Here is a 144179-nt window from a genome sequence, read left to right as displayed (position 1 = left end):
CAATATCAAATCAGAATTCAGAAGTACTATAATTCCTTGCCGGAAAGTCGGAAACTATATATTTCTGATTTCTAAGCTTTGTTAACCTTTTTGAAATTTTTAAATTTTTATACTTGGCAATATAAGAAGGGTAGATGTTTGTAGCGAAATTAGGGTGTATGAAGACGAAGAGATGCCGAGCTCAAACCTACCAAATATGAAACAAGTTCAGTTGTTTTAACTAGTTGTTTTAACTGTTTCTCATAAACGTTTAGCGTCGCCAAGTATTAACTAGGTCGTTTTGTGTTCATTAATTGCTTTTTGTCGTGATCCTAAATTCTTATAAGGTAGGGAATGCATTCCGACAAATACTGATAAAAGCGACATAAAAGAACCCTAATGGTATTAAATTTCACCGAGAAACATTCACAAACTATCCTAGAATGTAAGGTCCATGACGCCAATGTGGTAGTCATGGACGAGGAGAACAAGGACCACCCATTATTATGAGTTCTTACACCCACATATTATTCAGAGTAGCCACAAGACAGATGATACATTGTAAACCTATTAAATATGTGATAATGTGTTAAAACACTTCTCAAATTATACTAAGAACATACCTCAATGAACTTTTCATTGACAATATTTTAGTAATATAATTTTTTTTCATCAAACGTTTTGATATTCGCATACCAAAGTCTCTGACAAGCATTGAAAAAAAAAATTTATTTCCATCCAATGAGCTAGGTTAAGCCTTTTAAAAAATTTTCATACTTGCAAATTTAAAAAAGTGAGATATTTGTAGCTAAATTAGGGTGTACGAAGATAGAAAGAACCGAAAAGAGGAGCTTAACCCCATCAAAGGTTTAATGATAGGTTCAATTGTGATAGGTTCAATTAATGTTGCCATGTATTCAAGATGGTCTTTTTTCGTTCATTAATTGTTTTTGTCGTGATCGTAAATTCTTATAAGGTTGGGAACTTAATGCGTCCACAAGAAGAGATAAAAGCGACGTACTTGAACCATAATGATATTAAACATCACCGAGAAACATTCACTAACTATTCTTTATTACTTCGCGGATTTATACTTCCTTTCTTCGTAGATCCCTTCGGGATTGCTGATCTTTCCCTTTTCATATATATTAGCAAATTTGATAGTTTTAATTTTTGAGAGTGTTATAAAAAGGAAAGAAGATGGGGTGGTGAATGAGGTGTTTTATCATTAGGTATTAACCAGTACAATAAAATTATGTTAGAAATGATGCTTATCATGCAAGGTGCCAAGGTCCATGACGCCTATGTGGCAGTCATGGTTAGTGAGACCAAGGATCACCAGTAACACCCTAAGTAAATTATGCATCGGTCGTGAACAGGAGAGATCCTTGGTTCATAAGTAAATGTCCCGCCTCTTAAATTACCAACGCGTTTTGCGCTTAATGGTAGTGGACAAGAGGAGAGCTCCACGCTTAAGCGTGCTCAGGTGGGAGTAGTACTAGGATGGTTGATCTCCTGGGAAGTCTCCACCTGGGCAACCAAAAGCAAATCCGTGAGCTCTTCGTGGGCAAAGCGAACAATATTGGTGGTGCGAGGGGCCGATTGTTAAAAGTGGTATCAGAGACACTCTTATGCCGTTCGAGATGGTGGGGAAAACCTCATCAGAGATGGTGAGTACCCGGGGGTGTCGCGAGGTACACTGTAGGCGAATCCTACATCCTGGATTGGATGGTGGGGCAAACCTCATCGAGGACGATGAGTCCAAAGGGGGGGGGGGGATGTTTGTTACACCCTAGGCAAATCCCACATCGGGCGTGAACAGGAGAGATCCTTGGTTTATAAGTAAATGTCCCGCCTCTTAAATCACCAATGCATTTTGGGCTTAATGGTAGTGGACGAGAGGGGAACTCTATGGTTAAGCGTGCTCAAGTGGGAGTAGTAGCAGGATGGGTGACCTCCTGGGAAGTCTCCACCTGGGCAACCAAAAACAAATCCGTAAGCTCTTCCTGAGCAAAGCAGATAATATTGATGGTGTGAGGGGTGAATGTTACATCACCCATGGTAGTGTGAGTTCTTGTAGCCACATATTATTAGTAACTTGAAGAAAAACACTATAGAGTAGAGCCATTGTAGATTAGATAAATTTTTTGAACGTGACAAATTATAGGATAAACATACCTCAATGCCCTTTCTATTGACAATCTTTTAGTAATTTAATTTTTTCATCGAACTGTTTGACATTCGCATACCAATGTTTGTAAGGCAGTGACAAAATATCTTATTTTCATCTAATGAGCTTTGTTAAGCCTTCTTGAAATTTTAGTTTCTCATACTTGCTAATACAAGATCGAGGAGGAGAAGTAGAGCTTGAAGCCTTTAACCCACCAAAAGTTAATTAGAAAGCAGGTTCAATTGTGTAGTTTCTCACAAACATTTAACGTCACTATGTGAGCAATCAACCGGTCTCTTTTGTTCATTAATTACGTTTTGTCGTGATACTAAATTGTTATATGGCTAGGGAATTTGCCACGACTGGAAGTGATAAAAGCGACTTACTTGAGCCATAATGATATTAAATGTCGCTGAGAAACATTAACAAACCATTTTCTTACTTGGTAGGTTTCTAAATTCCTTTCTTCGTAGACTCCTTTGGAATCACTAGTCCTTTTTCTTTAAAACTTGCAAATATGATAATTTTGTTTTTTAAGAGGGTTAGAAAAAGGAAAGAAGATGTCATGGTGAATGTAATGATTTATCACTAGCATTTACAACGTTAACCAATACAATAAAATGAAAAACACTTATTCAAGAAATTTATGATTGTCGTTCATTGTGTTTTAGTTCTTGACCGTTATCGTGGTTAATTCTTGACTGTTGTTCATTATGTTTTAGTTCTTGATTGTTTTTCATCAAGCTGATGAAGTGATGCACTGACTATAACATAATAATTACAATATAGAAAAATACTATAACTCGTTTAATCATAATTACAAAGAACAAAAGCATTATGAATAACATAATTACAATGAACAAAAACACTATAACTAGTCAAAATCACAAGGACCCTCATATTTTATATAATGTTCATTCCTTGATTATTTCATAAGTAGTTCAATAATTAGAGCCAAACATCAAACCACAGGGACTAAATCCGTCAAAAATCAAAATCAAGCCTCCTTAAGCCGGGGCGCCGCGCGACGGGCTACCCTCCCCCCCTTAATCTTCGGAAGATGAACCACATTGTCAAGAATGGACTTGTGCTGGGCGTTCCCTTGAAAAGTTTCGACTTTGAAGACAAATGTCTAGCGTGCAAAAAGGGAAAGCAGCACAAGAAATCCCATCACACCAAGAAGGTCAATTCTATTGTCAGTACTCTAGAATTGCTTCACATGGATCTCTTCGGTCCAGTGAATGCAAAAAGTCTAGGAGGTACTTCTTATTGCTTGGTGATCACTGATGATTACTCACGATATTCGTGGGTATATTTCCTGAAATCAAAAGATGAAACGGCTCAGATGGTGAAGAATTTGATTACCAAAGTTGAGAACGTTATGGATAAAAGGGTTAAGTTCATCAGGAGTGACAATGGAACGGAGTTCAAGAATTATGAAATGGAGGTCTTCTGCCTTCAGAAAGGGATTGAGCACCAGTACAGCGCTCCGTATACTCCGCAACAGAATGGAGTGGCTGAGAGGAAGAATAGAACGTTAATTGAAGGAGCCAGAACTATGCTGGCTGATTCGAAGCTTCCTGTGGTGTTCTGGGCTGAAGCTGTTGCTACAGCCTGTTATATCCTGAATAGAGTCTTGACTGTTAAAAGACTTAATAAAACGTGTTATGAGCTTATGCATGGGAGGAAGCCCAACTTGAGTGGTCTTGAACCATTCGGGCCCCCTTGTTCGATTTTAAAGACAAATTCTAAATTTGGTGAAGTAGCCGATGAAGGAATCTTAGTCGGTTATGTTGTTGGGACTCCCAACAGACGTGTCTTTAATACATCGACCGACAAGGTTGAGGTGGTGTGTAACACCGATATCACAAGTTACAAACCGCCAAAACCAAGCAACGGACCTGCTGAGTTTTTCGACTATGATAGACTTTTTAAGTCTTTTAACATACCTTATTTGGATAGTGCAGAACTAGAAGAAAGAGTTGCTACGAAGATGATCCTTGATGAGGAAGAAAATCTAATGCAAAGACAGCTGTTTGATAAATGTCAACCTTCCTCATCAAATGCTATCGATACCCCTGCTGCCTCTCCTGGAGAAGAATTTTTCAATCCGTTTCACTCTCAGCAAGGAACAACCATTGACGAGCTCTCTTCTAACTTGGAAGACAATTTGCATGTCGGTTCGGCTCCGACCACGAGAATTTATAAAGATCACCCTTTGGAGAATGTGATTGGTGATGTGTCCTCCGGTGTACAAACAAGACGTAGCTTGAATGAGCACACCTGTGTTTACACAAGCATTAAGGAGACAGGCATAATCAACGAATGCTTGTACACATGCTTTATCTGCCAGATTGAACCAAAGAATTATCAAATGGCTCTAAAGGATAGCTCGTGGGTCGAAGCCATGCAAGAAGAGCTGGCTCAATTCAAGAAAATGGAAGTTTGGACTTTGGTTGAAAAACCAAAGAATGTGCATGCGATAGGCACAAAATGGGTTTTTAAGTGCAAGAGAGATGAGAAAGGGATTATTATAAGAAACAAGGCGAGGCTAGTCGTTAAAGGTTTTAATCAACAGGAGGGGATTGATTATAATGAAGTGTTCGCTCCTGTGGCAAGATTGGAAGCCATTAGATTGTTTTTGGCATTTGCTGCTTATAAGAAGATGAAGGTATTTCAGTTAGACGTGAAAAGTGCGTTCCTAAATGGGAAAGTTGATGAGGTTGTGTACGTTGAGCAACCTTCGGGTTTTCCTGACCCAGACTTTCCAGACCACGTGTACAAGTTAAGCAAGGCGTTGTATGGACTACATCAGGCACCTCGTGCCTGGTACTCAACCTTATCAGATTACTTGCTTGAAAATGGGTTTGAAAGAGGGAAGATAGATAGCACGTTGTTCTTCAAGAGAGAAGGAAGCGACTTCCTGCTGGTGCAAGTCTACGTGGATGACATTATCTTTGCTGCATCAAAAGTCTCCATGTGTCAGGAGTTTGAGGCCGTCATGAAGAAAAGGTTTGAAATGAGTGCTATGGGTGAACTAACTTTCTTTTTAGGATTGCAGGTTGATCAGAAGAAGGATGGGATGTTCATTCATCAGACCAAGTATGTCCATAATGTGCTCAAACGCTTCAAGATGGAGGACAGCACACCATTCGATACTCCAATCTGCGTCAACCATAAATTGGGTGCTGAGACAGACAATGACGCAGATGTGGACCCAACTCAGTATCGGGCTATTATAGGTTCTTTAATGTACTTAACTGCTTCTAGGCCTGATATTATGTTTGCAGTTTGTCTTTGTGCTCGTTTTCAGGCAAACCCAAAGGAATCTCACATGAAGGGTGTGAAGAGGATCTTGCGATATCTCAAAGGCAAACCTAAGCTGGGGTTGTGGTACGCGAAGGGAGGAGACTTGGAGTTGGTAGCTTACACAGATTCTGATTATGGAGGGTGCAATCAGAGTCGGAAGTCAACTACTGGAGGATGTCAGTTTCTAGGAGGCAGATTAGTGTCCTGGCAATGCAAGAAGCAGACATCAGTCACCATTTCAACATGTGAGGCAGAATACATGGCAGCATCCAACTGCTGCTCCCAGGTTCTGTGGATTCAACAACAGTTACGCGACTATGGTATGAATTTCTCACTTACTCCAATTTGTATTGATAACACTGCTGCGATCTCAGTAACTAATAATCCCGTAAAGCACAGTAAAACTAAACATATTGACATACGTCATCATTTTATACGGGATTGTGCTGAGAAGAAACTGATTGTGCTTGAAAAGGTGGATACGCTTGATAATTTCGCTGATTTATATACTAAAGCGTTTGACAAATCAAGATTTCAAAACCTTGTTGAGTTGAATGGGATGATCAATCCCGAGTAACCATGCTTTTTGTGCATATATAAAAAAAAATGTCACTATCGCTTAAAATTATGTCAGTTACCTCAGTTTGAAGGACATATCATCGGATATGTTTGGTCCTCATTTTCTATTTGTAGAGTTTGAGGGTTGCCATTAACCAGATGACTGAATGTGACCGGGGCGGTTTATGATGTGTTTTTATTCTTTCGCTGAAAATTAGTCGTTCATACTTAGTTAGAAGGACACATACTTGTATGTGGTCGGTCCAGCGGATCCATTGGATCCTCAGGATAACCGTTTACCTGAAGACTTTGAACTGATCGGGGCGATTGAAGTCAAAAATTTTTTTTTAGGGAAATGAAATTATTTTTCAAGTCTACTACTTCGTAAAAAGTTCTGTTACTATGTTTTAACAGAAAATTGATCCAACCTTGGAAAATGATAGATTTACTGATTCTGTGTGCTTAACTAGTGAAGTTATTAGGCTTAAAAGGCTTTAGAACAGTCATTGTATGTCATGGTAGCTTTTTATGGTGCGTAAAAGTAGAAGTGATACTAACTAAATCTACTCGATTTTATGTGGAAACTTCTTAAGAGTTCTGCATGTCTTCATAAATATCTTTCCGAATGATAGGCAGAAAAGCGATTACCCAGTCATACACGAGCCTGTTAGTGTTCTGATTCCCGTGAAGAAAGCGTGTCAAGAGACTGCAGTGATCCAGATTCGGGACTTGCAGTTGTTCTCTATGTGTTTGATAAAAAAAAATAAAAAAAAAATAAAATAAAACAAATTTATAAGTCATTGAGGCATTCTTTAACTTGAAATGTCAATCATGATGTAAGAAAGAGAACGGGAAGCAGAGTCTAAAGATCGAAGAATACTTACAACTTAATCAGACACTACGGGTCGAAGTCAATTCGGGGTGACTTGGGGAAAGCCAAATACGCTTTGAGAATAGATAGGAGGCATCATAATCTCTGAGTTGTTGCCCACTTAATTTTTGAGCTTAATTGAACTTAACTCGTATCACAGAAATGATGAAAACCATCTTAAGTTATTTACCTGCCTACAACCTGTTTCTTTATGTCATAATACAGCTAAACACGGATCTATGTGACAGTCACGTAATTAGTATGATTTCTGTTCGGATCTTTTCTAAAATGTAGTAGTCCCTGTCAAGACTGAAATTTGATCCCTTGTACTTTAATTTTTAAAAGTTTTTCGTACTTAGGTAGTTTATGATTTTATAACTGGTTACTTGGACTTGATCGTGTCATTTAATTCTTAAAGGGAAGTTTTTAAAACTTAATTGCAAAATGTTCAAACTATAGGGGTTTATTTTGTAAAATCGGCAAACTTGTGAATAACTTCGCCCTAGGCGAAGTTATCCACAATTTCGCCTGTGTAACTCCGCCCCTATATAAAGAATACTTAAGGTCAAACAGTTCATTATTTTCTGAAATTCGGTGAACTTGTTGCATGCATGAAGATTACAAGACAAGTGCTTAAAGATAAAGATATGAAGCTACTGCCAAGGGGGAGTCTGTTGGTGCATAATGTCAGTAGTTCATAGTCTAGTGTCTGTAATCCAGTCTGTAATATTAATTGTGTTTTGTTTATGTTTAAGCGAAGTTACTGACAAGTTCGCTTATCAGACGAACTTGTTAGTCAAGCGAAGTTAGCAACAACTTCGCCTGAACATATCTGGCGAAGTTGTCGTGTATTTATACGCTAGGTCACGGCTTGTTTAAAAAGTTTTTAAGGTAATCGTATACAGACGTGTGTGAGTCGAGAGACGTGAGAACCAGAGAGTATTGAGTCTGTATTCAGTGATTATATCACGTGTTTCGGTTATAATATAACGTGTGTTCGTTTATTCGTATCGTGTGTTTGTTTGATTCGTGTTCTACGCTCGTAACAACCTACGCAGGGATTCCGCACCTGTGTAGATCGAGATATCCCGTGCAGATCCATCCAGGGAACCTACAGGTTTGTTATTAATACTGAACAAGTGATGGTTTCGGGTGTTATGACCAGGTTCACGACATATTCTGCATGTCCTTAGGGGCTTGTCCAGTTGCTTTTGACTTATAGCTTGCTCGCGTAATGACCTGAAGCGAATTGGAAGCCCACAACCTTTAGTCCTAACACCAATCGGGGCATGAATATGGATTTGATCTGGTTGTGTCACACCGGTTAGTTCAGCAAACCTGTCTCGCCGACTAGGTCTAGGGGCGTCGAAAGTAACCTCGTCTACTGTACTTTTGTACGCGTTAATGTAGTCGCGGTAATGATGTAACTTTTGCATGTCATCAACCAGCTTGTTTATGATATGGTCGTGCACAATGTTGATGTCTCGAACAACACGATACACATCAGTACTTTGTCTATGTTTGGCTCGTCAAAACCAATAGACCGCATAGGGCTGTTAGACACAGCGTCTTTTGTCCACCTACGATTGATGTACTGTTTGGGAAATACCCCGATATCCATAATGTGGAGCACCTTAAAAATGTGACGACACAGTAAACCGAATTGCTCGAACCTTTTACAGCTACAATAAACAGTGATGTCTTCGTTGCGAATCATAACCTACCATGAAGAACAATGTATAGTTATTTAAAGTGTAAAAAGAAAAGATAAACACAGTAAACCTAGCATATTGAGAATCCGATATACCCCGTGAAAAGAAGCATGTAAGTGTAGAAAGTCACGAATATTGAATTTCAAAAAGTCATGACGGGTACGTAACACATGGAAGTGCAATTGTGAAGAGCAGCTTGTATTTCCAATTGGAAATAAAAAAATGGTTCTCGTATAGATTTCAGCTGCTTGTTTCTCAAGTGTGTAGTTACTCCATATCTCGGCTACTGTATATCTATAATCATGATCGTTCTTACGATGCTCATGTCTCTGATGATCCAATACCTCAAAATGGGCCGAAAACTCAACCAAAGTGCAAGGTGGGTTACAAAACTTGCCAAAAAAAATAATTCTCGCTCTTTGATCTGGATGAAGTACGCATCAGACCAGACATGGTTTCTTCACGATAGTAAGCAGGAATCCATGACTCTCTAATGTGGAATATGTCTTTTAGCCAAGCGTGGTCGTTTAACTGAAAGTCGTCCATTATTGAAGCCCACTCCGTTTCAAACAGTTCAGGTGTTATTGAGTCGGTTCAAACAATATCACACAACCGAGTCTTAAAATCTGTGGTGTTGCAAAGGCCGGATCCAACCTGAAATAATATAATGGCATATTATAACACAATCAACAAACTATGTACAGTAACAATAAACAACATAAACAAAAAAGAGTTCTCTTGTACCTACCCAGACAGCTTATCCATAATATGCCAAATGCAGAGCCGATGCCTAGAATTAGGAAAAACGTCTTCAATTGCACGCTTCATGGCAGGATCTTGGTCAGTTACAACAACTGCTGGTGCATAGCCAAAATCCTTCTTAAAACAATTCAGAAACCAAGTGTAAGATTTTGCAGTTTCCGATCCAAGCAACGCTGAACCAAGGGTAACATTCCTATTATGGTTGTCAATTCCAGTAAATGGAACAAAAACCAAGTTATACCTGTAAAACAAATGAATCAATAAATAAAACACAAAAAAAGAAATAAAATTATTGGTTGTCAATGATATTACTTGTTATGACGATATGTTGCATCAAATGAAAAAACATCACCAAAGACGTAGAAATTCATCTTGGCTCGCTCGTCGGCCCAAAATAAACCCTTTAACGCCACGTCTGTTGTAGTAGAATAATCACATGAGAAATTGGGACAGAATTCTTTCTTCGCCATAAGACGTTGAACAACCATCTCAGCATCGTAGTCTCCAATGTATAAGTTGATACTTCTTTTGTAGTTTTTGCAATCAGACTTGGTTGCGCCAACTTTATCAAACCCACCATACATGGTCCTCATAATGTTGAAAGCTTTTACCGGACCAATGTTAATATTAGCAAGATCATCTAACATCTTTTTGTCGGTAGACGTAAGCTCGCGAGCAGACTTCAAGAAGTGGATAGCGTCTTCATCAAAAAATGGATGATTGTGTGCTTCACCAAAATATTTAACCCTATACATGCCATTGTCGGTTAAAATTAACCTTATTTGGGTTTCACAATTTGTTCTTTGAGATGGCTTCCTACGTTGTTTTTTCCCTTTGAAATCTTCACTTAATGTGTCCACTTCCTTAACAGTTCTTGAGCCTTCTTAGTGCAAACAAAATACTTCAAACGGACAACATTTTTGTCCACCCACTGTGTTCCTTTCCTGATAGAAAAACCGCCCGCTAAAGCGTATCTTCTATAAAAAAGACTCAGCGGCATGAAGATTTTCAAAGATCATTCCTTCATTAGGTTTGATTGAGGCAGACACTAGTGGAGTGTACCTCTTCCTACCAAAATTTGGAGATACATGCTAAATTCCAACTTCCTTGTACGCCGGTGGATCTATAATCGGATATAACAAACCATAAAAATTAAGTTCCACAACACAGAGAGCCCACACAAGACATTGACATTTAAAAACACACATTTAAAACAAGAAAATAAAATCTGAAGTATTATAACATCTTAACATTACCTAAATTTGTAAAACACACTAACTGAAAACAAAAAATTTGCTTTGGCTACAATGACACAGAAAAAAAACAGACAGATCTTCAGAATTACCTAAATTTGTAAAACACACTAACTGAAACAAAGAATTTGCATTGGTTACAATGACACAAAAAAACACACAGATGTTCAGAAAGTATGTAATCTGAAAATTTACACGTAGCAAGAAAAACACATTTACAAGGAGATAAAATGACATGGATTGGTATTTGAAAAAGTAGATATACAAAATCTAAGGGGAGTGAAAAACAAATCATCGTATAATAGCCTGTAACTGTTGACAATCGTGGGAAAGGATAACAAAATAACTATAACACCTAAAAAAATGATACACATCGAAAACAATTGAAAAGGCTCCTTCTTTACACCATTAATGGATATCGTAAGAGGGTATAAAGGAAGAACAAATATGATGATTATATAACATGAAATAAAAATTAAACACTCCACGTATTCAAGTTTACCTAATTCATCAACATCCTTGAAATTACTCATGTTGAAGATAAAGAATGCTGGTACGATCGGCGATAAAGAATGCTGGTACGATCGGTGATGGATTAACGAGAAAAAAAGGATCACAAACGTTGGTGGTTGTAGATGATCGGCCATTTTTGTTAATGATTTTATAAAATATTATGATTACTATAATTAAGGAATTGTAACTGATTGTGATTAATATAAAGGAAATTAACATAATTAAATTAGTTGGTTGATTACAATCTTGCCCTTGACTAGATATTTTGATCTAATGGTTCAAAACACTTCTTACACTTTCTAGGATAATTTTACTTCTTATTATAACCTTTCTATATATATGGAGAGGATCAAGAGAAAACTCACATTTAGAGAGAAAAATTAAAAACTCCTAAAGAATTATTTTTAATTAAAAATAAAAAAATATTTTCAAAATTCTGTTTTAGCCATTATTCTTATATTTTCTTATATTTCACTCGAAAAAAATAAAAATAAAATAAAATAAACCGTTGTAATGCACATACGTATTACTGTGTGATACCGTTATATTACACATGTGTATTACTATGTATTTTTGAGTTTAATAGTGTTTTATTGCATATATTCAATATTTGTGTATTGTATATGTGTAGCAGTGTTTTATTATATGAAAAAATAATAATAATAAAATAAAAGTCGATGTGGTGCACATGTGCGTCAAATTACACATACGTACTAATGTGTATTCGATGTGTGTATTAGTCTTATATTACATATATAAAATAGTGTGTATCAAATATGTGCAATAGTGTTGTATTCTACGCAATACAAACACTTTTGCATATATGCAATGCACACTATTACACATGCGCACTACACCGACGAGGTTACCGACAACTTTTTTTTTTTTTTTGGAACCAATAACAACATATAAGAATAATGAAAAAAAAAAAGAAACTTCAAAAAAAAAAATTTAAGTTAAAAGTAGTTTTTTAGAAGTTTTTAGGAGTTTTTAAGTTTTCTCTTTAATGGGAGTTTTCACTAGAGCCCACCCCTATATATATATATATATATATATCTTGGTGTTTAATGTATATCACTAAAGTTGAATATTATAATTATAATCTATATATATAACGATTTACTATATGAACTACTTATCATTTTGTAAGAGTACATATGAAATTAATCATTTATTTATATGAATTTTTGTGTAGTATAAAATGCTTTAGCAATAAGAGATCAATATTTAGTTTTCAATATTTTCTTCCATAACTCAGATCAAAATGCTTCATAAACATATATTTTATGCCTTAATTTATACTTTTTTATACACTTAAATATAGTTAATTTAATATGTCTTGTAAGACAAATTACTTCATTAAATAATCCAAAATTTTAAACCAAAAAATCAGCTTTAATGACATTCCACTATTTTCGCTTACCAAAATCATTTAGGATATTGGAACATAGAATATCGTTTTCATTAATTATTTACGTCATTTCAATATTATATTAACTTATTAATTTTTTTTTACAAACACAACGACTTGGGTTTACGTTAGTGTTACATGTTGGCGACAACAAGGCATCGGGATAAGGGACGGTTTTAACCTTCCCCTTGTCCTTAGAATTGTTGTTACCATCCTTCAGAACCGGCTCGTTTATTTTAATTTCACTTTGATTATTTTCAATTAAAACCGGTTCTGGTTCGTCATCACTAAAGACTGTCTCATCAATATCTTCCACCACCCCATCAACACGAGATGGTGGACCCCAAACCTTATGTAACGCCCGTTAATTTTCGGTTTAAAGAGTTAAAGCATGTAAAGTATGTATACTTCTCGGGAGTTGTCAGGAATATTTCGTTGACCCTATCGTCATCCCGGTACGTTAAATCACTTAACTTTTCTTTCAAGTTGCCATATCTTCCAACTTGGAGGGGCTAGGATGAAATATTTTTATATTATATCATAAAACACAAAACCCTAACCCCCCCCCCCCTTCTGCTCTCCGATCGGCAGCAAGGAGCCACCCCCACACCTGCGATTTTCTTCTTTTCAGCCAATGTTTGAGCATAAAACATCAATTGAAGGTTAGTTCTACGGTTCCCCAAGTCTTTTACACCTTAACTGATCATTATATCACGCGTATTGATCGTTAAATTGCGTGTTGTAAGCTTACCGGGTGGCTGTCAATTCAAACCTTTTCGGGACTGTTTTGATTGAGGTTTTTGCACCAAAATCCTCCTAGGTAGGTCTAGTATATCATACTTTAAAATCATGTTCATTGGTGTTCGTTTGATTGGTCAACTAGTTGTAGTTTGAATGTTAGTGTTCGGTTGACTAGAATTGTAGTTTGTTGCGTTTAACGCGAGGGTTGATGTGATTAACGACCAATTCAGCTCGGGTGAACTTGGGTTGATGTACGGGCTGTTGAAAAATCATTTTTATGAGTTATGGGGCTGAATTGGTTGTCGGTTACTCAAACGGGTCGGTACAACGCGCAATTGCGTTTATTGAATAGTTGGTGCGTTGTACTTGCGAGTTACCGACCCATTTGACTCGTGTAGCGTCATGTGGACTTGTTGTCTGTGAAATTATCATATTGGGTCCACACGGGGCTGAGTTGGATGTTAATTTCCTAAACGACTCTTAAACGCGCGTGTTGGTATCACCTAGTGCTTCTGTGAGTAGTTTGGGAATTCTTTATTCCCGGGAGTATCTAAGGGTCGTGTTGGTGTATGCAAGGTCCCGGGGGGGAAGGGGGCTGTTATGATTGAGTTTGATGAGGTCGAGGCTTTAGGTAACTCGAACCATGTTAGAATGTCTCGTTGGACAAACGAGTCCTTTTGATGTCATTAGTAATGTTTGAATGTAAACCGACATGTGTTTGAGTTTTGGGATTACTTAGGGGTCCTCTAGCTTGTGGTGAAATCGTACCTTGTGTCAGGTGAGTTCATGATGCCCCCTTTTTACTCTTTTAAGATTTTGGGTAGCATGCACACCTAAGCAATTTTGCTTGATGAATTGTTTAAAATTATTTTGGATGGGCTTACTTGTATAGGGTAGGCCTTGAGTTGATATTATTGTATGATGTAAGTATGTTTGTACATATATTATTGTATGGAAAATATTTGGCGATGTTTAGTAGTCGTTATCGACTACGGATGTTTACGTATGCCTACTTCGTGTTTGCATACGTTAGATGAGATGTTACGTGTTGGGGTTGTACGTGTGCTCGACCCTGATGTAATTAGTTGGATGAGATGTTACGTGTTTGGGTTGTACGTGTGCTCGACCCTGATGTTATTACTTGGATGATATATAGGTAGGGATATAATTATATGGATGTTTATATATAATTATGAGGATGTTTATATATAATTATAAAGATGTTTATACATATATATAAGGAAGATTACTTATTGTTGATGATGGCCTAACTGTTATATCCCGTTTATTTGGCCTAACTGTTATATCCCGTTTATTTGGCCTAACTGTTGTGTCCCGTTTATTTTAAAACTCTCGGGATGACTATTATGATTATTATTATTATTATTATTATTATTATTATTATTATTATTATAGATGTTAATTAATAAAACTTGAACTCACTCAACTCAAGCTGACTTTGTGTACATGTTAGTGTGAGTTTCAGGTTAGGAGGAGGATGCGTTACCGCTTGAACGTGCACGAAGTTACTTGGACGGTGAAGGGCATACGTAGACAGAAGTTTTAAATATTGAACATTTATTTTAAAATTTTATTAAATACATTTAAATTGGTTTTGGGCATAATTCCCAGGTTTTCGAGAACTTGTTTTATTAATTATGGTTTTCCGCTGAATTACACTCTGAATTGGTTATTTTAATGGATTGAACTGTTTTTGAATTAAGTATTTTTATAAGTATTTTGTATGAATACTAACTGTAGGATTCCCAGGATTCGGGGTCTTACACCTTATTATCATACTTTTTCCTATTTCTTAAAATACTTACCTGATTGACGTGCTTCTTCAAACTCGAACTCGAACTGAAATGCTGCGGGTTTACTGTGGTATCACTCGGTAACTGTCCTGCATTTTTCTAAAACTTTGCCATGTCTGCTGTGAGCTGACCAATCTGCTTTGACATTGCTTCTGAAGACTTATCTCTCAACTCGAACTGTCTCTGCGTTTCTTTCTGATTATCAGTCACGACCTTCAACAACGCATCTAATTTTGAATGTATTAACTCGTCTGAATTTCCTGAACTACCCTTCTGCTGGTCCTGATTCTGATTACACGACAAACTGTTACCCCGGTAGCCATCTCTGTTATAACCCGACTATTAGTCTGACTGTTCGAACCACCCTGACGGTAGCTGTTCTGCTATCGGTTCTGACTATACTCCTGAAAGTTCGGGTTCGACTGACTGGACGCGTTCCCGTATATGAAATTCGGGTGATTCCATAGGCCCGGGTGATAGGTGTTTGAATCAAACCCTTGGCCTTTGGAATCCCTGTATGCATAACTAACCTCCTCCTCGTCGGGATACTCATCCTCATCAAACCCGGGGCAATTTTCTGTCTTATGCCCCAATTCACCGCAATCTGCACAGATCGGGAATTTCACCCCGACTTTACCAACATCTTTCTTTTTCTCTTTTCGATAACCCGTGTGTTCTCGTTCCAACTCTGCAATTCGGTCTGACTCGCTCGAGGCTGATTTAACCGATCGGGTGGCCCCGTGTTTTCGTCTTTGATCTGTAGCTACCTCTGACTTGGAATCTTCACACATAAACTCTAAAAAATCCCAGTCATCTTCCTCGGGTTAATTCAACAACTGACTATTACAAGAGGCTTTCAAATGTTTTCTGTCTTCATAAGTCAACCCGTCTACAAAACACTTAACCAATTCCCACAACTCAATTTGATGGTGCGGGCACTTCCTAATCATTTCCTTGTAACGAGTAAAGGCCTCGTGAAATAAATCTCCCGGTATTTGGTGAAAAGTGTCTATCTTCATTCGGGCCTCGATGGTCTTCGACTGTGAATAATACTCGCTAAGGAAAATTGCTGCATCTCACCCCAGTTCTCAATACTGTGCATCGGTAGCAAGTTGAACCAGTGTTTGGCTTTGTCTTTTAATGAGAACTGGAACAGCAGCAACCGAACCTCGTCCTTATCGTATGTACCGTCACCGATAGACCCGCAAATAGCTGAAAAATCTGACAAGTGTGAATACGGGTCTTCAGATCCCAGTCCATGAAAGTGAGGTACTATGTTAATGTAGGACGGACGGGTTTTTGAATGTCGGTTGTCCCTGTATGTGAACCTATGGGAAATCGGTGAGGCACCATCTGAAATAGCCGGTCTGAACCAACTATTTACACCCTGAACCGGAGGCCCATAATTCCTTTGTCTGGCCCTTGGTTCCTCAAAACCTCCCCGGTTAACCTGAATCGGCTGTCTTCGTTCCTCCCGATATCTTCCAACACCATCTCTGTCTCGGTTTCTGTTCCTCCATCTATCACCTCTCACCCTAACCAGTTCCTCAACCTCCTCATCTGCGTTTCTCGGCTCAAACCCGTCATTCCTTCTAACCCTCCATTCATCCCCATTACTACCATCATTCCTCGGTTCTCGTTCCTCCTCATCTCCCTCTTCTTCGTCTTAAGTATGAATACTGACATGGTCAAAATCCCGTATAATTGGCTATCAGTGATGAGGGGTATTGTTCGGGGCTGATGGCCCGGGTCTGTCAAGGTTTCGGTTTCTGGAATGTCGGGCTGAATTTTGTGGTTGTGGATTGGTGTTTATCGGTGGTGGTTGGTCATTATTTGGTGGATTTTGGTTATTTGGTGGGTTAGGCTTGGGTTGGAAAACATTGATCTCGGGTGGTGGGTTTTGGTTTTGATTCTGATTCTGACCTTCCATTTCTGACTCTCTGATCTAAGGTCGGTTCTGCCGAGCAAAACGTTCGATTTCTGGCTCGTAAATCAGTGGAGAATCTCTTCCTGAACGGCAGGTGTGTATAAACCTGTTACCTGCACAAATAACACACCTCGCGTAAAATGGAAAAATAAAACTAAACTAAAAATAAAATTAAGAACTAAATTAAACTAAGAAATCAATTAATCACAAAAACACTAAGCGCAGTAACTCCCCGGCAACGGCGCCATTTTGATGACCGTCGTTTGAGTCATGCAAAAACCTAATTAACCTAAGTAGCTAGGGTAAGTCAGGTATCGTATCCACGAGGAGTATTTGGTCAATGTAACGTGCAATCAATTCCTTAAATTATGAAGTAGCTAACAAGAGTGCTGACCACACTAGCAATGATTTAGTTTTTAATGTCAAACAAGCAATTATTTTAAAGTTCAAACAATTCACAAAAACAAATCACACCCGGGGTTCAAGCATGTAATAGACAGCAATCTCATGTCATTTAACAGATTAAATATTAATAATCAAATCTGGTTAATCAACTAGTTAAACCTTAGGCATCAACACTTGCAAACACACGGCACTGGTTATCAAACGGTCCCTGCCAGTGTGACTCAACTAAGGGCAATTGTATGCTTTATCACATCCAAACTAATTAATATAACCCTATAAACACGTATCACAGCAACTGGCAAACTAATCGTTCTGATCAAAATAAACCTAAACCGACTGAGTGCACAATAATACCAAACATCAATGGTTATAGATCGACAATTAATAATTACAAATATTTAGTTATTAAAACATGAGAAAAACTGAACAAGTACAATACTCTACATCCCGGGTATGACTCGAGTAGACTAGTCGCTCATGGTGATGATTTGGTCTTCACTTGATGTTTTGTTGGCCATGGATATGAATGTAGAAGGTGAATGAATATGACGTTTTTCTTGTATGCCTCCTGTTGCCCTAAAACAAACTTCTGCCCCCTCTCAAAAAAATTCCCTTCGTCGATATATCCAAATCCCTCGTAACCTGCTGCTCAACTCCCTTTTGTTCTCTTAGCCCAATCCAAAACGAGCTGATTATGGGCCCACAATAATATATTAGATCAGCCCTTCAATTATTTTGGCTATTTCTCGTTGAATCCATAACATCACCAAGTTGTAACTTTAATTCCATTGACTTTGAGTTCCTGCATTAATATTCCAAACATGTGATAACACCTAACTCATGAACATTTAAAATTAATTAGCATGCAAATTTCGAATCAATCAAATTTAATTAGAAATTTATCTCGTAATATTATTTGATAAGATTCAATCATTTTAACACATAATCTCTATAAACCCATACATATAAATATTTATAAACCCACTTAAGGTAATTGCATTCCAATCAATATTAAACTTAAAAGTCCAATACTATTAACAATTAGTCATAGCCAAGCACCCACTCATCACTAACCACTAATCATCGCTCCCTATTTCTTCTTTTCTGATAGCAGAGATCTAAACTCTCCGATCCAATCTCTTGAAAACACAAGTTGGCTTCTGACTTTTGAGATCAGGCCCATGACTTCAAAAATCATATTTAGTATGTATTATGTTACAAACTTAAAACTCAATCATGTATACTTAGTTTCCTTTATATGATTAATAATATGGTTCTTAATTTGATTCTCATAAAAAATATATATTTTCGTTATACATTATTGAGTTGGTACCACTAAGTACGCAAGGGTTTATACAACCTAATTTGTTCTATCTTGATGTCGTGCTTACTTATAAATAGTGTTGCATTAATCTTGGTTAATGGAATCGTTGTGTTAACTTTGATGTCTATGAGATAGGTTATCTTTTCATAAACTGCAACATTGATGATATGGTTAGTAAATATTTGTGGCAGATTTGATACTAAAGAGCTAACCGGGATTTTGATGTGAATGCTTATTTTAGATGGAGGTAAAGTTAGAAACAAAAAAACAATTATGGCTTGTAAAGAAATATTTAGTAGTTTATGAAGATAATGTAAAGTTAAAATTTGCTTTTTAAATATTAGAATTCTAATATGTAATGCCATTTTTTTAAGTATGTCTTTCAATATCATTTTTCATTCGAATAAAACTTGCAATATGCTGTCATTTGAATTTATTTATGTGTTTTTGACGAATTTTATATTCCATCCGTGTAGCACACGGGTCAGTAACCTAGTATTAAGATAAACAAGAAGACGACATCCTTAACAGAAACAAAGAAAGACTTAATATTAATATTCCATATAGTACTAACTACGTACTATGTATGTATTTATAAGTAATCTCAAGGTCGGCCAGTTTTTAATTTTAAGCTTAACCAGTGAACGAAGAAGGCAATATCGTGCATTTGCCAATTGATCGTCCTTCAGAATCACCTCACTCAACGGCATCTTCGATACCTTGTAAAATTTCCGTACGGAAAAAGTTTTGGTTGTTTCGAATGTAGTCTAAACGACTTTGTTCAATGCATACATATGCATCAACAATGAGTTGTTACAAAAGACGACCTCCCCTCAGTAGATGTGTAGATATGCCTTGTCTATCATGCAATAGATAACTGTAGGGGTACATATTCATTGTAAGTTTGCGGTTACTATTGGATGTATTGTTGCGTAACAACAAATCAGGTGACCAACCACCTTCAGCATACAAAAAAAGAAGTGGATACTGTAATGGCATATATAATGGGTGCAACTTGCTTATGGGGTGCGGAAGCCCGTCCTTATGATGAATTACGATGTCAAAATTCGTACATGAAGAATCACCATCAGGAATTATAGCACCAATAGACCCTGGAGATGGTTTGTCATAAGATAGGGCATTATACATACTGTAAAGACGTATGCTAAAGTCTGGGATGCTAGATGAATTGCATAAGTCTTTTGCTGTCCGAAAAAGCTTAACCAATTCGTTGGTAGTAGCCAGCACATCCATAAGAAGTGTTACATTTTCTTGTCTTATGCGCGAACGATCGTCGCTAGAAAATAGACCAATCATGTTTGAAAGTTCGTTATCAGTATCGTATACGTACATCTGAAGAAAACGTGGTGGTTCGATTGGAGGGGGGGCAAAGACTACCAATCCAATGATGTATCTGGCCTTCAACCTTGAACATGTACGGACCAGAGCCATCATTTATGAAATCATCAACCTTGGCACCAAAAGACGTCATAGAAAACATAGAGTTATCTGTCCTAATATTTGTCAAAAAGTCAGCGTCTTGGAAAAGCCTAATAATCGAATCAGGAGGCACTCTTAGGTAAGGCAGTGCCACACAACCACCCCTACAGCAGTGTGAATACCTAGGCCGCCTAGCTGGTGCTCTAGACATAAGTCGCTCTTCATACCAAAATAAGGCATCACAAAATTCACAGTGTCAAAGTAATTGTCTGATATGGAGACAATATAGACGTGAAAGACGAACGATTGGCAGAACGCGAAGAAGACTCAGCTATGTCATTAGTAGATGACAAAAATGTTTGGTCAGGCGAGAAGGGGGACAAAGCAGTTCTTTTTCGGCGAGTCGGCATAAGGAAAGCATAAAGAAAAGGAGCGCACACAGAAAGTCGAAAAAAAGCAATTATGTATATATGAACACACACATACAATAACACTAAGAACAAACCTAAAGTAACTAAGTAACATTAACTAAAAAAAAAGTTTAAAACCAACATAATGCATTCAAACAAACAGGCTTTAGTGTTAACTATGACTATCACATCCACGATCGATAATATACACAAAGTCAAAAAAAGCGTAAGACAAATACCGCTAAGGTAAATTAATAGGTAACTTACCAACATTATAGAAATATAAAGGCCCAAATAAACAGTATCGCTCAAACACCCACCTCAAACAGTGTAGATGGCAGTAACCTTCACGACCAAGCAAACGAAGGCAAAGAATATAACTGCAAAATTTGACATCCAATTAAGATAGCCCAAATAAAATAAACGACAAATGCATTTAATTATGAATTATGACAACGCATGTTTTACCATCCAACTATCGTACATATCAACAAACTACACATGCTATTTTGTGATTTATTAATTCAGTAGATGCAAAAAATATTGCATATATTTAAAGTAAAGAAAATACATAAAATACATAGGGTCAAATGGTTTTCTTTTTTCCCACTTTCCCGAAAACCATAAAAAAGTAATAATTGTTATAATATAACAATAAGTAACACACGATTAATGTTATTACTTACGATCTTTTAGAAGAGTTATAAGAGAAGTAGAGAGATATCTATATATTTTTGAAAGAGTATATATGATGGTGCATCTTTTCCATTACATTAGTGTGATATTTATATTACAAAAGGAGTAGACAAAAATTACTATTAAGGAGACAACTAGGTAAGTAAGATTAATCTAGGCTTTGAAAATGCATTCATCCATCTATTGTAAATTTGACCCAATTATTACAACACTCCCCCTTGGATGATGTGTTTTCAAACCTGGAATCTAATCTTGAAGTCCTCCCTCTTTAAAAACCTTGCCAAAGAAAACCCAGTGGGAAAAAAACTTTAGCTAAGGGAAAAGGAGTGCAGTATATAGCTCCCCCTCAAGTTGTAGGTCGTTACATTGTTCGTACATGTCGCATGCCAATATCATGAATATGTTTCCTGAAAGTCGCTGTAGGGAGTGCCTTTGTGAATAGATCGGCTGAATTGTTGCTAGATTGGACATATCTTATTTCAACTTGTTTATCTTGGAGGTATATGTTTTGCTCTGTCAGTTTTGATATACCCTTCTTTCATTTGTGAGACACAGCCTGAATTGTCTTCATAGATTGGTGTTGGACTTGCATCTTTCTCTAGTCCACAAAAGGTTACTATGAGTTGTGTCATAGATCTTAACCAAACACACTCTCTAGAAGCTTCATGTAGTGCAATAACTTCAGCATGATTTGAGAACGTTGCAACAAGTGTTTGTTTCTGAGAGCGCCATGAAATTGCAGTTCCTCCATTCTTAAACACGTATCCAGTTTAAGATTTTGCCTTATGGGGATCTGATAAATAACCTGCATCTGTATAACCAACTAACTTTTCTTTTGAGTCATTGGAATAAAATAAACCTAAATCGACAGTTCCTTTTAGATACCGAAAAATATGTTTAATGCCATTCCAATGTCTTTTAGTAGGGGATGAACTGAATCTCGCCAACAAATTAACTATAAAAGAAATGTCAGGTCTCGTACAGTTAGTAAGATACATAAGCGCTCCAATTGCGCTGAGGTATGGTACTTCTAGACCAATAACTTCCACATTTTCTTCACAAGGACGGAATGGATCATTGTTGATATTGGGTGATCTAACAACCATTAGGGTACTTAAAGGATTGTCTTGTCCATATTGAAACGTTTTAAGAGCTTTTCAGTATAATTCGACTGGTGGACAAGTATTCCATGATTCATATGCTCAATTTGCAAACCAAGATAATATTTGGTTTTTCCAAGGTCTTTCATTTCAAATTCTTTCTTTAAATGAATGATCGTTTCATGGATTTCGTTATGCATCCCAATTATATTTAGATCATCAACATATACGGCTATGATCACAAATCCAGATGTTTTCTTCTTAATAAAAACACATGGACAAATAAGATTATTTGTATAGCCTTTGCTTATCAGATAATCACTCAGACGATTGTACCACATTCTTCCATATTGTTTCAACCCGTATAAAGATCTTTGTAATTTGATTGAACACATTTCTTTGGGCTTTGAGCTTAATGCTTTAGGCATTTCAAATCCTTCTAGAATTTTAATATAGATGTCACTATCAAGTGATCCATATAAGTAAGCTGTAACAACATCCATAAGACGCATTTCTAATTTTTTAGAAATTGCCAAGCTGATTAAATATCTAAACGTAATAGCATCCATAACAGGGGAATACATTTCTTCATAGTCAATTCCTGGCCTTTGAGACAAACCTTGAGCTACAAGTCTAGCTTTATATCTTGTAACTTCATTTTTCTCATTACGTTTTCTCACAAAAACCCATTTATATCCTACAGACTTTATTAACTTTGGTGTTATGACAATAGGTCCAAAAACCTTTTGATTGTTAAGTGAATTTAATTCAGCTTGCATGGCATCTTTCCATTTGTTCCAATCTTGTCGACTTTGACAATCATCTACAGATTTTGGTTCAGGATCATCATTTTCTTCTATGATATCACTTGCCACAGAATAAGAAAATATATCATCAATATTTTTCATTTCATCTCGATCCCACATTACATGTGTTTGACCATAGTTGATTGACAACTCTTTGTTGGAATCATTTATTTCTTTCTAAGGGAAGGTTATATCATTTACCTCTTCCTGAGGGAAGGTTTTGCCATTTTCTCTTTCTTTATGGTCAGTATCTTTATCTTTTCCAGAATCTTTTCTTTTTCGGGGACTTTTATCCTTTGAACCGATTGGCCTCCCACGTTTTAAACGGTTTTGGGATTCATGAGGTGCATTATCATGGTTTTCCTTACTTGGAATCTCAACTCGAGCTGGAGCATTAGCAGCCGGTATATGAGATTTAGTGACCCTATTTGTATCAGTAAATACATCAGGTAACTGATTTGCAATTTCTTATAGATGTATTATCTTTTGAACCTCTGTCTCACTTTGTTTTGACCTTGGGTCTAGGTGTAACAATGATGGCACACACCATGATATATCACTTTCTTGCTTTTTCATTTCTCCCCCTAATGCTGGGAATATCGTCTCGTTAAAATGTCAATCAGCAAAGCGTGCTGTAAATAGCTCACCTGTTAAAGGTTTGAGATATCTTATGATAGAAGATGTTTCATATCCAACATATGTTCCCAACCTTCTTTGAGGACCCATTTTTGTGCGTTGTGATGGTGCAATAAGAACATACACAGCACACCCAAAAATTCTAAGGTGGGAAATGTTTGGCTCATTGCCAGAAACAAGTTGTATGGGAGAGTATTTATGATTTGCACTTGGTCTCACACGAATTAATGATCCAGCATGCAGAATTGCGTGACCCCAAATAGAAACAAGGAATTTTTTCCTCATTATTAATGGTCTTGCTATCAGTTGTAGGCGTTTGATCAACGACTCAGCTAAACCATTTTGCGTGTGCACGTGAGCAACGGGGTGTTCAACAACAATCCCCACAGATAATAATCGAAAGCATGCGATGTGAATTCTCCCGCATTATTGAGCCTTACTCTTTTAATTGTATAATCGGGAAAATGTGCTCGTAATTTGATAATTTGAGCAAGAAATTTTGCAAAAGCGACATTACGAGTCGATAATAAAGAGACATAAGACCATCTGCTGGATGCGTCTATTAAGATCATGAAGTATCTAAATGGTCTACATGGTGGATGAATTGGTATACATATGTCACCTTGAATTCTTTCAAGAAACATTGGTGACTCTTTATTAACTTTTAATGGCGAAGGCCTTGTAATTAATTTCCTAAGAGTACAAGATGTGTATTGAGGCATTTTATCTATTTGTGGATCTTTTAATCTTTCAATTGATGCCCATGTGTATTTTCAATGATCCTTTTCATCATTGTGGATCCTGGATGGCCTAATCTGTCATGCCATAAGTTTACAATACCAGAATCACAACAGTTTTCTTTGACTGCCATATGTGCTTGAGGCACATTTATATATGTATAATTCAAACCAGAATGAAGCATTGGTAGCCTTTCCAATATATGACTTCTCTTTACAATATGTGAATATTTTTCATTATCATATCCATTATGATATATATTCTTGAAACTCAACAAATTTCTAGTTGATTTTGGAGAAAATAGAGCATTTTCTACTAAAAGCTTTGACCATTTGGTAATTCTAAATTAGTTTTTCCCACTCCTATTATGTCAGAAGGATCTGATATTGTGTTAATATTTCCCTTTGTTGGTTTTAATTCATGAAAATATTTTTGAGATTTTAAGATAGCATGTGTAGCACCACTATCCGCTATGCATAAATCAGCATCATTCGATCGATCTATTGCTCCAATGAAATTCATTTTAATCTTCAAATATAAAGAAAAAACAATAAGTGCATATATTATACATTCTTAAATTTATTACAAGAGACTTTTATTTTTTTCATGATAGGAAAAGTAATTAAACATAGTTAAGACATAAACATGAAAGGAAATACATAATTATCATTGTGATTTCACCATATCACTTTCAGGGTTCAAATTCATTGATAAAATCTGAGGTATTCAATTCAATATCGGTATCATCAATTTTGTCGATATGATTCACTTCATTTTCCTTTCCTCATAGAGATGTTTGATATAATTCACATAGATGTGAAGGTGTTCGACAAGTCTTTGCCCAATGATTAGTACTTCCACATCTGAAACATGAGCCTCCATCATTCTGAGACGTACCAGCATCATTTTTAAACTTGTTTTGCTGGTTAGCGTGGTAATTATTAGCTTTTTGGCTACGACCACGACCGCGACCGTGTCCACGTCCACGATTATTATTCCATTTAAATGAGTGGTTGCGACCACTAAAATGGGTTTTATTGAAATAGTTTCGGCAACGCCCACAGCCTTGTTCCCATTTACGTCCAGAATTCTTATGATCATTATTATAAGCAATATTTGCTTCTGGTATGGCTAATGATCCTGTGGGACGAGCTGATGGTTTTTCATTAACAGCTCATTATTTTGCTCTGCTATGATTAGATTTGTATTCAGATCAGAGTATGTTTGAAAATTTTGCAACCGTAATTGTTGTTGCAAAATTATATTTGATGCATGAAAAGTAGAGTAAGTTTTTTCTAACTTATCTGCCTTGGACATAATTTGTCCACAATATTCAAGCCTTAAACATATATTTAATAGAGCAGAAGATGTGTAATCATTCACTTTTTTAAAATATTGGAACCTTAGACTGTTCCATTCAGCTCTAGCAGTAGGGAGTAATAAATCCCTTTGATGATCAAATCCGCTTTTTAATTCTTTTCATAAAACACTTGGATTATCATGATTAAAATACTCCAACTGAAGTATTTCATCGATGTGTTTATGAATAAAGACATCAGCTTTTGCTCTATTGTGGTCATCTAATGGGTTGTTTTCATTAATTGCTTCTAACACACCCATTGATTTGAGGTGTCTTTTGATATTTGCCGTCCATGGCATATAATTATCTCCAGAACTTTTGAGAGCCAAAAATTCAAGCTTTGCAGTATTCGTCATTTTATTACTAAACACAAATTAGATAAATGTTAGGATTACATACTTATTAAAATTGAAAGAAGATACAAAAGTAGAGTAATAAGTAGATAAAGGAAAAAGAAAAAATCAAACTCTTTAGGTGGGAGATTACAAATTAAGAACAATAAGATTATCATCATTATGATGGCTAACATCAAAACTGGGTAAAGCATCTTTCAAAAATATTATCTTGGGTATTCCGGAGAAGAATAGTTTTGTATTTGTGAAAAAAAATTGAGATTGGTAATTGGTTATTTGTAGTGAAAATTTTATAACCGTTTTATAACGGCTATATGACCGTTTCATTAACGGTTATATACATACATACATATATATATGTATATATATTATTTTGTAAGTAATAGAATAAATGAGATATAAATAATAATCTATTAAGATGTAAAATTAGTATGCAGAATAATGAACTTGTTTATGGTACATAAAGAATCATTAGTACATGAATAAAATTTAGTATGCATAATAAAAGTTATAGAGATAGTAAGTAAAGGTTAGAGAGTTATTGGTACATGAATAAGATGTCTTTTATATTTGTTTTGTTTTATCATTATAGTTATCTTTTTAATCATTATTAATTATATGTTTACCTTGTTTATGATTGGCGTCTTCTTACTTGGTTGATCTTCTTGATTAAGCCACAAGCAATTCGTGCTGATAACGTGTTATAATATAACAATGACAAACACACGATTAATGTTATTACTTACGATCTTTTAGAAGAGTTATAAGAGAAGTAGAGAGATATCTATATATCTTTGAAAGAGTATATATGATGGTGCATCTTTCCATTACATTAGTGTGGTATTTATACTACAAAAGGAGTAGACAAAAATTATTATTAAGGAGACAACTAGGTAAGTAAGATTAATCTAGGCTTTGAAAATGCATTCATCCATTTATTGTAAATTTGACCCAATTATTACAACAATAATAATATTAATTTCAAGATTTCAACTCAAATGCCAATCTTTTCTTTTTTCCTCTCTCATGTGTCTACTACCCCACCTCATTTGATGATGATTTAAAGATTTGATTTAAATTTTAAAAACCAATTTCAAGTTTACTGATTTGTTATGGTTCCTATAACACTATCTTTGTCTCAGATTCCTCTAATTTGGCTACATATGCAAGTTAACAGCCAACCTTTTGATGCACCTCCCCCCCCCCCCCTTCCTTTTGTGGCCCTAATTTGATCTGTGGGTTTTGCTGTGTTATGTGATTTTTGTTATAGATTTGAGGGTTAATCATTTGCTACTCATGCTCTTCATTTTGTTCCTGCTGTATCAGGTAATCTGTACGGTCGTTTTTTTTCGAGGGATGAACAAAAGCTCCCTGAATCCAAGTTTTTTGAGAGGTGAACAATAGGTATGTTGTTTGACTACCTTCGATTAGTTAAAGAATCTAGTGTTGTGATAAATACCAAATTAGGGCATACATACCAAATTAGGGCATGCATAATCAACAAAACACCACAAAATATAGGGAACAGAGTAGAAAATAAGCATAATCAAAGTAAATTAAATTACCTTTGAAGAAGGAATAGGAAGGTAGAAGTTACTGGAACAAAAAAGGTGTATGGAAGGAATAAGTATGTCAACCATGTGGCAGAAGTTAACATCACACAAAAGCATAAGACAAATGCATTTGAAAGGCGGTGCACATATACATTACAATCACACGTGGGTTAAAAATAGTGATTTAGGGATGCTTAAAGAACTTGTACCCAAAGCATGAAAAATGGTACAAATTAGCTACAACGAAGTTTGTCTCACAAAGAACATTTGCTTTTTAAACTTATATATAATAAGGATAGAGGCTGAAGCTGAATAAAGTTAACTGGGCTTTGGCGCATCTGATAAAAGAAAAGGAAAAGCGAACGAAAAACACGAGCACGGGCAGTTCGGACGAATGTTGAGCTAGCTCACTATAGTTGAGACGTGCATTTTAGTTCATACTAGGTCCATATAGTATCTTAGAGCATTCTTAGTCTATTCTCTATCACTACATTCTCAGGTTAAGAAAAAGAAATGATAAGATTGGATAGGGGAAGAAATGAAAAGAAATTATATATTTAAAGGGCATTCTCGAGTTAAAATAAAAGAATAGAAAAGAAAATATTAATTACATTCTTGAGTTAGATAGAATGAAAAGATAGGAAAAAAATTATAACTTTACAATTATGTCCTAATTATTGAGTTAGATAGGAAGGAAAAGATAGGGTCAATTAGTAATATTGTATATGACTATAAACTTTCCTTCAGAATCAGGCCATATTTGACAGGAAAGTTTTAAAGGAAAAAAGCCATAAATTTTCTTTCCATTTTCTTTCTTTTCTTTTAATGAAAAAACTCAAGAATGAAAAAAGAAAATTTTTCTTATCTTTTCTTTTCCAAACCATTGAATAAAAAAACTCAAGAATGGAGTGTATATTTTTGTGAGGGAGATTTCTAAACTATATGGTATGGTTATGAGTGGCTGTGAGTAGAGGAGATAGAAAATGCTATATGGAAAAGTTAAATTTAGATTTCACTATTCACATCGTATAATTTTTTAATATTTTCTGAAAGTGTTTGTGAGTAAATGAGAGAGAAAAGATAATAATTAAGGTATAAAAAGTATTATTTAATTGAACAAAATAGAGAAAATGCAGTGTTTTTTAGTGTAATTATATGATATATATGGATATATGGTAGGAAATAGGCTGGGAATGCTATTAGATTTATTAATGTAACACAGTTGAGTAAACAATTATTAGAAGCCGAAGCATTTTGGAGGCAAGGACAATTCCGCGCATGGACTATAGGTAGGGCCGTCCAAACCGCTCGCCACTCGAACTCGCTCATCGCTCGTTCGGAAAATACTTGCTCGTTTTTCAATCGATTGCAAACGAGCCGCTCTACTCGGTTCGGTTTGTAAACGAGCAAAGGTCTGCTCAGTTATATAAATAATAGACTACACACATAAAATAAAAGTATACTACTTTTTAAACCATTTTAACATATTTTCAATTCCGTCAATTTTATAGTTTCATTAGCTCAATTCTTTTCAGAATATTAAAAGTTTGTTTGCATGTTTATTATATCTTACTTTAAACTTCTTTCTCTTAAAAATGTATAACCTATTACACGTTTGTCTAAAAACTACTAATTTGTTTAAAAAATATATTATTTACAACATTCAAACTTGTTTTTTATTGAAAATTTTAGAGTGAAAAAGAAATAAATAATGCTCGATATCGCTCAATGTTCGATCAGAAAATGCTCGATTCGATTTTGGGTAGTTTCGATTTTCGCTCTGTTCAAATTTCATTCGTTTGGTTCTATTTGGTTGTAAACGAACGAATCAATGAGCAAGCCTTCGCTCGGTTTGGCTCGACTCGTGAACAACCCTAACTATAGGCACCCACATAGATCAATGGGAGAGTGGTGTGAATAAGTTTTTTTTAATTGTTTTGGACTTTTAGTTTTTATTAAAAAAAATTGTTATCTACGAAAATTATAAATATAAAGACAAAAAATTAGCGGATATAATAAATAACCTTGTTACTCAAGGACAAGAAAAAAACAACTAATCACATACCCGGTCTCACCACTCCACATCAATAACTAAAAAAATTTAAAAAGGTTTACTCATTGAAATCAAAACAAAATATGCTAAAAAAAACATGTTAAAACCTTTAATTTAATAAAATATGAGCGTTGAGTGACTTGATCGAAACACTTTTTAAACTTAAGTGACCTAAGTGAAACAATTTTAAGCTTTGTTACTATTCTACAAAGTTACCCATTTTTCAATTGTTTTAGTAAACATCACATTGCTTATTAAACCATAGAGAATACAAAACTCAAAATATAAACAATTAATTTTAGGTTTTGCATCATGAGGTGATGGTTTCATTTTGACATTATATGAGCATGATGATAATCCTAAACAAAACAATATGAAAAAGAAGTTGACTAATATGTATGAACAAACATCTTAATAGTTTCAAAATGATTTTAAAAACTTAAATTTAATCGGATTTACTTATTCACGTGTATAGAAAGTCTAATTTTGAGTAAAAGAAAATATTATATAATAAAAGTTTCATTTAAGATATAATTATTGCCTTATTGGTCAAAATCAAATGCAAAAATAGTTTTTATCAAAACTTTATAAATTATAATATCATATAAATGTAAAATGAACCAAGCGTATATAAATAATGAGCGCGTTTAGAGTCGTCTAAACTCACTAACCTGGTCAAGCTCGATATTTGAAGTTCAAGTCTGGAGCTCGTTTAGGCCCATTGCAATACTGAAATTTTAAATAATAAATTTAAGTGTGAGGACCCAAGCCCGGGTGCCCTAAGTCGGTGTTGGATTTACTCATAAACTCGGTTTGTTACAGCGGTATCATATACAATTTGCAGCGAAAATTTAAAACTTTTACATAATACTTCTATCTCTAGCAAGATCTTTAATATGGATAGCCTCACGTGCACCTCAAGCTTACCACGATGTCAGCAATACATGCATGCATACTAAAAGTCAGCTATACGCTGAGTGGTTCTAATGTTTCTTTCTTTTTATAACATATGATTTATAAATAAATCACATCTTTCAAACATTTATAAATAACATAACCTTTCTCATTCATTATTTACTTTCTCTACGTCTGTCTAGCAATCATTCCATAACTATATTCATGCGTGCTTGCTCATAATTGAGCCTCCTATTCTTGCTCATAGCCGAGCCTTTAATTCTTTTTCATAACCGAGCCTTCTATTCTAGCTCATAACCGAGCCATCTTTCCTTCCTCATAACCGAGCCATCTTTTCTTGCCCATAACCGAGCCATACAAGGTTAGAGGGATTTTCCATCCTAACCTATTGTTCATACATGACGCCCGAAGTCTCTACACATGAACGAGCACCCACTCTTCTATACATAGGATTCATAAACATTTACATTCACGCACACATTCTTCACAAGTATGATTAGGGTTTGCTCCCTAACTCGTTTTGTTCTGCCAACTAATATTCCAGTATGTATGTGTGTGTGTGTATATATATATATATAACACATTCTTACAAGATATACGTCATTAATTAAAATTACGTATACCAATTCTTTCACTTATGAGTATGCATGCAGCCCCAAAAACATTTAAAGGAAAAAGGGGGGCTAGAACTCACCTGAAGTCGGTTTCTCTCGGAGTTAATGGTGATACCTCGCTTCAATTGGCATGGCTGACTGTTAAACAAGTTACATGTATTAATTATCTAGTTCTAGTTATCACTCACTTCTAGGTTATTGAAACCCTCAAAGAACGGGGTCCGAGGGCAGTTGTAATGATTACTTACTTACGCCGACTCAAATAAATTCCAGTTGAGTTGAATGACTAGACTCAAAATCAGTTCCATTTGAGTTGAATGACTAGACTCAAATCAGTTCAATTTGAGTTGAATGGCTAGACTCAAATCAGTTCCATTTGAGTTGAATGACTAGACTCAAATCAATTCCATATGAGTTGAATCACACCATCTTGGTCTTTCCTCAACACTCGACTTGGCTTAAATGGATCAAGTCGAGTCTTGCTCGACTCAGCTCGATTGATTAGAGACGAGTCTCACTCGACTCGGCTCGATTGTTCAAGTCGAGTCTTGCTTGACTAGGCTCGTTTCGAGTCCTTCCACTCGGCCTCTTTTCACATCTCGCCATACCCGTTTCATAGCTAGAACGAGTTATGGGTCGTGACAACTCTATTTCATTACTCAACACGGCCCGATTATCACTCTTTCGTACCGCCAAAAGCTAAAATTACTTGTCTACTACAAAGTTCACACTTTTCTTGCTTAACAAGACCCGATTTGCCTTAGTCTTTGAATCTTACAATAAATCAGTATTAAAACCCTAATCTTTAATCTAAAACATACCTTTCTAGAACTTTGTTAGGTTTGGATCTTGGACATCGCGTGAATCTTGATGGGTTTCTTGTTGCTTGATGTTGCTTAAACAAGAATATCTTGTTTATCTTGAATCTTGAATGAGTAGGAAAAGGAAGAGAGTTCGTGTGTGTGTCTGAGTGTGTGAAAAGGGAGCAGGAGATGAAAAATGGGAAATGATTAGGGTTTTAGGGAGGGTTAGGAGTTTAAATACTCAAAGCCCGTGGACGTTAGGCCCGTAACCACTCTTAAGTCCATATTTTATCTTCCAAGCCCACACTCAACTAATTATTATTCCACGCAATTAAATAATAACACACAACTTATTAACTAACGGTATTTCATTATTTAATCATAAAAGCAGGATGTTACATTAAGCCATGGGTATGGTATTACGGAAAATTACTCTTGTAGCCTGTTGGTTAAACATATAACTCAAATATACATCTGCGTATATACGGGTTGATGGAAAAATATTTGCACAAATTCACCAACAAATAGACCCTTATGTGTTCAAGAATCCAATAAAATAAATAAATGTTAATTTATCTTTCCCAGCAATATGAATATGAACTAATATTAGAAATAATGTATTTTGGTTAAACTTATGTGCATAGAGTGGATGACAGTGAATTTTTGATTTGCAAGTAACACAATATTTTAGCCTAAGTTGATATAATAGAAACTAATCAAGGTTTCCATGGAATAAATTGTCTTGCAACTGTCTCTATGTTGAACTTCGAATTACAGCTTCACTTTTTAAGATTCAATTTGTTTGACATTAATTTCAAAAATGAGAATAAATTATTTAAATGGGAATCTAATAGATTTTTAACCAAACTTGGTGTTTGAAGAAATGTCTGATGAATATACTTTTTAAGGTTAAAAAGATTAAGTTTTAAGAAACATAAATCAACTGCATATGGTTGATTAATATTCCTATAATCTTAAATGTAATTGTATCTGCCTATTCCGTATTTAAAACCAAACATGTAAGATAACATAACAATTATTGAGAAATCAATGATGATTGATGATCGAATTCGATGTTGACCTAAATGCAATATTAGATTCAGAGAGATTAAGTCAATTGTTTGAACAACCATAAGCTGCATAAAGAAACTAATATTATTGAGTTAGCTAAATGAAAATCAATATTTTATCAGAGGGAATATGGTGTTTACCTTCTGATCAACCCTTCTGGTCACAATATTATATACACGTCATATCTACTAATGTCTTACATGTCATACAGCACTAACAATCTGTGTTGCCAACAACCGAAAGAAACCAGGTTTTTTCCCACTATCAACAAACTTGTCATAAGCATCTAAACATACACAAATACATAAATATAGACATTATGTGTAAGCACATAGTATGTAAACATGAGAAAATTAATTAAACTCACAATGTTTAAGCCATATGATGACATGTATATTCATACTAATAGTATTCATATATTCTTATATTATTAATAAATAGGATATAGCCCGTGCGATACACGGATGGTTAAAAAAATAATACAAAAAAGTTAAATTTAATAATATACATAATAACATATCTTATAGATTCATAAGATATAAATAATTTCATAAAACACATAGATTAATAAAAATAATTTGTATTTGTATTTTATAAGAAATCAAAATAGAAAGTTATGAATCTATATCAATTAAGAAAAAGAGAAAGCTAACATCAATTCATCCTAGTTGAGTTGGTAAGCCACAAATATTTTAAAATCAAGGTCTTGAGTTCAATTCCCACCAACAACATATTTTTCATTTTATCATTTATGAAGGGAAAATTGAAAAAATGAAAACTTGTACACTTAGCAACATATGTGGAGGGTCTAATTGAATGTCATATGGACAAAATGGTTTTGCTTTAATATATTAGTTAGATAGATAGATATAGATGAATACAAGACACTTACAATCACGTTTGTAATAGCTTCTGAGATGGATTTAAAAAGAGTGGTGTGTTACTGCAAACATATATACGAAGTAAAAAAAAGTATATTTTTCGAAAGTTTGATTAATATGGAAAGTATTAACAATATTTTTTTCATTCTATTCAAAAAGTTGTAGCTGTATTCTGCGCAAATATATCAGTTGTAAAGGAAATTGGTCCGATATTTAAGCCATATTAAGTGAAGGTTTAAAATTTATTTTTATTTCTTAAATAGATATAAAAAACATTTGGAAATATCAAACCGATATTTTAATACATTTATGTTTTAAAGCAAAACAGTCCATCTAATAATTTACAATTAGTGATAAGTAGATATCACAATCATTAACATTAATATTAGCATTAATATAAATTAAATCAGGTGGCAATAGAATTATATTATTTACTTTTGAATTATTTAATTACCCAAAAAAACTTAGAAGCCTTAGTATGTACGGAAATTATAATGATGTACCAATAGAAATATGTCATTTGTCCAAAAAGTATATTGTTTTAATAGTGTAGGTAGATTATTACAGCTAGTTTTACTTTTATTTGGTTTTTCCTTTATTACTTTTAATATATAAAGTTTTGTATTCTTTCGAATTCACCGTTGAAACGTGCTATTTTTTATCTACGGACCGACACAAACTTTACACAAAATCAAGCCGTGTTAAATTAATATCGAAATGTTCAATAAAATTTGACTAGATATGGTTTTAAAAAAATTATGTCAACATATAGATACTAAAAACAAGTCTCAACGGTATATTCGAAATTATATAAAACTTTGTATATTAAAAGTTAAAAAAGAAAAACTAAATACAAGTAAGACCAATTGTAATAATCTAATATTAAAAAGGCAAATGGGAATTTAATAATCTCAACTTTTTGTTATTGGCCGATAATAATCACAACTTAGTTTCTTTCCACCAGTGGTCCCAAATTTAAAAAAATTGGGTCTCAATGGTCCCCCGTTAAAAAAAACCTAGCGGTGTTAAGTTTTTCCGAATTTCAAACTGATTTTTTAGGGCTTTTGATCGAAAGAAGGATATGAGTCGATTTATGTAAAACTTAGCTCGAAACGATACTCCAAAAAGCTTAATTTTTGTTTATTTGAAATTCAAACACCCGATTTGAATCACTAATCAAGCCATTTGAAGCATCATTTCGAGCTAAGTTTTATGTTAATCGACTCGTATCCTCTTTCTGATCAAAAGCACTAAAGAACCAGTATAAAATTCGGAAAAAATTTAACGCCGTTAGGTTTTTTTTTTTAACGGAGGACCACTGAGAGCCAACTTTTTTAAATTTGGGACCACTGGTAGGAATAAACTAAGTTGGGATTATTATCGGCCAATAACAGAAAGTTGGGATTATTAAAATCTAATTTTCCAATTAAAAAAATAAACAAGAGGGAATATGTCATAGAATAGTAACCAAGTTTTAAAAGTGTTTCAATTATATCACTCATGCATATTTTTCCAAAATCGGATCACTAAATTTTCAAATCAAGTCTCACAGCTTTTTGGTGCGTCAAGAAAGAAATTGAGTATAAGACGTGGGGGTCGGAATTTTGCAATATATGTATTAAATTTAAAAAGTTTAAAAAACATTAATTATATTAAAATTAAAAAAAATTCACGTCAACACTCAAAGTCAACATAAAAAAAAGATAAAAAGATTTCTTATGTAAAACAAAAAAGAAAAAGGTTAAAAAAACATCTTAAAACCTTTAATTTAATTAAATATGAAAGTTGAGTAACTTAACTGGAACACTTTTTAAAGTTGAATGACCTAATCGGGAACACTTTTGAAACTTGGTTACTATTTTATGAAATTACCCACACATCTTTGATCATATGTTTGGATGCCTAGCACATCTTTGACCATGTGTTTGGAGGCCTAACACATCGTGGACCATGTTTGGAGGTCTAACACATTTGTTGACCATGTGCTAGCTAACTCATCGGCAGGACTACCTAATGCATCGCCGGTAATGCATTAGTAGAGGGAAAAATCTGAAAAAAACGATTTTATGGAGAAAAATTTGTAATCTCTCACCATTAAGGGGCTATTTTGGGAATTTTCCAAATACAGTACACTAGCTTTTAGCCTATGTACCATGTTTTTTTTTGTTTTTTTTACATTGTTGTTTCTAATATTGTGAATATATTTTTTAGGATTGAAAATATATTATTTACAGCCTTCAAATTTGTTTCTGATTGAAAATTTTAAAGTGAAAAATAAAAAATGCTCGAAATCGCTCGATGTTCGATCGAAAAATGCTCGGTTCGATTTTGACTCGTTTCGTTTTTCGCTCGGTTCGAATTTTAGCTGTCCGGTTCTGTTCGGTTGTAAACGAGCCAAGCAACGAGCTAGCCTTCACTCGGTTCGGCTCGGCTCATTAACAGCCCTACAAATAAGAGAGAATATATATTTTGAAATGTGGGCCTCAAGTATTTGGGGGCCAAAGCCCTATCTTGGGCTTCTAATGAAGTTGGGTCGGCCCTGCAGAAGATGGTAAAACCCGATTCATTCTTGGGTGCTTAACCGGAATTTTTCCTGAATTATATTCTGATTTTCTTGATTTCAAGACTAATGCTAGTGAAGTTTGTTTGTTTTCTATTAATATTATTTTTTTAAAGTTTATTGAAGTTTATGTTTTAAAGTTTTAAATTATCTTCGTAAACGTTCTACTATATAAACTTATTTTTTTGTAAGTTTATGTATTTTAGCACTTTGTTTGCGTATGATTATGAACTGCAATTAAAAATCATATTGTTGTCTCAAAAAATATATTAAAAAATAACATGTCGTTTGAAATTATATATGTGTTACTTGACAATTTCTATACCTTCACCTATGTCATGCACGGGTCAATAACCTAATATTTTATAATATCGTATGACTAAATCCATAATACTATATGAGAGTAATCAAATTTCGAGATATTGAATGGATTGTATGGACACGTTTAGGATCATATTTTCTTTCATTTAGTTTTTTTAACAAAAACTTTCATTAAAACAAAGCCAAAACCAATCCTACTGAGATGGTAGCAAAGGTCGGCACCAAGAACAAAACTGTAAACAAGTTATATAAATAAAGATTTTCACCTATCCCAATCTAGATTGATACATCTCGTCCTATTTTTAATCCACAAGAAACTCATAACCTTTATGTCTTTAAGCACTTTCACAATCTTCACCGGCTTGTTTTTGAAAATGTACTTGTTTCTAGCCTTTCATAAGTACCAAATGGCCACCATAATAATGAAATAAACCATTTTTCTTTTATGTCCCACGTTCGGAATTTGTTTTACAATCTTAATTAAATCTTAAACCTGAAAATGTTGAATATTGCACCACTTTCCAATTCTTTGCCACACCACAGTTGCGAGATAGCAAGATGTAAAAATATGGTCTACCAAATCCTCTGCTGCAAAACAATTACTACACATATCCAGACAGAAGTTTTTTTTTTCTTTTTATCAGATTATCGATTATTGAAAGGCGGTTCTAAAGGGCTCGCCAAACAACCGATTCACCTTCTTCAGCTCCTTTCATTTAGTTCACAATTTAATAACATTAATAATTAATAATAATACGTTTCCTAAAATATGGAAAGAAATATTATATTTTTCGTATCAGCCGTGTACTTTTAAACGGCAAATCTTATTTTTTTACTTTAAATTAATTTACCTATTTTTATGTCTATATATAGTATAGTTGTTATTTATATCCTCTTATACCCAACAGACTCATCGCATCCATGAAGAGCTTATATTTCTTGTTCTTTTGCATAATTGTCACAACGAATGCATATTCAATTGTGAACGCTCAAACACCGTCCATAGTAACTAACACACCAAAGGTGAAGGTTTGTTTGTTCTCTTGGTGGATCAATGATATCCGTAATGAAATCAATGATACTATCACCGTTCATGTACAATCAGGTGACGATGATCTAGGATATCATAAACTTGCAACAGATGCTGATCAAAATTGGGACCTTTGCGAGTCTGTCTCGTTCAGTACACTATTTTATGCTCATTTCTATTGGAAATCAAAGACCGCTTTCTTTGATGTTTACAGTTATCATTTAGGCAAGAAATATTGCTCAGAATGATTCCCTTACCTTCCAAGGAAATGTTTTTGGTTAGTTAGAGAAGATGGATTTTATATATCCAGGCATGATTATCCATTTCCAGATGCATGGACTAAATTACATGATTGGTGATGTATTTTATGTTTTATTAATATATTAAATAATTTTATATTAAGTATGGTTTTAAAAAAGTGAATTAAGATTTTACTATATAAGTAACAGAAGACACGAATTGTACTTGAATTGTACTTGAATTTGTGGTTATGTTGAGAGAGAAAGTCAACAAATGTGATATTCTTTTTATACTCTTCCCCTTATGTTGACACTTAATTTCCCCCTAAACTAATCTCAACCCTTCATGTTCAAAATCAATAGCCAAGATTACTTCTTATCCTTCCTATAAAAACTATACTTTCTATTATAACCCAACCCATACATATATATTATAATAGAAGTCAATTGGCATGTTTAAATTATTTGACTGGAACGTTTTTACACGAACAATTAATTGGTCAACATAAACAAAAATCCAAACAAGCAGCTAAAAAAAGGGTAAATTGGTATTTTGGGCACCCTTGTTTATTTTTATATATTTTATTTAGCCTAAAATATAAACTTATGACGAATTAGCTCTTAAGGTCTTGTTTTGGTTGCGATTGCTTCTTTTTCAAAGAAGGATACGTGTCTAATCTGTCATGTTTATATATAGGGTGCCGCTAAACGTGTCACAGTCTCTCTATTTTTACTAAATTTGCTCCCTACTTCAAGTTTTACATTAATACGATTTAAATAATTTTCTTTAATTTTTACCATTTTGTTATATTTTATTATTATCATTAGTTTAAAAAATGTTTATTTCCTACCTTTTTAAAGAAATTTTTATATATGTTATAAAATGTTTTTTGAAGTATTTTAAAATAATCAAAAATGTGTTTTTTTTCCTTCTCTAAACTGTCTTTTGCTTTTAATTTTTTTATGAAGTGCTTTTTAAATAACTATATAGATAATTTACATTAAAAAAAGTCGTATTAGATTTTAATAAATTAAAAAATATTAAATAACATATAACTTGAGCAACAAGTCTGGTTCTGTTCTCAAATATCATTAATCTCATACACACGAACCTAACGAAAAAAAATTCAGACTGCTTTGATTTTATTATTATTATTTTATGGGGAAGAGGCATATTGTTAAAAAAAATATACAATATTATTTTTATCAATCTTATAAAGAAGTTATACCATTATTCTTCAAATATATTTTATAAAAAAATGAAGAAACTAGCAAGAGAAATATAATTAAAATGATTTTTAATTTTTTAGATAAAGTGTTTTAATGTTTTTGTATAATTAGTTTTTTATTGAATTTTAGTTATATATTTATTTTCAAATAAAATTAAAAACTTTATAGTTTTTAATTTAATATTTTAAAGGAGACGGTAAACTGAAAAAAAAATGTTAGAGGTGAGTTATACTTCAAATAAAATCGTTAAAGTAATTGAAAGTATAGACGAGTGGGTAACACAAGTAGAGGAGGGAGTACGTCTAGCCTATATATATGTGTGTGTGTGTGTGTGTGTGTGTGTGTGAATATGGGGCTGTTAAATATCTAGCCTTACATGCGAAACCATCAAAACTACGTCGTTTTGAATAAAAGTTTACAAAAATAATTCTATTTTTTTAAATGCTTGTTTCCTTCCATTAATATTGCATCTCTAATTCTTAATCGTATCCTCAAAAAAATTATCTCCAGCATCATCGATCATAAAAATCATCACAGCTTTCAGAAAATGAATCAAGTCAATTTAACCTGGAATTTCACTTATATTGTTTGTTCTTTTAGTTGCTTTGGGAGTTAAGAAAACCTTAAATTGAGTACCTCAGGTTAACTTGAAATTTCGCATGTTTATCATAACTGAATTTTCAATCTTATTCGCAGCATTGTGAATAGGTTTTGCATCTTTCTGTTTTAGTAAATCGATATTAAAAAAAATCATCTTTAAATCTTACCTATAAAGATAAGACTTTTACATTTTCTTTTCCTCATGCCAAAAGTAATTAATAATAACAAATATATAATCCAAATCGATGAATTCTACTCGAAAGTAATTCGTAAAGAAAAAAAACATAATTTAATCTTTCCATGGCAGTATTAGCTATTACAAGAACAACATATTCGAATATGAAGACCATGATTCAAAATTAGGGATGCAGTAACAATGGAAGGAAATAAGTATTGAAAGAATAAAATCAATGTTTTTTTTTTTTGAAACTCTTATTTAAAACGACATAGTTTTGATGGTTTCGTATGTAAGGTTGCATGCTTAACAGCCGCATATTCACTTTCTACTTATATATATATATATATACACGTTTTTTAATTTGCTTTTTGTTTATTTATAAAATTTTTAATTAATAGATAAAATGACCAGTTTGTCCTCATATGCAATACATATGACCTAACTTAATGAAAAAAATTAACTAGGTCCGGTCCAAAGGATAAACAGTGTCACATTTGGAAGCTTAAAGTACAAAGTCAATTTTGAAGATAAAAGACAATAAATGAAAGTGTGTGCAAATATAAAGGACAATCTCTGTAATTCCGTCTAAATATAAATTAGCATTACCAATTGGCTAGGGAATTGACCAAAAAAACAATAACATGTTGACTCTCCTAATTCATTTACGCTTGTTAATGTTTGTTTTTTTTTATGTTAATTTATGTGCGCCATATATCTTCGTTTATGTTCGTCCTTTTGTTAAGAATATAAATGAACGAACATGAACAAACACGAAGTATTGTCATTGGTTATGCTAACTCCTTCCTTATAATTAGGGTCGGCCCAAGGGCCAGCTAAATCAAGCGGTTTGATAGGGCTTCCAGGTTTAGGGCTTTCAAGCATGGGCTCTAGGCTTCTTTTTGTTTATGATTTGGAATCGATGTGCCTACATAATTGTTTTATTCGAAACTATATTTGGGAATAAAACCCGGTTTTGGACTCGACTTGGTCCTACTAACCTTGATATATAGTAGGTTTCGGTTCCTCACAAAAATCATACCCGGACCCGTCCTGGCCAAAACCCGGCAAACCTAACCATACCCGGTAGCGGTTCTTACCCAACCCAATTCTTCACTTTTGTTGTCCATGTCTGGAACCGGGCATTCCTACTGGGTTCCAATTCCTGAAAAAGCCCGATTTGTGCACCTCTATTTGAAATTGATGGCTATATGTAACCGAATAAAGCATATAAAGTTATATCTATTAGAGTATCAACCAAAGTAGGAGATATTATCACTAGTAATGGTTGTGTAACATGCGGGGTTATGCAAATCACTACAAAAAAGATTGCTCTCTAGGACTGAAAAATTAGTCTCTGATACTTCATAATCAGTAACTAATGGGTATCGGAGACTGAGTTACCAGTCCCCAACCAGTAACATATGCTTAGTCCTAGATAGTGGTTTTAGTAACTAAAAATCAGTCCCTATTGCATAGCACCAACAGAGACTAACAGTTAATCTCCAAAACATACAAATTCAGTCCTCGTCACCACGTCATTTCAGTCCCTAAAACATATCTTCAACGACTGCAAATTAGTCTCGAATATGATGATATTTTAGTCCCTAATGTTAAACTTTAGGGACTGAAAATCAGTACTATAAACAAGACTATGTTGTCCCTAATACATTCCGTTACACTTATGACTCCGCATTAAATTAGTCTCTGATACAATGCATTAAAGACTGAACATTAGTCTATGGTGGCACTCTGATTCAGTCGCTAACATTTCTCTTTTTAGGGACTGGAAATTAATCTTAGATAGTGTGTTATTTTAGTCCCTAGTATGTACCTTTAGAGTCTGATAATCAGTCTAAACTTGTTATCTAGAACCGAAAAATTAATCTCTAATACTCCACTTTCAGTCTACATTAAAATGCTTTAAAGACTGAGAACTGGTCCCCGGTACCACTCGATTGCAGTCGCTAAAATTCCACTTTTAGGGACTAAAAAATTAATCCCTATTGATACAAAGTATTTGAGACCGAAACATTAGTCTCTCATACTTTAGTTCCTATTGATCACTAATTTTAAGTCTCTAATATGTTCTTTCCATATTAGAGACTAGAGATCAGTCACTATAAATTTGCGCCATTGTTCATTATGTATTTGGGACTGAAACTTAGTTGCCAAAAAGTTTCCCTTTAAAACCTTATATTTCTTAGATATTCTTAGGACTGAAATTCAGTCTCAAATAAGGTATCATAATACTAGCGACTGATTATCAGTCACAAGCATTAGTCACATGAAAATCAGTATCTGTTATTATTTGGGACTGATTATTCGGGACTGATATATCAGTCTCTCATGGTTTAGTCTTTAATAGTTACTTTTTTTGTAGTGAAATTGTGTGGGCATGAGGATTGCAACTATTATTTGTAGTTACTTAAAAAATATATGCTTATTCAACATGCAATAGAAGTCGTAGACTCATGTCGTGTGTCTATTATAATGTGTACCTTCAAGTTTATCAGTCCACTACAAATTTGTGTTGTTTACTTGTTTAGATAAAAATACAAATTAGTGCAATGGTGGATTACACGTCTAATTTTGATTTCCATCTTAAAAAGTAACTGACCGGCATCATATTTTGTTTTCATTCCCAAAACGAGAATGGGACCCATATGAGTGAAACAAAAGCTCTAAAACTATGGGACCTATGGTAGTTTTGCTTTTTAAGTATGAGCGAATAAACCTCGGTTACCCGAGGTAACCAAATGGCAAAAGTTGATCTCATACACTAGTGATTCCAGACAATGCTGTGTAGTTTAAACCCATCATCTCTTGTTCTGGAGAAAACCCGTCGCCTGTAGGCCACTACGATAAAACCTGTTTGAGATCGGATTCAAACTTCTAAGACCTTGCAGCCACAACCCAAATTTTCGTTTCCCCTCTAGTATTTGTTGAGCTAAAACTGATTGACATAGAACCTAAACTAGTGAATTGGATTACTAGAGATAAAATTGAAATTAGATGAAATTGCTATTTTTTTTTCTTTTTAAGTCATAACTAAACTTGTAAATAAGGGATGTTCTTGTTGGCGTGTCCAATCTAACTTGTTTACTTTTGTTAGCAAGATAACTTCAAATTCTTCAAATGGCATGTTATTTTCTTAAAAAAAAAACATTTTTATCTAAAAACAAAAAAAAATTGTTTTATAAGTGTTTTAATACTTTAAAGTATGTTTTTTTAAATAGTTTTTAGAGTTTTTTAAAAAAATCGCATTGTTTTTAATCAATAAAAGAAATTAAACAGCATTGACTTTCTTGATCAACAAGTTGGTTTTTTTTAATGCGACAATAATATTATACGCCCAAACCTAGCAAAATATATTCAAGGGATTTTTTTGTCGGGCGGGAGATATGTAATAAGATAAAAATATACAAATCGTTTTATCGTTTTTATAAAGAGATTATATCATTATTTTTTAATTATATTTTAGGTAAATTAGTCTCATATAATCCAACTATGCCTTGTTGACAATTATAAGTCCCAACTATCGAAATAGCAAAATATAATCCCAACTACGCATGTGGGTGGAAAATTAACGGAAACTCAACCAACCATCCATTAATTTTTGTGACGTGGCGGCTAAGCTGTCTCGTAGCCGTCTGACTAGGATGCTGACGGGGCTGATGAGCTGGCTATTAATTGAAAAAAATTCTTAAAACAACCTGGATAACATAATATATCGTTCAATTGATCCTAAAACCCTAAAACCCCAATTTCACTCTCAGTTGATCTCACACCTTCACTCTCACCTCAATTAAGCCCTAAAACTCCAAATTTGGATCGTTCAAGAACCCTAGAAACCACCATCTCCATCTTCAACCCACCACCACCGTAGCTTAATTTTCCGACCACTACAAACCCCATGATAAACCTCAGGTGGTGGTCGCCTATCTGACTCCTCCGACCATCACTTTCATCAACGTGGAGCCACCAGACGTGGGGCGAAACCCTAGCCGCTTTGTCCCCCCCCCCCCTTCTCTCTCTCATAAGATCTGCAGTCAATCACCGTATTTTTGAATCTTCGTCACCGGAAAATCGAGTTGTCGATTTACGACTTCGATCAGATATCTACATTAGGTTTTGTAAATCCAGAGAGCTTTGCTTACTTGAAGTATTTATGTGAAACACGAATTAATAGGCTTTAATTTTCTGAAATACTTCTACATCTTCTCCGATGAACTGGTGGTAGACTCGTTTGGGTTTAAGAAACTAAACCTGATGTAAGGTTAATCCAATTTTTGGGCTTAGTTGTGAGGGAGTACGGGATGAGATGTTATTATTATTATTAATTAATTAATTAATTAATTAATGATAACTTATCATCCTAGTCAGCTAGTTAATGACAACTCATCGTCCCTTTCAGCTGGTTAAGAGACACGTCAGCGACCACGTCACCAAAAACTAACGGTCAGTTAAGTTTCCGTTAATTTTCCACCCACATGCGTAGTTGGGATTATATTTTGTCATTTCGATAGTTGGGACTTATAATTGCTAATCAGACATAGTTTGGATTATATGAGGCTAATACTCCTATATTTTATAATGATAATAAATATTATTCCTATGATAAGGTTTACTTAAAAATATTAAAGGGTATTAGTATGTCAAATAAAATTGTTAAAGGAATTGAAAGTTTAGGAGATGGGGTATGACAAGTACACGAGAGGGGTACGCTTAGCCTAATCCTAAATAATAACTAATACAATTCCAATTTTGTAAATTGAGTATTACAAGTCTATTAACTTTGAATTCTACAAATACATACTTAAAGTGATTAAAATTTTGTTTGAAAGGCCGGTATATTAAAAGAAAAAAAAAAGCAACTTACAAGTAGCAAGAAGTTATCAGATGCAACAAAAAGAAAATGATTGCAAAAAACGTCAAAGCATAAATAAAAACAACCTACAACGGGAAATTCATAATGTTAAACTCGCATCACTTCTCCCAATCTAGAGATGAAATTTTGCTCTTGCGCCTCACCCATAAAAATGATTAAATGTTTTCAAAGGTACAAACACTATTTATAATGAAACTAACCATTATAAGAAACCTCTTTAAGCTAGGTTATGCACCTCCAATATTTTGAAACCCGGATCGGACCGATCGGTCCGATCGTGAACCGGCAAGCATCCGGGTCCGGTTCGTGCCAACAACCCGTTTTCTAAAAACCCGGCGGGTTTGACGGTTTCCAGCCCGACCGGAACCGGTGAACCACCGGTTAACCCGGTAAAACCTTAATTTCGTTCAAAATCATCCCTAATCAGCCACAATTTCGACCAAAAATAAGCCATTTTGAGGCAAATTCCGGCAATTGGTCAAATCCGAACACTCGGCCTAATCGGGAGGCTGCCGGAGAGATGAGGCGGTGGTGAAGAACGATGAAAGTTCTGTGATAAAGAAGAAGAAGAAAAAGCATTTGATTTTGCATTAAGTATTATGTGTTTGTAAAGAGGTGGCGCGCAGCAGGGGTGATTTTTTATGGTTTGGGAGAAAAAATAGGATGATGGGGAAGTGGTTGAAAATTGAAGTATTTAATAGAAATATAATTGAAGATTTTGAAGTTTTTTTTTTTGAACGGCAAACAAAAGCAAAATATTATTAGGCATAATAGAAAATACAACACACAACCAAAATAGCCCAGTAAGTTACTAGACTCAACCTGGATACACCAATATGGACATCAACCCCAACCTTTATACAACAAAACGGACCCAATCCGTCCACAAAACCGAAAGCCCCTTTGATCTATTACTTACCCAAAGGAAGCTTAGAGTCTTTACGTTATCCACCACCGTACCGACTGTTTCCCCCAACCCATCATGCACCATTTCATTTCTAGCCTTACATAAACACCATAACGTAACGAGACAAATCGCATGAAACGTCTTCGCCTTTCTTTTAGAGAACTTGGTATGCCTATATATATCAAGAATATCTCGGACGCTAAAAGCAAACATCTGAGGGACATTACACCACATGGATATCGCCTGCGACACAGATTGAGCGAGACCGCACGAGACAAAAATGTGCTCAGTCGTTTCATCCAACAAACCACACGCCAAGCAACCCAAAGATGCTACCGCAATATTTCTTTTAGCCAACAAAGTTAAAACCGAGATCCTATCCATCTCCGCCCTTCAAGCCAAAATTCCAACTTTACTGGGGACCTAATTATTCCACTCAATTTTATAATCCACTTGGTTCAAACCTATAACTCTTAACTTGTCTTTAATACTTGAGACCGAAAAAACGCCAGACGTGTCCAAAGCCCATTCCACCTTATCATCACCAGCCCCTAAAACCACATGTTGAAAAAGTTTTAGCATCTCCCTTAACTCCCCAACTTCCTGTAACAAACCTGGATGCCTCCTCCAATCCCATGTACTACAAATAATGCCATTCACCATTACCAGCCTATTATTCACAAAACATCCTTTATTTCTTTCCAAGTTGAATAAATGGGGAAACTTTACTTGCAGAATGTCGTCTCCAATCCAATAATCCAGCCAAAATAAAGTCTTATTACCACTCTTTACCACCTTTTTCACCAACACATCTAAATTCAATCCCAACATATTGAGTTCTTTTGAATTCCGACTCACCTGCTTCCATGGACTCGGAATCGACATATTCGCGGGGACACTAAGCCAATCTCTAGACGAATGATGTATAGACCAAATTACCCTTCTCCACAATTTATCTCGTTCCCCTTTAAATCTCCACCACCATTTCGCTAATAAAGCCCGGTTCGTATCTTGCAACGACCCCAAACCCAACCCCCTGTGTTCTTTCAGAGCCGTGACTCTTTGCCAAAAAACCCAGTTTATCTTCGACTTCTCTTCTGATCCACCCCAAAAAAAACTTTCTTCTCAACATATCCAACTTATCCAACACCCCATCGGGTGCCCGAAAAAGAGAAAAATAGTAAGTCGGGAGGGCATTCAAGACCGACTTAATCACTGTTGCTCTTCCTCTAAACGACAAAATTTTTGCTTTCCATCCCGACAACCTTTTTTTAAACAACTCAACCACCGGGTCCCAAGAACTAATAAGATTCATGTTCGCGCCAATTTGGAGCCCAAGATTCTTAAACGGAAAATCCCCGGCTCGACACCCAAGGCAAGCAGCCACCTGCTGCATTTCAGTCAGTGAAACTCCTACGCCGAATAGCCTGCACTTAGCCAAATTCACCCTAAGACCCGACACCAAAAAGAAACATCTAAGTATTCTTCGTAAATTCAACGCATTTTGTCTCTCTCATTCACCAATAAACACTACATCATCAGCATAAATTAAATGTGATAATAGGGGGCCATTATTGCTACAGTTCAGCCCCTGAAACAGGCATCTCTCTATCGCCCGCTTCATAAAACCCGACAACGCCTCCATAGCAATAATGAAAAGAAAAGGTGACAACGGGTCCCCCTGTCTAAGACCCCGAGAACATAGGAACTCCCTAGTAGGATTGCCGACACCTAGATCCTCCACCGACTTAGAAAGTTCATTTGACAAAGTACCGAGTCAAGAAAATCCCAATTCAGCGAATCATACGCCTTTTCAATATCCACCTTAAAAATCAAACCCCTTTTTTTAGATTTTTGAAGCCACGCCACCAACTCATTTAAGATTAACGGACCATCTAAAATGCTTCTATTAGAAAGAAAAGCCGATTGGTGCTCCGAGATCAGCTTACCTATTATTACCTTTAGCCTACTTGTCAACACTTTGGAGATAATTTTATTTAAACACCCAATGAGGCTTATCGGGCGGTAATCCCCAAGACACGAGGGATCCTTAACTTTCGGGATAAGCGCAAGAAACGAAGATAAGCAACCACTACTGAACGAGCAAGCATCGTAAAATTAGTTAAAAAATATTTTCTATATCACGTTCGAAACAACCCCAAAACCGCTTCAAAAACTTAAAATTGAAACCATCTGGCCCCGGTGAACGGTCCCCAACACAATCCCAAACCGCCCTTTTAATCTCTGCACGGGTGAAAGGTACCACAAGCGATTCCGCTACACCCCCTTGCACGGTCGGAAGGTCTGGACACACAAAGTGCGGCCTAGACGACGCCGGTTGCTTAAACCTTTCTGTGAAAAAATTAAACACCGTATCTTTAAGAATCGCGGGATTATCTACCCAATTATCCTCCACAATCAACCCATGTAACCTGTTATTAGACAGATTAGCATTTAGAATCCCATAAAAATAACACGAGTTTTCATCCCCTTCCTTTGCCCATCGCACCCTTGCTTTTTGTTGAAGATCTTTAAGTTTCTGGCCTTCCGTCTCCACCACAAAAAACCTACACCCATTTCGTTCTTCGACTTCCCCTTGGTCTAACTCTCGCCATTCTACTATACTATCAAGCTTGCTTATTCTCTTTTTCCTACTTAATACGTGACCTGAGCCACCGAAGCTTCATTGAAAACGCCAAGTCTGCCGGACCCACAAACACAAACTTATCGCATTTCGATTCAACAAACTCCACAAAACCAAGAATCAAAAGCAAAGAATTAAAAAACCGAAATGGTATATGGCCAAAATTAACCGGAACAGCCAACAACAGTACCGGCCTGTGGTTCAAGCAATCCTTCGCAAGCACCGTAAGTGACGCTGTCGGCCACCCGTTCATGAATCTCCGACAGACCAAAATTCGACCCGGTTTGCTAAATTTATCCCCTCGATCCGACACATACGTGAACAAGCCTCCCCTCATCTGGTATTCCACCAAGTCCGCCTCGTCAATAAACTTATTAAAAGCTGCAGCATTTGAGGCTACAAACTCCGACTTCCGTCGCTCTGACGGCTCTCTAACCTCGTTAAAATCACCTGCAATAATCCACAAACCTGGAAGAACCCCAATAATACACAGTAGAGTATTCCAAAGCGCCCTACGTTCCAAAGCGTCATTTGGAGCGTAGACATTTATAATGTTCAAAATCTCACCCGTCGCCCGGATTTCCCCACTCACTACCAAAAACCTCCTATTTCTTATGACTCCAGAACGAACAAAGAAAGACGGATCCCAAATACTTAGTAACCCACCCGACCTGCCCACTGCATCAACCGATTCGAACTCAAAGATTGATCTTCCCCAAAAACGGCTAACCCGAACTCTAGGTATTGAACCAAACTTAGTTTCTTACAATGCAATAAAGTGAACACCATTACTAGTTTTCAAACCCCGAACCCACTTCTCTTTTGGAGATTCTCCAGCCCCCTACAATTGATTGAGATTATATTCATTGCACAACCACTTGTTCACCCTCACCTAAAATTACCTCACGGAGCTGTACTTGATGATCCCGAAGGTCAACGCCAATTTCTAGGCCGACTCTTGTTGTTTCAGCCATTTCAGTAGACTCAACAATAACCTCCGGACCACCCTCAGCCAGAATGTTTCCACTGACTTGGTTAGCACCACCACCCACTAGATCCCCCATCTCCGCCTGCCTTGCAAACACATAACTCAGACTCCCCACCACCAACCACCCTATTAGCGGAGGGCATCGATTCCGAACCAGCTGAGCTACACAAATTCCTCCCCACCAATTTATTTAAATCCGGGAAAGGGTAATTGAAATCTGCTTGACACTTCTCAACCCCACGCTTATTATTTTTTAGGTCCCCAGAACGTGGGCTGCAAACCTGCCTGGGTCTCTTCCTAGATTACGTATTCTATCTTTTGTTGTTTTTTTTTAATTTATATTTTGTAAGTTAAATGAGCATTCTCGTCCCGTTCCCTATCCCTATATCCATATATATCATATAATTACACTAAAAAACTCTATATTTCTCACTCATGTTCAATTAAATAATATTTTTTATACCTTTTCCATTACAGTTTTCTCTCCCCACCCTATAATTTACAAAAAAGTCACTACCTTTTCTCCAAATTTACAAAAAATCACTACCTTTTCTCTCTCTACCCTATAATTTACCCTTGCAACCACTCATAATCTCATCCTATAATTTACAAACTCTCCTCACATAATTTAAGGGGATGAGTTGGAAATGCTCTTATCTTTTACTACATATAGATTTTACAAGTGTGTGTATATTATTTATGACATCACCCGAGTCAATGCCCCGTCCGACCTCACGGGTCAGTCTGACTTGTGACCCGGTACGACATCCGGGTCGATGTCCGGACCGGGTCTGAAAACATTGCCAGATACTATAAAGATCAAAGTCTCAGTCATACCAAGAGTGAGTTCTAATAAGATCACATCGATCTCTTGGGATCGAATCTGTAGAAGGAATTGAAGGAAGTTTAATGGCATTTATGAGTATTGCTGACTTTTAGACTTAAAATCAGGGCTTTTCCTTCTTTTACGTTCAAATGCATGTGCATGCTCTCTTTTTTGGAGCCACCAATCACACACTAGCTCATATCAAATTCTACCCATACAGCGGCTAACACTACACGTATCAGTTAAATATAGTAAAATTTGTGAAGTCCGATGGGCACAATTTTTTTTAATAATGTGGACTTTTATACATTTCCATCTGTAATGCTAATCTATCTCAAAGCCAGAAACGACAAGTTTTATTTAATAAAATTTGTGAAGTCGGATGGGTACAAATTTTCTAAACCCATTTGCATTTGTTTCTTAAGAAAAAAAGTTAATAATATTTTAAACGTTGTTTTCAATATATGAAACGCTTGTAGAAAATTTTATGTTCTTTTCATAGGGGGTGTTTGGCCTAGCTTTTTTTTAACATGTTTATAGTTTTTTGGCTTTTTTTTTTACAAAATAAGTTTAGTTTGATGTTTGTTTTAGCTTTTTAAGCTTATGCTTATAAGCTTATATAAGCTAATTTGAAGAAGCTAATTGGAAGATGGTTTGTAAGCTTATTTAAGGAAGTTGTAAGTTATCCATTTGTCCTCAAAGGAAATGATTTAATCCATTTAACTCCATTTCGCTCATATTAATGTTAACAAATCAATTAGTAATTAATACATAATTAATGCATATTGTTCATTTTAACCCGTGAAAAACATATTTAAAGTGTCATTTCATCATAACCTATGTTGTGCGTTATAATATACCGCAAGACCTAAGAGGCAAATGGTGGATAATTAATAAGAGACAACTTATTACTAACAATTTAACAACTTATTGACGCATAATGAAATAAATGAAGACACAAGTACACAACGTAGAATAGATGATTTATACATGAGTGCAGCTAGAGATATGATTGCAGGAGATCTAGCCAAACAAAGATGAATGTTTATTGATTATTAATGCATTTTTTTAGAAATTTTACGTCATTCTTGATATATTTATCCAGAAATGATAGTATAACTCATAAAAATAAAGTAGATACATATAAAATATAAGTTATGTGATAATATGTAACAATACCCCTTTTGGTCATTTTCTTAATATAAGCTAAAAAAAATTAACACAAACACTTAAAAAGAACTTATCAACTTGTATAATATAAACTAACCCGAACACATAAAAAATAAAGTTTTCTTTAATAAAATTTGTGAAGTCGGATGGGTACAAATTTTCTAAACCCATAGTTAATAATATTTTAAACGTTGTTTTCAATATATGAAACTCTTGTAGAAAATTTTATATTGTTTTTATAATAATTATTAGTTAGTTCAGTTTTTGTAATCGAACGTAACCCAAAAAAACTTGTAAATCAAACGTTTAAAATCGAAACATGATCTTAATATGTAAATCCATCACAAATATTGAAATTAAAGTGTACACATACTACTGTTGTATATCTTAAATGCACGTTTCCCATTTGAGGGAGCAATTCCATTTTTAAACGGCAGATGGATTTACACGTTTCAAAACTGAGTAGGTGGTTTTCAAATCAATCAATATACGTTTATCTTTGAACCAACTACTTAAGTATGATATCGGGACTCGAGTATTGAAATAAACTATGTAAACAATTAATTATGTTGTTTTAAAATAATGTTTATAACATGGATGTGCATTTATGTGATTAAGAAAAATAAAGATTTTTTTCAATGAGCTATTGGTGGAGTGGTAAGGAAAAGAGACTTGGTGTTTCATGTGACCCAAGTTCGATTTCTGCCTACAAAATTTAATTTTAGAGGCATCAGGATGATGATAGGAGACTAGGTGATTATGTGGCTTTCACTAGTTGGATCCTTGAACTGAACGAGTTTTATCTCACCGCAGTACTGTCGTGTCTTTGGGCGAGTGTTCACAGGTGTTGGCCTTAGGTGAGGATTTTTCCCAGATCGAAAGACGAATGTATCCTGATGCGGTGAATTTAGCCAGTAACCCATTTAGAGGATTCGTTGGCTGTTCAAATATATATATATATATATATATATATATATATATATAGGTTCCATGCTTTTTTTTTCCTCCTATAAGTGTTTGTGTTGTAAGATAACCAAACAATAAGAAGTTTTCATTACACAAATCATATATCATATATTTTTCCGGGATAGTGAAATATATATATACAAAAAATTGTTACGCAATATACACCTAACTTGAAAATTTTAAGTTTGACTTTAGTTTAATTTATTTTTGATAAGTTAATTCCGGTCGAACTTGTGGACAATTTTAGCCAAATGGCTCATGCTTGGATTGACGTGACAAACAATTTACAGATTAAACCGTTTAATTGTTTAAATTTATATATACTAAGTATTTCAGGGGAAAATTTTAAAGATAAAAAATATGAATTTGCATTTAACTTTTATATAGTGTCCTGATTGTATGTATTTTTGTCTATAAGTAATAAATTTTTTAAAATTATATTAGACAAATGAAACGTGAATCTTGATTACTAATTAATAATACTTTTTTTCAATTAACTTGAAATAGAAGTTAATAGTGATTTTTTTCTCACTAATAGAAACCAAGCTTTATAATTTTTCAACTTCAATCAAACTGAACAAAAATTAATCACTAAACGACAACAAAAGTTCATATATATTTCATTTGACTAAGTTAATTAAATTATTTATTTCTAATTTTTACAAACAAAAAAGTACATTGCATTTGTAAACCTAGCAAATTGGGTGATTTAAAAAAAACATATTTTGAGCGACTTTAGTAAAGAGAAAATTTAATTATTAGATGTATAAAGTTACTTATTTATAATATAGTTTTATTTTATAACCTAAACTAATAGAGTATTTCATGAGAAAATCTATAAGATAAACGATAATTAAATTTTATAGTAGTTATTTTATTTATTTATTTTTGTTTCTAAACTTTGTAATTCTAAAGAATTATTATTATTATGTAAAAAACTAAAACAAAATAAAATTTCCTACTTCGTGGCCTAGTGGTAGGAGGCTTGGATTCTCCAGTGGAGACTCAAGTTTGAATCCCACTTGTATCATATTTGGGTGGATATTGGCAATGATTGATTTGAGTTAGGCCTTCTGCAAAGGTTGTCAATTCGAAACCTGAGTCCACTCGGGTTTTCGTCCCACCGTGTGTTCCAGAGAGTTCTGCTCTTGTGGTGGCACAACGGCTACCAACTGGCAGTCGGCGGTATGGTTTCCCGGGGGAAAGCCCAAACCAAACTGTGAAGCCAACGTTGGTTCGGTTAAGAGAACATAATCTGTCCAGAGTGGGGCATCAGAGCTCTACAAATTTAAAGGATACAGTAGCCTAAATACAAGAAAATCGTTGTTATAAAAAAAGGTAAGTGATTTTAAGCTTTACACATACAAACACAAGCAAGCAACATGATAATATATGATGGTATCCAAATTGCATGAACAAACTTGAGCATTTTACAAGATTCCACCTCCAAACTCCACCTCAATTAAATCCACAACAACAAACAAATCCAATATTCCTCTTCTTCATCTGTCAATATGTGCCGTTTTTCACTACAAGAAACCATCATACATTAATCACTCTCACCCAAAAATGCCTCAAAGGAAGAACAAAACAAGACTAAAATGGAGCAATCTTTACACCTTCTCATGCTTCCGTCCACCACAACTAAATCGGTCTGATTTCGGGCAGCCCGGGTTCGCCAGAGTCATCTTCTGTAACGACTCATCAAAACACAAAACCAAACCGTATAAATACTCCGGCAATGGCGTCACCACAACAAAATACAACCTCATCACATTCCTCCCAAAATCACTCTTCGAACAGTTCCGTAGAGTCGCAAACTTGTACTTTCTGTTAGTAGCCGTTTTGTCAGTTACATCGTTAGCTCCGTTTACGCCGTTAAGTTTAATCGCTCCGTTAGTGTTTGTTGTCGGCATCAGTATGTTGAAAGAAGGCGTTGAAGACTGGCACCGGTTTGTTCAGGATCGTGAGGTGAATTCGAGAACTGTTAAAGTTCACATCGGCAACGGAACGTTTGTTGATCGTCAATGGAAGTTGCTTCGAGTCGGCGACGTTGTGAAGGTGATTAAAAACAACTATTTTCCTTGTGATTTGTTGTTGTTATCGTCTAGTTATGATGACGGTGTTTGTTACGTTGAGACGAAGAATTTAGACGGTGAGACGAATCTCAAAGTGAAACGTTGCTTGGAGTGCACGTTAGGGTTTGATGAGGAACACAAGTTTGGGGGATTTAATGCGGTTGTGAGATGCGAGGATCCGAATTCGAGTTTATACGCTTTTGTTGGGAATTTGGAGTTTGATGAGTTGAATTCGTATTCGATATCTCCGTCTCAGTTTTTGCTGAGGGATTCGAAGCTTCAGAATACGTATTATGTTTATGGAGTTGTGGTATTTACTGGAAAGGACACGAAGGCGGTAAGAAACTCGATGGAGTCCCCGTTGAAACGGAGTAGTGTGGAGAGGAAGATGGATTATGTGATTTATGTTTTGTTTTTCTTGTTGCTATTGATATCATTAATCGCGTCGGTTGGTTCGGTCATGTTTACTGATGTAAAGGATCATGATCGTTGGTAGTGGTACCTTCGGTTAAATTCTGTTAGTTATAAAGATGCGTCGTTTAATCCGGATAAACGGATTGTTTCGGGGCTTCTTCAGTTTTTGAGGGCGTTAATATTATACGGGTACTTGATCCCGATTTCGCTTTATGTGTCTATTGAAGTGGTTAAGTTTTTACAAGCTATGCTTATTAATAATGACCTCCATTTGTTCGATGAAATGTCTGGGAAGTCAGTTGAGGCTCGGACTTTGAATTTGAACGAGGAGCTTGGTCAGGTGGAGATGATTTTGACCGACAAGACCGGGACTTTGACTTGTAATCAAATGGAGTTTAGGAAATGCTCGATTGAAGGCGTGTCGTTCGGTGGTGATGCTAATGAGGTTGTTCGGGCTGCTTCACAAAGAATGAATATTGATATTAATAGCTACCGGTTTAATCTCGATGGTGATGAATCTACGCCTCGTGATAGTATTGAGATGGTCGAGATGCCATCTGATCAAGTTGTTGAATTGAAGAACAATATTTTGGACGATGAACATGTTATGATGAATGTTGGTGGTACTGGTATAAAAGGGTTTAATTTTAGAGATACGAGATTGATGAACAGGATGTGGGTTCATGGGTCAAATGTTTGGGATATGATGATGTTTTTTAGAGTCATGTGTTTGTGTCACACAGGTCTACCAGTTGAAAATGATGAACAAGATGGTAGTAATAAAGTTAAATATGAAGCAGAGTCCCCTGAAGAAGTGACTTTTTTAATTGCTGCACAAGAGTTTGGATTTCAGTTTTGTAGAAGAACCCAGTCTTCAATGTTTGTTAAAGAGATTGATTCTTCGGGTTTGGAGGTCGAAAGGTAGGTCCTTTATTAACCTGTTCGGTAACAGGTCAAAATACGGGTCGGGTCGGGTCGGGTTGATTAACAAAAATTTTTGCACATATTCTTTTATACATGCATTTTATAAATAGTGTATGTGTTGGATTTTTGTTGGTTTTATTACTAATAACCGAACCGAAATAACCGAACTCAATTAAAAATCGACGTAACCACAATAACAGACTTAACTGAAATTCAAATAATCATCAACTAACAAAAAAAAATTAGGCCCAAGTTCATTAGCCCAAAAATTAAGCCCAAGTGATAAAACGAAAAACCAAAATCGCACCCATCGGGAAAACTGAAAACGAATTACAAAAAAAAAAAAGAGTAAATGCTAAAACCGTCCTTAAGGTTTGGTCAATTATGCGATTTTTGTCCAAAAAGTTTGCTTTTTGGAAATGGACCATCGAGGTTTTCAATCTTTTGTCAATTACATCTAAATCATTAACTCAGTTAATTTTCATCGTTAATTGAAGGGTAAAGTAAATCGTCTTTTTGTTTGTTTATTTAATTTTTTCTAATTTCCAATTCTTAATCATATAATAAACCTTTAAAACATAAAAATAATTAATCTGAAACCAATGGCCGCCCATCTGTTTTAACTTCAACTCCAAAAGATACATATTCTTGTACACATTTCCGGCAACCTTTTATCTACGGTCATCTTCTCCGGCACGTTCGTAGACTCTCGTTCCAAGCTAAATTGGTGGTAAGTTTATGGTGGCGGCGGCTAGGGTTAGAGTGGCGTCAGAAGAGTGGTGATGGCTGGTTTTCCGACAACCACAGACAACAGATCCAACAACTAAGGCAAGACACGGCCGGGATTTCACCGCTGTGTATGAAAGATGACAAGGAGGTTGCGATTAGTGATGGGCGGCGGCGGGACCGGTTGCAGGATTGGTGGTGGCCCAAAAATCAAGATGATTGGTGGGTTGAAGATGGGATGTACAGGAAAGTAGGGCTGTTCACGAGTCAAGCTCGGGCTCGAAATTAAACGAGGCAACTTAGCTAGGCTTTAGCTCGATTTTGAAGTTAAACTAGGTTAAGATCAAGCCAACGAGCCGAGCCTGGGCCAATTTTGGCTCGGTTACAAAAATGATCCAAATCAGCTCCGGTCAAATCAACTTTCTATAGCTAGTTTTATTCGAGCTTTTATCTAGTGAGCCACGAGCCTCGAGTTTTTTGAACAGCCCTACAGGAGAGGAGAGTGAGAGATGGATAGATTTCTGGGCATTTCATAAATTTTGTTACAATTTTTATTAGAAAAGACTAGGGGTGCAAACGAGCCGAGCTACTCGAGATCGGCTCGTTAAAAATCTCGATCGAGCCGAGCTTAACCGAGCCCGAGCCCGAGCTTCACTTATCGAGCTCGAGCCGGCTCGCGAGCCTAAACGAGCCTGCCATTTATATAATTTTTTAAAATATATATTTATTAATTATTAATTAATATATATAATCTTATGAAAAATAAATAAAAATAACTTAATAATATATATTATTGTATACATAAAATTATAATAGAAAAAAATATATAAAAATAATTATAATTATATAAAAAATGATTGATAAATAGTAAACGAGCCGAGCTCGAGCTCTGTGTATGTTAAACGAGCCGAGCTCGAGCCCAGTCGAGCTCGGGCTCGGGCTCGGCTCGTTTGCACCCCTAGAAAAGAGTAAAGTATTAAAAGCCTTTTTTACCCCTGTTTCAATGTTAAAAAATTAGCAAAGTTAACGATTTGGATGTAATTGGTCAGAAATGTGAAACCTTGATGGTTCAGTTGCAAAGATAAAATTTTTTGGACCAATGTGGCATAATTGGTCAAACCCTGGGGACGATTTTGGCACTTTATTAAAAAAAAAACTAATACCGAACGGATTTCAAAAGCTTTCGTTTTTGGTACAGTTTGAGCCCAAAACCGACCCAAGCTCATGACACCCTAGTCTAAATTGAATAAAACTGATATAGGGGATTGTAATTGTATACCTCCCATGCTCCCTTTTAGCTAAATTTTTCATTCAACCCGTTTGAGATAAAACATAGCCAAGATATACTCGTTTATAACCAAACTATTGAATTTGTTAGAATTCATAGCCAAAACATAATTGAAGTTGACACCTTTGATTTCTATGGTTCAATTTCAGGGAATACAAGCTATTGAATTTGTTAGAATTCAGTAGCTCTAGAAAAAGGATGTCGGTGATAGTACGCGATGAATCTGGTCAAATTTTCCTATTGTGTAAAGGCGCCGATAAGTAAGTATCTTTAAAAGTTAAGCCTTAAGCTCAAACAATAGTCCAACACTCTTTGTGTAACATAAACTGTATATTTTGCAGTATAATATTTGATAGGTTAGGTGATGGTGGTAGAACATACCTACATGCTACAAGTATGCACCTTGCAAACTATGCAGAAGATGGATTAAGAACAATGTTGTTTGCATATAAACAGATTGAAGATTCTGAATATGAAGAATGGAGTTCATCATTTTCAGAAGCTAAGGCTGTAATTGGTCCCGAAAGAGACGAACTGCTAGAAAATGTTTCTGAAAATATTGAGAAAGATTTGGTGTTGTTAGGTGCTGTTGCTGTTGATGACAAGTTACAAGATGGGGTAAAATCTTATATTTCTTCTTTTCATTTGTCTAAAAAGTTGACCACAGGGATCGGGTTGACCAGTCAACATTTACGTAAGTCAGATTTTTGAAATTGTCATTTATGTCTGTCTTCCTACTATCAATATCAGGTTGCAGAATGCATAGATAAACTTGCACAAGCAGGGTTAAAAATATGGCTCCTCACCGGGGACAAGAAGGAGACAGCTGTCAATATCGGGTGAGAATTTTTATAAATCATGTAAAACCATCCATTATAAAGTTTTATAAATTTCTTACCTTTTTGTATATTTTTTGTCAGATTTGCTTGTAGTTTACTTGGGCATGATATGCATCTGTGTCATCTAAGTTTAAGCCGCGATGTCGAATCTAAAAACCAATTAAAGGTGAATATCACACACTTTGTTTATGTCAATTATTTGATTTGTAATTTGAGTTAAGGGCAATGATTCAACATTTTGTAGCTTTTCAGGCTATGAAAGACGACATATTAAACCAAATTGAAGCTTCTTATCACGTAACAACAAATGAAAAAACCAAAGATGACCCTTTTGCCCTTGTGGTTGACGGAAAAGCTCTCGAAATTGCTTTGACAAACGACATACAAGACAAGTTTTTACAGCTGGCAGTTAATTGCGCATCTGTTATATGTTGTCGTGCCTCACCAAAACAAAAGGCATTGGTATGTTAGATTCACGATTCATTTAATTTCATAACAAATGACATGACATTAAACTTTGTGTTTGTTTGAAAACTTAGATTACTCGATTGGTGAAGCAATATACGGGCAAAATGACATTAGCAATTGGAGATGGAGCTAATGATGTTGGTATGATTCAAGAAGCTGATATCGGAATTGGGATTAGTGGCATGGAAGGAATGCAGGTATGATCATTATTCATTCATAAAATCCTACCGTTTAATTAATAAAGCAAACAGTTTAATGCTAAAGCGTGTAGGCTGTTATGGCAAGTGATTTCTCGATGCCACAATTTAGATTCTTGGAACGGTTGCTTATAGTACACGGGCACTGGTGCTACAAGCGAATCTCAAAAATGGTATTAACCGAACTTTATAACATTATGCATATAAATACACATGATTATTAATTACTTACATTTTCTTGTTCCTGGTTGCAGATTCTCTATTTTGTATACAAAAATATTGTGTTCGGGCTTACATTATTCTACTATGAAATGTACTCGAGATTCTCGGGTGATGTTTTATATGACGGATGGTATATGGTTATGTTCAATCTTTTTCTAACATCGCTTCCTGTCATATCGTTAGGCGTTCTTGAACAAGATGTATCTTTAGATATTTGCCTTCAGGTATACTTTCACAAATACTCATTATGTTGAAGGGTTGAGAACACGACCCAAATTTTTATTTGTGTCAAAACTATCAACCTTAACCCGCACACACTTGAACCATTGTAACCCGAGAACACCCATTTAACACGTTAAGATAAAGTTTCAAATGGTTTGGTGGATGATAATCAAGTTGTAAATGTGTTAATCGGGTTGTAAAAAGCTAGATTAAATGGGTTAGTGGGTCAACCTGTTTAACTAAAAGATTGGTGGGTCCACATGTTCATTTAAACGGGTTAAACGCGTCAAACCAACACGACAGGTCGACTCAAACATGACCCTTTCTTAAACAAGTAAGATATGTTAACCCAAAACCTTTTTTTTTTCTGTCTTGTTTGGATCGTTCATCTAAGCGTGCCAAACAGGTCAGTGGGTAACAATCAAGCTGTAAACGTGTTAATCGGGTTGGGTGGGTTGAAAAAAATGGGTTAACGGGTTGGTGGGTCGACTTGCTTTTCTAAACGGTTAGACATGTCAATTCGAACACGACCCATTAAATTAAACAGGTTGACCCAAACATGCACCGTTTAATTAAACAGGTCGACCCATTTAACTAAACATGTTGGCTGGTCGACCTGTTTACTAAATGGGTTAACCAAGTCAACCTGAACACGAACGAATTAATTAAAGAGGTCGACCTGGACACGACCCGTTTACCTATGCATGCCGACTCAAACACGACCCATTTTTTAAAACAACTTAGACATGCCAACGCAAAGCTTGACTTTTTTCGTGTCATGTTAAGGTCGTGTACAAAACTGCCAACCCCAGTATACACTAATCAATATCTTAATGCAGTTTCCAGCCCTTTATCAACAAGGGCAAAATGGAATTTTCTTTAGTTGGCAACGAATCATCGGGTGGATGGGAAACGGGATACTTACATCTTTAGTAATATCCGTCCTAAACGTCTACATTCTTTCTTCCTCGGCTTTCAGAAAAGACGGAAAAGTAGTAGACATTGCACATTTAGGACTTACCACATACACCACCATTGTGTGGACAGTTAACTGTCAAATCGCTTTAATAATAACTCATTTCACTTGGGTCCAACATATCTTCATTTGGGGAAGCATCTTCAGTTGGTACATTTTCTTACTCTTTTATGGCGCTCTTCCACCTGAATACTCAAACAGAGAACACAAACTCCTTGTAGAAGCTGTGGGCCCTGCACCTATGCACTGGCTCGTTGTATTATTAGTTGTAATTATCTCTCTCCTTCCATACTTCATATACATGGTCATCCAGAAGTCGTTTTATCCAATGGATGACCATGTAATTCAAGAAATGAAGTACAAAGGGAAAGATGTTGTAGATGATGAGATGTGGTTGAGAGAGAAGCAAAGCTCAAGGAAGCCGACTCATATTGGGTTTTCAGCTCGAGTCGATGCGAAAATTCTTTATTTAAAGGATCAACTGCACAAGAAAAGAATGTTTATTATTAAGTCGATCACAAATAGTCCTATTAGGCGATCAATAACAATAGAAAATAGAGATTGAAATGATCGTTGTGGATGGTCACTCATACGCACTTGTTTCTCGATTTTTCAAAGGTATTAAGCTGATTATATAGATTAAAGTTCTATGCATGTGTGTATTATGTGTTTATGGTCAAGTTTTTGGTGTATATAGGGGGGTTGATGTTGAATTGAACTAATTCTCTTGGCATGAGTTGGGCATAAGTTTATCTAAGTCTGACATATATTCTTTAATTTATTACCTAATCTCTCTATTTGGGCCTTAAAATGTCCGGTCAAACCTGAGTCGTCGACTTTCTTTTCATCTTTTCAGAAGCCTAAAGCCGATAAAGCTTTTGAATAATTTAGTTTTTTTTCTTTTAAATATCTATCAGTTTTATTATTTTCTTTCAATCAAGTGCGTGAGCTATTTTAGCTGACTTTAATATCTTGCCTACGTTCAGTGTTTCGTCTACTTTGGCTATAACTTAATGTTTGGGTAATAAGTTTTTTTTTTAAATATCAATATAGATGTATTTAGGAACTAACTACGAAGGACCCGAACAATTCTCGACAAAGTAAACTTATCCAACAACTTCCTACAACAGCAGCTTCCTATTTGAATTATTCTTCAACAGTAATGTGCATTTTAATTCTTCTTGGTTTTTTTTTGTCATTAAGATTGTAGAGAGTTTTCTTGAGAAGCATATGTTAGCTAGAGAACTTTTACATTGATGTGAGAAACTTCAAAACGTTACCCAGCGCGTAGATTATATGTTTCATGAATCCCTTTAAGGCCCAGGATTGAAGCGAAAAAGGCTAGATACGTAATGAAAAAAAAGGTTTATCATCATATCAAAAGTTGTCCTAAGAAAATATAAATGAGAATTTATAGGTGATTTTAGTAACCCAAACATTAAGTTTGGTTAAAGTAAACGAAACATTGAACGCAGCCAAAATATTAAACTCAGCCAAAATAGATCACACACTTGATTAAAAGAAAAAAAATAAAATTGATTGTTATTCGAAACGAAAAAAAAAACTATATTAATAAAAAGCTTTTATAAGCTTTAGCTTATGAAAGCATGAAAAGAAAGTCATCGACTCAGGTTGGACCTGACATTTTAAGGTCGAGACTAGGTAATAAATTAAAGAATATGTGTTGGACTTGGTTAAACTTATGGCAACCAAGGTCAAAAGAATAAATTTTATTCAACATCAGTCCACCTATATAAACCAAAACTTGACCAAAAACACATAATACACACAGGCATAGAACTTTCATCTATATAGTCATATAATGCCTTTGAACAATCGAGAAACAAGTTTGTATGAGTGAATCCACATTGATCATTTCGATTTCTATTTTCTAACGTAATTGATAGCCTAAAGACTATTCGTAATTGAAATACTAATAAATATTCTTTTCTTTTCTAGTTGATTCTTTAAATAAAATTTTTTGCATTGACTTGAGTTGACCACCCAATATGATTTGGCTTCCTTGAGCTTCATTTCTCGCAATCATATCTCATCATCTATAGCATCTTTCCTTTTGTACTTCATTTCCTGGATTACATGGTCATCTATTGTATCAAATGACCTTTGGATGACCATGTATATGAAGTATGGAAGGAGAGATATAACTACAACTAATATTACAACGAGCCAATACAAGGGTGCGGGTCCCACAACCTCTACGAGGAGTTTGTATTCTCTGTTTGAGTACGTTGGAGGAAGTGCTCCATAAAAGAGCAAGAAGATGTACCAACTTAGGATGCTTCCCCGGATCAAGATATGTTGGATCCAAGTAAAATGTGTGATCATTAGAGCTATCTGGCAGTTGATTGTCCATGCAATGCTGGTGTATGTGGTAAGTCCTAAATGCGCAATGTCTACTACCTGTCCTCCTTTTTTGAATGCTGAGGTAGAAAGAGTGTGGATGTTTAGGACAAATATCACTAAAGATGTAAGTATTTCGTTTACCATCCACCCAATGATCCGTTTCCAACTTAAGAAAACACCCTTTTGCCCTTGTTGATAAAGGGCTAGAAACTGCATTAAGGAAGATACTGATTAGTACATATTGGGGAAGGCGGTTTTCTAAACGGCCTTAACATGAGACGAAAAATGTTTAAGTTTTGGGTTGGCATATCTAAGCTATTTTAAAAATGGGTCGTGCTTGAGTTGACATGTTTACTCAAGCGGGTCCTGCCCAAGGCGACCTGTTTAATTAATCGGTTTGTGTTCGTATTCAAGTTGACTTGATTAACCCATTTAGTTAAACAAATCGACCAGAAAACCTGCTTTGTTAAATGGGTAGATATTTTTAATCAAATGGGTTGAGTTTGGGTCAGCCTGTTTAAATAAATAGGCCGTTTTCGAATTGACCTTTCTAACCCGTTTAGAAAAACAGGTTGACCCACTAACCTAATTAATACGTTTACAACTTATTGTTACCCTCATACCTGTTTGACACATTTAGATAAACGGCCCAAACAAGACACGTAAAAACATCATGTTTTAGGTTGGCATATCTTAATAAATAAAAAAAAATTTGGTCAATATATAAAATTAGTTAGGTTATGTTTGTGTTGACCTGCTTGCTTAAACAAGTCATGTTGGGTTGACCCATTTAACCTCCAATCGACCCACCAATCATGGTTGACCCACTAACCCATTTAATATAGTCTTTTACAACCTGATTAACATGTTTACAACTTAATTATTACCCACCAACACATTTGACAATTTACCTAAAAGGGTTAAATGGGTGTTTTCGGGTTACACAATTTTAAGTGTGTGCGGGTTGACGTTGATAGTTTTGGCACATATAAAAATGTGGGTCGTGTTCTCAACCCATCAGTATAACGAGTATTTGTGAAAGCATACCTGAAGGCACGTATATGAAGATACATCTTGCTCAAGGACGCCAAATGATATGACGTGAAGTGAAGTTAGAAGGAGATTAAACAAAACCATATACCATCCGTCATATAAATCACCCGAGAATCTCGAGTACATTTCATAGTAGAACAATGTAAGGCCGAACAAGATATTCTTGTATACAAAATAGAGAATCTGCAACCAGGAACAAGAAAATTCAAGTAATCAACTATACACATTTATACCCAGAATATTTTGAAGTTCGGTTAATACCATTTTTGAGATTCGATTGAACACCAGTCCCCGTGTACTATAAGTAACCGTTCCAAGAATCTAAGTTGTGGCAGTGAGAAATCACTTGCCATAATAGCCTTCACGCATTAACATTAAACGGTTTGTTTTATTAATTAAACGGTATGATTTAAAGAATGAATAGTGATCATACCTGCATTCCTTCCATGCCACTAATCCCAATTCCAATATCAGCTTCTTGAATCATGCCGACATCAATAGCTCCATCTCCAATTGCTAATGTCATTTTGCCCGTATATTTCTTCACTAATGAGTGATCTAAGTTTTCAAACAAAACACAAATTTTAATGTGATGTCATTTGTTATGAACTTAAATTAAATATGAATCTAACATACCAATGCCTTCTGTTTTGGTGAGACGCGACAGCATATAACGGACACACATTTAGCTACCAGCAGTAAAAACATGTCTTGTATGTCGTTTGGCAAAGCAATCTCGAGAGATTTTCCGTCCACCACAAGGGCAAAAGGGTCATCTTTGGTTTTTTCATATGTTGTTACGTGATAAGAATCCTTAATTTGGTTTAATATGTCGTCTTTCATAGCCTGAAAAGCAACAAAATGTTGAATCATTGCCCTTCACTGACTCAAGTTCCAAATTAACTAACTTGGCATAAACCAAGTGTGTGATATTCACCTTTAGTTGGTCATTTGCATAATAATTGGCTTAAAATACATAGTGATATGAAGATGTCACTTGACCTCCAAAATTGTCACACCCCGTCAAGGATGAAATGCTGGATGCAACATTTATCGTTTCAGAACACCTGCATATGATCCCAAGTCGGTCAAACAAGATCTTTGACTTCTAGGGTTTCGATCCAGTTGATTGACCAACACCACCTAAAAACATAATTAAAAAGTCGACATAATATTGGTGAGTGCACTGATTTTAATAATATGTAGTAAATTCGTTGTTTGAAAACTTGTTTAATGAATTTATTCATAACATGACAACCGCTTCTTCAATTAAAACTTTGGTAATGATTCCATAGTCATAAAATAAATGTGCTTTCTAAAAGAAACCCTATTGTCGAAAAGAGTGTCTTGTTAATGACTTCATAGAATTCAAACTTTAGTAATGATTCCATAGTGATAAAATAAATCCGTTTTCTAAAACTTGGTTAATGCCATCATTGACACACAATAAATCTATTGTCGAAAAGAGTGTCTTGTTAATGGCTTCATAGTCATAAAATGAATCTGTTTTCTCATGAAAATCTTGCTGATGACTTCATGGTTACAAAATGAATCCATTTTTAATGAAAACCTAGTTGATGGCATCTTAGTATTTAAATGAATCTGCTGTTTAAAGAATGTCATGATATGCATGCAATAACTAACATGTAATGTATGACTATTCGTAGACTAGTAAGGAATACAAAATATATGTTAACAACATGAGCCTATAATCAAACCAAACATGAATCGGGTGCCCCACTGTGTGTAAGTGTTAGGATCTAGCGCGCACACAAACACGAACAATACTGCAAGAGAAAAGTAAACGAATATGAACATACGAGATTTACGTGGTTCGGTCTAGACCGACCTACGTCCATGGGCTGTAACCAGGGTATTTTATTATTGCTACTACCTCACTCGTGAGGAATTACAAGTACAAAAGATGTTTAAATACTTATCCTATCTAGGGTTTACAACTTGTTCAACAATAAAAGATAAATGGGCTAAAAATAAGATTAGGGCCGGCCCCATTGCCACCCTATGCGATCCCCATTAAGGCCCAAAATCGATCTTCACTTAAACGAACCCAATCAAGACTCCATAAACCCAAAAATCTCCCACTTAGAGGCTTGATAATCCTCAAACTACCATCCGCAGTGAACACTTGTACCTTTTGTAATATTCCTCATCTTCCTGGTTGCAGCGACCTTCTCATCAGATAACCTGAAGGCCCGTTGAAGTTCCCCCGAGCTCCAACACATCAGTCATGGCTACAACTACCACTAACTCGCTCTCTATCCCTACCGACTCCTACTTACACGAACTACCGGATCCTGAGATATCTTGAGAACAAATCTCTCCATATATTGTAGGTAACCTTCTGGAGAGACTTTAACAAATAGAACACTAGTTCTTTTAACCCACCGTCTTCTGGTAGATATAACTGAAGCTTTGACTAACTGAATGTCAGTGCTCCCACTGTCATGAAAACCTCTGACTTGTGGCTCTGGGTTTATCTCTTGCAAAACAAACCTTCTTCTACACACTAGCCTCTGTGAACCAGATTTTAACTTTCTTCTGAACTGGGCGGTTACTCCCTCAGATGGTAAACTGACCATGTACAGCGAACCTCGCTATCTTCATCAAGCTATGACAAGATTACACTGCCCATTCCCGAACTTAACTTCATGCCCCTAATCATCCAACTGTCCAACAGAAATCAAAATCCTCTTCAAACCTTGAATAGCCCTGACATCTCACAAAGTCCATAAACCGGCTGAAGTCTTTAGATAAACGTCACCCATGCCCGTCACATCAAGAACTTAATCGTTCGCAAGTCTTACCCTTCCAAAATCACCAAACTTTAGATTCTTCATCGTTTCACTGCAGTGAGTATCATGAAACGATGCACCAAATCCATAACCCAGGAATCAACGTTACTCTCTACACTACAAGCCAAAGCCTCATCACTAGTGACCCCGTCATCTGTGTCGTCTTCTGTAACATTCACTTCTTTCTTTCTTACCATTTGAACATTGATTCCTGAAGTTCCCATTCTCTTTATAAATCCAGCATTCAATATCTTTACGAGTCTTAGACTGACTCCTCTTCCTGCTCTCACTGCCTCGTTCTTTTCTCCTGCCTCTGCCTTCTGTGTCTAACATATTACCTGATGATTCGCCTGAACTTCTGTGAATCTTCTCCCAGAATCAGATCCTGAATCCCATCGAAAGTAATTTTTGTAGACGAGCTACAAACCGCAGTCACTATTCCAGACCAACTGTTGGGCAAAGAGGATAATAACAACAGGCCTTGAACTTCATCATCAAACTTAATGTCAACTGACATTAAGCGGGACATGATCGAATTAAGATTATTATATGCATTGCAATAGACCCACCCTTTTTATTCTTGTAGTCACTAGCTCTCGGATACGATAGTCCTTATTTGCTGCTGAGGACTTCTCATACATGTTGGATAGTGCATCCATCATACCACGCATTGTGGTTTCCTTCATGATGTTAAACGTCACATCTTCCGACAACGACAGAGTAATAAAAGCCCTAGCCTTCTTGTCTTAATTTCTTCCAATCTGCTTATGACATCTTTTTTTGTTTTTCATTTTCTAGCACTACATCCAAGTCCGGCCTTCTGACAAAGTAGCGCTTCAATATGCATCTTTCATCAACCAAACTTATGTCCGTCAAACTTCTGTATCATAACCTTTCCGTCTTTTGCCATAACGATGACTAAACGAAAACCTGGATAAAAAAAAGGAGACATACACAGCAATGGCATGAGCCTAAACTTAATGGTTGTTCTACAGAACTTTGTTAAACAAAACCACCCGGCTAAACTGCCCGGTAAATATGGCAAAACTCAATCAAACCCAAAACCAAATATGATAACCCGCTGCTCCAAAACCGACCAATACAACTAGTATTACTTGAACCAACCAAAACAAACAAATCAAAAATAGAACCTGGAGTAATCGATGACAAACTTGAACGAACTCGACAAACTGTTTGGCGAAACTGCCGTAAATTTGTACCCTGATCGGTGGTGGCGTGAATGTTCCTAGCGTCTGAAATCGTGATCGGAGATTACTCCTAGATTTGCGTCTTGTTTAAACATGATCGATAATCCCAAATAAATGGGTAACAATTATCGATAGCGAATGATTCAAGGTCGGCGGCTGTGGTTATTCTCAAATACAAAACGATTTTGTTATTAATTCACACAATAATTAATTTCAAAATATTAGACGTTGAAGGAATTGTGATGGTGGCGGCATGAAAAACTTCGATGAATCGTAAGGCCGGCTGCCAATACAAAACCAAGGCTGACACAAATCTTTTCTTTCGCGAATGTGAACTCTGGTGTGCAAACGTAACCTCGCTCTTGATACCACTTGTTAGGATCTGGCGCAGTGATGGTGGCGACTGAAATGCATTCACATAAGATAAAAAACACTTTACTTCTTTCATTTTTCCTTTGATTGTTGGGTTTATCGAGTCTTGATTGGGTTCCTTTAAGTGAAGATCGATTTTGGGCCTTAATGGAGATCGCATAGGGTGGCATGGGGTCGGCCCTAATCTTATTTTTTAGCCCATTTATCTTTTGTTGTTGAACAAGTTGTAAACCCTAGATTGGACAAGTGTTTAGTGGGGTCGGCCATAATCTTATTTTTTTAGCCCACTTATTGAACAAGTTGTAAACTTAGATAGGATAAGTATTTAAACATCTTTGGTACTTGTAATTCCTCACGAGTGAGGCGGTAGCAATAATAAAATACCCTAGTTGCAGCATGTGGACGTAAGTCCAATCTATACCGAACCAAGTAAATCTCGCGTGTTCATCGTCGTTTACTTTTCTCTTGCAGTATTGTTCGTGTTTATGTGCGCCATATCCTAACAAGTGTATTGTTCGTGTTCGTGTGTGCGCCAGATGCTAACATTAACCACATAGAGTTCAAGTCAGACAATAAGCATTCACTTGACTCACAAGTGTTGTTAGAGCGACTAGCCGTGAATGAGGCTTGTTGAGCCCAACAATACTATTGACACTTCCATGGCTTTTGACAACTAATGGTTATATAATGAATCCAGGGATTTAACCCATTTTGATAACTTTAACCCATGCTTAAATAAAAGTCCGTTTTATTATTTTTATGGCATAAAAGTAGTTTTCAAGCATGTTTCTCCTAAGTAGTTAAAAAAACAATAAAATGGGGCCGTGAAACTCACTTTGGTCCTAGAGCATGCATATTAAGTGTCGGTGTTACGAGATTGGTAAAGTGTATGTGCAAGCATCAATGTAACCCTAACAAGTAATTTGACATAAGTATCTTGTATTTAGAGTACATTATTACACGTTTGGTTGAGCTCGAACAATCTGTTAAGGATTTGCAACCAACCAATATTTGTTTCATTGCATGTTAATAGAGAATACATAAGCTACCTCTTATATGCTACCTATACTTGTGTGTCATTGATTGTATAAGTACACATGAAATTAATGGAAAGCGATTACCAAACGAAACATGTTCAAATCTCATCAAAAGTTGTATTTTATATACTTCATATATAGCCGTCAATTTGAAAATAGTGATTCGTCTCAAATGATTGTTCCCATATGTTATCTACGAGTGTATATATAAGGCCCGTGATTCGGGTACCCTACAACGGTTGGACTTGCTCATGAACATAGAATGATAATCAGAGACGTCATATATTGCAGCAGAAATTAAACATTTAACATTCATTCAATTTAAACATAATACATAAACTTGTCCTTTCAAACGTAACATAAAAATCTTCCCTTGGATGCTAGTCCCATTATGGATAGCCTTCCATATGCTTACGCCATCCATTCCACACTTGCGTAGGAGCAACCGATACAGTATCCAATGACAACTTCATCCAACTAGGGGTGTTCAAGAAATCTGAAATCCCAAAAAAATCAAAATCTGAACCGAAACCCGAATTATCCGATCCGAATAACTAACTCAAATTCGGATATGGATTTCAAAAAATTTCGGATAGTTCGGATTATTCGGATATCCGAATATATAACATGTTATTAGTGTATATAGCCAGGTCCATTAACATTTACAATAACCTTATAAGCATAACTTGATTATTCATTCAATCAACCTAACACTCCATAGGCAAAAATGTCGTAACACGCCGTCGTTATACTCTCTAACACCACCTACCTTCCTTGTTCTTGTAGTGTTTTATTTTTATTTTACAGTTTTGTATGTTTATTTAATAACACTTAAGTTTATATATTTGTTATACAGATTTTTTGAATTATTTCGGATCATCCGAATCCATTCGAATATAATTCGGATCAGATAGGAATGTCCATGGTTCGGATCGGCTCGGATTTTGGATAAGGTTCTAAAATTTTCAAATCCGGACAATCCGAATCGAATAAGCCGAATAACCTGTTATCCGAACCGATGAACGCCCCTATATCCAACAGCGGCTTTCTGTTTGAATTATTTTTCAACACTAACGTGCATTTTAGTTCTTTTTGCTATTTCTTTGATCATTGGAGAGTTTTCTTGAGAAGCACTTTCTAGCTAAATAATGTTTAGGTTTTTGCAAGTCTTTATGCTGTGAACCCTTTACTAAGAAAGGGGCTATCAAGTCTTACCGTAGCTATTTAGAGTGTTTAGGTTGCAACTCTTTATGCTGATTATCAGTTAACCCTTTACTAAGAAAGGGGTTCAAGGAGAGAGTTGTTGCTAAAGAGGAGACAATTTGTTGTGAGAATTGTTGTAAACAATAATACAACCACTAGGAAGCGAGAGTCTCGAACCTGTTTCTGCTTATGTATCTTTACAAGGTGGAAGGTTTTCGGTTAGAGTTTGTGAAGCCCGTCGAATGGGCCAAGCTCTTAAAATTCACAAAGTTGTTGAATCTAACCAGTTGATAACGTGAACATTTCAAATTTTAGTTATTAACATTTAACTTTGGAATTGACTACATAAAATAGCCCATACTATTATTTGTTAAAAGTAACACCTTTAGGGTTCTAACTTTAAAACTTTTGTAATATATTTGACACACACATGAGCTAATGAGCTATGTACTCTACGAAATCTTAAGCACCCCCCCCCCCCCCCCCAACCCCCACGCAAAACAACCTTCCACGTCACCAACGATCACCCCCACCAAGAGCAAGCACAGATAAACTGCACGACGAGTACATTACTTAAATAGTATACATGGTTAGGGGTGGACCCACATAGTATGGAGCAGGGTCTCGGGATACCAATATTTTTTAAAAATTTATTAGAAACAGTATATTAAATTTTTTGAGGACCCCATAGGAGTTAATACTTAAAACCCATACTATTATTGTTGATGTGGTCCGTTGGAAAGTCACATGTTTTATATTTATCTTTGAAAGGTCATAGGTTCAAGTCTCACAAGGCTCATTTTGTGTTTTCTTAGAGTTAATCATCTGATTACTAACACCGCAAAGGCTTAGGATTTTTATTTTTTTTAGTGTGAATCATTTGATTATTAATGTTGCAATTTTAAATTTTTAGTGTTAATCAATCATTTAAGGGTCTGTTTGGTATGAGGTAATGGAATGTACGACAGAATGGAATGAACGTGGTAATGAAATGGACAAAGGAATGGAATGAGTTATTACCATTCCAATGAGATGTTTGGTTACTATATGGGAATGAAATGAATAATTACTTTGTGTTGTTTGTTAGACAGGAAAAAAAGAAAAAATAAAATTAAAATGGTAGTAAGTGGCGGTGGTGGTGGTGTGGTGGGAGGTAGGTGGCGGTTGTGGCATCGGTGGGCGGTGATGGTGGATGATGGTGGCGGGTGGTGGTGGGCAGCCGGAGATAATGGTGGTGGGAGGTAGGTGGTGTTGGGGGGTGGGTAGTGGAGGTGGTAGGCGGCTGGCACTGATGGCGATGGTTGGTAGCGGTAACGGCGGCGGTGAAGATCAAGAGGAGCAAGGATGTCGTCAAGTTCAAGGTTCAGTGCTCGAAGTACCTCTACACTTTGTGTGTGTTTGATGCCGAGAAGGCCAACAAGTTGAAGCAATCTCTTCCACCAGGTTTGTTTGCGTTAGTTTGATTGTTTGTTTTTTTAGTATGTGTTCTTATTAATTGATTTTTTTGTGATGCAGGTTTGAGCGTACAAGACCTTTGAATGTGATCCGTTTCTTGATCGGGTTTGCGTTTTGTTTTATTAAAAAAACATTTGGTTGGAATTGTCATTTCTGGATTTATTGTTATTGATATTTGGCTTTTAGTTGAGAATTTGTATGAACTTGTTGAAGTTTTGGTCTAGTGACTGTTAACTTTTTAAATTAGCTTGTTGTTTGAAAATTAACCTATGAAACATAAACATAACAGGTAATAGAGTTAATTACAAACGGTCTGGGTGTTTGGCTTAAATTGGAAAACCCTGTTCAACGTAATATTATTATGCATAATTAGTTACAGGTGTATTTTATTATTGTGGCAGACTACAGGTTGGTTTTCATGTTGAATTTAGTACTGAAACACAGGTGTTTTGATTTTAAGTGTTATGATTTCTTGTATTTTTGATAGTGTTCTCGCTTTTTGTGATTAAATTGTTTGTAGTGATGGGCGATAGTTTTAGTAAATCATAGTCAGAGAAAAGAATTATATGATGGGTGGTAGTTTGAGTAATTGGTAGTGTCATAGACATTGGTAGTTTGAGTAATCGTAGTGTTATATACGTCGGTGACCATACAAAAATGTTGGGTTTTCAAGGCTATTGATCGGAAATGTCGGGTTTCTGGGGCTTGATTTGGGTTTTGAATAGTCTCAGTTTTGCTCAAATTTTATTGGTTATGAAAACAAGCGCAGTAAAACTGAAGTAGAGGACGGTGGCATGCCAAAAATGTTTGGAGGGCTGGGTGTGACCATCAAATTATTAAGGTTACTGGAATGTTTGTGCAGTTGAGGGAGATGTTGATTTGGAGAACGGGAACGTTCCCACCCTTCATCAACCAAAAACGTCCCAAACATCGCCATGGGTGGTTGTTTTCGCAGCGTGAATGACCCAAATTGGGCAAAAAGCGGGCATGTAATTTTAAATAAACAATCTAGATAGTAAGTTTTAAAAAAGAATTTAGATAACTACGCAATAAGTAGTAATTTCTAATTACGTATGTAATTTTTCATTAAAATTATAAATTGTTTGAATAAAATACGTATCAATCAGCGATAGTCAACAATTACAAAATTGAATTAGCAGGTTAATCATGCTTAGCAATTCAGCCCCTGTTTGATTTTGTTTTTGATTTGTCCATGACCAACGAAGATTGATTTGCGAAATAAATTTCATTCATGTAAAAAAAATGCTTGAAATAACACATTCATTATATGTTTCATTATATGTTTGGAATGGAAATAATCAAACTAGTTAGTCATGATATTTAATTTTGTACTAAAAAGTATTTTGCCAATAATAATAATAATATAATTTTGCTTTCGTGTAAACTAAAAATAGCCTGTAATCATATGATATTTCATTTTGTATTAAAGACAAAAAAAGACCGCCGTTCAAAAAAAAATATGGGAGGTAATGGAATAAAGTCCCTTATGTGACGTTTCAAAATTTCCATTAATAATTCACCGAAATTCATTTCCGCCGTGACATTTGGTTTTCCGTCGATGATTTTCGTTCCCCAATGAAAGAGTGAGACGTGTAAAGATACTGACCCCCACCCATGAAATTTCAAAGAAAAAATCTGTCTGATCCGTGAGATTTTTCGATAGCCTATTTTAAAACTCTCCCTCCTCAACTAGCCTATTTTGGGAGTTATCCCAAAAAAGGGGATTTCAATTGATCCTTACCGATACCGATACCGAAAATACCGGTCCTGAAATTTACAAATTCTTGGAACCGGTACCGGTATCGAAATATTCAGTTCAATATCGGTACCGGTATAGTACCGATATTAAAGGTAAAATTTCGAGAAATACCGGCACCGTAGTTCGGTACTGGTACCGAATTTGTTCATCCCTACAGAGTAGTGGGCTCCCTTCTAAAGGTGAAATGAAGATGATTTTATTTTTTATTGTTTTCACATAATTAAAAATAAAAAACTAGTATACGGCTTTACCCTCCAGCTCCAGTCCCTAACGTGTGGCCAAAAATGGAGTTTGGTCACAAGAAGCTACCTTTCTTTTCCTTCAAAATGTCTCCACTTTTCTCTTTTCCGATCAAATAAACTTAACAATGGCTCTCTTACTCCACACCCCAGTCCTCTTCCACACCACTAAACCAACAGCCCTCTTGAGAACCACCACCCCCAAATCATCAACTCTCTTCAGAAGCCGGCCACTCAAGTGTGCCGCACCAAACATCTCCAGTGACGAAAAAGAAGATGCTCTTGTTGACGAGGAGAGAGGGAGAGCTGACCTGGTTGCGTACCACTGGACTGAGAATGGTACCCGCTGTATTTAACCAAGGACGTACCCGACGATGCGCCTTTGGGTTTAACCGTTTTCGATAAACAAGTTGTCTTGTATCGCGATGGTAATGGCGAGCTTCATTGTTACGAGGACCGCTGCCCTCATAGGTAATCTTGAAACGAGTCAAAAGAAAGTTGAATGGGTTAAAGTGGCCAGTTTAGTTTAATTAATTAGTATTTTCGGTTATTTGATTTACTTCGTAGAGATAATAATGTTAGGACTAGGATAGAGCCCGTGTGACACGGATGGTTAAAAAAATAACATACCTTATGAATTTCATCATCATCATCGTACTCAGTATATCCCACCAATAGCAAAGCTATGGTAGGGTCTGAGGAGGGTAAGATGTAGGCAGCCTTACCTCTACCCCATAGGGATAGAGAGGCTGCTTCCGGTGAGACCCCCGGCTCGATAGTAGTTTTGCATCAAGCCCTAGACATAAGGCACATAGCACTCAATCATCGGGACGCCGGCTGATCGGTGTATGTACCCTTATCTTTCAGCTATCAACGCCACTACATGATGCCTGATTAACCGTCCGTCACTTTTAACGTTAGTTTCACGAGATTAGTAAAATAACGTCAAAATTAGTGCAATTTCACTTTTGCCCACCCGAGGGTTCACACATGGATTAGTAAAAATAATTTGTACTTGTATTAGAAAATAAAAATAGAAGGTTGTGAATCTTTACCAGTTAAGAAAAAAAGAATGTTACTATCAATTCATTTTAGTTGAGTGGTAAGCCATAAACATTTTAAAAGCAATGTAATGAGTTTGATTCCTTTCAATAACATATTTTTCATTTTATCATTCATAAAGTGGAAATTGTAAAAATGGAAACTTGTACAATTGGCAGTGACAATCTATGTGGAGGGTCTAGTTGAATGACATGTGGAAGGATTGTGTTGCTTTAATAGTATAGGTAGATAGTTAGATTAGTATGGTATATTTTAGTATAAATAGATGGTTTAAGGATAAAAGATTATAGTAAAAAGAAAATATTGAGATCAAATTCTTTGTTGGGATTCTTAGGCCTAATTTCCAACAATTCGATTATTAAACTTTGAGTTGGTCTGATCTATTTTGGGATTTATGTTTAATCTGCTTGTGTGATCAAAATCTAAATATGCAGTTAAGTAGTGATCACTGGCTGCAACATAACTGATTATTAAATGTTAAGTCTTAAAGCATGTAATGTTATGTGTGAACCCTTTGGTGCGCGCATATAATGTATATATGTGTGAACCCTCAGGTGGGCAAAAGCGAAATTGCACTAATTTTGACGTTGTTTTAGTAATCTCGTGAAAATAACGTTAAAAATGGCGGAAGGTTAATCAGGCATCATGTGGTGGCGTTGATAGCCGAAAGACAAGGGTACAATGTACATCCACCAATCGGCCGGTGTGCCGATGGTTGAGTGTTATGTGCCTTATGTCCAAGGCTTGATGCAAAACTACTATCGAGCCGTGGGTCTCACCGGAAGCAACCTCTCTATTCCTACGTGGTAGAGGTAAGGCTGTCTACATCTTACCCTCCTCAGACCCTATCATAGCTTTGCTATTGGTGGGATATACTGAGTACGATGATGATGATGAGTTAAAGCATGCACTTATAAAAAATGATTATAACAACTTCAAGCAATGGGTTGGTTTCTTTTAAATCAACTTTATTACAGTTGATTATTATAATGGCGCGCCCAAACACCACAAAGTATCTGCAAGAACGTAGTGCGACGTGTCAACTGTTAGATTTTGTAAGGCTTGAATGCTTGAGTTTTGTGCTTGAATGCTTGAGTTTACTGGCAACCCGTTTAATTAAACAGGTCAACCCGTTTAGAACTAGTATAAAAAGTTTATATATTATTTTATAAGGCTAACCCGCCAACCTGTTTGAGTTATTTAGATATATAAAAGCGTTGCACACATTCCGATTTGTGGGTTACATGATTTTAAGTGGCCGAGTTAGGGATGATATTTTTAACACAGAAAATTATATGGGTCATGTTCAGGTTCATTACCCAAAACCTGTCAACATGCCAACCCGATTAACATATTGGTTACAAGTTGGTTAAAACTCATTTACATCTGTTTGACTCATTTAGATAAATGAGTTATACTAGTCTCTAAAGTTCGAGCTCAGCTCATGAGTGATTTATGAAAATCGGGCTCAATATGTGAAGCTTAAACGAGCCAAGCTCTAGTAGGTTGAATGAGTTTGAGCTCGGCTCATTTAGCTTACAAGAGATTGAGCTTGGTTTATTCCGGGCTCTGTCTCTAAAGCTCGAGCTCGTTTATTAAACAAGCTTATCCTTAGGTTCGGGCTTGATCTCGTTTAAGCTCGATTCAAGCTTTTAGCGAGCCAATCTCGAGTAGCTAATGAGCAGCTTGGCACGTTTACACACTTGGTTACATGATTTTAGGTGCCCTAGTCAAGGACTCACGGATGATATCTTTAACACGAATAAATATACGGGTCGTTTTCGGATTCATCAATTTGACCCCCAAACCCAACATGGTCTTACTTAGAGAAAAAAGGCAGACCATGTTACTCTCTTGAAAATGATATTCTGTTGGCACTTGCTAGCAATACATGTCTAGATACAAAACATGTAATTTACAGACTTAGAAATCGTCTGTGTCATCTTGTAATCATCAGTTTGCTTTTTAATTTTTTTGTTAGAATATTCGTCGTCGTTTATTCAAAACTGATATGATATCTGCCAATTAGTCCGGAATGCAGCAAACAATAACCAAAACAAGCATATAATGTGTGTGCATAAATTGTATTAAGGTTAGCAAAGCTTTCTGAGGGCCAGATTGTTGATGGAAGATTGGAATGTTTATACCACGGCTGGCAGTTTGAAGGCGAAGGAAAATGTGTCAAGATTCCTCAGGTCTGTTTTTAATGACATATATTTAACCCATTGTGATGTTTTCACCTGTCACTAATTCACCATTACACAATGCACACATACAGCTTCCTGCAGATGCAAAAATACCTCGATCGGCATGCACCAAAACATATGAAATCAAAGACTCGCAAGGCGTTATTTGGATATGGATGTCACATCAAATCCCACCAAACCCAAACAAAATCCCATGGTTTGAAAACTTTGCCCGGCCCGGTTTTAAGGATATTTCAACCATTCATGAGCTTCCGTATGACCACTCTATTCTTCTTGAAAACCTAATGGACCCTGCTCACGTCCCTATTTCACACGATAGAACTGATTGGAGTGCCAAACGGGAAGACGCGCAGCCGCTAGTTTTCGAAGTCACGGAACGAACCGCTCGTGGGTTTGCGGGCTGGTGGGGCCGGGAATCCGATAAAACCACACCAAACTTTTTAAGATTTGAGGCCCCGTGTAACCTACAAAATAACCGTGAGATTGTGGACAAAGATGGCGTGACAAATTACTTTTCCGGCCTTTTTTTATGCAGGCCAACCGGTCAAGGAAAGTCAATGCTTATAGTGCGATTCGGGGGCACAAAAAGATCTCCGTTAGCAAACGTGTTCCCGCAATGGTACTTCCATCAAAACGCTGGGAAAGTATTCGAACAAGATATGGGGTTTTTATCGTCTCAAAACGAGATTTTAATGAAAGAAAAAGTGCCCACAAAAGGACTTTATATAAACTTAAAATCATCTGACACGTGGGTCGCCGAGTATAGGAAATGGATGGATAAAGTCGGGCACGGGATGCCTTACCATTTCGGGCACTCGACCATTTCATTGCCAGACAAGCCTGCAGTGGTCGAGCACGCACCTGCGGGTTTGGTTGCGAGCATTGCAGCTTCTTCGCCCACGAAGGGCGGAATTGGAATAAAATACGCACCAAATCTTGCTAACAGGTATTTTAGGCATGTGGTTCATTGTAAAGACTGCAGGAATGTTGTGAAAGCTTTTGAGACATGGAAGAACAGGTTGTCTGCGGTGGCAGCTTTGTCATTGACTTTTGCGATTCTGGTCAACGCAAGGCAGTGGAAGGCGGTGTTGTTGTTTTTGGCGGCTGCGGGTGGTGGTGGAGCTTATGTGTGCTCGACGGTTGTGGATATGAACACGACCAATTTTATAAGGACTCATAGGAGGTTGTAGAAATGAGTTCAATTTTGTTGTAAGAATGAATGTTTGTTTATGGGCTTATTCTGCACCTTGATTCTGTTGTGTTTGTAATGTATAGACTATTGTTGTGATAGATTTATGAAAGAATTATAGTTGAAGTGTTTGTTGGTTGATGATCATGGAGGTTGAATCCATCTGTAACTGACATAACTGTTTTTTTTTAAAAACTATAAATAAGTAAAAGGTTAATATGTTTAGAAAGGCTGACCAACGCGGTTGCGTAGGTAACAAACCTGTCGTTTTGTGGCGGTACAAACTACTAAGACACGAATTCGGTCGGTCGGCATTGGTTAGATCCGTAACGGTAATGACGGTAAACATGAAAAAGTAAATTATAACTACTGATAAAACCAACCAAACGATTTACAATGTAGTGGCAAGTAAGCGGGCAACAAGTTGCGCCGCAACCCCCTTTTGGATAGTAAACCCAATCCTACTAAAAACAAAGTTTTGATTCTTATGAGCCGATAAATTGCTATGCATGACCTTTTGAACTCTATTTAAAAGGTCCATAGCATCTGGAGCTAAGTAACCAAAAGTGTCAAAGGCAAAGGGGATAAACACGTGTTGATTCTCCAAACAAGCTTTCTCGTGTTTAACAACCTTACCCGAGGCCACCTTCAATGCTGCCTGACAGGCAACAAACCCATTGTCCCTTAGCCCAACAAGAGGGGGAGACTCCTTAGCCCAAAAGTAAATGCACGGAATAGTATTGGTACTCATATTGTTTATGACAAAAAAGAAAAAAAACATATTTAAACCGTCGGACGGTATTAGAACTAACCCCAAAAGTACATTTGTCAACGCCTAATTACAAAGGTTTAACATATTTAAGAAATAAAAACAAAACTCACGCCTTGTGGCTACAAACTAGCATGAATTTGATCGGCATCAGGTTATATAACCGAAATTAAATTAAAAAAAAATAAATTCGTAAACTTTCAAGTAGGCTAGGAAGACATCTAGACCTTTCATTTTTATAAGAAAAAAGAGAAAATAGATGATATATTAAAGACAACTATTTTTGTTGATTTCAAAAAAACAAATTCCTCACTTTTTAAAACCTTCATATTTCATACGACGTTATTTAAAAAAAAAATGCATCATAAAATCAAACATTTTTTTTCATCTGTAGTTTAAGTACTATATTAATATATAAAAATAACAATTTATAGAAAAAAAAAGTGAGTTTTTTCTATGCTTACATGGTACAACATTTTTGTCCTGATTTTTACTTTCATTTTTTATTTATTTATCTTGTTTTGTTGTTGTTTCTAGATTTTGTATTGTTCTTAGAAAAAAACAAGTGGATGAAAATTTGAGGAGTGACATTATAATTTTTGTAATCCTTTTTAGGCTGCTTAGACAAAACTCTCTTTTAAAGTATCTGCATCCATAAAATATAAACCGAAATTACTATGATAAATAGATGGCCAATACATGGGAAAACAATGTGACTCCTATATAGCCTTGAATTACTCAAGCAAATAACTTTATTAAAGGTGTATCGTATTCGTAGTCAAAAACAGAAAAATCAGTAACACCCAGTCAAAGACCAAATATTTAATGATCAAGATACTTGATTTGTGTTGAAACGTTTGGGTTTGTTGGTCCGTCCCAGACGCATGCCTAGCGAGCTGTTGCCGCTCATATGATGAGTCCAAGACTAGACAAAGCAAGCAGCGCCTAATTATAAGCAAGCAGTTCAATTGACCAGCTACACAGACAGAGACGGTGAGGGAAATGAGTCACCAGGGCAACGGCGACCACCAGCACCACCATCAAGCGGTGGATGGTCTGGTAAACCTGCTGACCAAGGCCAACAACGATCTAACCGTAGTCCACAACCGCTTAGACAAGGAGTTTCGCCAAGTCTATCCTGATAACGCACGTACCTACTTTACTTTACCAACTCCCTATTTCCATTATTATTATTATTATTATTATTATTATTATTATTATTATTATTATTTTAAAACAGGCAAATCCGATGAAGCTTGTGGCTAGAATCAAGAAGATCCAAGACCAATTACCCTCTCTTAAAGACCAATGCCAAGAATTACTCTCCGCCAAGCAGGTTGGTTCACATACATATCAACCCTAATTTTATTCCATTCTATTATTGTTTGTTTGTTTGTGTTTAGGTTTAATCAACTATATATCCCACATTTATTATATACATACATACAACATATCCTTTACACTTTATTCTATTCCACCCGAGCTTAGCGGTAAAGACAAATTACGAATATAAACGCTACATTATAAAGCATGCTATTATTAAGTTGTAATTGTATTAGGTATTGTTCTATTGAGGAAGTTAAGGATGAATATATATGTAGAGTTAGGGAGGGGTAAATAACTAGATATTGTGTGTACGTACCCGCTCGCTTTTGTTTTTAACTAAACGTTTCGTTTATAAGACATTTATTTTTATTAATCTATTCTACTAAACCTCAAAATAAAACGACACTAATATTTCGGACTAACAAAATTGTCACATGCTAAATTATAGACGGGGCAAACGCGTGTTGACCGGGGTCTTTAACTATTTTGATAAATTTAGTTTATTCGATATGCCATTAATAATAATTAGTATGATCATCCGTATTTAACAAGTCATTGTTTAAAGTAAAACAATAGCATGCTATAAAATGTTGCGTTTATATTCATATAACTGCTAGGCCCGAGCTTGTATGTCGTACCTTAAAGGAGCCAAAGCTCAGCTTGGCTGTGTAGTTAAAAGGACCCAAAATAGTTAAAAGTTAATAATACACAAGGCTCGGGCTTGATAACTAAACGAGCTTTAGTTGAGGCTTGGCTCATTTCAAGTTTTTTTCGATCCGATCTCGGAGCGGCTCAGTTCCTTTGCATCCCTTTAATTGTGCATTGTTGGTTCTAATTAGGGTTTAATTGAGATTTGAAATCTGCCCCTCTCTGGATTATTCATGGTGAAACTGAAATGTTGTATTAATTACTATCTTTTAAAGTGTAAAGGATACGCTGTATGAATATAAATGTATGATATATAGTTAATTGAACCTTTTTAAAATGTGTATAATGGATTAGTCACTTTATCATACAATTTCAAGTTTTGTTAATTGTGATGTAGGATTTGATTGATAAAGCAAGGACAACTATAGTTGGGAACAGAGCATCATCGCAAAGGCTGCAAGCTTCCATGGGGATCCCTGTCACCAATGATTCGGATGATCCTGCTTATACAAACTTTAACGAGGTGACGTTTATTTTCTTTATTTTAAGGCATAGATTTACATTTTGAAGTTTGTTCAAGTGGTTCAAGTTTCATCGGTTGTGTTTTCCAAGTGGTGCTTATAGATTTGCACTATTTGCCAGTAAACAACCTAAAATAATAATGGCAAGATATCCCATGACTGCCTGCAATACAGTGATGGAAGGTTTTTAGGTAGATTTATTTTTAAAACTTGCTAATAAAAACATAAGATTTTAACCAAACTGTGTAAATTAAACCTGGAAAATAGATTTTCTTTTATATATTTACGGATGGGGTCTACTTAAAATCTTCCCAACTGTTATGCTTATGTGTGGTTGGTATATTGGGAGTTATTAGTTATATTCTTGCTACATTTATTTTTTTTTTTTTCAGTGTTTCATGTTTGGGAAATTATTTTAAACAAGAGGATTTTAATTGACAGTGTCATGTTTGAATGTTATAAACAGGTCATCGATGAATGGGCCCTACAAGTCAGATCTAAAACTGGTAATGTGTCGTTATTGGTTAATTCTTTCATCACTAATAATGAAGCATTTTGTAATGCCAAATATGCATACTGCAGGAAACGATGGTCATGAAGATTCAGATTCAGAGGATATTAACAAGATGCTGTTCTCAGCAATTGTTCATGGTACTTAATGACACATCCTAAATCGCATCATTAGTTTATCTCAAATATATGATGTTGCAAGTCACTAGGTTCGTTTTCCTTTTGTTTAAATGTCTCAAAGATGAACTGTGTTTGGTTCTTTTAATTATGGTTTTACATGGTTTGATTGAAACTGGTAAAATACAGTCAAACCGGAGCAATTTGAATGGTTTGACCAGGCTAACCATCCGTGTCAGTTTGAATTATTTTCAAAACATTGTATATGGTTTTTAGTCTGCAGTTTTAACGTCTGAACTGGCCGTTTAGGTTGAATCAAACTGTGTATTTCTATTTTGTTTTACAAATATATATTAAAGTTTATGCGATGTCGAATTGCTTGAAAGACACACCTGTCAAAGAAATCTTATCAAAAGGTGAGCGAACGATTGGTGTCATGTTGTAATTGCATACGCTCATGACACCAGGCAAGGGTGAGATGCACGACCAATTGAATGCTCAACTGCTCATGTTAAGAGGGTTAGAATAAAGAGCTGCATGCATATAACGGCCTGGCACTCACGCCTCACATTCTTCTACACTATCTCCGTATTGGTATGTTTATAACTTAAAGTCTTAAACTAGAAAAATATGTTTTATCATACCTTTGTAAATGATTTTGTTTGTTTATAGCCTTTGTTAGTGTCCTTAACAACTACATTACATAGAGAGTTATGGTGATCGGTTGTTAAATGTTGTCCTCAGATTGTACTATATTAACATCTTGATAAGACCCATTCAAGTAACCATCATAGATTTAGGACAGTTTTTACCTTTTCTAACAAGACGTTGAATATGTTGTTGGTGTTCATATTTAGACATATGTCTCCGGTTCTTGTTTGCAGTGTTCGGATAGAGAGAGACGGGATGAGTTTATATGCCGTCAAAATAAACTGATATAAACACTCATGCTTGTTTTAGGTCTTCTCTGCCATAAAACATTTTATTTGTAAAACATGCAGTACATTCAAGCACTAATATGCTACCAATGTTCAATGTTGTATTATTATGTTAAAACTAGTCGTTAAATCAACCTGCAAGCATTTTAACTTAACAAAACGCGATGATGTTTAACTATTAACAATGAAATTAACGTATATTGACGTTACCGTTTTCTTGAACATGGAAGTGTAATTATAACAAAATTAGTTTTATGTATGTTTCTAGGGTAGCAAGGATGCATTCTTTTGTAAACAAATGGTAGCGTTTTGTTGGTGCAATCCATTGCTTGATAGCCTTTATGTTTATCTTGTGTTGTAAGCTTCAACAAATTAAATTGCTGAAATTAAAATTTGTGATGCTAGAAGCCTTTGTGTTGCTTTTATACTACTCTCTTCTCTTTTATAAATTAGCAAACACACCTTGGTTAACTAATGGTTAACTAAACCACCTTTTTTAATACATAATTCTTTCCAACAAATCATTTCATCTATCACTTTAAAGATCAACATGATAACCCATGTGGGACCATTAGTCATACTTAAATCACAATCAACATTATTAAAATTGGCTATAGAATCTCTTGTGACCTTTTGTGAAGGCCCCTTAATTATTCAACCATTATCTCGTAAGTATGAACCACCAAACTAAACGCTTTTCATATAAACATGCGATTAAACATAAATACAGAAACTTTAAACCATGTGTCACATGATAATTGTATCATGTTACAATGTTTAACACCCATTTCATAACTACAATCCTTGATGTTGTCATGAGACTCGTAACTATAATTGTGTTGATTGAGTTGCATTTTATTTTCTTTTACTTAAACAGTATTTGGAACTATCCTAAATACATGAGTGAGTTATTTTGAGATGAGATGTCATCCGTCTATATTAATTTTAACGCCCAATGTCTGACTCATCCAGGAGCACAATTAAGGAAGAATCCCACCATTATGAGAAAATCCACTTGAGTTATAAGTCAGGTTTCAAATTGAAGAGGCTAAGACCATAAGATCTGAAACCTTAACCAAGTGCTTTGTTTTATATTCTTATGGGCTGTTTGACAATCTTGTGGTGAATCATTAAAAGATCTGACTGATTAATAGGTAGCCTCTTATTCATTTAGCATGTTTCTGAATGTACCCATTTAGCATGAACCATTACGAGACATCTTTTTAGTAAACTAGACACACTCTACCTCTAACCGATTCAAATATAGTCTCTTAATGGAATTATTAAGAGACAATTTTGCATTTTTCTTTCTCTTAATAAGCAAAAGCTTACCAATGAGTGGGATCACCACCAATACAAAACTCCCACGCCCAAATATATGACTCATTCAGGAGCAACAACAAGAGAGAATCCTATCATTATGAGAAAATCTTGTTTAGTCACGAGTCATGTTTTAAACCACAGAGGCTGAGACCATAAGATCCTAAACCTTAAACATCACACCATGTTATTGGACCAGAATACCAAATGCCTTGTTTTATATTCTTATATGTTGTTTGATAATCTTGTGCTGAATCGTTAAGTCTGACCCATTAAAAGGTAACCTCTCATAACCATTAAAAGGCTCCACAAACCATTAAGAGACGTCTTTTTAGTAAACTAAACACGTAATGTCTTTTACTGATTCAGATAAAGATTAATAGGTAGCCTCTTATTTATTCAGCTGTCTCTAAACTTACCCATTAAGAGACTATATAAACCATTTAAAGACGTTATTTTAGAAAACTAAACAAGCTCTACTCCTAATCGATACAGATATAGTCTCTTAACGGATCATTAAGATGCAATTTTGCAATTTTCTTTCTCTTAATTAACAAAAGATTAAGAATGAGTGGGATCATCACCAATACAAAACTCCCACGCAACTTGTAGATGAGGTCCTCATACACCATAGCACAATAATTTCCCATCAACGGCCAGGATCAAATCCTGAGTCGCATGATGAAAATCCAACGGCCCATCTTAATGCGCGTAATTAACGAGAAGAAAGGAGAACATACAACATTCAGTCGGTCTTCTTCTCCACTCTCACTTTCCATTATTCAATCTTTGATTCATTAAATCAAATCCAATTAATCCCCAAATTCAATCCGATCTATTTTCTTGATTATTGAACCCTAATTCCAATTACACCAATACTTATACAACCCACCATCAAGTTTTGATTTTTATTGTTTCCCCATTAATAATAATGTCTGCCCTGAACCCCTGCAACAACCTTTCTGATTACAAGATCAGGTACGGATCAAACGGGTTCAATTCGATCCAAAAATGGGTCAAATCAAGCCCGTACGGAAAAACCCTAACTGCAAAATCAAAATCTGAGATACCCAGATGCAGTTTGTGTTGTGGGTATGAGGGTAGATTATACATCTGTCTGATCTGTTCATCAATGTCTTGTTGTGTGTCGTCTGAATCAAATCATGCACTTTTGCATACCCAATCTCATATGGGTCATGAGATTGCTGTGGATGTTCAAAGATATGAGCTTTATTGCTTTGGGTGTGATGATCAGGTGTATGATCCTGATTTCGATAGAGCTGTGATGGGTGAGCAGCCTTTAGGGTTAGGAAATGGGAATAATAATAATCTTGAAGGGGTTGTTATTAGATCTAGTAATAATAATAATAATAAGAGGAAAAGGTTGAGTTTTGAGATGGGATTGAGTTCCGATTTCAAGAATCTGAAACGGGTCGGTGGCGGTGGGGACTGGGATCACGGGAGGAGGATGTCGAAATCTTGTTTCCCGGTTGGGTTGAGGGGTTTGAACAATTTGGGGAATACTTGTTTTATGAACTCTGTGTTGCAGGCATTGCTTCATGCTCCTCCTATTAGGAATTATTTTCTTAGTGGTAGGCATGATCGTGATTCGTGCCGGAAAACGTCGTCCGATCGGTTCTGTTTGTCGTGTGACATTGATGTTATCTTTTCTGAGGTGTTTTCGGGTGATCGGGTGCCGTACAGTCCAGCTCAATTTCTATACAGGTACTCAATCTATTGAGTGTTTAATTGTTTTGTTGGTTACATTTTAATAGTAATGTCTGCAAGTGATAGATCTGATAATGTAGTTCTGATGTATATCAGTTTTGAAAAGTCTAGAAGATGTGATTTGACTGTTGAGGTCAAACAGATTAGCTTCATATTAATAGTAATGTCTGCTAGTGATAGATCTGATATTTGAATTGCATAATCACTTCTGAATCTGTAAATTTATCTTGTTTGACCAAAAAGTCAACTTTTTTTTTGATGGAGTACATGTTTGGATCAACGTTTTATACTGGTTATATTTGTTTTATATATTAAAGAGTCGGTTTTTTGTTTCTTGTTGCAGTTGGTGGAAGCTTTCAGAGAATCTTGCTTGTTATGAACAACAAGATGCTCATGAATTCTTTATGTCGGTTCTTGATCGGATCCACGAAAAAGAAGGGAAAACAAAAAACACAAATAAAGGTATTTTTAATGCAGTCATTGAACACAAATAAGAAAATGAAAATTTTTCGGGTTTTTAGAGCGTTTTGTTCTTAAACAGATAACGGAGACTGCCATTGTGTAGTCCATAGAGCGTTTTCGGGCTTATTAAGATCAGACGTTACTTGCACAACATGTGGTTTCACATCCACAACTTACGATCCGTGTGTCGATTTATCTCTCGATTTCAATACAAACTTTGACCATAAACCCCAAAAGTCAAGCGAGCCCCCGATATCCACTCTCACTAGCTGCTTAGACCTATTCACAAGACCCGAAAAACTAGGGTCTGACCAGAAATTATACTGCCAAAACTGTCGAGAGCGACAAGAATCCGTGAAACAAATGTCAATTAAACGACTCCCATTGGTGTTATGTTTACACGTGAAACGATTCGAACACTCGCTAGTGCGAAAAGCGTCACGAAAAATCGACCGACATTTGCAGTTCCCGTTTAATTTGGACATGACACCTTACGTTTCGTCATCGATTGTTAGAAAAAGATTCGGGAACCGAATCTTTGCGTTTGAAGGTGACGAATCTGAGTTTTCAACAAATTTTGAGGTTTTTGCGGTGATTACTCATTTGGGTATGCTTGAATCGGGGCATTATATTACTTATTTGCGGTTAAATGAGCAATGGTACAAGTGTGATGATGCATGGATCACTGAGGTTGATGATGAAGTGGTGAGGGCTTCACAGATTTATTTGGTTTTTTATGTCTAGAAGGTGAGTTCCGGACATAAATCCGGTGAGGAGGGTGGTGGTTGTCATCTCCGGTCGCCTACGTCCGGTGACTCGTTTGTGACGGTTGCTGGTTGTTGTTGAAACTGTGGGATGGTTTTTGTTTGAATGAATGAATAAGGTGGTCCATGAGAATGAAAGAGGTGGTTTATTGTTGGGTTTTGGATGTTGACTGTTCTGATGTATGTACAGTGAAATTCTTTTATTCAGAAACTGAGGACTTGCTGGTTTTTTTGCATTTCTTCTAAATCAATCAATCATACCCAGTAAAATTAATGATTTATTAAATTCTTATCAGATTATTGTTATATTTTTTTGGGTCTTTTTATTTACAAGGTTTTTGATCAAGTTTTTGCACTTTTGTCAAAAGATTTAAGATCTTTTGGTTTAGTAGAAATAGATCAGTACATTTAAAATAAAAAACCATGCTTTACTAAGAAGTAAAAGCCGGTTGTTATTTGAGTTGTTTGTGAATCAATATATACCATTTAAAATGCTGACATACAAATCAGCCAACCATCAAAAACCATGCTTTACTAAAAAGTTGAAGCCAATTGTTGTTATTTGAGTTGTTTTTGAATCAATATATACCATTTAAAATGCTAACATACAAACCAGCCAACCAGAGGCTTGTACCATGACAATTGTGCATATGTAATTTGTAAAACTCTTTTTATCATTTTAAAAAGTTCAATGCAAAAAAACAAAACCATAAAAAAAAACCTCAATTAGCAGAACTTATCGACTCACACAACCCGATTAATTTAGTTTGCGTTTTTCAGAACTGAGGTTAGCAGTTTGCCCTAAAATTTTCATCAAACCTGAACAATGTAAACTCAGGTTGCTCATCATTTTACAGATTAATATTAAAATTTGTGTTCATGAGCCAATTTCATCCAAATTGCACAATTAAGTAAATGAAAGTCTGGCAATTAATACCTGGAAAAATACAGTTAGATATTTCTCTATTTTCAATTCATAAATCATAACCAAACTACCATGATCTGTGTTAAGAAAATGTTTGTTTTGCATCTGCAAACATCATAGCAATGACGAAACGAAGATAAAATATCAATGAAACGGCAACATGCTCTTTTAATCAACCAAACAAGCAAATGTAAATCCAAACTTCAACTAATGCATACAACATTAGCAACAAAAAAACATCGTCAAATACGTTAAATAACCGTCTGAATTTCCAATCATATATCATAATATAAAATATAGCCTACTTGTGAGCCCCACTTCAAAAATACTCATTTGCATCTTAAATCTTAAAAAAAATAATAATGAAAATGAATAGATGTCTCTAGTTGATACTTGATACCTCATCTGCATTGTAATAATAATAAATATATTTCCCTTCAAGTCAAAATTGTATAGCCTGAAAATCCAAAGATTTACTTTTTCTTGTTTTTGAATTTGTCCTTGAGCAAAGTAAACTGCTTTTTGCACTGGTTAACCGTTTTCCCTGGAACCGCAGCCGCCACCCGCTCCCACCTCTGATTAGCTTCCTTCGGGAACGTTTTCAAAGCCTGAATCAATGCAGTCACTTGACCAACAGACCATTCATCTTCATCCAACTTCACACCATTTTCCACAACTTCATCTGTATTTTGAACTTTGACTGCCTTAGTTTGACTTTCTTCGGTTTGACTTTCTTGCTGAGTTGGAGGAGATGAAATCGGCTGGGAAGGTTTCTTTTTTTCAAGAAACGTATCAAACGCTTTTGTGGGGTCGGGTTTTTGAAGAAGAACGGTTTTTGTTGCTTTGAGAATCTCGTCCACCTGGCGGTTGGTTCCGATGTACTCTGATATTACTTCCCACCTTCTAGAAGTTCCTTTAGGGTACTTCAAAATCCCTTTCCTTAAAAGCTCAATCTCTTCTTTCCCCCAAGGTTTCTCCTTTTTCGGTTTCGGAACATTCCCGTTGACTTTCACAGACCCGTTTTGTTGACTTATGTTTAAAACATTATCTTTTACAGAAGGGTCCAAGTTATTAACCGCCTTTTTCAGAAGCTCAGCTTGCACACATTCATCTTGTGTTTCCATGTCATCACATAAGGTTTTCAACTTCAAAATGTCGAGTGACATGCAAAGATTTTCCATGTCATCATGGCTAAGATTAAGCAGATGCTGAGTCACCACGTTTGTTGATACGGTTCGAAGACGGGTTCGTTCTTTACGTAGCAATTTCTTTTCTTTTTCTTTTATTTTCTTCTGTTGTGCAGCGGCTTCTGCGGCTTGTTTTTCAGCTTCTTCTTTCTTAACTCTTTCTTCTTCTGCAACTCTAGCAGCCTCTTGTTCTTGAAGCTTTTTAGCCATGAACTTGGCTTCTTTTTTCTTCTGTTTTTCAGCCTTTAACAATTCTTTTCTCTTTGCAACTCTCGGGTCTCGTTTATAAGCATTGTCAACAAGAGATCTTATTCTTGCAGATTCTTCTTTTCTAGCTTTTTCAGAAAGCTTTGCGTTTTGTCTTTCCATCCATCTTTTATGCTCACGTGACTCAGCTTCTTCAAGATCAAACTCATCTTCATGTGGAAACTCCCTCCAACTTTTAAAACCATACCAAAAGTCATAAAACAAGTCAACATCATCAAGTGGTGTGTTTTCGTCTCCTAACATAGGTGCCGGTTGAGCAACAGACCACCGTCCGTTTCTCAAAAACGCAGGCCCAAACACCTTGAAGAAATCTTGTGGGCCACAATCAGTTGGAATTTCATCATCAAACTCATCTGTAGAGTCAAAAACCCGTCTTTTCACAGGATCGATTAAAACCTCATACGCTTCTTGAATCGCCTTGAAATGGTTCTCGATTTCGTCTTTTTTCGACTGTTTAGCAGCTTCAGTTTGTTCTAACAGAAGCAAAGCCGCCTGCTTGTCGGGGTGGTGTTTTAAAGCAGTTTCACGGTAACTTTTCCTGATTTGATCTTCGGTTGCTAAATACCTTAAATTACCCAAACCCAACAACGCATAATGATCTTGCTGGTTGGCTCCATCACCAGACTTCTTTTTACCTTTGCTACTGCTGCTATACGAATCATTCGACTGCATAAACTCATGCTCTTTACTTTTGGGAGAGCTTTCACTACCGTCTTCCACCTCTTTGTTTTCATCCTTAAAACAACCAGAGAGTTTAAGCGCTACCTCATGAAACGAATGACCCGCGGGTTCAAAGCGTGAAGCTTTTACAGGAAAACAATTTGAAGAAAACTGGATCTCTTCTCCATTTAAAAGCTCGGTCGAGTAAGTAATCCGAAGAATGCTTGTTTTGGCTGTCATTGTTACAGCAAATCAAGCATCCACCGCTGCAAACTACACTAAACCGATAAACAAAATATATAAGAATCCAAACAAAACAGCTATACATATGTTTACAAAACACATAACATATTCCATAAATCAAAATTAACACTGATTATCTAAACATACAAATGTAAGCAAGCATCCACAGCTTCAAATTACAATGAATTATGACAAAAAAGTATATATTCAATAAAACATAACATAACATATTCAATAAAAGCTATATATGATTAATAAATTAATACTGATTAACATAACATATTCAATAACATATTCATTGTAATTTGAAGCTGTGGATGTTTACACTAAAAGCTATATATAACATAAAACCTATATATGTTTACACTAAAACATAACATATTCAATAAATTAATACTGATTATTATCTCTTAAACACTAACAAATTGAAAACCCTAACAAATCTCAAAACCTAAATTTGGGTGATTGATTAGATAACAAAAAAAAAGTGAATCTAAATAAAAAAGATGAAAACAATTATAGACGATGATACATTATTATATTATATGTATCTGTAAACAAGTATAAAGAAACAGCAGGAGCAGGTACAGCAAGAATTGGAAGATGATTAATGGTTGCTGTATCATAAAGAAGAGCATTGTGTTGATTGATTACCTGATGAAATTAGGGTTTGAGGTGAAGACGGCCAAGCTGTGATTTGGGGTTTTAGTTTAGGGTTGTTGCTTTGGTTTTTGCTTGCAAACCCTTGACTTAAATAAACACTTTTTTTTTTTTTTACTTTTTAACGGGTGCTTTGGTGGGCTATATATTTTTGGAATTTAAAACTCTCTTTTTTTTTTCCTTTTTTTCTAACAAGCAACAAATAATGAATAAAAAGCGGGTATCTCAGGTAACCTAAGGTAAAAGGCAATCTAATGCACACGCGATTACAGACAACGCTTGGCAATCAAATCACACTATCTTCTGTTTTGAGAATCGGATTCGAACTTAGAACCTTGCAGTCTTTAGCCCCATATCTGATGAGCAAAAGATTCATACAAAGTTTTTTTTTTCAAAAGTTTCCATATTAATTTTTTTTAAAAGGAATCATGCATATCGTCATAATTGTATGCTTAATCGTTACACTTTTGGTCTTTCGAGTGAATATGTGGCTTAAGGTTGTTAAGTTGCTATGAAATTATACTTTTATTTTAATTATATAAAACATGAAACCCTAAACTAGCCCTTCTATTCTTCTCGGTTGTATTCACCTTCACCCATGGGCGAATCTATGTCCACTATAGGGTGTGTCTGGGCTACTCTTCAATTTCGTCTGCGAAGTGTAAAATCAATGTAATTTTTTCCTTCGCTTTATATATTGGATATCTTTTAGTAAATATTAGGATTCCCTTATGTTAAAAAGAAAAAGAAAAGATATATAGAATATCCCTCTTCTTGATATGACACTGTCTTATCCTTTGAGTTTGTTTGTGATCATCCTGAACACACCTCTCTCTTAACATCTCTCTTTTCTTTTAACTAGTGGTAGATTCAAGAATTGTGTTCAAAGATATTTCAGTATCTATCAGTTTGATTATAAACTTCCCAGCTCAGGCTAAATTTAACTATTTAGTTGTAATTAGACATTGGGCTTTGGTGTAAATTAACGCGATAGTTAACATAAAAGAGAGTAATAGACTAAGTTATATTCGTGATCGAGCTAAAATACTTGAAAAAAACAATGGTGATAGAAGAAATCTTAACATTGAGAAATTAGTTTCCAAGTATTTTGATTTAAAATTTCATTTATAAAAGAAATACATAATTTTAAAACAGTGTTTAATAATTTAAACCAAATTGTAAAGAATTTAAAAGGTAAGAAACAAAATCAGTTGAGAAAACTACAATAACACATGTAGTCACCAATTTCAAGTTAGCATGGTCACTAACTAGATGCGTTGATTAATTTGTTTTTATATTAAAACATGCATGTTTATAAGCATAAAAAGGCCCAACAAATACATAAAAAACCAAAAACATACAACTGGCTTTTATGTAAGGAATCCTACACAAAGATACTTCAAAAGAAGCAAGATTTTAGGTTTAAAGAGAATGTTAGGAGAAGTACATATCAAATTTGGTTTTATCATCTACTAGTTATTTTATGTGCATCATTATCAAAATATCTAAGACATCACTCGTATTTTATTATATAAAATAACGGGGTTCGGTTTATCCGTTTTTAGTAGAGGTCAGGGGCAGATTTATATAAGAGTTAGGGGTAGCTCGGATTACCCCTCAACTTCGTCGACAAAGTATAAAATTAGTGCAAAAGATTTCTTATTCTTCTTTGTTTGATGTGTGGGATATCCCTAAATAAATATTAGGTTACCCCTAGGCTAGGGAGGAACTAAAGAGAACATATACTCACCTGAGATATTCCGGCAGCAAATGTAGAAGATGACCGGAGAAGGAAGAAGTTAATCAGATTAAGGATGAGCTCGGTACTGTACCGGTACCGAAAATACTGATCACGAAAATCACAAATTCTTGGTACTGGTACTGAAATATCCGGTTCGATACCGGGACAGTACCGGTATTGAAGGTTAAAATTCGAAAAATACCGGTACCGTACCGATCACAAAACTCAAAACTTTGGTACCGATTCGATACCGACAGTACCAATCGGTACCGAATTTGCTCTATCCCTAAATCAGATATCTATTTTAGAAGAGAATTAAATATATATTTATGTAAAAAAGTTGGTGAGTTGTAATGACCTAGTTTAGACGTTTAGTGTAGAAGTAAAAGCAAGATTTAGACCCTGTCATTATTAATATTAGTCAACTTTCTTTTTTTTTTTTGTATTTTACTTTTTTTTCCAATATTAATTAATTTAGATCTAGAAAAATAAACAAAATTTCTCATTTTTTGGATTGTATTAAAAAAATTTCCTTTTTTAGCCTTTTATTTAGTTGATGATTTTTGAATATTTAATTGCGTATTTCTAATACTTGGTATATATAGAAATAATGTTTAGAACATATATATAGATATTTTTTTAAATTGAATAAAAAGCTAGATGAATATATGATTATACGACATTACGACCGGATTTGAACGGAAAAATTTATTAGACATGCATATAACGTAAATTTCTCGTCCCTATGAAAAAATTTTCTTTGAGTCCGTCACTACCCCTGGGTCCGAATTTTTTTTAGGTTACCCCTAATGTTTTTTTAAATCCGCAACTGCCTTTTCAGGCATTCTCGGTTCGCCTTATGTGTAATTCCTACACAATTATTTATAACTAGTTTAATTGAGATCATGCTTTATTTATGGGGTTAGTGTTGTCCAAGGATGACAATAAAACAGGTATTGATAACTTCTTTACACGTTTATGACATGCTTTAGGTTTCTCATTTCTCATTATAACTTGTGAGTGTTACGCCATTATGTAATCAAACTTAGCAAAAGAAAAATACGTTGGATGCCCGGACGAGTAGAATTCATTCAAAACTTTATTTTTGGCGCGTCAATTTTATGCTATTTTTCGTAATCATGACTAAAACATCAATAAGGTATACAATATTCAAAAGGAAATCTAAAACTAAAATTGTTTGTGAAGCAACTAAACATGCTACATCCTATTTTTCGTAACTCGAGTCGTTCTTACAAATACGAAAAAATGTAAAGAATAGAAGCGTGTTTTCCGTATAAACTGAAACTTTAACAAATGTTTTGTGCACATACAGTTTCTTTGAACCCATAAATAGTTTTGCCTAAATGCTTCTAACAACTACTAACAAGTGGTGTAAGTTCCACTTCATGCTTTAACAATTCACTATCTTCAGACACACTCAACACCTCTATATCATTATCACCATCTTCTACAACTTTCAACACTTCCAAACGAGAAAAACCCGACGAATCAGACCCACCTTTAGGCACCAAAAACAGAAAATAAAGAGGAACGATTCTCAACACGTTGCGTATCAAAACCACAAGTTGTCAAATTGTGTCCTTGTGACACTTAGGACATGAAGAAGTAAGCCGCCTAACCATGTAGATGACATAAGGCCAAAATTGTCAATTGACATTAGCAAAGCGAAAAACGTGCCTTCGATGCCAGGTGGAAAAAGCTGTGAAGATAAGACGAGAAGCGGCATCCATTTCAAACGGCCCACCATTTGTAGCATGCTTTCATCAATAACCGCAAAGACGTAATCGGGTATGCCTAGTTTAAGGTTGAGTCTCAGGATGAAGACAAGATCCAACATTCCTGACAAGCCAAATAATAACTGCCCCCAAAATAGTATTGTTCGAAACGGGTAAGTTTTTAAATTATATTGATATAGTATCGCGCCTAGAAGGGATCCAACCGAGCCAATCGATAATACAAAACCAATAGTCTCCTGCATACATGATATGGGCATTAGATACCAAATTGTATTTTTATATGAGTAAATTACAGTTTTCGTCCTTTAGAATTTAGATACATAGCAAAATTTAAAAATCGCCCTTAAACTAAGGAAATTACAGAAACCATCCTTTATGTTCATATGTAGTAACAATTTACGTCCTTTCCTCTATCGGGCGTTAATTTTTTCTGTTAACTCCAGCCATGTGCCTTGCACATGAGGGATGACCGGACTTAACAGGCAAAATCAACGTCCGCTAGAGGAAAGGATATAAGTTGTTACTATTATGAACACAAAGGATGATTTTGTAATTTCATTTGTTTAAGAACGATTCTTGAAATTTGCTATATACCTAAAGGGCAAAAACTATAATTTACTCTTTATAATACATAAAAGCTCTTAACTCACTTTATTAAATAAAATTATTATTGTAATGATTTAGTTTTCGATAACTATATCTAAGTTTAACATAATAACTTTTAAAAAAGAAACTAAATCCATAAAATATTGATTGTGAGTCAACCAGACCCATTTCAACCAACACTAAAAATTACTCATAATTTGACCCATTACTCAGCCCGCCTGACTTGCCCATTTTGTCACATCTATCCGTGTGTGACGGCTGAACTAAAGAGGAAGGAAAACTACCTGGGAGAAAGACGGGCCCGCTTTAGAATCGGTTTCCCAATAGAACAACCCGTCATATATATTCAAGCTCAAAGCGAATGATAGATACATATACAAACAGGGTCTCCAAACGTCTTCAGATTTCAAAGTAGTCCACATAGCGCTAGCAGCATCAACAAATTTCTCACTTACCTTATATCAAACAAATAGTATCCATAAATATTACACACACAAATGATAAAATCTTTCCAAATATTAAACAACATTGCAGAAATAATAAACTCATTAAAAGGCTAGCCATATGTACCTGTCCATAAGCAAAGCTCGGCGTGTACGGTTCCTTAAGCACAAGGCCAATTAGTAGCACAAGCGCATACGGTATACTTAGCAAGCCATAAACTCCCTTATATACAAAAAAAAATAATTATAATGATTATGGGAAAGTAGGTAATTTAAACGCCAATAAATAATAATAATAATAATAGGCACCTTGGGGCCGATTACGTGTACAAAAACACCACTTAAAGAGAATCCAATTAGGGCTCCAATTGAAGAACTGAGGGAACATAAGCTTTGCATATCTGGAGCAAGTGAAGGATGAACACCACTGTGTTGTGCTACGCACGCATCAACAGTTACATCTGCAATTGCAACACCAGCACTCCCAGCAGTTAAAGACAAAACCGCTAACGCAATATGCAGTTTTTCGTGGAATGATAAGAAAAACATTGATAGAATTCCTATGATACCTGACAAAAATTGCAAACATTTTATATCATCAATACTTATGTGACTCATATTTTGAAACAATTATAGCTAAAGATAACTGTTATAGATGACGATTATGGTCGTTATAACTGCTTTTCCCGCCAAAAGAAAAAGGTGCCGCATGCTTGGTTAACAGAATGTAATCAACTGTAACTAGCCTTTTATGAACAATAGCACCGTATCACGAAAAGTTATATCGGTTGAAGTATTATTAATATTATTTCTTGGTAATTGAAGCATTATATAAAAGATTTCTTTTTCAGTCTTTGACACAATATATAAAAGATTTCTAATGTGATCTCCATACACGATATAGGAAACATATCTATAAGCCATGAGACGATATTACGCATAAATCAAGTCTTCCTAAATCCCCTTCTCATTCATTCCTCCTACTTACAAAAATTTTCTATCAAAATGCCCAAAACACCCTTCACGAAAACCGTAGAAGTTTATATTGTCAAACAAAATTAGTAATTTCTAGTTGCAAGAGAACAATAGGCAAGTACTTAAGTCCAACCTGAATATTTACCAAATATCAAAGCTAAGAAAGGAGCATCATTAATAAATCACATTGACTTCTAGCATTACATGCAGGATTAAAAATGAGGCATTTTTAGTCACTAATCCAAATCTTTATACTGCAAAATTAATCAACATCAAATTTTTATAATTACCGGCGACAACGAAATAAGGCCGTCTTCGATATCCCAAAACAGGAACAACATCTGTAAGCAGACCCCAAACAGGTTTAATAATCCATGGAATGTTAGTGATCCCTGAATAAGCCTGTGCTTCAGAGGGTTGTACTTTCTGCACATCTTTCATATAATACTCTGTGCCCACTCTACCAAGAGATCCACCAAACCCTTGATTAATACCATAAATCACCACAACTCCCATCACAAAACTCCAATGTGTTTCCCTTGATAACTTACTGAACCAATCAATTGGGGTCATAATATTAACATACCCCACAAACCCACCTCTCTTTGGGCCTCTATTTTCATCTTCTTCTTGTTCAACAAGCTCTGCCTTGTTGCAGGTTTCATGGCCTATACCTTCTTCCACCATGAATATCAAGATTTAGAAAGCTTAAAAGGTGTTTTTGCCAAATGGGTGTTTCAAGATTTATTGGGTAGGTGTTAACAGCTCAAAAAGCTTTGAGATTTGAGGGCTTTTCAAGAAACCATAAAAGTCAAAGTCAACGGTTGGTAAAAATTGGATCTTGGGGTCTGATGGAGGTCAGTTGTAGTTTTCTTGCCAAATCTTGAAATGGGTTTTGAGTATTTGATTAATATTTTTTTCTTGAAAATGTTTGCTCAGATGGATGTAAGTAATTGAAGCTGAAGCTTGTGAGAGATATGGAATCACAATGTGATGTTTTGGAAGGTAGGTGGAAGAATTGTTGACCTGAATCTTGGTTTCTTTGAACATGGGATGCTTATTGCGTTATACATGATAGGTTGAACTGGGGTGTCAATTAAAACGGTTTGGCAGGGATGTAAGATGTTGGCAACAACTAATAAGTTTTGGTTGACATGAGAAACCTAACCAAAGGATGTTTAGTAGTGTGATCTTGTCAATCTTTAAATGTGTTAGAAACAGACGTGTGCTTTAACTTAAAAAATGGTTTATGAAGATTCTTTAGAAATATGTTGACCTATTCAAGTTACTCTTAATTGGTCATGTATTTTAATGGTTTATCACAAGATTATCAAACAACTCTTAAACGTGCCCAGTCATGGGTCCTTCAAATCATTGAATTCCGGTTCGAGCCGATTCGGTCCAAAACTTGAAGGGATATCTGACAATACTAGCTGATTAATATGAAAGAAACTAAGATTAAAATTGAAAGAAAATGACATGTTTATTTGGGGTGTTGTACCGTAGAAGAGTTTGAGGTTATTTATTTGGGTCTGAATGAGGTCATTAACTTAGAGGCGTTTGTTTTATTAAAAGGTCACATCTTAATGGTTGAATGAGCATTTTACCTATTCAATTAAAAAACATCGTTGAATGAAAAATTACCCTAATTACCCATTTGCTCACGTGGCTCACAGTCAGTTCATTATGCGTTCGGCGTATACTCATATCCTCTTTGTTCGTCAGTCTAATAGTTTGAATTTGATTTTTATTTGAATAAATTAACGTTTGGATTTTGTTTCATTTTTGGTTGGATTTTTTCAAGTTTAATGTTTTTTTAGATGACATTGTTTATTTGAATCCAAGTGTTGCATTCCAAGTTCTATTTTTTTATACTCTTTTTAAGTTTAACCACTAGTGAAAATTCAATTTTTTTTATGAAAATTTGAGTATCATGCAAAACCTAATTAACATAAGCAGATAGGGTAAGCCAGGTATTATATCCACCAGGAGTATGTTGTCAATGCAATATATAATCAATTTCTCAAATTTAAATTATGAAGTAAACAGTATGGGTGCTTATCACACTAGCAAAAGATTGGGTTTAATATTAAACAAGTAAACTGAGAAAATTTCAAGCAATTAGCAAAGATAAATCACACCCGGGGTTCAAGCAAATAAATAAACAGTAATCTAATGTTCACTTAACAGATTAATTGTCAATGATCAAAACAGATTGACTAACTAGATCAACCTTAGATATCAACAATCGCTAACACACGGCACTGGTTATCAAACAGTCCTTGCTAATGTGACTCAACTAAGGGCATTGTATGCTTCATCATATTCAAACTAGTACAAACAACCCTATAAGCAATTATCATAACAACTGGCAAACAAATCGTTCTGGTCAAAATAAACCTAAACCGACTGAATGCATAGTAACATCAGACATCAATACTCATAGATTCAATAACAATTACAAATCATTCGTTCTTGCATGGGAAAAACTGTAAAATGCAATACTCTACATCCCGGGTATGATTCGAGAAGATTAGTCGCGCCTCGACATCAAAAGATCTTCAATTCTAATAATGTAAGCCATATGGATGATCTCTGGATGGTTCGGAAGGCTGGATATGGTCTCTCTATGCTTCGGAACTTCTCTGGAACGTGTAGAATGATCCTAGGGTCTCCATAATTGTAACATCTCGGATCTTTCGTATTTGAATTCATTTATGTTTAACCCGACTTGGGAATAAAATTTGGATCTTACAAATTATTTAAATATTGTATTTGTTAGTATTTAACTTAGTTTAACATATTTTATATCCTCATGACTTTTAAACTCACCAAACAATGCTTAGAAACTCTTAAAGTCGATTAAAATGACTAAAAAAATGCATTTTTAGAACTTTAGGGACTAAAATTGTCAAAAATCAAAGTCTGATAGAAGTCCACCCTTCGCGTCGCAGGAAGGGAGACCCCCTTCCGCTTCTCATAACGCGAAGTAGTGCTATGCGGTCAATTTTCGTTTTCGTTTTTGTTTAATGTTAAATCCTTCCTAACTTGATCTTAATCACGGAAATTAAGCCGCCAAATCTTGTCAACTGATGTTATAATATTTCCACATCCATTTTCTTGTAGAGCAATTCAAAATCTTTAGATTAATATAGTTGATTTGGTTATAATTTCTTTATTCAATTTTCAAAACGTATTATTGTCTAATAAATGATTTTAGAATGTTTTAATTAATCAAAACACATCATAAAACCCTAAAATATTACTAAAAACATCAGCCACCATCTCCTAACCTCGAAATCCCCCTTCTTCTTTATCAATTTCATGGAGATTTTTCAAGTTCTTTTATCTACGGTTTAACTTTGGTGTTCAATATTCTTTGGCTCGTATTTTCCCATCTCTCCTTTATGTTCCAGAGTAAATTGTCTACATGAAAAACATTGGTTTTTATCTAACTAACAAAAGCCCTCAATTAATTTTACTGATTGATGGATTTTTGTCGGTCAATTGCTTTCCGACCCGTTTAAGGGCATAAAAGTCAATTTCAATGGTTTTCCAATTACTATATCTTCTGATCGGAATTAGATTTCAGGCCAGAAAACTTTTATGTTTGTTTTGAAATTTTAAGTGTATTAGTCAGAACCCGACTCCTGACTTGAAGTTCGAATCCTGAACAGTACCAGCTCGCTTAAATATTAAAAACCTCATAGCTTGAGTTTTATACATCTGTTTGATCTGATTCCAACGGCTATATTCCCATTTTTAATTCTAGTTTGTTGTATCAAAGTTTCAGGCCAGTTCGTGTTGGATAAGTCAGCTCGCTTAAAGCTCGGGACTTGTTTAATATCTTTAATTTATCGTTTAACTCACCTAATTAATAAGATGAGTAATCACTCCCTTATTTTACAAATTTTAAACCTTTTGGGGACGTTATACGTACCTTATAATACTTTTATGTATCTTAATACATCACTTACAAATCTTAAATATTGTGTTGTTGATCAATTGAATTTTTATATGCTAGTTGCTTACATGCTCATTTGTTTATTTATTGCATTCGAAGAGGTCTATCATAATCACATTAAAGTATGATCATATGCCTTCTTAGTAGCCAGAGCCCAATTCGCTAGGCAATGATCAACAGACACCCTTATTTGTATTTTTTTTTTGTCATAGTAGCCAAAGTCCGATTCGCTAGGCAATGGTCAACTGACGATTTCATCCCTATTCCTGATTATACCATCCATCAAGTATCCGGCTAATTCCGTAGCGGATTCCGTTGTCGATGGTATGTGTGAACGAACCAAATCACGTATTTCTATTGGTAGCCCATTAATGTATCGTGTAACTTTATTGAATTCAAAGGTGACTAAATGTGGAACAATCCTGCAGTATTTGAGAAATTTGGTATTATACTCTTTGAGGTTCGTTCCAATGACCTTGTGGTTCTATAGCTTTGTTTAGATTTGATCTAATTCATGGATCGGGCAGAATTTCTTCAAAATCATATCTTTAAACACTTTCCATTCTAGGCTGCACAATTTTTCCCTACTCTTAACCTCGATAAGGGTATTCCACCACTCTAACGCCTCTCCCTTGAACATTTGGAGGTATACTAAACTCTCTCTCTCTCTTTCGGTACACTTACTCATAACTACTATTGATTACATTTCATCCAACCAACGGAAGGTCATGATTGCGCCTTTATCGCCATAGAATTCCTTTGGATTATAAACTTTAAAGATCTTGAAATCACATCCCTCTTGTATTTTTTGTTTCTTACTTTGCCACGAAGCTCATTTTCAGCGGTTGAGCTATGATAACTTTCATCTTCTTTCCTTTCTATTTCTTTCTTAGTTTCTTTCTTTGATTGAACCGTTTCGCTTCTACTATGACTAAGCCTTTTGTTGGATTGAACCGAAACACTCCTACTTGGATTGTTTTTCATTAAATCAATAAGCGGTTTTACGGCTTCTTTGATTAGCTAACGAATACCACTCACATATTTATTTGGTATTGCACGAATGTTTTCTTCAACTGACTTTTCTTTATTATTAGTTTGAATGGTAGGACTGCTATTGGCGTTCTGTTTTCCAGACATACTACAAATAAGTACAGCAAGATTTAGAAAGAGGAAATACATCATCTTTATATTACATTATTTATAGTACATGAGCGAAAACACAACAACAAGCATCGATTCTTGACAACAACTCTACTGTAATCCTTAATCTACTTCTTGACAAGGTTCCTCATTTATCACATTTCTTGATGATTTTCTTGCCTACTTTCTTCTTTTCAATCCTTTCATTCCTAAGTTCATCCATCACCGCATTTGGTGGGTTCAGGTATCCTGTAGGCGCAGATGCAGCTGGAAAGAGATATGCGGTCTCTTTTGGGTAAAGATGTGGGTTGGCAACATAAGAATGCATCTCTTTATCAGGAATGTTGTTGGTGTAAAATTCTTCAATAAATCGAGCCTCTTCCTGAATTTCGTTGGCTTGCTCGGAAATTGTCAGTATCGAACCTTAATATGGTGGAAAGTGAGGATTTTCATTATCTTCTTCATCTTCATTTTCCTCCTCGGGTTGGAGGGGTCATTGGTTGGAATTTGTAACGGTATCTGTTCATAGGGCATAATAACCCTCATTTTCGGTTTCCGGCCGGGTCCTGCTATAGCTTGGGGGCTGGATAGTTCATTGGCGGTGATCCAAAGTGCCACTTACTCTGATCGGAATGACAGTTCATCCAACTGGACAAATCCGAGCTAGTTTCCTGTTTGAACCTACTCTGGACTTCTATTTCTTCCGAAGGATAGTATAGTGGAATCTCCGACGGGTGATATTGTGGAATGTTTTCAGTAGCATCATCAGATATTTCTATCGGCATTCGTTGACTTTGCAGAAGATACACCGGTTGGGTTCCATATGGTAACATCGGTAACATCTTATATTTATCCGCATTGTACTTCCATAGGCTCGCAAGCGTTAGTTTCAAAGGTTCGGTGAACAAGTGTGTCCCCCTTTCAGTTACTACATATCCGTCACACGAATTATCCTTAAGGAGAAGGGAGTAAAAAAAGGTGGGATTTCTTAATGAATTTCCCAATTAAAAATCGTCATAAAGTTTTGAAACTGATTTTGAGGGTGAGGCATAGCCTCGGAATGAGTGTGCTCTTTTGTGTACAATTATATATGATAAACAATTTGAACATGCTAAACTATCTACAAAAATCTAAACAAGTAGGGTGCATGTATAGGAACACGTATAGAGACCCTAAGCATGCTACCAGGTCGTTACGTTTAACCACTTATCGTATAGCCATCGGCTCTGATATCAATATGTCACACCTCAACCTATGGCAGAATATGCTAAGGCGCGGCATAATTTGTATCATAGCTCAAAAGACACTAAGTACATTACATGCGCTAATATCTAAATTATTTATTTCATAAATCAATCAAGTACAAAAAAACATAACATTGTCGCAAAAGAAATAACATTACAATTAAATATTTAAAATAAAAATCAATCTGTATTCGTCATGCAACCTAAGGTCCAATCTATTTACTCTTTTGCTTCATCCCAAATAGCTACCTGCGTTAAACGTGAAAATACATAGTTGTCAACATAAAGTTGAGCAAGCAATCACGATTTTGTACATAATAATATTGAAAAATGAAAATTCCTTGCGATAATATGAACTACATCAATTAATATAACAATAATATAAAAGGGCTATGTCCCTCGTCCCAAATGGGTCGAGTTACTCCGTTGGCGTATGATCATACTAAATGAGAATGAGGATGAGATACCAACAACCATAACTCAAAAATAAACACATAGTCACATTCGCACGTATCAACTAACTGAGCAATTGCATATCTACGCAAATAGCGGAATTGCAGTGAAAATTATTAATCTATTTAACTTGTGAACGCATAACGCCCCCAAAAATGTAAAATGATAAAAAAGGAGGTTGTGATTACTCACCTTATCAGAATATAAGATGGCGAAAAAGTTAAGATGGAAACGGTCGAGCTCCCCGAGATACGTCGACAACTGTTCCTAATTTTAAATGTATAATGAATTATAAACGAACAAGTATAATAACAATGGTTAATGACGGATTTGGGATATTTATGGTCGCGCTTAATATTTCTTTTATTTTACTTGGTGAAAGTGGTACTAAACTGAATACGACTTTATAAGTTCATGAGAATTTTTACCATACATTATTATTATTATAAATTGAAGAAAAACTATTAGTTTATAATTCTTTTAGCTTAATTCGGGAAATGCATTTAATAAAAATAAGTCTATAGTTACGCGTTCATATATATATATATATATATATATATAGGGGAAGAATATTTTGAAAACCTTGTTGAGTTTTAAGAACTTAAAAACTTCATTCTTGATCACACATTTAATTAAATAGATTAAATTATGTGGTTGAGATTAAATATGATTAAAAAATTAAAGTATGAGAGAGAGAATAAAGATGTACAGTGATTACACAAATTTAAACATCCGTTACACATATGTAATAAGTCGACTCGGTGCGTAAACAATTATGTAATTTTTTACGCATATGTAACCAACATATATTACGTATGTGTAAAAAAATTCAAAAAAAATTGTTACGTTGAGTTCTTTCAAGTTCTTAAAATTCAAAGTGGTTCTCATTTGAAATCTCTCATAAATATATATATATATATATATATATATATATATATATATATATATATATATATGTATGATCGAGTATTAAAATCACAAGTTGAAGTGGTAACTTATTTCGAGGTGGTTATGGCTTTCGGTTCGTTTACATATACCAAGGTTATATATATATATTAGTTAGAAAAAGAAACGAGGAATTAAAAATTAAAAATAGCAAAAACTAGGCCTGGGACCCGAACCCACGCCCCAGGCCGGTTCACAACTTACAAAACATGCGTTGGCCATCATGCCCGCGTCTTAACTTGGTTATAAGATGGAAATGATAATTGATATACAATATTCAGCATTGTTCTCCCCCAAATCGTAAACCCTAGAATCCAATTCGGTTCAATTGATCAATGTTGATTAAAATTAACAAGGGGTTATCGTTTATTGGTTAAAAACGAACTACAAGAACAATTAAATTACCAAATTAGGGGACGAATTGACAGAGAACGAAGAACAAGGGGGTACTACTTGTAACATCCTAGAAAATCCCATAATTATTTTGGACTAAAAACGTCAACTTTGAAAATTGAAGAATTAAAAATAAGACAAGTAATGGGAAAAATGAGATAAGAAAAATACAGATATCTCATGTTAAGGAAATAAGAAAATTCATTCCATATGGAAAGATGGAAAAAAATGGAAGCATTTCATATGGGTATAAATAGGAAAGGAAACTTTCATCCTACATGGAAACAAGAAAAGAAATGGAAGCTCTTTATAAGGAAGAAAGTTTCCATAGTAATGTTTTTATGGGGCTAACCACTCTCTATGGTCCTAGCGGAGGGTGCTCTGCACCCGACGCGCACGGACTCGGACACGGACACGGACTCGGGCGATGGACCTAATGTGGCATTTTCATGGCGCACTTTGCAAAAATCAAGTATAAATAGGATGGGTCACGGCACATCCCATCACACATCAATCACTTCACTCTCACACACACCTAGAATCGTTTTGTGTGCCAGTCCTCGTAGAGTACGTGCCAAGCCTCACGGTTCTGACAGTTTAAGCTCCAATATACGATAAAGAGTAGAAGTGCTACCCGATCAATCATAGGCAACTAACTCCAAATACCCGCGTAAGGTAGGGGTTCTGCCTAAATATTATTTTATTATTATATTATGGCTTAGATCGTAGTCAAGGGTATAGCCCAAAACCTTGATCATAATTATGTTTACAAAAGCTTTATACATGCAAAGGTTATAGATAAAATAATGTTTCTTAATGATTAAGAAATATAAGCTTTTACATACAAGAAGATATAGTCAGAAATAGTTTCTTCACAACTAAGAAACATTATATGCGAGAGATATATTTATCTTCACGACTAAGAAACGTTAGATTTTACATACTAAGGTTATAGTCATTTAATGTTTCTTTGTGAAGAAGAAACCTATCAATAAATGTTTCTTCATGAAGAAGAAACTCAGCACATGTTTTGTAAATAAATGAAAAGACTACGGGTCTAAATATTTTATTCAAACAAATGATCAGTCAAGGTTTAAAGCTATCAAAACCAGACTAAAGGTCTGCAGCTGGATCAAGAGACGATCCGGGTATTTATACAAACCTATTTTATTATAGATCAATCATCATTCATTCACAAGGGTTTCCAAACGAGATCACCACATCATTCAAAAAGGACAATCACAATCATAGGCGAATACGTTAAACCTTTTTCAGTCAGTCATTAGGATAAACGGGTTGTTTATCTTAAACAGTCAGTCAAAATGTTATATGAGATTACGTGATCTCTAAATTTTAAGGGATTACGTGATCCCTAAGTCACAAGGTAGATAATAAAAGCAACTCAGACCGAGTACATATGTGTCTAGATTCGAACATATTTGTTAACCTTTCAATCAAGGCTACGTGGCCGCAGGCTAACAGACATAACGAAAGTTCTCCAATGGGCATCAGTTCCCGGAGAACCATAATTGTGTGTGTATGGCAGTGGCACAAGTTCCCAGAAATAAAAGACGTTTCTGCTGCGTTTGTTCCAAAACTATCTTGTCAGTCAAATATTTATAAACGTTTTCAGAGTCAACGATTCACCAGCATATCGCTGACGTATTTCCCCCACATTACAGGAAAGCAAGTATAGCATAGACAGCAAGGAATTAGAGTCACTCTAGGAGTTAGATGCTCGCAAATGGAGATCGCTCAGTTTTATATAAATAAAATATTGTAAACAAGAATAAAAAAGGTTTGTAAACTAAATACTTGGATATTTATTATCCAAGAGATTTTAAAAATAAATTATTATTTTATTATAATTAAAGACTTCCTCTAACAACCCACAACTCTGATATATTTTCAAAACAGGTACCAACTACGAGTGTCACGCCTAGGCCCTAAGTCGGGGTGTGACACGGCTTGACTTGATCCCAATTCTTGATCTTAACAACATGATATGAAGAAACTGACTTGAGGTTTAGGGTCACGATGTTGAGGTGATGATGTGGCAGTGTTTAATTGCATTATATCTTGGTATTTATAGCGTTTTGGAGGTCAATAGAGCCGCGGTTCGAATTTTAATAATTTAGCTGTCAATTAGTAATTGTTTCTACAATTAGAGTGTTGATGTGATATGTTTTTGATAGATAATAGATTTGGTATGACCAATTTCCTTGATTAAGCCGTGAATTAAGGAACAAGAAAGGGGGGGGGGGGATGGAGTCGATGGTCATGATGGGGAGGAGGGAAAGGAAAAGATATTTGATTAAATTGCAATTTTTCCTTGATCTTAAGTGGTGGGTGCAGAAGTGGGTAAAGTTTAGTTTGGGGGGGGGGGGGGGTGTTATGCACATTTCTCATAGTTATTAACAATTAAGAAAATAAAATACACAAAATACTCGAATAATACGGATTGCATTTGAAAATTTTAACCGATTACAATGTCGGGTCGAGCAAAGAATACAAACACAAGGGCTTGAAAAACCCGAAATGCTACTACATGCATTGCGTCCCTCAAGAGAAAAATGAGCAGATTAAGTCTCTATTGTTTTCTGGCCGGATCACCATGAGTCCATCCATCTATTTTCTATCGAAAAAGAATCTGAAATGATAATTATGCCCTTTTATGATGTTCTAATTGCGTCACTGTCATTTTTAAACATGTAGTTTGCGTCTCTCCATCTAGTTTTCCCTCAAATTCAAAAAACAATCAAATTCTAATAGTCATTTGCATTTTAACCATCCAATATTGTAACGTCCGACTTTCAGAAATAATGAATAAAGTAATATTTAAATGAACGTTGTTATTTAATTTCCGTATAATAAGTAAATTAAAATTAGAGAATGTAGGCTTAAATGGATATGGACTTAACAATAAAACGTGGACATAGTAAATTAATAGGCCTAAGGTCCATGAGGTAAGGGTATAAGTACCCTTTAAACCTTTCCTAAAACCCTAGATCTCATACCTTTCCATTTTTACCAACACACTCCAAACACACACAAATACTCTCTTCATTTCGGATCCAAATCCAAGGAAGAAACGAAGTTTGTTGGTATTCGAGCATCGTAGTAAGCAAGAAATACACCAAGATTCGGCCGTGTACGAGAAACCGAGTCAAACCGGTTCGTCTAAGGTACGTTTTATAACGAAAAGCTTGTTCATTTAAGTTCGATTTGTATAAGGGGTTCAAGATCTAGCTAAATCGGGCATTAAAAATCGATAAAGGTTCGAACTTTACCTAAAACGAGCTAGATTTTGGTCGAGTGTAATAATGAAAATAATAATAAAAGTAATAGAAAAACAATAATAATAATAATAATAATAATAATAATAATAATAATAATAATAATATCGTACTACTAGTATCATAATAACAGTGGCGCAATAGTGCAAATAATAATATGATAATAAAATGAAAAGTATGATATATTGATATGTGAACAGCAACAGTAGCTAAGCATGTTGATAACAATAATAATGTAATAATGATAATAATAAATAATAGTAAAATGAAGGAAGCATGCAGCAAAACAATATCTATACATAAATAAGTGGAATGTTAGGAATACCATCCAAGCACTCTAGCTTAGTGGTGGAGTTGTTGCTTTGCCTAGCTTATCAAGTACGCTAGATTAATAAATACAAATCTAATTAATTATGTTAGTACGTGATTAATTAATGAATATATATGTTAAACAGTTAGCTGCGCACAACTCAGGAAGGGAATTACTATAAACGGTGAACGTGATAGGATCCAGGTGAGTTCTAGCCCCTTTTATGTGTTATGTTTTCGGGGCTGTGTGCATACTACTATGTGTTTAGATTTATACACTTAACTTAAATGGTAAGTGTATATTAGATATATGCTTGTGTATGAATATGAACGTTATGGATTGATTAATTAGTATGCACGTAATGTTATATTAGTTATGATTGAAGGAATTAGAAGGAAATGAAATGAAGTTAGAATGGTATGGTATGTTAGAGGGCACCGGGCCCTAATAATAACCGAGGTATGTAGGGCACTGGACCCTTATAATATCCAAGGTAAGTAGGGACTGGACTTTGAGGAAATCCAAGGTATGAAGGACACCGGATCCTTATAAATTCCGAGATATGTAGAGCACTGGACCCTTATAATATCTAAGGTAAGTGAGGACCGGATCTTTATAGTATTCGAGGTATGTTGTTAGTAAAAAGTATGAAAGTATGAATGTGTATGTATGTACATATGTATGATTGAATGATAGACGAACGAGGAAGTATCAATACGTATCTTCGGACGGTATTGGTAAGTAAGTGAATGTAATGTACGTTAATTAACTAGAACTCACTCAGCGTAGCTGACTTTTAGTATGCACGCAGGCAAGTAGAATGAGACAAGTTGCTTGATGAGGACACGTGGCAATAAGAGGAAGACTGACACCACCATGAAGAAGACACCCGTGTCGTTTTCTGTCTTATGTGTTATGTTTAAGACTTACGTTGTGTTATTTTAAGACAAGATGGTTATGTTATGAATGAATGAATGACTTTTATTTCTGCGAAAGGTTTTAATTAACTCTGATTTTACGAATTATGTGAATGAGTAAATCCAACCAGCGAGAAAGTAGGGTTCCCGGGTCGGGGGCCTTACAAATATCATCCATAATCATCCATGCCATAAACAAAAATTAGATAAGTAAATTATATTGCAACATCCAAATTATATTAAAAAACCATAATCATCCATATTAGATAATTTTACCAAATTATATTATAAACACAGGTCATCATAAATAGTGAAATTGATCAAGAAAAAAATATTTTTAAGGAAAACCTTAATCAACAAAAACACACTTGGTCCGCAAAAAAACCTTGATCAATTCCAATGTTAGATATAATTAGGCATCAATACTATACAATATACACAAGGTCGTCATCACCTACTCAAACCACCTATTTAATCCGTCCTCGTTCCCACCGGATGCCAAATGCAAGTTCAACAAAAAACTAAGCCCCACTCCTGATATGCAACAAAAGGTGGTAGAGATGGCGGTAATCTGGAGTCCGACTACACATAAAATTACATTAACTAAAGAGTTATTAACTAAACTAATAAAATTGTTTTGTAAGTGATCTTTCTTTAGGTTTAATAAAATTTGACTATTCAATAAAAAAAGGGATTCCTCTATAGAACAGTAGCAAAGTTTTAAAATTGTTTCAATCAGGTCACTCATAAAACATTTTGTTTCAATCAGGTCACTAAAGTTTCTTGTTTTCCAATCAAAGATATTTTACCTGGATAGTAGGTTATCTAGTTTTTTTATTTTTAAATAGTTTGACATTGTATAATATGTTTTTAAAAATTGAAAAAATTATTAAAAATTGAGAAAAATAGATTTCAGATTATGAAAAATTGCAAAAAAAAAAAAAATTATAAAATTGCAAAATAATGTAAAAAAATTGCAAAAAATCACAGTATAATTAATATGTTCCTACTTTTTTTTGTATGAAATCAATTAATAATTATACTATTAAATATTTTAATATCACATAACTATCTTTTTGAAATTTTTTCTAAAAAAATCATGGTGTCTTATAAAAAATCCATAACTTAAAAAGAGGATGATTTCTTACAACTTTTTTCTTTTTGTTTTTTTTTGGAAATTTTTCACAGATTAAAAATTATTTTTCTTAATTTTTACTAATTTTTTAATTTAAAAAAAATATTACAATGTCAAACTATTTAAAAAAAAAAAACCTAAATAACCTGCCATCCAGGTAAAATATGTATGATACCACTAAAAAAAACTAAACTAAGTATTTTTCTATTTTTTTCACTTATGATCAAACCTAACAAAGGACTAACACGTATTTCTGACAAAGACTTGGTTGAAAGGTCGACGGTTCATGCGATAGAAATCAACTTCAACGTTTTGTTGAATCTCGACCCATTTTCTCAACTCAACTATTGGCCTCTTCTTCGATGGATTGATTTCGTTAAGTGTGCCGAGGAAATCGATTCGCAGCTGCAGCAGCTATTCGATCCCAAATCCCCAATTGATGTCCGTGTAATTTGCGCCGGTCGTATGTCTAATAATTATTATTAGTTTTCATACCTTTGAAATCACTAGCTCATTTACATGTTCACTCCAAGCACTTGAGGTGGGATTGATACAAGTTAGAAAGCTTGAAATGAGCCAAGCATTACGAGCCCCTGCCTTATCAATTTTCCGCATTAATCTCACACTGCACAACCGAGCTTGAGCCAAGCTTTGGCTCATTTAAAATACCGAATGTGAGCTTGAGCCGAGCTTAGACTCCTTAAGTTTTTTTCTCAAAATGTATAAAATAATTAATAAAATATATAAATTGGTTAGTAAATAAAAAATGAGCCGAGTCCGAGCTTGAAAAAAGACTCACGAGCCGGGCTTGTACTTTAGGAGAAGAGCCTGAAACAAGCTGAGCTCGAGCTCTCACAAGTCAAAACGCGCCGAGCTTGAGCTCGAGCTCACGTAAGTCAAAACGTGCCGAGCTTGAGCCTAGTCAAGCTCAGGGCTCATGCTAAGCTTGGCTCGTTTGCGCCCCTAATTTCCCTTTTGCGTTTAAATTTGTGTATTATATATGATTTTGCTATTGAGACTTTGTTATCAGTATGTTAGTAATTTTAAGACAATTGAATGTGCATTTACCCTAGTTCTTCAAATATTTGGTTTTGTAGAAGAACTTGCAAGAATTAAGAACTTGATGACGAGTGGCTTGTGGAACTTCAGGCGGTGTCATTGGCTTTTACTTGAAGTTAATGATAATACTAGAAGATGAGGGAAAACCGGAGGATATGCTCAAACTCGGGGCTATATCTTAAACGAAACTATTTAATTTCTTGCTTTTGAACATGTGGTTTGTGGGGATTATTTTGGATAGGCTAAAGCCAGATATTTTGGCTTCTTAGTTCCCGTCTAACGAAACTCAAAAGGGATGTGAAGGCATTGTGATCCTCGGGCAGCACCAATGCATATCTTGGTATGCTGTGCTCAATTGAGACTAATGCAAGCAAAAGTCTGCGTTGCGTTAGTGTCACATGCGCTCAGCATCTCGAGATGTGCATTTGGGCTGCTCGAGGATTATAATGTCTTCTTAACCCTTTGTTACATGAGAATTGCGAAGCCAAGATATATGGCTTTGGCCTTTCCACAATAAGCCCTTCAACTAGCAATGTGCATATACTTTGTCCATCATTGTAACATCCCATAGATTGGTTGAACTTTTCTTTTTGGAGAATTTGTTACATATTTAGAATGTTGATTAATCACTAATCATGTCTTATTTGGTGTGATAATCATCTTAAACATTGCATTCTTGCATCTAGCGAGAACATGTTTGTAAGGATGTCGTATTTCCCAACTCAAACGGAGTACAACTAGCTCTAATTATATGTTTGGAAGTGGTAAGAGGTTCTTTATCTCATAGTTTTACCGTTGCTCAAATAAAAGCTTGACGGATGCATTTATTGTCAACATGAAGTCCTATAAAAAACTCGTGCGTGCAACGAGTGTAGTAACCTTGAAAGGAATCTCAATAGTAGTACTCTGTAGTTGGATTTAGAATTATACAAGTGTGCTTCTCTTTCAATAAAACCAAAAATGAAGAGCCCATATGGTTAGGTTTTATTTATTTATTTATTTTTTTTCATGGTTACGCATAACTGAAGAAACAATGCTCTCTTTTGGGATAAACAAACTGAGGTCCCTCTTGGAAAGAATCTAGAATTTCACAACAAAACTTAGTACATTCACATGATTGTATTTTTGTTTATCATTGTGTTTTGTGTTTATTTTCGTCATTGATTGTGTCTTTTTTCCTTTACATTGTGTCTTTTTTTTATATCATGTTATATTACTCAATATGCGTTATATTTTATGCGACATTGTGTTATATTTTGTGATCTACTGTGTCTTTTGAAGTTATAATTGTGTCTTTTGTTCATTTTCGTTATTGTGTATTTGATCTCGGCATTGTGTCTTTTCGTCAACTTTTTTTTTGAACGGGAATGATGGGAAAACATTTTAGTTTTTTAATTTTTTTCATTTTTTATTTATATTTTGAGTTATGATTTTTTTTATTATATATTTTGAATTTATTTTTGAGAGGTTTTTTGTGTGGTCACAAATATTTCTTACACTTCTCATTTGTCTCCTTTTATATTTTAACTTTACCCTGAGATCTTATTACTATGCGATCTTATTACTATCATGAAATCGGTAAATGATGTAACAGTGTCCTAGAAGAAAATCCTTTGTACAAAGAATGTAGACATGCTTACTAACATGGCGACAATAGAGAGTTGAGGCTCAACAAAGCTTCAATATATGTTTTTTATAATAAATAACATGACGTCAAGCTACAGAGGGGCGGTATCGAATATTGAATGTAGGGCGGTATCGAAAATTGAATGTAGGGCTAGTTAAAAAGCTTACGAATTGAGACTTATTTGAAAAAAAAACTTGCTAGAATCGGCTCGTTTGTAAGGAAGCTCACTCAATTGTTAAATTAAAGCCAAAATCTTACTATATAAAATTGCAATCCAAATTTATATAAATTATAATTCTATAGTTTATAAATAACAAGATACTCCATGCACAGTAAAAATAACTTTTCTTTTTGTTTTATACATCACGAGTTGGGTTATTGTACAAAAATAAGTTATCGTACAATAGGTACGCGAGTATCTCGAGTGCTAGTTTCAATTTCAAAGCGGTGGCAAATAACACAAATCTAAATTTGCGATATAATTTGTCTATTACGAGTAACCTAAAATCAACTGATCATCGAGCGCAATCCATCCGACATTCCCATCGGGAATCAATTTAATTTCAATTTACAGGTTTAAAATGCCCGTTACATGCTAATACGTTCAATATATTGTCGTACGCCGGAATAAGGAATTACCGATTGTAGAGAATAGAAACCTGGAATCCTTAATTCTAACAATAAAAAATGCTATATTTCCATAAAGCTTTGAAATACCTCTCATAATTAAATAAATTTTTTTAAAGATGTAAACCAAAATAACACGCTCAAATCAATTAATTACGCTCTATTTCTTCTTCATCCTCATAGCTCTCATCGTTCTTGTCATTTATCATGTTCAATCTCTAATATATTCGCGATTTCATTGTCTAATGCGCTCAATTTTGAATTTTAATTTGATGTTGTTTTTGATTTTGATCGGCAATTTTGAAGTTCAGGTCTGAATTTGGTTGACGATTTAGAAAAGTGAATCAGGTCTGATTTTGGCCTGCAATCAATTATGCTACCAACGTGATTGAAGACGGTTAATTAAACGAAGACGACATTGAATTAATTAGCAATTTTGTCACTGCGTGTTTTTAATTCGAATTGAAATCAACGGATGTAATTGTTGCATACGTATTGTACTATTAGAGATTATTGTATTCTATCTTTTATTTATATATCATAACGTGTACAAAATACAAATTTTAAGAGAGTTAAAAACAAGTAAACTGATTCGACCTTTTTAGAAGCCAAGACCGAGCTCCACATTACACCTCATAAATATAAACAAGCAAAGCCAACCAGCTTTTTTACAACCCTGCTTGTACGTCACTTGGCTTGTTGATAACTTACGGGTTGGAGATTGTGACTTGTGGATGCAGTGGCCGACCCATAAATTTTTTTCATGGGAAGTGGAAAATTTTTAATGATCATATGACCATCACTGCATAATAATTTTTTTTTGTAGTTCATACCAGGCCGGATCGATCTGGGAGACATGATAAAAACTTAAGACTAAACTAAAATTAACATACGTAACAAAAACATGGCATTCATCATTTAAAAAAGGCTTAAATGTTTATTTATTTATATAGTTTTGGACTTAATTAGTTTTATAAGATTTTTTATGTTTCTATACGCACTGACAGAATCTAAAGATTTTAACCGAAACATAGTTTTCTTTGTATTAAGAAAGAGTAAAGTGTCATTTTCGTTCTTGTGATTTGGCAAATAATGTGAATTTAGTCCAAAAAGTTTATTTTTTTGCATATGGACCCTCCACGTTTCCCAATTATTGCCAATTACATCCAAATCACTAACTCCGTTAAATTGAATCATTAACTCAGGGGTAGACATGTCTTTTCACTCTTTCTTTATTACATGAGTACAGTGCCAAAATCGTCCCTGAAGTTTGGTCACATTTGCTAATTTCATCCAAAAATATTTTTTTTCGCGATTAGACCCTCGATTTTTCCCAATCGTTGCCATTTCGTCCAAATTTTTAACTCGGTCTAAATTCAACGTTAACTTATGGGTGTTACTGTCCTTTTACATGTTTGTTTACATTATTATTATTATTATTATTATTATTATTATTATTATTATTATTATTATTATTATTATTATTATTATTACGCTGAGCTAAATTCCTTATATGACTAAAAATAAAGAAGAATAAACAAACGGATAATATGTTGGATTCAAACATAGGAATCATGAAATGTTATATATGTTAGGGATGAGCAAAATCGGTACCGGTACCGATTAGTACCGGTACCGAAATTGGTACCGATTTTGTACCGTCGGTACCAAGGTTTTGAGTTGTCGGGACCGGTACGGTACGGTACCAGTATTTTCTGAATTTTACCTCAAATACCGGTACCGGTACCGAACCGAACATTTCGGTACTGGTACCAAACATTTGCGATTTTCGGGGTCTGGATTTTCGGTACTGGTACCAGTACGGTACCGAGCTCATCCCTAATATATGTCATCAAACAAACACATAATAACAATAATGTAAACAAACATGTAAAAAGACAGTAACACCCATAAGTTAACGTTGAATTTAGACCGAGTTAACAATTTGAACGAAATTGTCAACGGTTGGGAAAAATCGAAGGTCTACTTGCGAAAAAAAAGTATTTTTGGACGAAATTCGCAAATATGACCAAACCTCAGGGACGATTTTGGTACTTTACTCATATAATAAAGAAATAGTGAAAAGACATGTCTACCCCTGACTTAACGATTAAATTTAACGAGGTTAGTGATTTGGATGTAATTGGCAAGAATTGAGAAACGTGGAGGGTCCATATATAAAAAATAAACTTTTGGACTAAATTCGCATTATTTGTCAAACCACAAGGACGAAAATGACACTTTACTCATTAAGAAATGAATGTGTCTGCTATTTGAACTCCACAAATTATAAGTATTATTAATATATAGGGAAAAATTAAAATAAAAAGAGAGACAAAAATAAGAAATTTAAGAAGGATTTGCGCCCATAAAAAAAGACCCTTAGAAAAATATTAAAAAAAAAATAAAAAATAATAATAATAAATAAATAAAAAATCTTAACTCAAAATATAAATAAAAAATAAAAAAATTTAAAGAAACTAAAATGTTCCCTCCCCTGCCATTCCCGTTAAAAAAAAGACGAAAAGACACAAGGCCGAGAAAAAGGATACAATGACGACAATTAACAAAACACACAATTATAAATAAAAAACACAATAGATCGCAAAATAGAACATAATGTCGAACAAAATATAACACAATATTGAGTAATAGAACACAATATCAAGAAAAAAAACACAATACTAAGGAAAAAAGACATAATCAATGACCAAATAAACATAAAACACATTGATCTTTTTTCCTCAATATTGTGTTTTATTTTTATTTTATTTTTATTTATTTATTTGAGAACGAGGAAGATGGTGGAAATATTTTGTGTTTTTACCTTTTTTGTTTTTTTATTACATTTTGAGTTATATTTTTTTTAATTATTTTTATCTTTTTATTATTATTTTTTTTACAAATCATTCTCATCATTCTTATTTTTTTTTCTTTGTTTATAAAATAATCTAACCCTAAATATAAATTTATTAAAAAAATAATAATAACAACACAGCAAATTAATTACAAGTCAAATATAGAAATAAATTAATGCAAAAATAAAATAACGCAGCACAGGAAATTAAAACTAAATAAAGAATTTAACATATTTTTATTGAAAAAAATTATAAAAGTATTTACAACTTATTCCAAAGTGATAGAAGACTTGGATTCTTCAGTGAAGACCCAAGTTCGATCTGGTGGATATAGTCAATGAAAAATTTGAGCTAGGCCTTGCAAGATTGTTAGTTCGAATCCTGAGCTCACTCGAATTTTCGTCCCATCGTGTGTTACGCCAGACAGTTCTGCTCTGCTCTTGTGGTGGCACAACTATCACGTGGTAGTCGTCGATATGGTTTCCCAGGTGAATGCCTAAGCCAAAATCTGAAACAAGCATGGACCCGGTTATATAATCTCATCGGAGTGGGGCAACGGGACTCTTTAGTTTTGAAGAGTGCGGTGACTTAACACACAAGAAAGTTGCCGTTTTAAAAACGAAAATAAAAAAAAAATTTACAACTTAGATTACATATGTTTACTTGTAAGTTGCCGGCCCAACATAGTGTTAAATACATATTTTTTACTTTCAAAATTTGTTTAGGCTTTATTTTAAAAAGCCCATTTATACAAGATAAAATACCTATTAACCTTAACAAGTACATCTTATCTTCTTCCTCTACATATTCTTATGCTTTAGATTGAGTTTGAAAACAGCTTATTACCTTATTGGTGTTTTCAAAAAGCCAATAAGTTAAAAAGTGTTTGGCAATCACAAAATCCTTTTTATTTTTTTTTGAAAAGGTTAAAAAACAGTTTTCTAAAAACCTAAAATTCTTATTTTTCAAAATGCTTTTTGAAAAAGCCAATAAGTAGTTGTCAAATTCAATCCCAATAGACATGCAGAAACCACCGATGCCACTGCTGTTAGCCGGAAAAACTCAGATGAGTTGGTGCTTAAAGTTTAGGGGATGGGGGGCAGTAGGAGGGATTAACCAAATTTTTAAGGAGGGCAATCAGGATTTTTGCGTAAAAATTACACTGTAAACATATCTTTAAGGGGGGTGGCTGCCCCATTACTATACATCTCGGTCCGCCCCTGTGGATGTTGTTTGGGCTGAACTTACGTGGGGTGCTAGAATGTCAACTTAGGCGCTATTCAGTGTTGGGCGATTACTGGAAAGTTTAGCTTTGGTTTGCTCGAGACAATAATAAACTATGGACGTTTCTCTTCATATGCTTCGACAAGTTTGTATGCAGATCATGTGATATGGTGATCTCTAAACTGTTGGATAAACACAGTTTGTGATTCAGAAAGACATCCCAACATTGCGAAATCCAAAAGCAATACAGTTGTCAATCGGTTGTATAAACTTAAGGAACAAGTTATTAACCTTAGTCCGAATGTTATAATTGCAAATATTACAATACAATACCGAGTTCTGAAATATACAAAATCCCTTTGGTTTTTTCGTAGAAGTACACCTATTGGATTTATGAAGTTAACCTTTTCTATTCTTTTGTTCTTGTTGCTGTTGTTCTTTGTGTAATTTTGGGTGGCGCGCTTCATTCAGCTTAAATGATCCCTGCAGCATACCACAAAAAATGTATATACAACTAAGTGTAAAAAGTATATATTTACATACATTAATTAGTTTTCATGTTATTAGCTATACAAGGTAAGAAAATATACTATTTATGTAAGATATGTTCTATATTGGTATGATCTGACATCATAATCTGCCTATAAACTTGATTTGATGATGCTCTTTCACTTAAATATATGTTATACGAGTAAAGATAGCACAGTAAGTATAATGCAATCACGACGTACATTGTAGAATCCTTCGTGTAATGAATCAACGTCATAGTCTAGGGGCGGATTTATATACAAGGTTGGGGGTGCATGGGAACCCCCCGAGTTTCGAATTTATAGTGTAATTCTATATATAAAATATGAAGTTCACCCCTTTATAAAATTAGAGTGCACCCTCCTACCAAACTAGCAAAGTGCTGCGGCGGTTAAAATTCTTGCTGATACAGTTGATGTCTTGGGTTCGAAGCTTGTTCAGGTTGGTTTGTGGTTTTTTTCTTCTTTTCTTTTTTTTAGGATCTATGTTTTAATATTTTAGGGTTTTAAATGGCAAAATTTCCAGCCGCTATTCACAGAACAAGAGTGACGATTGACGAACACAAACTCTCCTCCCGACCTCCGACGACGATTAGCAGCCTCTAGCCTCCTCTTCCCACGGTTTGTAATACAAAATTGTTAACATTGTTCTTTAATTATCTACAGTAGATGTTTCACCAACAAACAAACAATACTTGCAATTATAAAACCATTTTTTGTAGTAGGTGCAATTATAAAACCATGTTTTTAATAATTAACAAAAACTTGAGCCATATTTTGGGCATTTTTTATAACAGGTGTCATGAAAGTCTTACATGGATTAGTACTGATTAGCAATTATATATTAGTTTTGATAGTTGATTTTTTTGCTACTTGAATTTGATTTGTAGGTGTTATGAATATCAAGATATATTTTCAAACAGAACCATCAAACCTTGGGTCATCATCTTCAAGTAGTAAACCGTCAAAAGTAGATTTGAATGATCTTCCATGGGATCCTTCTGAAAGGCAACCGATTTCATCTTATCACCCAAGTCAAAAAGATGAAATTAAACGGGCATATCTACTTAGAGGTCCATGTCAACCAACCGAGCATGATTTTCCACAAACAAATTATGGTAGTAAATTAAGACATTTTAATGTGAAATGGTACACTGGTGAATTCGGAAATTGGTTGGAATATAATGTCAAAGCAGATAAAGCATATTGCTTGCATTGTTACTTGTTTAAGGAATGTGGACAAAATGATGCATTTTTAAGTGAAGAGGTGCGATGTTGGAATAGGGCTTGGGAGAAATTTAGTGGTCATGTTGGTAAATGCAATAGTTTTCACAACAAAGAGCGTAAAAGAGGGGAAGACTTACTTAATCAAGCTCAATCTATACATGTGGCCATTGATAAAAGAACCGATATACAAAAAAAAAAAAAACAATATAGAATCCGATTACATGCTTCAGCTAGACTTACTAAAGCATTGTTGAATGGTTCGTTAGCTTTTCGTGGTCATGATGAGTCTGAAGAATCTCTCTATAGAGGAAATTTTATAGAGTTCTTAAAAGTGTTTGGGGAATTAAATGAAGAAATTGGTAAGGTTATATTAAGTAACGCTCCCGGGAATAACCAAATGACATCTCCATCAATCCAAAACGAACTTTGTAATTGTTTTGCAGAAGAAGTATTAAAGAAGATATTTGAAGAACTTGGTGATAATGTCTTTTCCATATTAGTTGATGAATCGAGAGATATTTCTAAAAATGAACAATTGGCAATGGTTTTAAGATATGTTGACAAATTAGGATTTGTGAAGGAGCGATTTATTGGCCTTGTTCATGTTATGGAAACAACCGCTTTATCTCTTAAAGCTGCAATTGATAAGTTATTTGCTCGCCACAATTTGAGTATTGGTAGGGTTAGAGGCCAAGGATATGACGGTGCAAGCAACATGTCGGGTGAGTTTAATGGTTTAAAAGCTTTGATTTTGAAAGAAAATTCTTCAGCACATTATGTTCATTGTTTTACTCACTAGCTTCAACTTGTTGTTGTGGCCCTTGCAACCAAACATCATGAAATTTTCAAATTATTTAAAGAAGTGTCAAATTTAGTAAATGTTGTTGGTGCATCTTGTAAACGAATAGATTTGATAAGAGAAAGATTGGGATTGAATTCGGAAGTTGAAACTGGGAGTGGAAATAATCAAGAACTGTCACTTGCAAGAGCTGGGGATACACGTTGGAGTTCTCATGAAAAAACAATTCACCGTTTGCTCTCTTTATTTCCTAGTGTTATTGACGTGCTTGAATATATAGAAAATTCGGGAGAGATTTCTGCTCACAAAAGTGAAGCACATGGACTTCAATTATACATGAAAACTTTTAGTTTTGTATTTTATTTACATTTGATGAAGTACATCTTGGGTGTTACTAACACATTGTGTGAAGCACTTCAAAGAAAAGATCAAGATATGTTGAATGCAATTAAGTTAGTGAAGTTAGCTAATGAAGGCCTAAAAAGTTATTGACTTGAAGGCCTTGACTCGCTTTTGGAAGATGTCACATCCTTTTGTGACAAATATGATATTGAAATGGTTGATATGAAAGCCGAGTATGTTGACCCGAAATATCGAAGAAGGAAGACCGGCATCACTAATCGTGACCATTATATGGTTAATAATTTCAATACGGTTCTCGACATGCAAATTCAAGAGCTTGGAAACCGTTTTAACGAGGTAACCACTAACTTGCTTACGTGTATGAGTTCTTTGAGCCCGTCTTGTAATTTTAGTGCATTTAATAAACTAAACTTGTTAAAGTTGGCCGAGATGTATCCGTATGATTTTGATTTTGATGAAAAAGACAAGCTTGTGTATGAACTTGGTCACTACATTGCTAATGTGAAAGAAGATAAGCGGTTTGCCAACTTGAATGGGGTAGGTAATCTTGCCAAAATGATGGTGAAAACTAGATTACACATTGATTATCCGTTGGTCTATCATTTGATAAAGTTATCATTAGTTTTGCCAGTTGCAACGACAAGTGTTGAAAGATGTTTTTCTTCAATGAAGATTGTGAAAACGGATTTGCGTAATAGGATAGGTGATGGATACATGAACGATTCATGCATAGGGAATTCCTCCAACAAGTTTCAGTTGAAGATATAATGCAACGTTTTCAAAAGATGAAAACTCGTAGGAAACAACTATAGGTATGTTTTTTTAATTTATAATGACCATGGTATTTATGTTATGTGTTTTTATTTTGCAATGACAATGTCTTTTTTATTACAATGTCGTATTTTTGTTATGTGATAAATCGTACCAAACCGTTGAATCGACCAGAATTTTTTATATACGGCTCCATAAAATTGGAGCATCTAAAAACTGTGCACCTCGTAGAAAATAAATCCTGGATCCGCCACTGGTCATATAGAATAAAACTAACTCTACATAATGCTTTTTCGTATTTCTCATACTAAAATTATTTTTCACATGATCGGCGTTATATACATATATATAGTCAACTAGATGTTAGTGTTATACTTAAGTTCAGTAATACTTTGGTCGCTTAGACTTTTCCATGCGGCGTCTATTTAGTTTGTATTTTTTTAATAAGTTTCAAGCCTATCGTTAATAATAACTGTTTTTAACCCATTTAATTTTTTAATAATTATGTTTTCTAGTAAGTATTGATATATTTTCTTTTTATGTTATACCATTTACAGTTCATGGAGTTGTTGGGTATCTTTGTCATTTTATTGCAAATAATTCATTGCATAGAGGCAAATTAATCCCGCCTGGGAGTTTAGGTAATAATTTTGAAATTAATTTGAAAAACTAATATAAATATATCCGTTGTTTTCAACACATACGCCACCACCAGAGAAAACTAATAGAAGGTGTTCATTTCAATTCGAAGTTGATTTAAGAAAATTAAAATGGAACCTTTGAAGAAAAGGGATCGATTTTTGAGCTACGATGTTTTCAATCAGTTGGGAAATCATCCTGCAGATGCTACTATTGACGATAATCTCATTGCGGCCGAAGAGGATGCACCTGCGGATCAGTTGGGAAGTCATCCTGATGCTACTTTTGATGATCGGGAGAATGTTTCTAGCCCCATAGAGGCCGAAGTAGATGCACCTGCAGATCCATTGGGAAATCATCCTGCAGATGCTACTATTGATGGTAACCTCATTGCGGCTGAAGAGGATGCACCCGCAGGCCTGTTGGGAAGTCATTCTGATGCTACTATTGATGATAAACTCATCAAGGCCGAAGATGATGCACCCACAGATCTGTTGGGAAGTCATCCTGATGATAACCTCATTGAGGCCGAAGAGGGTGCACCCAGAAATCTGTTGGCAAATCATCCTGATGCTACTATTGATGATCAGGAGAATGCGCCTAACGCCATAGAGGCTGAAGAACAAAGCAAAACGGAGACCCTTCTGATTGAGAAGATATCATCATCCTGCCCAAGTAACCACAAGGATGCACCTGCAGATCTGGCTATCAGGTTAATTTTTGTGTTTAAGACTTTAAGTACTTAATTTTAATTACGCTAACTGTGTAATTTTAATTAAATTGATTCTGGGTACTGACCGTATATAGTTCTACTAACTAATTTGTGATTTCAATTCGCAGCCTAGGTTTCCGTTCTTACATTTCCCGAGTTTTTAGAAATACATATATTTTACACTTTTACTTAATCAGTTAATCAAGCCCAAGAGCTACATATATAGCTAGGGTTTCATATATATATAGGGCTTCTTCTTCTTTTCTTTTTTCTTTCTTTTTTTTTTGATAAGTTCGTTGTTGTGCAGCCAAACTGGTGATGCTAAGCAAACAAAGGAGGCCACGGAACATGAGGCTGGTGGTGGTGCTGTTAATGATGGAAAGCAGGTTAACGAAACAAAGGAGCCAGATGAAACAAAGGTGATTGAACATGCTGGTGGCGTTGGCTGTGCATCTGATGCTGTTTTTGACGGAGAGAAACCAGATGAAACAAAGGTGATTGAGCATGCTGGTGATGGTGGAGGTGCATCCGATGCTCTTGATGATGGAGAAAAACCAGATGAACCAATGGTTACTGAAAATTCTGGTGGTGGTGGGGGTGCATCCGATGCAGTTGTTGATGGACTGGATATTGTTGATGTTGGCGGTAAGCAAACTGAAGGCAATAGCACTGCAGTTGCACCAGTACTGCCTATTGATGATAATGTTCGAAATGAACAAACACAGACGAAACGAAAAAGCCAAGAGCCTGCGGACTTTTCTCAGGATGCAGAAGGCAGTGGTTGTCATGCACCAGGACCTAAGAGAACTAAAAATGGTGATGCAGGCAGGGATGGAACTGGTGCTGGAAGTAGCGTCAACATACCATTTGTTGCGTGTAATTCTAGATCTGTAAGATTGTTTGGAGTAAACATTGCACGTGATCAAGAAGAGCATGAATTACCAGTAACGAATCAGCCTATGCGTAGGCTCAGGTTATTAGGTGCTGATATTGTAGTCTCTCAAGACCCAGCTGCAGCAGATACTAGAAACGCACCCAGTCCTACCGACCAAGAATCAGGTGGTCGTGGTTTGTAAGTGCCGAAAGCCTGAACTTGATTGCTTTTGATCCATCTTTAGAGTTGTTACTACAAATGTCGTGTGAGTGCGGATGTATGAGCGATGACTATTTTCTCTTTTTAATTACAAAACCGACCGGTCTTCTAGATTTTAATTTCTGCTTTTGGTATTTGTCTTGATATGCAGTTATTGTTATGTATGTGGGTTGAGACTATGAAAAATATATATTTACATACATGCATCAGTTCTCATGTTATTAGCTAAAATTCCCTTGTAGAAGGTAAGAAAACATAGTCACAATTTATGTATGATAGTTTATTTTATCTTGGTTTGATCTGATACGATAATCTGCTTTAATTTTGATTTGATGATGATGCTCTTTCACTTTTGCATATCTTATACGAGAAAAGATAGATAACACAATAAGTATAATGCAATTCGCAACTAAATACGCCGTAGAATTCTTCGTCATGTAACGAATCAACGTCAAAGAATAAAAACTAACTTTTGTGTTTTCAATCTTCCTTAATGCTAGATTTATAACCTAGACTTTATTAGTAATATTTAGTGTATTCTTAATATGTCACAATATAGTGAACTAACTGAAGAAGTGAACATAAATTGAAGCAGCAAACAAAGGAAATATTTACTGGTTCCATTCATCAACCGAACTTGACGGATTCACAAATTAAATCTTATTTGGAATAATTTAAAATCGATTCCCAGAATTAAGAATTTGGTATTTATAAATGAAGATCAAGATATGGCCGAATATTCAGGAAGAAGAACACCATTCAAGATCAAAACCGGAGCTAGAATATCGATATTCAAGAACATGCCATCAAGAACACGTCAATTCATCAAGGTGACTGAGAGGACGAAAAACTTAAATCAAATTGCAGAGAGTGCTTATCAATTAAACGAAGAGGAATACCTAGGAGGGACATGAAATCAAAGGGAATTTGAAGATAGCAATCGACAAACTCAAGCAAATCATCAAAGAAAGAATCAAAATGCGAAGGGCACTACAAAAAATTGATAAGAAAAACGCAGGTTCGCAGGTATGATCATGCTACATGGCTGATAAGTCACCACTCACCACCACAAAATTCTGGAATAAATAACAATTCGACAGTGTCATGGGCAAGATCAATAAAATTTTAATGCCCCATGTTAAATTCAACAAACTATACATCAAAACTATATTAGAAGCAAACAAATTATGGGATGCAATTGCACTCACTACCGGAACCGAAACTGATATAAGAAAAGACAAGATGACCACTGCATTTTGTTCCAATCAACACCTGAAGTGTCGAAGTCTGATTCAAACTCTTGTGCAGCCCACGTGATTCTCAAATTCAGCATGTGTCAAGTCCAACTCTATCTTTTGTGTCAAGTCCAACTCCAATCAACCGCCTCTCTGTTCTTCACGCCTTACCCCATTTCCGGTCAAAATTAGACCCAAACCCGAAAAGGGTTTTCCTAAAACGGGTCGAATTCAAATGGGTATCCGTCGGATTTGAAGATCGTCCACTCTATACGGCGGATTTAGGACCCAAGGCAGCGGCTACCATGGCGGAAGCTTTGAAATTTAACAAATTGATTGGTTAATCGGTCATTATGTGATTCTTTGGGGAAAAACCCCAATTGGGTTCCTTGACTTTCTTGGTCATAGAACCCCAAAGTTGTTTTTTTTTCTATCGATCGTTCTAATCGGAGTTTGATTTTTGGGGTTTTGAGGTCCGAGTGGGGTTAGTGGTTTTCGGGGTGTTTTGTTAGGAGGAGGTAGTATGACCGGGGCTATTGATGATGGTGATTGGCCGTGTCCATTTAGAGGTTTCCACTGTTGCCCGGATGGATCACTGGGGTCCAAGGGGGTGCGATTGGTTGCGCATATTAAGCGACTCCATTTGTCATCGGATGTCAAGAAAGAGACTGTAACACCCCGCAACCGGGGCGCCACAGACACCTCTGATATCAACCACATTGTTTATAAAGAAAACTGAATACATTAATATACTTCAAATTACATTATCTCATATTTCATTACCGTCTAGGTGATACACACATCATACAATACGATACATAATTCTATTTAATATAATGTATCGTAACATCCCGCACGCAAATCTTACACACATCAAGCACTTAGAACGTAAGCAATCACTTCATCTTAATCGTACCTGAAAAGCATGTGAGAAAACGGGTCAACTACGAATAGTTGGTGAGTTTCACAATTCGAGTAAACCATGATAAATCAATATCATAATATAATATTATCGATGTAATTATGCTGAGCCCACAAGTGAAACCTCTGACTATCCACATACAACCCCGTGGCATACTCCGCCCACGAACCTGCCCCAAACCGCTATGCCTAACATTACATAGCAAATTAAATAACAACAAAATAGACATGTGCAACTGGCTGGGAAACATCAGCAAATCCATGCCGGACCAGTTGGGTTTGTCAGACCAATAGTACTATTCACACTCTACCGGCTTTTAGCTAATCACTCGTGTTGCGGGGCCTTACAATGTTAGCAACTCAGACAATCACCATCTTAGTACATTTCCGTACGATTCCCGTACAATAAAATATATATAAATACACGCAAATCCATGCATTCAGTATGTACTTAAACATTTTAATAGTAACATGCTTTCCGCCCCGAGAAAATATTTAAAAACAATTCAGAAAAAGGGGCTCGTGAAACTCACCTTAGCACATGCAAGTAGGTAACAACAATCATTATCAGTTAACACGTCCAATCTGTAATATGATCCCTACGATCGTTATTATACAATTATTGTTTATATAATCTTTAACCGTATCATTCGGTCACTCGGGGAACACCGTTACCCCAGTAATATAACCATTCTGGGAGCAGTGTTAACCTAAAAATAGGTTTCTGGACTCAGATTTTGATGTCGTATAATGTCCGATAGTCAAAATCACTATCGGCCCGTTTTCCCCGTTTTGCGTGCCTAGCAAGGTTGTCCGTTTTTACGTTTCGAAAATGAGTATGGTCACACACGACTCGAAAATAGTTGTTGACTGATAAACTGATTAAGGTTATGAAAACAGAACAGGGTTTCGATGTCCCGATTAGCTACGGGATCCATATCCGTTTTTAACGTACCGGAAACTATTAAACCTTATAAAAATTACCCAAATCATCCGAATTATTTTCGGATGGTTCGTTTTTACTCGATTTAATAAATAATATGAAAACAACTTATTTTTAGGGTTTTCGTATACCAGTCAGCTCGTCTACCCGAACTTTGCTGGTTTACGCGTTTTATATTATAAAAGTTCACTTTTATTCCAAATAAATATCTGTTCATCCTCGGATCTTGAGATTTTGCACAAATAACATTTTGACAGTTTAGAATTTTATAAAAATATTTCCAAAATTTATTTTGTACTTAATATTTATTTATCCATTTTTAAAACTCATTTAAACACTAAATATGCCGTAAATACCAAACGACACCCGAAAAATCCCAAATTTTCCAGGATGGCCCCTGCCATACCATAAGTTCCCTGTAAAAATTTACAGATCCTGACTCACTTTCAAATACTCTTTTTTATGCCAAAACCGAGCTAAAAACTCTAGAACTCGTTTATCCAGAAATCATACTTAGGGTTTTCCAAATGACCCGAAATTTTGTGTGTGACCTTTACATGAACTAAAAAGCTTATCTGAAATTTTTCAGAATTTTTTCAAGGTCTTAACTATTTTTCACAATTTTTAGCCAAAATCTAGCATTAAATTCACCAAATATTCTATATTTATCCAAAAATTACCAAAAATTCACAGAAGTCATATTTTCATATGTTTATCATCCCTGCAAAATTTCGTGACCCAGCTCAAAATACATCACAATCTGTCCAAACACATATACAAATTTATAAACCGAAATACCTTGCTCTTTCCGCTTTTACACGCCTAAATCTCGATTTTTCCGCCTTAGCTACAAACTAAACACAGAACCTACAGCCAATATACCACAACACCAAGCAAGTTACACTCACCATCAAGCCTTTTACACCATAGTTTCGGTTATTGTTTTAAAACTAAAGTTTAAACCGTAAAAATTCGTTTTTGGTTCGTTTGACTCCTTTCTTGGACCAAGATCCCTTGTATAACCCGTATACATCACTTGATCATGCAAGAATCGGTTTTCATCTCGGGTTTTCACCCTTTTTTTTCACTTGAAACCTCATTTTCTTGCAAATAAACTCAAGAAATGAAGATGAGAACGTAAATAACTCGATTTTTACCTTGCTTTGTCTTCAAAATCCTTGGATTTCTAGAGAGATGATGGAGGTTTCTTTGGTTATTTACTTAAGAAGATGGGAAATGAAATTATGGTGGAAATATCCACCTTATGGCAGATTTTGAGGGGGGTGGGGTGGGGCCCACCTCCTTCATTCTCATCCACATATTAAGATTTCCAGATGTGGATAACGTTTTGGATAAACTCGGTTCGGTTCGTTTTTCGTGTAGACGCTTAATTCGGCTTTTAAAAATGCATTTCATTTAAACCGGTTTAATACATTTAAAAGTTTAAACCATAACCCTTGTTTACTTAAAACACCTTAATAATATTATTTGCGCATCTTTTTCGGCTTGAATGATGGTATCTTGCTCGGTTTGGTATTCATATTTCGTTTAACGTACCGACGTATCGTTAAATCGAAATTCTTTTTCTGTGCCGTACTTTACTTATCCCGAAGCATTAATGCTTCGTAAAATCACTAAATATTATAGATATCGTCTATAATTGAACCCTCGATTCGTTCGGGTTTCAATAACTATCGATCGATTAATCGCATATTCAATACGATGAATTATATATTCACGTACAATCAATACAGTGAACCATGTATTCTCGTATAATTACTATGTTAATTCATGTACCCGACATTAAATATAACGTAACTATTGTCTACCGGTTAGGGTATACCTGGTTTCGTCGGAATCGTTACATTCTCCCCCTGTTAAGAAATTTCGTCCTCGAAATTTTACACGCCCACTATCCCCTTCCGAAAGAAAGGTGGGGGTTTTTCCTTCAGAATTCACCCTCGCGTTACCAGGTATAATCTGGTCCTCGCTGTGAATTCCACTTAATCTTAATCAATAAAGCTTGGTGTGTCCAAACTGTTTAGTTTTCCCGTCTACTATCTCTACGGAATTATTTATGATATCAAGCATGTCTTCTATGAGTACCTCCATTACTGGTACTTTCGTTGCCTCATCGCCTAGGTACTTTTCAATCCGTATACATGGCAAATCATCATGTATAGTACTTAGCCCATGGAGTACTTTAATCGATAAACTAAATGACCAATCATGGAGATAGTCTCATAAGGTCCAATATATTAAGGAGCTATTTTCGGTTTTGCCAAACCTTATATCACCTCTCTAAGGTGATGCCTTAAAAATGCCTTATCACCTCTTTCCAGTGACAATGGTTTCCTTTGAATGTTGGCATAAATCCTTTGCCAATCTCGCGCTGCTTTCAACTTATCTTAAATATTATAAATCCGATTGGTTGTTTCTCGAATCAATTCAAATCTTATGGCTTGAGTGACGCCCATTTTCAATTTAACAAATTGGTGATAATTACTTCACCCATAGAAAGCTTCAAGCTCTCGATGCTTCCTTCCCCGCCTTCCAATAATGAAAGTAGGATGACTATTTCGATCTGAGATGTAGGTTCCCTGGACGGATCGCAAGAGATATCGCGGTCTACTCAGGTGCGGAATCCCTGCGTAGATCGTTACGAGTATAGAACACAAACACACGAATACACGAAACACGTTATATATTATAACCGAACTCACGTGATGTAAATATCACTGTTACAAAACACACGTTCAACTACACGAACAACCTAGACGAACAACTGATTAACTGATTTTCCAACTATTGATTCACCTAAACCAAGCCGTAGGCTTGAGTATAAATACACGACAACTTCGCCTGACATGTTCAGGCGAAGTTGTCCATAACTTCGCTTGTTCAACAAGTTCGCCTAGGCGAACTTGTTGACAACTTCGCTTTAAACAAAAACATAAATAACAATACAGACTCGATTACAGACACTAGACTATGAACTACTGACATTCATGCACCAACAGACTCCCCCTTGGCAGTAGCTTAATATCTTGATCTTTAAGCTCTTATCTTGTAATCCTGTATCTTCACGCATGCACTCCTTCTCTAACACATACCGTGACTACTCGCTGATATTTCCTTGCTTCATCCTTCCAAGCAGGAATATAGAATATCTTCTTTTCATTCAACACTTGCAGATCAGCTTTCGATAAGTTAACAAGATGCATCGGATCATACACCCTCAGCACTTCTTGTTCGTCTTTCGTCTTCCATCACGGCTTCAGCAGTCTGGCAATCAACGTACCACCATTTTAGATTCTTCAACACATCTTGAGGCATAGTCTTCATTGGAACCTCCTTGATGCATCGGATCGGTTTGTACTTCATCACCATCCATGGCTTGCCATCTGCTCTCATTCCCTTTTCTGTATCCTCCACGAGCTTTCCCTTCTGTGGCTTTAATAATTCAAACTTCTTCTCTTTTATGCTTTCTTTCCACACGATCTTCCCAATCACTCTTGCCATGTTGTCGTCACTTCTATTTATCAGGCCCAACCTGGCCAAATCCTTCACCTCACATTCCGGCAACGTATTGAGAGATCTCAGGGTTCTTTTGAAGTATTGAATACCATCATAACGCTTCACCACAAACAACTTTATCTGTTCATCATATATCCAACAGATATTTCCCTTCTTCGACTCAGCATAGCCTTTGATGTTATAACTCTTCTTGAACATGGCTGGAACAGCAGGCTTCTTGGTCTTAATAAACCAATGAGCACAGCCTTCCTTCCACCTAGGCTGCTCCTCCCACTCAGTCTCATCCATCTCAGTACCCATGTCGGCTTTCTCAACATCTGGGATCTCGTGTTCAACGTCTTCTTCTACTATCTCCCCCTCTTCTATCCCATCTTCAATCACAATCTGTGCGCCAATCTTCTCAATCTCCTCACACGGCAGCACATCATCATCAAACACATCATCATCTAGCATATCATCATCTAACTCTCTCAACGCATCAATCACATCATCTTCATCATCAACCATCACCACCTCATCACCACCAACTGCACCTGCAGACTCCCCCTGAGCTGTGGAAGTCCCAAGAGCTTGAGTAGTTCTTGGCAACTCACCACCTGCACCTTTTGGTGCATTGGGATCATCGTCTCTGTCGTTTCTCTTCTTAGTCCTTAACTCGTCGCCTCTACAGCCTGTCTCCCCCTGAGATGCCAAGAACGCCTTCATAGCATCTATAATCCTCCCATGCTCAACCAGGAGGGACGACTGTAGTTGATTTTCTGCTACAAGGCGTTGAATAGCCTGGGTCTGGATAAAGTTGATCCTTGATTGCTCTGCCACGACCCGCTCAAGTGCAGCTATTCTCTCCGAGTCTGAGATGGTTGCATCGAAATCAAATCTCATATTAGATGTATCTGGAGTATACTCAGCAGGGATTTCGAATGCAACAGGGACTTCAGAAGCAATTGTGGACGTAACCGCAGGTGGTATCGTGACCGACAACCCTGCATTTGCGACGACCGTCGACTCTACAAATTTTTTTTTTTTTTTTTAACTCACAAATTTACATAGACTTCAGAGTAGTAAATAACTGCAAGTCCCGAATCTGGATCAATGCAGTTTCTTGAAACGCTATTTTCACGGGAATCAGACCACCCATGGGCTCGTGTATGACTGGGTAATTGCTTTTCTGCCTATCACTTGGAAAGATAAAAATGAAGACAAGCAAAACTCTTAAGGAGTTTCCACGTAAAATCAAGTAATTTTAGTTTGTATCACGTCTACTTTTACGCACCATAAAAAGTTACCTTGACATACAATGACTGTCCTAAAGCCTTTTAAGCCTAATAACCTCACCAGTTAAGCACACAAAGTTAGTATATCTATCATTTTCCAAGGTTGGATCAATTTTCCGTTTAACATAGCAAACGTACTTCTTACGAAGTAGTAGACTTGAAAAATAATTTCATTTCCCTTTTTTTCAAAATTTTAACATTAATCGCCCCGACCAAAACAAAGTCTTCAGGTAAACGGCTATCCCGAAGATCCAATGGATCAGCTGGACCGACCACATACTAGTATGTGTCCTTATAACTAAGTATGATCGACTAATTTTAAGCGAAAGAATGAAAACTCATCATAAACCGCCCCGGTCACAATCAGTAATCTGGTTAATGGCTATCCTTAAAATCTACAAGTAGAAAATGAGGACCAAAACATATCCGAAGACAAGTCCTTCAAACTGATGTAACCGACATATTTTTAAGCGATAGTGACCCTTTTTTTTTTTTTTTAAATATTACAAGAAAAGCATGGTTACTCGGGATTGATCATCCCATTTAGCTCGATAAGGTTTTGAAATCTTGTTTTATCAAACGCTTTAGTATAAAGATCAGCGAAATTATCAAGCGTATCCACCTTTTCAAGCACTATCAGTTTCTTCTCAGCACAATCCCGTATGAAATGATGACGTATGTCAATATGTTTAGTTTTACTATGTTTCACGGGATTGTTAGTTACTGAGATAGCAGCTGTGTTATCAATGCAAATAGGAGTAAGTAAGAAATTCATACCATAGTCGCGCAACTGTTGTTGAATCCAAAGAACCTGGGAGCAGCAGTTGGATGCTGCCATGTATTCTGCTTCACAGGTTGAAATTGCGACCGAAGTCTGTTTCTTGCATTGCCACGACACCAATCTGCCACCAAGAAACTGACATCCTCCTGTTGTTGACTTCCGACTCTGATTGCACCCACCATAATCAGAGTCTGTGTAGGCGACTAGCTCCAAGTCTCCTCCTCTCGGGTACCACAACCCCAGCTTCGGTTTTCCCTTGAGATACCGCAAGATCCTCTTCACACATTTCATGTGAGATTCCTTTGGGTTTGCCTGAAAACGAGCACAAAGACAAACAGCAAACATTATATCAGGCCTAGAAACAGTTAAGTACATTAAAGAACCTATAATAGCCCGATACTGAGTTGGGTCCACATTTGCATCACCGTCTGACTCAGCACCCAATTTGTGATTGACGCAGATTGGAGTGTCGAATGGAGTGCTGTCCTCCATCTTGAATCGTTTGAGCACATCATGGACATACTTGGTCTGGTGAATGAACATCCCATCCTTCTTTTGATCAACCTGCAATCCTAAAAAGAAAGTTAGTTCACCCATAGCACTCATTTCAAACCTTTTCTTCATGACGGCCTCAAAATCTTGACGCATGGAGACTTTTGATGCAGCAAAAATAATGTCATCCACGTAGACTTGCACTAGCAGGAAGTCGCTTCCTTGTCTCTTCACAAACAGCGTGCTATCTATCTGACCTCTTTCAAACCCATTTTCAAGCAAGTAGTCTGACAGAGTTGAGTACCAGGCACGAGGTGCCTGATGTAATCCATACAATGCCTTGCTTAACTTGTACACATGGTCTTGAAAATCTAGGTCAGGAAAACCCGGAGGTTGCTCAACATACACAACCTCATCAATTTTCCCATTCAAAAAAGCACTCTTCACGTCCAACTGAAATACCTTCATCTTTTTATATGCAGCAAACGCCAAAAACAATCTTATGGCTTCCAACCTTGCGACATGAGCGAACACTTCATTATAATCAATCCCCTCTTGTTGATTGAATCCTTTCACAACTAGCCTCGCCTTGTTTCTTATGATAATCCCTTTCTCATCTCTCTTGCACTTAAACACCCATTTTGTGCCAATCGCATGCACATGCTTTGGTTTTTCAACCAAATCCCAAACTTCCATTTTCTTGAACTGAGCCAACTCTTCTTGCATGGCTTCGACCCACGAGCTGTCCTTTAAAGCCATTTGATAATTTTTCGGTTCAATCTGGCTGATAAAGCAGGTGTACAAGCATTCGTTGATTATTCCTGTCTCCTTAATGCTTGTGTAAACACAGGTGTGCTCATCCAAGCTACGTCTTGTTTGTACACCGGAGGACACATCACCAATCACATTCTCCAAAGGGTGATCTTTATGAATTCTCGTGGTCGGAACAGAACCGACATGCAAATTGTCTTCCAAGTTAGAAGAGAGCTCGTCAATGGTTGTTTCATGCTGAGAGTGAAAAGGATTGATAAATTCTTCTTCAGTTGAGGCAGCAGGGGTATCGATAGTATTTGATGAGGAAGGTTGACATTTATCAATCAGCTGTCTTTGCAATAGATTTTCTTCCTCATCAAGGATCATCTTCGTAGAAACTCTTTCTTCTTCTTCAGAGATATCTAAATCCGGTATGTTAAAAGACTTAAAAAGTTTAACATAGTCGAAAAACTCCGCAGGTCCGTTGCTTGGTTTTGGCGGTTGGTAACTTGTGATATCTGTGTTACACACCACCTCAATCTTGCTTGTCGATGTATTGAAGACACGTCTGTTGGGAGTCCCAACAACATAACCGACTAAGATTCCTTCATCGGCTACTTCACCAAATTTAGAATTTGTCTTCAAAATCGAACAAGGGGACCCGAATGGTTCTAGACCACTCAAGTTGGGCTTTCTTCCATGCATAAGCTCATAACATGTCTTACCCAGTCTTTTAACAGTTAAGACTCTATTCAGAACATAACAGGCTGTAGCAACAGCTTCAGCCCAAAACACCACAGGAAGCTTTGAATCAGCCAGCATAGTTCTGGCTCCTTCAATTAACGTTCGGTTCTTCCTTTCAGCCACTCCATTCTGTTGCGGTGTATAAGGGGCACTGTATTGGTGTTCAATCCCTCTCTGAAGACAGAAGATCTCCATCTCAAAATTCTTGAACTCTGTTCCATTGTCACTTCTGATGAACTTAACCCTTTTATCCATAACGTTCTCAACTTTGGTAATCAAATTCTTCACCATCTGAGCCGTTTCATCTTTTGATTTCAGGAAATATACCCACGAGTATCGTGAGTAGTCATCAGTGATCACCAAGCAGTATGAAGTACCTCCTAGACTTTTTGCATACACGGGACCGAAGAGATCCATGTGAAGCAATTCTAGAGTACTGGCAATTGAATTTACTTTCTTGGTGAGATGGGATTTCTTGTGCTGCTTTCCCTTCTTGCATGCTATACATTTATCTTCAAAATTGAAATTTTTCAAGGGAACGCCCAGCACAAGCCCATTCTTGACAATATGGTTCATCTTCCGAAGATGAATGTGTCCCATTCTCCTATGCCACAATTCGGACTCCGTTTCACTCGCTTTTGTCAAAAGGCATGACTCTGCCGTGGCCATTTCAGTTGATCTCATATCCATAATGTACGTATTCCTATCACGAGGAGCCTTCATCAAAATCCACTCCTCTGGTATCTGAAAACCCGGTTTCAGCACGATCGCCTCGTTCTTTGTAAAATGAACGGTGTACTCCTTATCACAAATCTGCGACACACTCAGCAGATTGTGCTTCAATTCTTCTACAAAGTTGACATTCTCCAACGTCATCTTTCCGTTCGACACCGTTCCCTTTCCAGTAATATTGCCTCCACTTTCTCCGGCAAAACTTACTCTCCCTCCTTGAACAGGTTTCAAATCGTGTAACAAATATTTGTTACCCGTCATGTGCCAGGAACAGCTGCTATCCACAACCCAAAGATTATTGGCAGCCCTGTTCAACTGTTCCTGCACAACAAAGCAAAAGATTAGAATTTAGGGACCCAAAACCAATTGGTCTTGGATCTAAACATCCCAAACTTTGGCTTTCCAAAGTTAGTACTTTGATAAATCCTGTCAGTCCTACTAGGATACCTCCTTGAAGATTGATAGTGAGGCCTTCCAAACCTTAGTGAATTGAAAGAATTATAACTTGTGGTTTGGTTATTAGAAGAGTAAAACTGAGATTTATTTCTATGAAAACCTGAATTAGTTACATTTTTGAATTTTGAATGGTTTTCATTTTTAGCAGTATAATAATTACCATTAAGCTTATGCTCAGTTTTAGTAGGCCTTACTCCTCTGAATCGCTGCTTCAGAGGGCAATCTGCAACTAGGTGCCCTAATTGATTACATCTAAAACAACACCTATGCTTAACCTTTTTATTAACAGGTGTTTTAGATGTCGAGGCTATATTACCGCCCGTTCATCTCACATATGGTGGGACGTACGGATTTAGTTGAGTACTTGTTTTATCTTTTTCTCCACTCTTGGGTAACACAACCTCCTCTTTTGCCTTACCAGACTCGGATGACTTATCCGAATCTGACGAGACTGGACTTTGATCAGAAATTTCAACACTTGAAACAGACGAACTTGTTTCGCCTTCACTAACATTTGGTTTTTTAGCAGTTACTTTAATTGGCACTGTCTGAGCAACCTCAAAATCAATAGATTTCTGAACACTAGGGTTAAAAGTGTAATTGTGATTGTACGGTGGTGGAACCTCATGATAACCGATTCCTCCTCTCTTGGTAGAGGAACCTTGATCACTAACAAGGTGATCAAGAATAGCAGAGGAATTTCTGAACTGCTCCAGTTTTCGATTCAGTTCCACCACTTTCACCTGGTGGTCAGCAATCTGTTTTTCTCTCTCAGCAATTAGTTTGGTCTTTTCTTCCAAAACCTCATAACTTAAATCAATCACTTCAATTTTTTCAACAAGTTTAGTTTTTAAACTTTTAACATCTTTTTCACAAGCTTTTATTTTAATTTTATAATTATTTTCTCTTGATTTAGTAAAGTGATGATCTTCTTTTAAGGTTTTAAATTCAGCATCCAACATAACATACTGATCGGTAATAGTTGCTAATTGCTCAGACAAGTTCTCACATTTTGAACAAGTAGTTTTAGAGCATACCTCGGAGAGCTTGTCATTAACGTCTGCCATAAGAGCCTTTTCTTCTCCGGCAGCCTTCTCATTTTCTTCTGTTTCGACCTTTGCCAAATTTGCCTGCTCAAAAGATTCTTTAGAAAGCAGGTTCCAGTTATATTCACCATCTCCTCTGGAAATCATGGCACTGTAATCTCTTCTTCCCTCATTATGCGGTGTAGACTTTCCTTGACTTCGTTCTACACGCTCATTCCTACATTATTTTGCGAAGTGACCGTTTTGTTGACAATTGTAGCACCTTACCTTTGACTTGTCGAACCCTGGTCTTCCTCCGACAAACTTTCTACCGGTCTTATTCATAAACCTCTTCACCCTCCTTACAATCATGGCCATCTGCCATTGTAGATCCATTTCTTCCATATCGTCAGCATCAATCTGATCGTAATCTTCATCCAACATAGCTGGATCAACAATCTTCCCTTGAATATAGTTCTCATAGGAAGCAATGAAAGAAGCATAGAGGCCAAACTGCTCTTCAGCAGACTTGACACTCATAGGCATCTTGGAGTAGTTGTTGCTGGGAGCACTTGAGGAGAAACTACTCTTGCTTGCCTGGAGTTGAGAACCACTAGATCCAGCTGCTACATAGCAAACATCCCCATTTGTGTTAACTGACACATGCCCCTCATGTGATGAGTTGGGGCCCGACTCTCCCTTCGAGTAGTAAGCAGCCGATTCAGTCTTTGAGCCTGAGCTAGTGTTGACTTTAGCTCCATACATACTTGGATCTTGAACCTGATCCATAGATGTCTCCTTTCTTACCATGTTAAGCTCAAAGGTCCTGAGCTTGTTGACTGTCGTTTCTAGATCATAAGTGGGAAAGTCCTTGTCTTCCCTCATCAGCATAGTGTACATCTCCCATTTTGGTGGGAGAGCATCCAGAAGCTTCTCAACTATCTCTTCTTCTCTGTAAGAAATGGAATAGTTGCTCAGTTCAGTCATCAGATGATAATATCGAGTGATGATATCATCTAATGATTCATTCTTCAAATACTTGAAGACTGAGAACTGGGTCTTGAGCAGTTTTATTTTTGAAGCCCGGATTCCTACATTTCCTTCAAATCTGCTCTCAAGGGCTTCCCAAAGCTCCCTTGCTGAAGTGTACTTCCTAAAAGTATGAAGGATCTCCTGTGGAAGAGCCATGGTAATAGCAGCATGAGCATTGCTCTCAGCCTCATACATCTTCTTCTCTTCTTCTTCCATTTTACTATACTTCTTGATTTGGTCACGACCTTCATACTCCATAATTGGTGGAATATAACCATCCTGGATGCATACCCACATCTTCGCATCCTGGTATTTGACGTACTGTATGAACCGATCCTTCCATGCAACAAAATCGGTTCCCTTCAGCAATCTTGGGGCCTTGGTAGCCGACCCTGCTTCAACTTCCATCTTCACTAACTCAGAGATGTTGATCGACGACATCTTTTCCGAAAAGTAAGAAACCTGAAAAGTTAATTTTTTTTTTTAAGTACTGTAGGCGAAGTTACAGATAACTTCGCTTGAAGTAGGCGAAGTTGTAGAGAACTTCGCTGAAGAACTTCGCTGATAACACTGCTGATTAACTTCGCTGATTCTTAACTTCGCTTGAGGTAAGCGAACTTAAGAGGTAGGCGAAGTTGTAAAGAACTTCGCTTGAGTTAAGCGAACTTGAGAAGGTAGGCGAAGTTGTGGATAACTTCGCTTAACCTTATATCTTCGCCGAAACCCTACGCACAGTGACGGCAACTTCGCCTGATGAACACGAAGTTTCTGCAGATCTGTAAATCGGATTTTAACGAGGTTTTTGACGGTGTAAAGGCTTGAACACGATGGTATGAGGTAAGAATGATCAAAAACACCAAAAACACGTCCCGCGAATAGTCGAAACGGGACGATTTCTACACCCGCGTGAATATCCCGAACCACACAATCGAGCAAAAGCTCTGATACCAATAGTAGGTTCCCTGGACGGATCGCACGAGATATCGCGGTCTACTCAGGTGCGGAATCCCTGCGTAGATCGTTACGAGTATAGAACACAAACACACGAATACACGAAACACGTTATATATTATAACCGAACTCACGTGATGTAAATATCACTGTTACAAAACACACGTTCAACTACATGAACAACCTAGACGAACAACTGATTAACTGATTTTCCAACTATTGATTCACCTAAACCAAGCCGTAGGCTTGAGTATAAATACACGACAACTTCGCCTGACATGTTCAGGCGAAGTTGTCCATAACTTCGCTTGTTCAACAAGTTCGCCTAGGCGAACTTGTTGACAACTTCGCTTTAAACAAAAACATAAATAACAATACAGACTCGATTACAGACACTAGACTATGAACTACTGACATTCATGCACCAACATGAGATAATTGAAAATGGTACTCCACGACGAGATACCATTTCACCATCATGAATTTGGGCGAGAATTCATTGTGGTAATCGTCATGGATTGGGATGAAATGCGAGGATTGGTTAATCGATCCGCGATTACCCAATTTACATCATGCCTTTGATATATCTTGGGAATTTGCGTCCTGAAATCCATTGTAATTTATTCCCACTACCATTGGCGAATTTTCTGTCGTTGTGGCGTTCCCTAGGGTTTTCGGTGTGCAGCCTTATCTCTTGCATAACTTAAATATTCACCAACATACGTAACCATATCTTTCTCCAAACTCGACCATTAATAAAATCCTTTCAGATATTCGTATCATCAATAGTCTAATCCGATCCTCTCTACTTAATCATCGGCTACTATATTAGCCTTACCTGGACGATATCGGATCCCACAATCCTAATCGTTTAACAATTTTACCCGTCTTCGTTGAATATGAGACTGCGGTCTCTTATCATCTATAAAATTTGTACATTTGCGTCGTACAAAGGATTATGAGTTGGGTAATGCTAAAAATTCTTCAATAAACCGCTGATAGTCTCCGGCTAGTCCTAAAAATTGGCGCATTTCCTTTGGCGCCTTGGGTGACTGCCAATTTTAATGGTTTCTATCTTATTTGGATCTATGTGAAATCCTTGTTGCTTTACAACATGACCAAGGGATTACGCTTTCTGTATTCAAAATCACATTTCGAAAACTTCGCGTACAACTCCTCTTGCTTTAACACTTCCACAATTTTCCTTAAACGTCGTTCGTGCTCTTCTTTACGTTGCAAATATATCAAAATATCATCAATGAATGCTATGACAAATTTGTCAAAATAAAGTTTACAGACTCGGTTCATGAGTTCCATGAACACTGCCTGCGCATTTGTTAGCCCGAACGGTATAAATAAGGATTCATAATGGCCGTAACGAGTCTGAAACGCTGTTGTTGCAACGTCCTCCTCTTGGATTTTTCATTTGGTGATAACTATATCTAAGATCAATTTTCTAAAAATAAATCACCCCTTGCAGTTGGTTAAACAGATCATTTACTTCGAAAAAGTGAATACCTATTCTTGATCGTCACTTTATTCAATTCTCCCTAATCAATACATATCCTAACACTTCCGTCCTTCATTTCCCAAATAACACTGGTGCACCCCATGGTGACTAACTAGGTCGTATAAAACCTTATCCAATAATTCTTGCATTTCAGTTGGTGCAAGTCGGTAAGATACTTTGGCAATAGGATATGCTCCTGGTATTAGATCGATACGAATTTCAACTTGTCATGCTGGTGGTATTCCGGGCAGTTTTTTTTTTTTTTTTTTTTTTTTGGGAAAACATCTGGATATTTACGTATCACCGGAACATCTTCTATATGTTTTCTTTTAAATCTGTGGCAATCACGTTTGTTAAATACACCACGTCTTCTTGACGTAAATATTATAATATCTCAAGATGAGATTAGAGTGGTAACATAATACCGTACACTTTTCTCTGTATCTAATCGCTTCATCGTCCGAAAGAGAGCTTCTAATCATCTTCTTTTCATATTTGATTTCAGCTTCATGTTGAGTTAGCCAATCCATGTTAACTATTACGTCAAAACTTCTTAACTTTACTGGTCGTAGGTCAATAAGGAAAGGTTAATCGTTCAGAATAATAGGACAATTCCGAACAATTTAGTTAACCATTAGGGATTTACCGTTAGCGATTCTACAGTATAGGGTTCTATAGTTTCACTAATCGGTATCTTTCCAAATGGTAGGAGGTTAACAGGAACTAACTTCTATCGGCGACCGTAAAAATATCACTGAAGCCTATTGATTTAAAACTACAACATACTTAATACCACCTTTGGATCATGACGTGCTTTATTCGAATTACTCACAAAAGCACGGCTCCTTGCTTGATCAGAGGTTGATGCTTGTCATGAGGTTCATCTTCCAACGACACATTGGTTCAACTTTGGGCAATTTCTCTTGAAACGTTCTGTACTGCGACATTCATAGCAAGTACAACTGTTTGGCATAATTTGATTTCTTTGGATGGATTGTTATTGAAGTTGTTGGGTTCGGAGTGGTTGTACACGAATGGGTTGGGGTTGCCGGTTCACACGGCTTCAATTGGTTCTACAATTGGGGCATTACGTCCATCTTTACCACACCTGTGGCCTACTATCACTCGACATTCTTCTTCCTGCCGATATCCATATTTTCCACATTTAGGGAAGGACCCTTCATGCGATTCATGTTTTCACACCAGAACTAGTCTTAGTATAATTCTGGGTTGTAGGACATACCTACTTATTCAAAAGCCTATCTTGCACTATACCTTTATCATTTCTCTTCTTTAACACTCGACGTCTCACCTAACGTCCTTCCAGTCCGCTTCCCATAGAGTCAAATATATCAATGCTGGCTTGTGACACAACCCTTCCAAAGGTTGTATATTTTACAGGATTGACTATACTCCTTATCGATGGAGTTAGTCCCCAATATAGCGCTCACTTCGCTTAGTTTCAGGAGTAATTAGCCATGTTACCAGACATGACAATTCCTTCAAACGATTAGCGTGTTCTAAGTGATCAGCACACAACATTTCTATCTTCCATAGCTCAGTTTCCAATCTCTGAACTTAATTACTCGAATAAAAGTGCTCTAGCCCAAGAATTTTAAATTCCGACCATATCATCTGAGTAATAATTTTCTAACTATAATTTTGTACCATCGTGTTCCATCACGATACAACATAATCTACCAACATATCTGTAGCATATTTCACTATACAATGTTCTAGACTCTTACCAATATCCTTAACCATTTCGATCTTTTCTATCCACTCGCTAATCTATTCCTCCCTTTACCATCAGTAAACTATTAATAATTTCCTTAACACAACCAACAAACATATCCTTCATACCGGATCTAATTCATTACGACTACTATTCATGTTTAGTTTATAACTAATACTTGTAGTCATAATAGTATTCGGTGGGACATTATCACTCTTAGTAATAACACTAAGAATTGAAATATTCATAATCATGTGATTGCTCGATCTATAATTCTGCGATCACATTTGCATCAACACTAGCAGTGATCTGTGATACGACATTCGGTAGCATCATCTGCTATCTTTGAGCAATCAACTGAATCATATCAATCTCCATCATTGGAGTTACTCTTTTTATGTCATTCTGCCGTACCCATCCCGTACGCAGTAATCAATACTAATCTCACCGTATAACTCGTTACCAGCTCAATCATAACAGCAGGTACACATACACACCAAATATTATCATACATATTACACATACCAGTATCTAGTATATATGTCCCACAAATATAATAACATATGGACTTAACCTGATGTCGGTTAACGTTTAAATATGTTTCATAACCCTTATCACCAACTGACATATAGATCTTTCTCAACAAAGATTAATGTTTAATATGCTTGATTTCAATATCCTTCTGCATGTCAGCATAACCGATACATGCTCACCGTGAGCACCAAACGATTACGTACCACAGAGTTATAATATCCGTGTCTATTTGTATATCCGGCATACACGGTATACCACCTACGAACGAACAACCAACTATGCTATAATGATTCCAACACCTCTTTGTGTATGGGTAATCATTCTATTCGAGTATACATGGGTATAGGCATCTAACAGATAGGATAACATAGGGAGTTGCAAGGTTCAAGGTAATCGCGCAACCCATGTTGCCTTCAAATATTATCAATTACTATTATGGGAAACTCTATCACTTGCTCAGTCAATGTCCTCATGCGTTCTAGGTTCGCTAAAATCGGTAATTCTCGATCTGGAGATGGTATGTCTCATATGTTTGAGAGTGAGAAATACACATATATATTTCTATATATTATT

The 144179-nt window shown here is 35.7% G+C and overlaps 6 protein-coding genes and 2 pseudogenes across 8 annotated transcripts; 5 read left to right on the top strand and 3 right to left on the bottom strand.

The window, feature by feature from the left end:
* Positions 1-9180: 9180 nt before the first annotated feature.
* Positions 9181-11261, bottom strand: LOC143634182 (protein FAR1-RELATED SEQUENCE 5-like). Its single transcript, XM_077102337.1, has 4 exons — positions 11117-11261; positions 9674-10241; positions 9348-9602; positions 9181-9253 (listed from the first exon to the last, which is right to left on the bottom strand). Exons 1-4 carry the CDS (start codon positions 11259-11261, stop codon positions 9181-9183), a joined length of 1041 nt encoding a protein of 346 aa, XP_076958452.1.
* A 43033-nt stretch (positions 11262-54294) lies between these two features.
* On the top strand, positions 54295-61644 carry LOC143634127 (putative phospholipid-transporting ATPase 4; annotated as a pseudogene). The gene is made up of 10 exons (XR_013153803.1): positions 54295-56138; positions 58305-58415; positions 58497-58773; positions 58906-58994; positions 59076-59160; positions 59247-59456; positions 59534-59659; positions 59734-59832; positions 59914-60105; positions 60943-61644. The product of XR_013153803.1 is annotated as a putative phospholipid-transporting ATPase 4 (transcript).
* Positions 61645-74731: 13087 nt separating this feature from the next.
* On the top strand, positions 74732-79195 carry LOC143634164 (protein TIC 55, chloroplastic-like; annotated as a pseudogene). Its single transcript, XR_013153806.1, has 3 exons — positions 74732-75074; positions 77758-77860; positions 77944-79195. The product of XR_013153806.1 is annotated as a protein TIC 55, chloroplastic-like (transcript).
* Positions 79196-80832: 1637 nt separating this feature from the next.
* Positions 80833-83308, top strand: LOC143634181 (uncharacterized). The gene is made up of 5 exons (XM_077102336.1): positions 80833-80976; positions 81071-81166; positions 82202-82327; positions 82792-82831; positions 82908-83308. Exons 1-5 carry the CDS (start codon positions 80833-80835, stop codon positions 82982-82984), a joined length of 483 nt encoding a protein of 160 aa, XP_076958451.1. The 3' UTR covers positions 82985-83308.
* Positions 83309-86121: 2813 nt separating this feature from the next.
* Positions 86122-88193, top strand: LOC143634163 (ubiquitin C-terminal hydrolase 22-like). The gene is made up of 3 exons (XM_077102320.1): positions 86122-86935; positions 87282-87400; positions 87480-88193. The coding sequence occupies exons 1-3, from the start codon at positions 86142-86144 to the stop codon at positions 88142-88144; spliced, it is 1578 nt and encodes a 525-aa protein (XP_076958435.1). The 5' UTR covers positions 86122-86141; the 3' UTR covers positions 88145-88193.
* Positions 88194-89310: 1117 nt separating this feature from the next.
* LOC143634162 (uncharacterized) lies at positions 89311-91477 on the bottom strand. The gene has a single exon (XM_077102319.1). The coding sequence runs from the start codon at positions 91441-91443 to the stop codon at positions 89563-89565; it is 1881 nt and encodes a 626-aa protein (XP_076958434.1). The 5' UTR covers positions 91444-91477; the 3' UTR covers positions 89311-89562.
* Positions 91478-95270: 3793 nt separating this feature from the next.
* On the bottom strand, positions 95271-98252 carry LOC143634126 (putative folate-biopterin transporter 2). Its single transcript, XM_077102289.1, has 5 exons — positions 97919-98252; positions 96963-97222; positions 96781-96876; positions 96495-96665; positions 95271-95840 (listed from the first exon to the last, which is right to left on the bottom strand). Exons 1-5 carry the CDS (start codon positions 98199-98201, stop codon positions 95421-95423), a joined length of 1230 nt encoding a protein of 409 aa, XP_076958404.1. The 5' UTR covers positions 98202-98252; the 3' UTR covers positions 95271-95420.
* A 21125-nt stretch (positions 98253-119377) lies between these two features.
* On the top strand, positions 119378-123180 carry LOC143634180 (uncharacterized). Its single transcript, XM_077102335.1, has 5 exons — positions 119378-119396; positions 120238-121296; positions 121873-122072; positions 122157-122277; positions 123065-123180. The coding sequence occupies exons 1-5, from the start codon at positions 119378-119380 to the stop codon at positions 123178-123180; spliced, it is 1515 nt and encodes a 504-aa protein (XP_076958450.1).
* Positions 123181-144179: the final 20999 nt, after the last annotated feature.

This window comes from Bidens hawaiensis, unplaced genomic scaffold (genome assembly GCF_021521415.1).
Source record: "Bidens hawaiensis isolate Kalapana, Puna unplaced genomic scaffold, B.hawaiensis_p1.1 tig00007028_1, whole genome shotgun sequence".
NCBI classification, from domain to species: Eukaryota; Viridiplantae; Streptophyta; class Magnoliopsida; order Asterales; family Asteraceae; genus Bidens; species Bidens hawaiensis.
Note: the sequence above shows the minus strand (reverse complement) of the source record. Positions and strands in the feature narration are given on the sequence as shown.

Coding starts and splice junctions, on each gene's coding strand:
- LOC143634182 (XM_077102337.1), bottom strand. CDS start 11,261: ATGGCCGATCATCTACAACCACCAACGTTTGTGATCCTTTTTTTCTCG. Junction 10,242..11,116: donor CAAGGATGTTGATGAATTAG/GTAAACTTGAAT, acceptor TGCACTAAGAAG/GCTCAAGAACTGTTAAGGAA. Junction 9,254..9,347: donor ATTATGGATAAGCTGTCTGG/GTAGGTACAAGA, acceptor ATATTATTTCAG/GTTGGATCCGGCCTTTGCAA.
- LOC143634181 (XM_077102336.1), top strand. CDS start 80,833: ATGAGTCACCAGGGCAACGGCGACCACCAGCACCACCATCAAGCGGTG. Junction 80,977..81,070: donor GCCAAGTCTATCCTGATAAC/GCACGTACCTAC, acceptor ATTTTAAAACAG/GCAAATCCGATGAAGCTTGT. Junction 82,832..82,907: donor ACAAGTCAGATCTAAAACTG/GTAATGTGTCGT, acceptor TGCATACTGCAG/GAAACGATGGTCATGAAGAT.
- LOC143634163 (XM_077102320.1), top strand. CDS start 86,142: ATGTCTGCCCTGAACCCCTGCAACAACCTTTCTGATTACAAGATCAGG. Junction 86,936..87,281: donor CCAGCTCAATTTCTATACAG/GTACTCAATCTA, acceptor TTCTTGTTGCAG/TTGGTGGAAGCTTTCAGAGA. Junction 87,401..87,479: donor AACAAAAAACACAAATAAAG/GTATTTTTAATG, acceptor GTTCTTAAACAG/ATAACGGAGACTGCCATTGT.
- LOC143634162 (XM_077102319.1), bottom strand. CDS start 91,443: ATGACAGCCAAAACAAGCATTCTTCGGATTACTTACTCGACCGAGCTT.
- LOC143634126 (XM_077102289.1), bottom strand. CDS start 98,201: ATGACCCCAATTGATTGGTTCAGTAAGTTATCAAGGGAAACACATTGG. Junction 97,223..97,918: donor GCCTTATTTCGTTGTCGCCG/GTAATTATAAAA, acceptor AATTTTTGTCAG/GTATCATAGGAATTCTATCA. Junction 95,841..96,494: donor CGGGCCCGTCTTTCTCCCAG/GTAGTTTTCCTT, acceptor TCATGTATGCAG/GAGACTATTGGTTTTGTATT.
- LOC143634180 (XM_077102335.1), top strand. Junction 121,297..121,872: donor CGGTGCAAGCAACATGTCGG/GTGAGTTTAATG, acceptor ATTGACTTGAAG/GCCTTGACTCGCTTTTGGAA. Junction 122,278..123,064: donor TGCCAACTTGAATGGGGTAG/GTAATCTTGCCA, acceptor TACCATTTACAG/TTCATGGAGTTGTTGGGTAT.